Genomic DNA, 140,246 nt, shown 5'->3' on the forward strand with positions numbered 1-140,246 from the left:
CCATAGTGTGTTAGCCTTTAAGGTGCCATTGGAATAGTGAAGTTTCTGGCTCCTTGGAGGCTAAGGATTTATACTCCCCATAGCATAATGCTGCTAAGCAAGGTAGTGTGGTTTTCCTCCCTATGCTTCTTATGACTACACATAGTCACAAGGGGGCATTTTTGGAGTAAAATGTAGTCTTCCCTTTCCTAAGTGTAAGTCAGGCACTACAACTTGTAATATCTGAGGGGCGAGCAGAGGATAAAGGACTCTGCTTTGCTCCATATACCTTGTAGCAGTTTCTGCAGAGGAACAAGTAGCTTTTAGGTACTTTCCAGCAATATTTCCTTTATGGATCTACCTTAGTTCAATACCTGGCAGAACAAGGCCATAATGGATGTATCAGTACAAATCCCAGTTCAGTGACATTTACACAAGTGCAAGAGCTGCCTCATCAGATTTGTTCTTCCAAAAATGGTTGTCCATTTTCACCAACGTTGGCTGAGAAATGTCATTTAAATGCTCAACGTGTCTTAAGTTTTCTTCCCATTTTCCAGAGGCACATTTTCAGATTACATAGTTTTGTGTCCAGCTGCACGCTTAACGAAAGAGAGACGTTGGTAGCATGCTCTTTCGTAGACTTACGCCTGCTTCCTCAGATGCATATGGTGAAGTGGAAAGAAAAATGGACAGCTATCTCAAGAGAAGGATGTTTTATTGAAAGCAACAATGGTGGGTGCACCAGCAACAATAAAAGGGCAAACCTGGGATAGCAAACAAATCTGACACATTTAGGAGCATTTTCTACAATTGATTGGCTAAAGATGCTACATAAACGGTGGATATGTTGGTGAGGCGAATGCATTAATATCCCACTCCCTTGCTTGTGTTTCTCTGATTAATCTCAAGGCACTTGTTCAATGTGTGACTGCTTATCAGTCTTAGCCTTAGTATCTAAGGCACAACAGGCTTCTTATCTCATTTTCCACTGGTAAAGAGCAGCAGTACATACCTTCCAAAATTTAATAGATAAAATCCGAAATATTTGTGGCTAAGCATCAGAGAGTGCTTCATACGTCTTCAGCTTTCATTCATATCTAACCTATTCCCCTCTCTTACTAATCGTCACTTTTTGTTGTTGTGTCCCTTCAAGATGTTTCCGAGTTAAGGTGATCCAAAGACAAGCCTATCATGGGTTTTTCTTGGCAAGATTTCTTCAGAGGTTTGCCACTGCCTTCCTCTGAGGCCGAGAGAGTGTGACTTGCCCTAAGTCACCCAGTGGGTTTCTTGGCTGAGCTGGGAATCGAACACTGATCTCCAGAATTGTCATCCAACACTCACACCCCTACACCACTCTGGCTCTGTACACCACTCCTTAAAATCCTCTTTGCATGGTCAGTTACTGGATTCTTTCAGAATTCCATGCTGTCATCAACTTGGTATACACTTACATATACTATGCATCCTATTAGATGTACTGTGCATCCCATGCATAACCATTTATCTGAATTCCTGCAATACATACAACTTCTTTGTGTGCAAAACTGCAGAACATCACAGCGACCTCCAGCTTGAAAGCCTAATCTAGACCATACTACTGTAGTCTGTGAGCAAGCCTCACAATTTGAAATCCCCACCCTTTCTGCAAACTCCACCTCTGTATTCAGAAGGGAATCTTCACAGTCCCCATGCCCTGATCAGAGACAGGACTAGGAGCACTTTCCTTCCTTGAAGCACTAGTGGGCAATAGTTTCTTGTGGGGTTTTCAGGCTATGTGGCCATGTTCTAGAAGATATTTTCCTGACATTTCACCAGCATCTATGGCTGGCATCTTCAGAGAATGCTGGCAAGGAAGCCACTCACTTCCCTGCCATTATTCTCTGAAGATGCCAGCCATAGATGCTGGCAAAACATCAGGAATAAACTCTTCTAGAACAAGGCCACATAGCCCGAAAAACCCACAAAAAACTATGGCTGGAGGCCGTGAAAGCCTTCAACTTCACACTAGTGGGCAATATTTTGCTCTTCCTCCTCTGATGTGAGAAGCTGGAAAAGTGACTTCAGAGCTACATTTCTCAAACTCCCTCCACCTACTGAACTCTTTCCAGCTCTAGGGGTGAAAAATGAAAAAGAGAAGATGATCTTTGGGATCACTTTCACAAAAGCTAGAACAGCGGTTCCTGAACCTTGGTCCTCCAGATGTTCGGGACTTCAATTCCCAGAAGCCCTGGTAGACATGGTCAACAGTCAGGAATTCTGGAAGCTGAAGTCCAAAACATCTGGGTGACCAGAGTTTGAGAATCGCTGACCTAGAGGATTCCAAATCAGCTAGATTGACAACAAAAGTACTAACTTGACAACATACTGCAACACAAGTACTAACTTGACTAGTCTAGGAAGCTGAAAAATGTAAGCTAGAAACTATGGAGAATTAAAAAAAAAAAAAGATGAGGCAAAGCCAAATGTAAGTAAGTAAGTAAGTAAAATAAGTAAAATTTTATTTGTACTGTATACCGCCTTTCTAAGACCAAGGCGGTTTCCAACATTCCACATAACAACACAACAATATATCAATACAAACACTATAAATCACAAAGACACAGCATCAAAACCTTATACAATAAAAACAATAAAAACCACCACTCATGCCAGCTAACATGCTGACGAAGGGGGCGAGGAGAGAATACTTCAGAGGTCAGAGAGTCAGGGGTAAGCCTGTTCAAATAGGAATGTTTTAAATGTAAATGCAAAAATAATTTTGTTTGCGAGAAAGCAGATGAAGAGAAGGAAATAACAAAGTTAACCAGCATACAAAAACTTGCTAATAAAGATCTATACATTTGTTCTAAATTATCTGGGTAGGTTTAGCCTATCTGAACAGAATTTGAGCCTTCAGATCATTTACATTCTTCCTTGCATCTGAGCATTCCTTAGGGAGCATTAAATTCCTGAAGTTGATAGTTCCAAGGACAGAAAAGAAGTGAGAGGATGCTTCCATAAATATGAGAATACAGTATCAAGCCAGCAACTACTGAGCTCTTAGGAGAGAAATTATTACTACAGGTGATCAGAGAACATTTATTAGTGCTAAAAGTGTTTTAGGTAGTCCATCAGAAGTCAATCTATAGGCTGTTTCTAACCTCTTACTTATTCTGAATCTACATTAAACAGAACCACGCAACTTGGACTAGATGGATTGTTGCAGGAAAGGGGATTAAACTATAAGTGTTGTATTATATGCAAACACCAGCGGATGGCTTCATTAAAAAGGGTGCTGAATTCAAAATGCACCAGATGGCAGTGTTGGTCCAAATCAGAATATAAGAGTTTGTCAAATTGTCACCAATCTCTTTTTCATAATCACTACTTGTCCTCTTTTAGAACGATAGTGATCTTTGTCATGCTAAGAAGCAAGTCTGTGGTCTTTTTCGCACCTTCTTGGAGACACCAGAGTACACGATGGAAAGTACTAGGATTGCTAGGTTTGCAGCAGCAAAGGCAAAATCTACAGATGTAATGTAGATGTACAAATGTATCATCTAGCCCTTGGGCCAAGAACGGGTAGGGAGTACTAGCTAAAGTTATCTACATTATTATTCTGTTTATGCATGAAAGCAGTAAAAAAAAGTCAAAAGCATTTGCGGCTGACTATGGATGGGCCAGACTCATCATATTCTTGCTTGGTGATCCACATGTGCTGGAAGGTGGAGAGAGAAGCCAAGAGGGAACCACCAATCCACACTGAGTCCTTGCGCTCGGGAGGAGCAATGATATTGGTCTTCATTCCCTTTGGAGCCAGGGCTTCCAATTCTGTGTGCATCCTCTCCGCAAGGCCAGGGAACATGGTGGTCCCACCTGCCAGCACCATGTTGGCATACATGTCCTTCCGGAGATCTCTGTCACACTTCATGATGGTATTGAACAGCGTCTCATGGATGCCGCATGACTCGCTCCCCACGAAACCTGGTTGGAAGAGGACCTCAGGGCACCTGAAGCATTCACTGCCAAGTTTAATCACCTTCCCGTCTGGCAGCTCATAGGTCTTCTCCAAGGAAGAGGAGGCAGAGGCAGTAGCGGCCATCTCCTGGTCAAAGTCCAGGACAACGTAGCAAAGCTTCTCCTTAATATCTTTCACGATCTCTCTCTTAGCCATAGTGGTGAAACTGTAGCCCCTCTCGGTCAGCATCTTCAGCAGATAGTTAGTCAGGTCATTCCCACCTGTGCGGAGAACTAGAACAGCATGCAGCAAGGCATGGCCCTCATAGATGGGCACAGTGTCCACGTGACTGCCCCTGGCAAGAGCAACAACCCCAGTGGTTCGAGAAGAGGCATACAGAGACAGCACTGCCTGGATGGCTACATAGAAGGCTGGGACACTGAAGGTCTCAAACATGATCTGTATCATCTTCTCGCGGTTGCTTCGAAAGTTAACTGGACATTCAGTAAGCAAGACTGGATAGTCCTCTGGAGCCACCTGCAACTCTTGGTAGAAGGCATGGTGCCAGATCTTCTCCATGTCATCCCAGTTGGAGATGTATCCATAGTCAATGGGATGTGTCAGGGTCAGGATGTCTCTCTTCCTCTGCGCTTCTTCTCCCACATAGAAGTCCTTCGCTGTCCTACCTCTTCTCCCAACAACAGAGGGGAATACTACACTTGGGGCATCATGTCCTGCAAACCCTGCTTTGCATACTGTAGTGCTGTCAACGATAACCAAGGTAGGAATATTGTTATCCACCATTTTTAAGTCGATCTGTAGGAAAACAAGCAAATTGTTAAAATTGTTTCTGCTCTTACCCAGAGTGAACCAAATGCTTCTCCCAGACTCCATTGTGAAAAGTTGAATATGCAGTTTCTCAGTGGTTAAGACAGCTTACCCTGATAAAATAGAATTATGTACTATATGTAAACCTCTTCTCCCCCCAACAATTAATAGATTGACTATTTTAGCGACCTAGTGCCCACCACTGCCACTCTTACTATAGATGTGCTTTACTTTGAATCCAGTTGTTGTTGTTGTTGTTGTTGTAGTTGTTGTTGTGTGCCTTTAAGCCATTTCCAACTTTTGGTGGGGTTTTCTTGGCAAGATTTCTTCAGAGGAGGTTTGCTATTGCCTTCCCCTGCGGCTGAGAGAATGTGACTTGTCCAAAGTCACCAAGTAGGTTTCATGGCTGAATGGGACTCGAACCCTGGTATCCAGAGTCCAACACACAAGCCACTATGCCACACTGGCTCTGAACCCGTTTGACCCTGGTACATTTGTTAGAGTATCAGATTAGGACCTCAGAGATTCCAAATCCTCCCATGCCTTTTTCTTTTTCTCATGCTCTCTTCTAGTAAGACCTCAGCAAACTACAAATCCAAGGATTCCACAGGGTGGACCCATTTCAATTGAAGTGGTATCAATGCGCTGGAATGGCATAGTGTGGAAACACACTTGGCTAATGAGGAAATGGCTGAACAACACTGCAGTATCTCTGTGGGTAGGGACTAGAAATGTGGCGTGGAGACGGGAGCAATCAGATTGTCTTCCAAGAAGATGGATCACATGTTGGGGGTGTCTCTCCATTCTCATTTGCTAGTATTTCCAGTCCCCAAGCAATTTTATTCAAGCAAATATCCAGAACAATATAGTCAACCCTCTGTATCCATGGATTCTCCATCCATGGATTTAACCAACCAGAGTTTGGAAATATTTATTACTACTGCTACTACTACTAATAATAATAATAATAATAATAACAATAATAATAATAATAATTTCCAATAGGCCTCAATATCCACTGGAGTTTGGTTTTACCATTATATAAAGCACACCATTTTACTATGCCACTGTATATAATGGAACTTGAGCATCCATGTATTTTGGTCACCATGAGGGGGTTCTGGACCAAACTCCAGTGGATATGGAGGGCCCACTATATGTTAATTTTACAGAGAAACAGATGCTAAGTTAAGTCAAAAGTAGACTGGTTCTTCCTTCTTAATTGAATTTTCATCAACCAAAACCACTCAGTTTGGACATGGTGGGTTATTGTAATAAAAGAGATTTAACAGTGAATGTTGTATTAAACACAAATACCAGTTGGTGACTTCATCAGGAAAGGTGCAGGATTCAAGGTACACTAGATGGCAGCGTTAGTCTAAATCAGAATATAGGAAATGTAGGCAGGTGTAGCTGTGTTGGCCATGTAACAAAGCACAAAAACATCCAAAATCCAAGAAACAGTGATACCTTTAATCGAGCAACCAAAATGCACAAAATAAATTATGCAAGCTTTCAAAGCTCCATTGGCTTCTTCATCAGGCAAAAATGTTATGAATCATGCAAAGGGAAAAATGTTAAAATGAGAAAGTTAGTCACAGGCTTGCATTTTCTTAGCTTGCTTTTTGTGTTCATTGGAGGTATATCTATCCAAGCTGGTACCTCCTCCTCTTGGCCATGTGGCATCGGGAACAAAGCCTTCCAAAGTCCATGAGATAAAATTTGAATCCCATTAGCAACACAAAATGATGCTTCTTCTGACATGCCAGATATCTCTACCTTTTGTCACATCCCCTTTTGTTAGGTAGAGAACACTTATTGGAAGCACCATAGTACATGATGGAGGGTACTAAGACTGCTAGATTTGCCGCAGCAGACAAGGCTCAATCTGCAGATGTAACACAGACACATGTATCATCTAGCCCTTTGGTTAAGAACCTCTTGTCACATGAGTAGAAAGCACTAGCCACATCATGATGCTATGTTTGAATACTTGGAAGACCAGTCAGCATATGGTTACACTGGGTACCCACTGCTATTGCCTAAGATTTGAACCATCTTAAAAACAATTGTCTACACTACAATATGGCTTATGCATGAAAGTGGCAAAAAACAACCCCTCAAAAGCATTTGCAGTGGACAATGGATGGGCCAAACTCATTGTATTCTTGCTTGGTGATCCACATGTGCTGGAAGGTGGAGAGAGAAGCCAGGAGGGAACCCCCAATCCACACTGAGTCCTTGCGCTCAGGAGGAGCAATGATATTAATCTTCATTCCTTTTGGAGCCAGGGCTGTAACCTCTGTGTGCATCCGCTCAGCAAGGCCAGGCAACATGGTGGTCCCACCTGCCAGCACTGTGTTGGCATACAGGTCCTTCAGGAGATCCGTGTCACACTTCTTGATGGTATTTAAAAGGACCTCATGGATACCCTCATGGTTTCCCATCAGATCCCTGTTCAGCAACCAGGGTTGGAAAAGGACTTCAGGGGATCTAAAGCGCTCACTACCAATAGTAACCACCTTCCCATCTGGCAGCTCATAGCATTTCTCCAGAGAAGTGGGGGAAGCAGCAGCAGTGATCATCTCCTGCTCATAGTCCAAAGCAACGTAGCAGAACTTCTCCTTAATGTCAGTCATGATCGCTCCGCTAACCATGGAGAAGTAGTTGTAATCTCTGGCGTTCAAGGTTTGCTGAAGATAGTTGGTCAGGTCATTCCCACCCACGCTGAATCTCAAAACAGCATGGAGCAAGGCATGACCTTCATAGATGGGTACAGTGTCCACATGACTACCCCTGACATGAACAACAACTCCAGTGGTTCGACAAGAGGCGTACAGAGACAGCACTGCCTGGATGGCTACATAGAAGGCTGGGACACTGAAGGTCTCAAACATGATCTGCATCATCTTCTCTGGGTAACATTTTCGCCCCATCGAATGTTTCGTAAGCAAGACAGGATAGTCCTCTGGAGCCACCTGCAACTCTTGGTAGAAGGCGTGGTGCCAGATCTTCTCCATGTCATCCCAGTTGGAGATGTAGCCATGCGCAATGGGATGTGTCAGGGTCAGAATGTCTCTCTTTCTCTGTGCTTCTTCTCCCACATAGAAGTCCTTCGCTGTCCTACCTCTTCTCCCAACAACAGAGGGGAATACTACATTTGGGGCATCATGTCCTGCAAACCCTGCTTTGCATACTTTAGTGGAGTTGACGACAACCAAGGTAGGAATATTGTTATCCACCATTTTTTAGTTGATCTGTAGGAAAACCAACAAACAATTATTTTTTCAGCTATCATGCAGAGTAGACCACATGCATGCCCCAAACTCTAAGATGAGAAGTTGCATATGCAGTTTATCAGTGGTTAGGATAGTTTGTCCTGGTTAAAGGCGATCTTTTAACCCCCTTCAAAAAAAGTGGACTAGTTTTCTCAGCAACCTGGTACCACCACTGCCTACCCTACCATAGACGTCTTTCCTTTGGACCCAATTTACTCTGGTACTTTTTTTTGACAGAGCATCAGATTAGGACCACAACTCATATTCCAATCCTTCCAGTGCTTTTTGTTCTCTTCTTCTCATGCTCTCTTGCAGTCGAGAAAACCAAACCAAACTACAAATCCAAGGATACCACGGGTGGATCCAGGGCAGTGAAAGTGGTATCAATGTGCTGTAAGTGCATAGTGTGGAAACACCTCTGGATAGTGAGGAAATGGCTGAACAACACTGCAGGACCTCTGTGGTTGTGGACTAGAATTGTGGAGTGGAAATGGGGCTGAAGAAATTGTCCTCAAAGAAGATGGATGATGCACTGGTTGCTGGCATTCCCTGTTGCCAAGCATATTCATTCAGACAAATCACAGACAAAGAGTTTCCTATTTGATGTTAGACTTCTTTCATAATAATAATAATAATTATTATTATTATTATTTGTTGTTGTTGTTGTTGTCGTCGTCATCCTTGTCCTTCTTTTCTTTCCTCCTCTAATCCGATTTTTAAAGTCTAATTTGTTCCTGGGAGAGTTGCCAGAGTAAAAACTGGAAATGGATCCTATGCCTTTCATGGTTGTGTAGAAGTGGGAGTTAACATATAAATGTAAAATGTGTGCGTGTGTGTGTGTGTGTGTGCGCGCGCGCGTGTGTGTAAAGGTATCTAATGAATACAATAAATCTATAAAATAATAAATTATTCAAATTAAAGCTACAGAATCCAGTCCCTAAATAGCAATATGGGAGAAGGTCCATAAGACATAAATCATTTGTCAAAGGAAAGTCAATGGCTTGAGATCTCATCAGATTCTTCATACAAATGGAAGCCAGATGCACTTTGGTCCTAAGGTTGGACAAATTCAGAAAGTCCATGGACCAGTTATTCACCTCTCAGGACTGTCTTTGGCCAAAGTGCAGAAAAATGAGATTTCAACTAGTTTGGAAGTGGTGTTGAAGTCCATTTCCAGTTTTCCTTTTTAAAATTGCTGAGAGAGTTGCATGGATCATCCATGCAACCTGGTTAAATACAAAACCATTGCCCCTGAAATCTTCCACCAAGTCCCAGCTCCAGCAGAAACTTAAAGTCTTTGCATTTTTTAAAAATTTGATTGATTGATGGATATCGCACCTTATTCCTTAGGCAGGATCCAGGGTAGCCTACAGCATTTAAAAAACAAGGTGCAGTTAAAAGATTATTTATAGAAAAGTTTAAAAATAAGATCAGTTCAATTAAAAGCATAAGATTCCAACAGTATAAAAACACAAGAGAAAAATAAAATAAAAATGTTTAGAAATACAACCCCATCACAAAGCCTTTCTTTTACATAGAGTTTAAACCCAAAGCCTGCCTGAATAAAAAGTTCTTTGACTGCCAGCGAAAGGAAAGGAGAGAGAGGTCATCCACTTTCCTATAGGATGGAATTCCACAATCTGGGATTAGTAACTAAAAAGGTTTTCTCCCAGTTTTACACCAAACACGCCTGTGATAGTAATGGCACCGAGGGTGCACCTGAACTGTGTAACTAAAGCAGTTTGACACCACTTTAACTGCCATGGCTCCGTCCTCCAGAAATCTGGGATTTGTAGTTTGATGAACAGAGAGCCAGCATGGCATAGTGGTTTGAGTGTTGGACTATGTCTCTGGAGACCAGTTCTGTAACAGCAAAAGGAACTATTCTGTCTGCCTAGCCTAGCCGAACACTCACCTTTGGGCGATGCACCTTCCTTTGCAATCAGTCCCATAGAAGTCTCAGCAGTGCAAGCATGAAATCTTTTCTTCTGCACCCAGTTCTTTCCGTGAGGCTGCTTTGCTGAGCGGTTTCCTGCTCAGTTGCCCTTTGCTTTCTTTAAATACCATGTTGAGGCTTATCTCTGAACAGACCTTTTAAAAAAAAAATCCCTTGTGCCATAAATAGACATCGTAGTGGTTTAGTGAGAAGAGGAAACAGGTGGCCTTTTGTAATATGGGTGTGCCACTGGCCCTTCCAAGACTGTCCCCGCAGTTCCTAGCCTTGCATGCCAGTCACTCTCACCTTGTGGTTCCCAAACTTCGGTCCTCCATATGTTTTGGACTTCACCATCCAGAATTCCTGACTGTTGGCCAAGTTGGCTGGGCTTTTGGGAGCAGAAGTCCAAAACACCTGGAGGACCAAAGTTCACTGCAGCTAAAAAGATTATCAGTTTGGGGGAAACTGGAGAAGAAAAAGGCATCCTCCTGGCAAAGTCGTGCGATTGTGCTGAAGGTTTTCAGACAATGTTGTGCTCATCTAGGACTTAACCCGTGAAGATCCAGGAATGCTCCAGCAACAAATCATTCTCGGGACTGGAGCATTCCTGAATATCCATGGGTTAAATCCTGGATAAGTGCAATGTGTCTGAAAATCTTCAGCACAATCACGCAACTTTGCTGGGAGTATGCCTTTTACTCCCAGCCTTTTTCCCCTTGTCTGATAATCTCCAAAGTCAAGAGGGGTGCACTCAGCCCTTTCCTTCACTGCGACAGCACTGGTCTCCTCATGAGGAAACTGGTGCTGCCGCAGTGCAGTCAGGAAGGGCACGCTTGGTCTTCCTTTGATGTGGCATCACCAGTTGAATCATGAGGAGTCTTGTGCTACTGCATCCAGGGCTGTGCTCATCCCTCTCCTTTGCTTGTACCAGTGTGAGTCTCCTCATGAAGAGACCATTGCTATGTTAGTGCAGTCAAGAGGGGCGTGCTTGACTTTTGCTGTGGCAGCCTCCCTAGCAAACTCAAGAAGGGCACACTTGGTCCTCTCTTCACCACACAGTGGGAAAAGGGCCCAACCAGGTGTCACCACTCTTCTAGTGTGTCACCCGATGTGTTTTGCACCTCCCGCACCCTCCAGTGACACCACTTATAACATCCTTATAAAATGTTAAAATATGAATATATATGAATGTTTGAATGAAAATACGCGCACGAAACAATCAAAATATTTTTATCCATACACTACGTCAACGGGAGGGCACAAAGTCCACGTGTGGATGTAAAACCCTGGTGGCGCAGTGGTTAAATGCCTGTACTGCAGCCATTCACTCAATACCACAAGGTTGCGAGTTCAAGACCAGCAAAAGGGCCCAAGCTCGACTCAGGCTTGCATCCTTCCAAGGTCGCTAAAATGAGTACCCAGACTGTTGGGGGCAAATTAGCTTACTTGCTACTTAGCTTACTTGCTGTTCACCGCTATGATCTTTGGAATAGCAGTACAGTATATAAATAAATTAAAAAACAAAAACAAACAAACAAAGGGGGCACACATACACATCTGAATCTTGGGAACAAAAGGTTTTATGACAATAGAAAAATACATGATCTCTAGGTATATTTGGCTAGTCTGGATGAACTCTAAAGTTGCACTCCTCTCTACCCTCTTCCCTGCCAAATGTCATATAGAGGCCAATAAGATTTCTTCTAAGGTTGCACTGCAAGTTTTCTTTAGTCAGGTGGCAAGTTCCTTGTTTTGGAACTTCAGTGGTCAGAAAATTAATTTCAGCTTCTGCTCTGAATTGTTTTTAGAATTCTGTAACCAATATTGCAGAACCAGGCCTTGTAAGAACCAAGGATCAAGGAAGGAACCAAACTAAGCAGTATCATCAACAGACTACACACACATGCTCTTTCTCTCTCTCTCTCTCTCACACACACACAAGTTTTTTCAAGTTTTTTCTTAGCACTTTAGACAGGACAAAAACGAGAAATTACAGCTAAACTTTTGCAAGTTGGGTTTATTGCTGCAGAATAAAATGTATTCAATTAGGGCATGGATGAGCCATTGCTGGGCCTCCAGATGTCCTTGAACTTCATGTGTCTTCATTATTGGCCATACTGGTTATGCGAACTCCAAATTCAGCAATATCTGGAGGACGACAAATTTCCCATTTCTGATTCAGAGGCATGACCCACTATTACTTTCCAAGCAATTGAGGATGAGATGATAATTCAAGGTTGTACAGCTGTCTTATTTTTTTAACCATGGATTAGGACAGCACAGAACATTATGGTGAATACAGTATGGTCCAAATTCATCATACTCTTGCTTAGTGATCCACAATTTCTGAGAGGTGGGGAGAGAAGCCAGGATGGAGCCCCCAATCCACACAGAATACTTGCGCTCTGGTGGCGCAATGATCTTGATCTTCATTGTGTTTGGGGCCAAAGCCATCATCTCCTTCTCCGTCCTCTTTGCAATGTTAGGGAACATGGTATTCCCACCTGACAGCACCATGTTGGCGTACAAATCCTTGCGGATATGTGCATCACATTTCATGATGGCGTTGAAGAAGGTCTCGTGGATGCCGCATGACTCCACGCCCAGAAACAAGGGCTGGAAGATGGCCTCGGGGCACCTGAAACACTCTTTGCCAATGGTGATCACTTGCCCGTCTGGCAGCTCGTAGCTCTTCTCCAAGGAGGAGATGGCAGTGGCCATCTCTTGCTCAAAATCCAGGGCGACATAGCAGAGCTTCTCCTTGATGTCTCTCACAATCTCCCTCTCAGCCATAGTGGTGAAGCTGTAGCCCCTCTCCGTCAGGATCTTCATGAGATAGTCAGTCAGGTCACAGCCAGACAGTTTCAGGCGCAGGGCGGCATGGGGCATGGCATAGCCTTCATAGATGGGCACTGTTTGGGTAACCCCTTCCCCAGAATCCATGACAATCCCAGTGGTGCGGCCAGAGGCATAGAGGGACAGCACTGGCTGGATGGCCACATACATAGCTGGCATGTTGAATGTCTCAAACATGATCTGCGTCATCTTCTCCCGGTTGGCCTTTGGGTTGAGGATTAATTCAGTAAGCAAAACCGGGTGGTCCTCAGGGGCCACTCGTAACTCAGTGTAGAAAGTGTGGTGCCAGATCTTCTCCATGTTGTCCCAGTTGGTGACGATGCCATACTCAATGGGGTACTTCAGGGTCAGGATGCCTCTCTTGCTCTGTGCTTCATCTCCCACGTAGAGGTCTTTCTGTGTCACACCTGCCAAGGTACTCTGACACTTGGGCCTACCCACAACAGAGGGAAATACAACATGTGGAGCATCGTCTCCTGCAAATCCTGCCTTGCACATTCTAGAGCCATTGTCAATCACCAGTGCTGCGGTTTCGTTATCTGCCATTTCTAATTACGCCTGGAGGAACACAAGCAAATAGTTTTATGATTATCATCCAGATTCGATCATATGTATGGAAGCCAACCTGGTGTAGTGGTTTAAGCATTGGACTATGACTCTGGAGACCAGGATTCACATCCCCTCTTGCCCATGGAAACCCACTGCTTGACCTTGGGTAAGTCACACTCTCTCACTCTCAAAGGAAGGCAAAGGCAACCCCCTTCTGAACAAATCTTTCTGAGAAAACCCTGTGAAAGGTTCCCCTTAGGTTCGCCATAAGTCAGAAACAACTAGAAGGCACACAACAACAACAACACCCTCTTTAAAGTTTTCCTAGTCTCCAGATTTTATACAGATGGGTGAGAAAACAAAACTAAAGCTATTGCTGTTTTGCTTTGGTTTCATTTTATTTTTATTAGGACTAGCAACACAACATTCAAAAGGCCAAATTCAGAGTCTGAATAGAGTCTAGATTTTTAAAAAATGCTAAATCCTACTCCCACCTCTGTGCCATTGCCCTAATGATGAATAATAGCAACATGTTACTTTTTCTAAAATAACTTTCAAAGGTCTGAGAGTGGAGCTTCTGAATGCAAAGCCTTTGCTCTGCCATTGAGTTATAGTGCCTACAAGTCCCCATCTGGAGGCTTTGAATATACACTCATCCCTCCATATTTGCGGCTTTGATTATTCACAAATTTGATTAATATGTTCTCTCTAGGAACATCTAGGTCCTCCAGGGCAACTCAGTGGTCAACTTTAACTAAAAGTTGCACTGAAAGACCTAGAGATTCCTAGAGAGAATACTCTGCTAGGCCTTTGTAGCTCCTCCAGCACAACTCTATGGTCAATTTTAACTAAAAGTTGCATTGAAAGACCTGGATTCCTAGAGAGATTACTCTACTAGACAATTGTAGCTCCTCCAGAGCAGTTCTATGGTCAGTGTCTGTTGGACGTTGACCCCAGAGTTTCCCTGGAGGACCTAGAGATTCCTAGAGAGGTGTCCTCTCAGGTAAAAACAAGACATTTTTTGTTATTTGTGGTTTTTCTATATTCATGAGGGTCTTGTGCCCTGAACCCTAGGAAATATGGAGGGACAAGTGTATATTTCTTTCACTTGGTCCCTTACAGCAGCTCACCTGGATGTTTTCTTTCTGCAACAGGCCAGAGATGTCTGTAGGTGGTGATGCTGCCTTTGTGGCAAATCTCACAGTAGTTTCAAAAAGTATGAACTCTTTTCCTTTGTTCTCACTTCTTTTTTCTGATGCTACTTCTGCCATTTCCTGCTTACGTGTCCTTTGCTTTTTCCAAGTCCATTTTTGGACTTTTAAGAGAAGCTTTTTGAAAAACGCCCAGGCAATAAAGAAACATCATAAACTACCTCTTGTAGTGTTTTAGGAAGGAGAGGAAACAGGTAGCGTTGTATTGCATGGCCAAGGATATACCTTTCGCCATATTCCAGCAAGAATGTATGAGATCTCATTGTTAATGCATACTCTCTATCCTTGCTGGAGCATATGAGTTCTTCTCAGAAATACATTTAATGGTGTTATAGGGAGGGACCAGATTCTTCTTTCAGGTTTGATTCTTGATAGAGAATGTTTTAAAGGCTGTGTTATCTGAGTCTTCCATTGGTTGCTTTGCCATTTCATTCAAAGGAAGAAAGCCCTCTATTTGTTCTAAATCAACGGCAAGGAAATACTCAATGAGAAAGGCATTTAGGTTTCCTCTGTGCTTCAGAAATAATGCAGTTTGACACTACTTTAACTGTCAAGGCTCAATGCTATCAAATTCTGGGAGTTGGAGTATTGTGAGGCATTTAGCCTTTAGTCAGAGAGTTCTGGTGCCACAGCAAACTACAACTCCCAGAATTCCATAGCATTGAGCCTTGGCAGTTAAAGCAGTATCAAACTGGATTACTTCAGCAGTGCGGATGCAGACTCAGTGTGAAAGCGTTTTTCCTTTGTGCTCTGGCCTTCCTTATCCTATGTGTCAATTCCCAGCCCTTTTGCCTGCCCTTGATCCCATTTCCGTTTCCCTGTTGACACAAAGTTTTATTAGAAACCTCTTGTGCAATAAAGAAACATCATAAACGAATGTGAGGCAGCCTTTTAGCAATGAATGCAAACTCTATGTTTTGTGATATTGGCAAACTTGGGTCAAAGACATCTCCTTGGCCATATATGGTCAAAATCATGTCTTTGGCTTTATGTTAGCTGTCCTTTATCTCTCTCTTTTTGGTACATCTGGCCATGTTCTTATCTTTATGTGTTTTACATGTCATTGGCCAAATTCACCATCATACAAACCTGCTCTTGTGCCTTTTCATACTACAGAAGTATAGCATTATGATTCTATTTAACAGCTATGGGCTGCAGACCATGGAATCCTGGGATTTGTAGTATGGTGAAGCTTTGGCTGAGAATTCCCCTCCCTAAACTGCAAATCCCAGGATTTCAAAGGATGGAATAATAGTGGAGTGGATTTCTAGAGAGCCAAAGTGGCATAGTAGTTGCTTATTGGACTAGTTTTTTTTTTAGAAACCAGTGTTCAAATCCCCACTCAGCCATGGAAACCCAGTCTGAGACCTTGTGCAAGTTACACACTCTCAGCCTCAGAGGAAGGCAAAGGCAACCCTCCTCAGAACAAATCTTGCCAAGAAAACCCCACAACAAATCTTAGGATTGCTATAAGATGGAAATGATTTGAAGGCATACACCACTAACAATATGACTCTGCAATCGTGTAGTGTGAATGGGACCCTTGGGGGATTTTTATGTCTGCCAGGTCTGGTTAGGTTCTTATGTCAGGAAGCCACTGTGTGACCTTGAGCAAGTCACACTCTCACAGCCTTAGAGGATGGCCATGGCAAACTCCTTTGGAAGAAACATGCCAAGAAAATCCCATGATAGCTTGGTCTTAGGGTCGCCATATGTTGGAAACAACTTGGAGGCACACAACAAGACAAAGTGTGGCCTGAAATTCATACCCATCCCAGGTGTATGAATGCAGAACGGCAACCTAAATCTTGGAAAAGAGTGACATCTACTGCCAGTAATAAGAAGTCAGCTTTAAAGAGAAATTTTCCATTTGCAATGCCTCATATAAAGAGAGCTTCCAGACAGAAACTTAAATCCAGTGGTTAGGTCCCTTTGGATCAAAGGAATTTCCATCAGTATTGGCTTATCAGGTTTTCCATTGATTCAATGGGTGGGACTCATATTAGGATCTAGGTGAGATGAATTCTGATATTGTGCCTGGTTTTGTTGTTGTTATCCACCCTCGAGTCAATCTTGATCCATGGCGACCATGTAGATGAGACATCTCCAAGACTCCCTATGCGCCACTGCTCTGCTCAGGTTCTGCAAATTCATACTCCTGACCTCCTTACTAGAGTCCATCCATCTGGCGTGTGGCCTTCCTCTCTTTTTCCTTCCCTCAACCTTTCCTAGCATTTTTGTTTTTCCAGTGAGTCTTGATATGGCCAAAGTACAACAGCCTCAGTCTAGTCATCTTGGCTTCCAGAGAGACCTCTGGTTTGATCTGTTCTAGGACCCATTTCTTTGACCTCTTGGCTTTCCATGGTAACCTCAGCACTCTTCTCCATCGCCATCTCCAATGAATTCATTCTCTTCCTATCCACTTTAACTGTCCAGCTCTCACATCCATCCATGGCTTGTACGATTCTTTCGTGTTCAGTTGCATGTCTTTGCATTTTAGGATCTTTTCTAGTTCTCTCATAGCTGCCCTCTCCATCCTTAGTCTTCTTATGGTTTCTTGACTACAGTCCCCATTCTGATCAAGATTTGATCCTAGGTATGAAAATTCTTTTACTATTTCTATTTCCACATTGTTCAGGTTGAATCTGTGTAAATTTTCTGTGGTCATTATTTTTGTTTCCTTTATGTTCCACAATAAGTTTGCCCTTGCACTTTCCTCCTTGGCCTGATGGCAAGAGCCATCATAGTCAAGGCTGACTGAATAACAATGGAGATGGAGCACTAGTTTGCCTTCCCCTGACTGTGCCCCTGCTGTAATCTCATCTCAGCAGGAGCCTGTCTGCCCTGCCCTCAGTGGCCCTAGAAAAGATCTATACTCTTATTTAAGAGTGGTTTCACAGAGACCTGACAGTCTGCTTCCTGGAGCCGGGAAAACTCAGAGGACGGTTTGTGCTGGAGCTCCACTGAAGAGCAAAAGTCTGCAAGAAAGTAGAATCAACAAAACATCGGTTTGCAGGAATCATCTCGGGGTAGCCGTGTTGGCCATATAGCATATCCAATCACATCCAAACCATAATACCTTTATTGGGACAACCAAATGTACAATTACATGTTGCAAGCTTTTGAAGTCACACTGGTGTCTCCATCAGGCAAAGAGAAGAAAGAAATTGAAGATGTTAGTCATAGGCCTGCATTTTCTGTTTCTGGTCTTAGGTCAGATGGTATGGAGGGCTATCGGCAGGCTGGAACCTCTCCCTTTTTGGCCTTGCAGTCACAGAGAGATTTTCAAAGTCAAGGAAATTTTAATGTCCATTTGCAATTCAAAGAAGATGTTTCCTTGGAATCCAGCATGTCTCCTTCCTTTGTGAAGCCACAGGCTCCTATGTAGGTAGAGAACACTGCATTTCTCAATAAGTCTTTATGTTTTGCATCAGGAAAACTTCAGGTGGTGTAGAGGTAAAGCATGCCAGCGCAGTCCCAATATTAGGAAAAAAATTGCTTTACCTTTGTTGGAGGCAGAAACCTCAGATAGCAAGGTTCCAGTGCACTGGCTCTTTCCATAGGATTCCCTGCTGTGACGGCTATAATGCGGTATCTTGAAATCCAAAAAAATAGGATTTTTTTCTGAGCCATTGTGGTGCAGTGGTTTGAGCACTGGACTAAACCAGGGATTCCCAAATGTCACTCCTCCAGGTGTTTTAGATTTCAGCTCCCAGGAATCATGGACGTTGGCCATAGCGACTAGGCCTTCTGGGAGTCAAAGTCCAAAATACCTGCAGAACCAAAGTTTGGGAACCTATGGAGATCAGGGTTCATTCCATGCCATGAAAACTCACCAGTTGACTTTGGGAACGTTACATACTCTCAGCCCCCCAAAAACCGCGATAGGGTTGCCCTGTTGTTCTTAGCTGCACTCAAGTCGGCTCTGACTCACGCTGCCACTGCGGATGAGACATCTCCAGGAATCTCTATCCTCCGCTGGCTTGCCCAAATCCTGCAAGCCTTTGCCCATAATCCCCAACTGAGTCTATAGTGTGACTCTTGGTTGAGAGCATGTGATTTATATGTTAATCTCTGTGTTGGTCTGTTGTCTATTTAATTTATGATCCATTGTCTGCTGGGAAATCTCCCTGACCCTGGGTGGTTTTCATTTGCAAAGGCTGGGTATTCTCATCATATTTCTTTTCAGGCTATTCCTGCAGTTTGTAGAGTTTGTTGGGAGTTCTTTGCAATCCATTTTTTATTCTCACCACCCTAAATAATTTAGTGCCACCAGCAAATGTAGCCACCTCACTACTAACCCCTGACACCAAGTTCATCACTAAGACGACAACATCAGGAGATGCTTTACACCTTTGCATTCACTTCCTAAGGGTCTTGTAGGTTTTGTCTCATTGCTTGATATATTAATTTTATACCTGACTCAGTTTTGCAATGTTTAATTTTCACTGCACCACAGCTTTCGCGGTCATCATATTGTTAACTGCTGGAGTAAGAGGATTTTAATACAGTGCATTAAATGTTTTCACTGCTTTGTTCGATGGTTTTCATGGTACAATGGGCAAAACTCCTAAGAACAAACCTGCCAGTCTTGAGCCTCTCTTCCTTAAAAACAGTTCCAGAGCCTTGTCTATTGAGACTGTTGAGTCACAGTCTTATTTACCGAGCTCCATGCTGTGGAATTCTGGGAACTGTAGTTTGTTGTGGCACCAGAGTGGAGCTCTGGTGCCACAACAAACCTGCTAGGGATGCTTCAACTGGACATCCTTTACCGAGCGGTCTAACCGCAGCAACTACAAATCCCATTATTCTGTAGGATGAAGACAAAACAGTTAAAGTGGTATCAAATTGTTTTAAGACAGATATATGCGTCAAGTGACCTGCGTATTTGCTCAGTCGTATATCTCAGCGCTACCTGTACATTCAGAGTTCCACTCTGGTGCCACAACAAACTACAGTTCCCAGAATTCCACAGCATAGAGCCGTGACAATTAAAGTGATGTCAAACTGGATTATTTCTGCAATGCAGATACAGCCTGAGGCTCCATAGCATGGAGCCAAGGCAGTTAATGCTGCATCCGCACTGCCGAAGTAATCAGGTTTGACACCACTTTAATTGCCCTGGCTCATTGCCATGGAATTCTGGGAATTGTAGCTTCTTGTGTCACCAGAGTTCTTTGACAGAGGGCTAAATGTCTCACAAAACTACAAATTCCAGAATCCCAGAGTGTTGAGTCAAGACAGTTGAAGTGGCATCAAACTGGATTATTTGTGCAGTTTGGACGCAGCCTATGGCTCAGTGCCATGGCATCCTGGGAACTGTAGTTTCTCGTGGCACCAGAGCTCTCTGACAGAGTCAGCTAAATGCCTCACAATACTACAAATCCCAGAACGGAGAGCTAAGGCATTTGAAGTGGCAGCAAACTCGATTATCTCTGCGTTGTGGACACAGGGCAGATAAGAGTGGTATGAAACTGGAGTATTGCTGCAGTGTGGACACAGTCCTAGAGTGAAAAGCAGAATTCATTCTCGTGTGTGTGTGTGTGTTTGTATATATACACATACATATACACGCACATATATAATGTCTATACACACACACACATCTATACACACACATATGTAATATGCACACACACATATTTATCTATACACACATATATAATATCTACCTACTGCATACACCCCCTATATACATACACGTACAACCATACATACATATATATGTATGTAAATGTATAAAATCTATACATACACATATCTATCTATACAGAACCCTATATATAATCTACACACACAACGTCCATACACACAGACACATATATCTACACACACACACATCTATTATATATATATACACACACACATATATATAATATGCATACATGCACACATACAGTATGTACACACACACACATATATATCTATTATATCTATACACACATATATACTATGCACACACAGATATATGTGTATATATATATATACACACACACACACAGAGACACAACCGGAAGTGTCCGTCCTGTTTCCCTCTCCCCCTCACCGCCTCCATTGGTGCCCTGACATTTCCCTCCCCTCCTCTCTCCTCCTCCTCCTCCTCCCCGCGGCCTGTCACTCACTCTCCTTGGGCGCCGCCCCTTCCGGCGCGCGGCCAAGTGGGCGTGGCTTTGCCTCCTCCTCTCCAGACCCCGACTTCCGGCGAGGCAGCTGCGGCTCCTCCTCCTCCTTGTGAGACGGAGCTCCGCCGGAGGAGAGGAGGCTGCTGCCGCCGCGGAGGAGGAGGAGGAGGAGGAGGAGGAAGGTGAAGCGGGACCGGACCGGGGCGCTTGGTCGCTCCTCCTCACCGAAGCCCAGAGGGCTCCCTTCTTCCCCGCTTCCTTCCTCAACGACTCCTTTCTCTCCTCCCTTTAAGAACAAGCATTCATTGCATTTCAGGGAGGTGTCTGTTGTTGTTGTTGTTGTTGTTGTTGTCTTAAACCTCCGCCCCGGGATCCTAGGCAGCCCTCCTCTTCCTCCTCCTCCTCCTCCTGGGAAGGAAGGAAGGAAAGCCAGGTAATAATAATAATAATAATAATAATATAAAAGAATTAAGTTTATTCTATTTATACTCCGCCTTTCTCCCAGGATGGGGCCCAAGGCGGACTACAGAGAGGATCACTTAAAGGACCTTTATAATAATGATAATGATGATAGTAATATAATAAAAAAATTAATTTGTTTCATTTATATGCCGCCTTTCTCTCAGGATGGGGCCCAAGGCGGACTACAGAGGGTAAGAATAATAATAACAATAATAATAACAACAAGTTATTATAATAAAATTTAAATTTATTTCATTTATTGACTATTTTAAAATGCTTCTATAATTACAAGTCTATATTGAAATTGAAATTTTTTAATACTTTTATAATTATAACTCTCTAATTATAACATGCTTTTATAATTATAGACTTAGGTCCGAAACACACTGCAGGAATAATCCAGTCTGAGACCGCTTTAACTGCCCTGGCTCAGTCCCAGGGGATTCTGGGAAATGTAGTTTTGTGAGCCATTGAGCCTTCTCTGCCAGAGAGTTCTGGTGCCACAATCAACTACAATTCCCAGAATCCTCTAGCGCTGAGCTGGGGCAGTTAAAGCGGTCTCAAACTGGATTATCTCTGCAGTGTGTTTTGGACATAAGTGTACTAAAATGTTCCTGGGCTGCGGCAGACGGTGCAAATGTACTCAGAAGCCGGTCCCTTGCGCTCTCTCTTTCCAGCACAGTTGCTGTCTCATAGATGTGTGTGGGGTTGTGGTGTGCTTTGGGGAGGTCCGTTATAGGTGTGGTTGATGGGTGTGTGTAGGGATATTTGTGGGTCCAGGCAAAGTCTGGTGGGCGGATGGTGCTAGGGCTCCTTGGTTGCCTGCAGCTCTTGTTGCCAGATAGAGTAAGTTGCAATGTTCAGATAAGAAAGCCCTCTCTGTGTGTGTTTATGTGTATAACAGAGAATAGAGAGACTTCTCCCATGCTATATATATATACCATATCATCCAAAATCAACTAAACAGTATTATCTTTATTGTGCCAACCAAAATGCACATTATACGTCGTGCAAGCTTTTGAAGCTCCACTGGCTTCTTCTTCATCAGGCAAAGGTCAGAAGTCATACAGAGGGAGAGAAAGATTGATTGATTGATTGATTGATTGGTGATATGCACGTTATACATGTTGCAAGCTTTCAAAACTCCACTGGCTTTTTTTTCAGGTAGAGGTGTCCAAAAGAAGAAAAGAAAGAAAGGTTGACAGTGGCCCCATACAGACAGACCAAAATAAAGCGGCTTCGGGTCACTTTGCAGGTATGCTGTTTAAACGCTGCATGCGTCCTAAGAGGCCGGAAGCTGTGCCAAAGCCACAATCCAGTCCTAAGGACTAGAGCACAGCTTTGGCGCAGCTTCTTGACTCTTAGGATGCATGCATCGTTTAAACAGCATACCTCAAAGTGACCCAAAGCAGCTTTATTTTGGCCTGTCTGTATGGAGCCATAGCCCTGCGTTTGGTCAAGACGTTTCGGTTGTAGTCCTCCGTTCAGATGGTATGGATGGCTATTCATGCAGGTGGACCTTCCCTCCTCTTTCGAACCATGAGGGTCCTGGAGATTCATTCCAGGACATAAACTTTAAATGCCATTAACATTATTGTTTCAAACAGCAGAAAAGCAGGCAGAGGCTTTGAAAGGCCATAAACCGTGTGGTAAGGATTTGTCGTCATTTTCAGTGTCCCTTTCTTTAAGCCATCCAACAGGTAGATTTAGGGTTAGTGGTGGGCAATTCCAGAAGTTCATTATATGCGCTCTTCTTGTTTGGGAAGAACAACGTGTTTACAGAAGCCATGGCTCACCTGGCACCATTGGCCACGAAGGAAAACCTATCTGGAAGGCAGAAGATTGGAGAAGGGAGGTCTTTGGTTTATTGTTGAGAGACCCACATCAACTCAAAGAGTCTTAACACTTTGGAAGATAAAGCTGGTGTGTTTTGTTTTTAAAAATCATAGTTAAGAGTAACCACAGCTTATTTATGTTTTTTCAGATGTCAATCCCACTGTATTCAGTGGGGCTTACTCTGTGTGTAGGCTTGAAGTCAGAGACAGGGAGTTTGCTTCATTGAGTTTGGTGAGACTTTGAGCAGACATACAAAATGACTGTTTATTATATATAGAGTCGGCCCTTCTTATACATGGATTTTTTATACATGGATTCAAGCATCCACAGTTTGAAAATGTTCAAAAAAAGTATAGATTTCAAATATCAAACCTTGATTTTCCAGTTTTTTATAAGGGACACCATTTTGCTATGCCATTACATTTAATGGGACTTGAGCATCCGCAGATTTTGTTATCCACGGGGGATCTTGGAACCAAGCCCCAGCGGATAACAAGGGTCCCCTGTACAGTGACAGCGGAGTCCACAGAAGCTTATGCTCGAATTTTCTTTTTCTCAGTCTCAAAGGTGCTCCAGGATTTCCTTAGGTCTTTTTAGGTACGGTAAGATTCGGTTGCGGTTGTTTAGTTTGTATTGTTCGGTGATCCCCCCCCCCCCCCGAAGTGATGCATAGGTATCTGAAAAATGCTGAGTGGCAAGATGTAGGAGGTCTGGGGTAGAGTAGGGACATTTGTGAAGAAGTGAATCTTGGGAGGTCTGTTCAGGCAAAGAGCTTTCTTAGAATGGTTATTGGAAGGACAAAAGAGACAGTGTCTTTTCTTCTGTGACACTTAAAAATCTCACAACAACCTCTTGACTGAGTGTTGTTCACTTTACAGCATACAGAGAGACTCTTAGTTCAACAGTTTTTTAAAGATCTTGCTTCATCTAGGCTGAGGTCATTGGCATTGTTTTGGTTGTTTGCTGTTGCTTTTTGTCTTATTAAAAGAAATGATTCCATATAGTGATATCACTGTATGGTGATATTTTTATCCATTCTTGGTTTTCACCTTGATTATGTGTTAGAGGTGCTGGAAACAAGTCAGTAAACTGGAAACCAGTCAGTGACTCAGTATTATGAAATATTAACTGGAGAGGCAAACTGGGTATCTTTTTATTTTATGGTTGACTTTTTGATCCATAAAGTATCCTGTTTATAGTAGTGTAATCAGAAGAAATAAGGATGTAGCGCTGGCTTTTATGGCTGTAACCTGAGTTCTAATAAATGTAAAAATTCGTAAGATCAGACATAGATGCTCTTCAAAGATTGGAAGTCAGATGCAGCTGGCTGTCTATAAATGGATGGCATTCCAGCACAGTTCGGGATATGAAGTGTTGAACAACAAAAGAATTATAGCAGGCTAATTTGAAATTAAACAGAGATAAAAGTGTCCCACTGAGGATTTGTTACCCAAAAACACCCCAAAGACTGAAATATTAATTGTTTTGACAGGCTTTTTGGTGGTTGTATTAATACTTAAGGTGTGGCAGCCATCCTTGCTCAAGTCCCTTTCTTTAGCGCTGGAGGCTAGTGGGGCTTTGCATTCATGTGTAATTACAACATTCAGCAACAATGCCTCTGTCTTGCTGGAACCTGTCAAGTAGGGTTGTTTCTGACCTGTTTGAGATCTCCGAGGAGCCAGAACAAGAGTTCAGTGGATCTTCCTCCACTTGAGGTGTTTACTTGATACATCAACAAAATACTAAGGTGTGAATTACAGTGTAATACCTGCGGCACATGTTCCATGTTTGCCTTCTGTTGGATCTCTACTTCTCAGGCACAGTAGACAATATACAGTTAAGTATATTAGGAATTGTTCAAGTAGAAATATCTATCTAAAAATGTTTAGATGTGGCAGCTGTTTTGTCCCAAAGCCTTGCTGTGGATAGTAATGGGACTGTAGGGGGTATTAATAGACTTGTGCTCCCAAACATTGCCCTTACAGTTGCAAATCATAAGCAACTAGTAAGTTCAGGCATTTTACAAGAGTCTTTGTCATTTTAGTCTAACCAAAAGCTTCAAGCAAAGTAGTGCTGTGGGGGTTGGCAGTAAGCTTGCCTTGTGATCTTGAATACTTCTTTATGACTTGCAAGTATTATTCAGCCAGTTGCTTAACTGAATATTTGAGGCGGATGCTGGAAATTCTTTGTCTTGTGTTGATCTTTTGGTCTCCTAAAATAGGTGAGGGGTGGTTTTATTTATTGCTTCTCGAGATGGCTTACTTAATTTTAGCAAAATGTCCTCATGCTCTTCCAGAGTGAGATTATTCTGCTAAAATTAAGACAGCAATCTCTAGGGTGGCAATACAAGGAAATGTGTTTTGTTTTCTGCTTTGGTTCAGCAGGAGGGTAGCTGAGGCAAGGGTATTGTTTAGTTCTGAATTCCAATCTGATACTCTGTTTTAATGAATCCTCTCTACATTTTGCTTGTTTAATAAATGGATATGAGATTCATCCCAAGAAAGAGCACTTAGGTAAATTCACAGAACATGAATAACTTGTGTGGAAGTGAACAAAATGCAAGAGATTGGGCTCTTATCCTGGGATGTTCCCAAACTCTCCTACACTTTGAGGAGAGAACAGAAGAAGGGGAAAGTAAGGTAGGGATAAAGAGGGAAAGACTTGTTTCAACTGTGCACAGTTATGGGAGAGAGTGTGGACTTCATGTCTGACTTGTATTTAGCCCTTCAATTTTATTTAAATCTCCCCTCCCCTTTCCACAATATTTCTTTCCTGATTCAGGATCAATAGGTAACTTTCCTTAAAGACGCTTGAGCTCATAATTGCTGGCTGCTTTTTCTTGTTACATCTTGTGAGTCATCTGAACTTCACAGGTTGCTCTTGTGTTGATAGGGCATATCTAAGGGTCTGAAACTGGGAAGTAGGTCTCATTAATAGAGGAGCAGTTGCTATGGGAGAATAGAATACTCCTTCTTGGCACCCTGTTGTTGCTGCCGTGTTGATTGATAGTGCTAGTCCTAGTGTGATTCTTCTCTCACTGCCTTGCTCTCTCTTCCCAAATCCCATTTTTCACAGGCATCTTGCTTCCCAAGTCCTATCAGTAAGGGGCCTGTTGCTGTGGCAGCAAAAAGTGGTGACAGAGGCTTGCCAAAGTGTGTGTGTGTTATATATGTGTGTACATGTGTGTGTGTATGCACGCGTGCACACACACAAACACAGGGTAAATCCCATGTGTTTTGTTGTAAAAATTTCCAGAAATTATAAGCTGACTCCTGGACTTTTCTGCCAGAGCATGCAGATTTGATGTCAATGTATTTGGAGTTGATGATTTCTTGTTGCTGCAGCTGCTGCTTTTGTTTTTAGCTCTTATATATTTAAAACTGACAATGAACTGACCTACTCATTCATTTTTATCCTACTGTTTCTTCTTCGTTCACATTTTTCCTGATGACCTGTGAGGTAGGCAAGCATTGAGCTTCATGACTGAGTAGGGATTGGAATCTGGGTCTTCTCAGCCCCTGCACCACACTGTCTCTGACCAGTGTAGCCTGACCAGGTATTGACAGAACTGAGATAAGAAAGGGAAAACAAACTGTGTCTAAGCACCCCCTATTTGAGTTTTAACTACCAGTGCCTACAAACAAAACTGAGGTTTGCCATGGTCCTTAAATGATCGACTAGATCCGGATGTAGTAGAATAACAGGCAAAACAGAAAGTCTGTCCAGCATGCAAATCAGCTTTGGAATAAAGAATCCTCTGAGTGTATTTGTAAAGAAATCTAGATTTGGCGTGTGAATTTCAGACTTCTGAGGTTTTCCACTCTGGGAGGAGGACATGAGCTTTGCATTCTGCTTCTTGTCCTGCAGGGAGGAAAGCTGAAAGCAATTTATAAAGACCCAATATTTGTGTTTCAGATTCCCTTGCTCTCGGAAGAAGCCTTTGGCTGGCGTCTTGTCCAGCAGAACTCCCCTCTTATCACAGCCATGTTAACAGCAGGATGAAGCTGGAGGCCGTTGTGGAACAGCTGCAGAAGCAGCAGCAGCAGCAGCAGCAAGCCCCTTTGCAGATGGATTCCAGAGAGAGACAGCAGAGGCAGATGAGAGAAACCCAACTGCATTATGCGCAGCAGCTGACGGTTCAACAAGCTGCTCTTTCGGCCACATCTGGCAAAGCCTCAGGTGGCCCAGCTCTTGGCCCTTCAACTCGAGTCCCACCTGTACTTGGGGCTGTCCGAACATTTGATCAGAGCAGTATAAACTCGGAGGAGGATGAGGAAGAAGAGGAAGGAGAAGAGGATTTGGAAGACGGCAATCTTGAGGACGATGCTCCACGAACTGGGAAAGATGCATGTTCCGCTTTGAAGTACTTTCACGCTTCCAAAGTTGTCCCCCACAACCAAAGAGTGGCTTCTTCTTCAAATCCCCTGCCAGTTTTAGGGCTACAGCGGGGACCACAGGGAAAGGATGAGCAGGGTAAAGAGGCTGTGAATACTCCATATTCTGGCTCCTCATCTGGGAGACAGAACTGGAGATTGGATGAGCAACTCAAGCAGGTCAGTGAAGATGATTTTTTTCTCTCTTGAGGTTAGCTGTTAAATGGGAGAATTAGAACTTTTTGATCTTAGAAGTGGCTGGCTCTACTTGGGGGCTTCCTTTTGGGATCAAAGATGGGAATTGTTTGTCCTTGAGGGGTTCTTGAATGACAGCTCCCAGCATTCTTCATCATTGATTATGCTGGCTAGGGTTGATGGGAGTTACAGTCCAGCAACATCTGGAGAGCCACACATTTCCCACCCCATGTTTAGAGCAGGAGTGAATAGCCTCAGACTGTGGAGCCAAATCTGTCCCCCAGGGCTCTTCAGAAGGTGACATTCCCTTCCCTATGACACCATTGTTTGGGGTTTTCCTCAATTTGTATGTCTGTTTTCTCATTCTGAAAGACTGAATTACTTCTGCTATGACTTACTTTGATGTTGTTGTACTTTCAAGTCATTTCTGACTTATGGCGACCCTGAGGCAAACCTATCACAGGGTTTTCTGGGGCTGATATTGTGTATCGCCCAGTGAGTTTTCATGGCCAAGCAGGGAATTGAACCCTGATCTCCAGGGTTATACTGTAGTCCAATGCTCAGACTACTAGTGGTAAGGGTTTAAGGTAAAGCTAAAATGAATCTATACGTTTGTTTGGCTTCATCCTGCACTGGAACGTGCCAGCCTTCCAAGAACTTAACTGAAATGGAATTTGACCTTTAGGCCAAACAAAGTTCTCTGAACTTTTTGGTGCACCAGATATTTGGATTTCATTTCCAATAATCCCTTACCAACAGCTATGTTGGCTGAGTCTTCTGGGAACTGAAATCTAAGGTATTTGAAGGACAAAGGTTCCCCAGCCCTGTATTCAAGGTTGTCAGTGAGAATGAGATGGATTGAGTACTTTTTCCTGTCTGGGAAATTGTAGAACAGACCAGAGCACCATGTTGACTGTGAAGGAAAAATTATGGCAGCCCAATTGAAGTGTTAAAAAACATTGGCTCTGAAGTGGAGGATAGGGAATCAGTCCTAGCCCTAAAACACTTCTTCCTCGGCCTTTGTGAGAGCAGTAGTAGTTACTGCCTTACTGAGTTTGGGAAGAGGAAATGCATGTTGGGAGTATAGTGACTCTTGTATCTATTGGAAGCCAGTGAAGCCTCCTCTGTTCTTCTCACAGGTTCTGCTTGTGCTTCATACTGACATTTTTGATATGGCTGTCTGGAGAACTTGCTTTTTCCCCCTGCTGCTTTCATGTGTAATGCTTCTGTGGTCAAAGAGCTTTCTAAGTGTTGCAATTTGAAAACATGCCGGGTGATGCAACTGGCAGAAGTTCATCCATTCTGCTGAATCAATGGTAAAAGGGCCTCTGGGTGTTGTGTACAGTATTTATGAACTGTCTTGCTTGGGATGGAGGTGGAGTGAGTAGAGCTGGCAAAATTTCAGTTGCATCTCCTGCATGCTTGTTGCTCAAGAGCAAAGGTTTACAACGGCGGTCCTGTGTGTATAGCACTGTGAGCTTTCATGGACATGGCCTATGTCATGTATCTGATGAAATGTTATCAGCTGATATGCGTATGTACATTTCCATATAGAGTGAAAAATGTGCTTTTTTATTCATTAACACTTGCGTTTTTATTTTCCTCCACCGAGTGCAAGGTCTCCTTACATGGCTCTCCTTCCCACTTTATTCTTATTACATCCCTGTGAGGTAGGCTAAATTGAGAGATTTGCTCTAAGTCACCCAGTGAGTTTCATGGCTCTCCTAAATCTTAGTACAAAAGATTTTAATGGGAACATCCTGATTCACAAATGTACGCAGTGGGTCTCCAAAGGTAATGACATGCAAGAGCTCCAGTTGTTTGTGGTGTTTCCAAGGAGAGCTCAAATGAATGCAAATAAGCACAGTCTTGTCATTCATAGCCACAGCTGGTCCTGTTGTGAATACCTTTGCAAACTGAGAAGTGGGTATGTCAGTCAGGAGATTACAGGATTGTTGCAGAGATGAGATTCTGTCCCCCCACCACCACCTTTATTATCATTTGTTTTCTTTCAAGCTCTCTTGTTTGGAATATATAGAATTCTTGGTAGGTCTCATGCATCTGGAATGGCACAATTTAGTGGGTTATACGTCATCCCTAATAAAAGTGGCTTTGTAACCAGAGTAATATGAATCTTGTTATTGACTTTCTATGATGTGGAGGTACTATCCTGGCTCTTTGATATGATCATGCCTTAAATCTTGGGTGGGAATCCTGTGGCCTTTTAGATGTTGTACTGTATATCTCAGCATTCCTCACAATTAGCTCTACTGACTTAGGGCCACTGGGAGTTGCAGTCTAACAACATCTGGAGAAACGCATGAGTCCCATTGTTGCCCCATAATAGTGCCAGAAATTCCTTGCCTGCAGTGTTAGAAAGATCCCAAGAGTTGGAAATGCTGGGTGTCTCCTGCCAAAGCACTGGGATTGTTGTTGGTTTTGTCTTGATTGGTTGTCAGTGAATAACAGCTAGTAACTGAGTCCTGTGTTTAAAGGAAGACAACCTCACAAGATACAGCTCACGAAGTTTAGAGTGTCATGAACAGTGGCTATGGTATTTGAGAACTTTGGTAGCACTAAGACATTAAATTACATTACATGCAATCGGATAAGTAAGTACACCTAATTGAAACTAATTTTTGACAGAGTCTTCTCCAGATGTTAAGATCTTTGCGGAGACCTTTTTGAAACAGCAAGTTTTCTGCAAAGGCCTGCTAGTAGCCACATGTTGTTGTTGTTGTTGTTAAATGACTTCACATTGATTCCTGATGTATGACAACCTGATCTTGAGTTTGTTTGTTGGTTTGTTTGGCAAGATGTCTTCAATGATGGTTTACCATTGCCTTCCTCTAGGAAAGAGTGCCATTTGTCCAAGGTCTCCCAGTGGATTTCCATGGCTGAGCAGGATTTGAACCCTGGTCTTCCTAACGCCTAACACTCAAACCACTATGCCATGGTGGTTTTCTGCGGCCAAATGGGAGAGGATTTTTCTTGGGTTTTCCCCAGAGTTACACTCAGTTTCCACCCACATAGCAAGGGGGTTTATTTCTTTATTTTATATCCAATCTTTCCCGCCAGTTGTGGGTTTTAAATTGGCTTACAGAATTAAAACAGACACAGATAAAAATGCAATATGTATTTAAAATATATTTAATGTTTAAAATATTCAAATATTTTTATTTGAATAAAATAAAAAAGGTCTTCACACTGGTCTTTTAAACTGTTTGGATCTTGATTTATTTATTGTGATGATTTTAATGGCTCTTTTTTTAAACTATTAGTAGTTAGCTGCCTTGCGTGCTATTTTTTCCTCAAAATGGAAGCCAATAAATCAATAAAAAACCAATAAAGAAATAAATCCTTGGGAATAGCCAGATACTGGCATAAATTGTGGTTCTGGCCCCTGCCTTAGATGTTATTAAGAGGACAAATTCAAGGAGAATGGGCTACTCTAGTCATGACAATATTTTGGAATCTCAGTGTTAGAGGAAAATGTCACCAAATACCAGTTGCCTGCTGAGGAAGGCATTGTTTTGTGTTCCCAGAAGCAACTGGTCTGCCGCTTTGAGAAGCAGAATCCTAAACTAGGTGTATCTTTTGCCTGGTCTCACGGGGCTCCTTCTAAGAACATAAATGAGCCTGAATAGGACTATATCTGAATGTTGTTGTTGCTGTATGTCTTCAGATCATTTCTGACTTATGGCGACTCTTAAGGCCAACCTGTCATGGGGTTTTCTTTGCAATATGGTTGGCCCTCCACTGTTGCGGCTTTGAATATTCACTAGGAATCTCTAGGTCCTCCAGTTTTCTCTAGGAATCTTTAGAGAAAACTCTAGTGGTCAGCATCTTCCAACAGTCATGCTGGAGGATCTAAAGATTCCTAGAGAGAACACTTCTCTAGGCATTTTTAGATCCTTCAGTGTAATTCTATGGTCAACTTCCATCAGCTGTTGACCAGAGAATTGCCCTAGAGGACCCAAAGAGTCCTGGAAAGATGATCTCTCCGGTAACAGTGGTTTTGTATATGCGGGTTTTCCACATTCACGCGAGTCCTGTGCCCCTAACGACAGCGAATGTGGAGGGTCCACTGTACTTGTTTAGTGGGGGGGTTTGTCATTTATTGTGAAATTGTATTGGGGGTGAGGATTTGCAGGAAAAGTTAATCTAAGTTTCTTGAAGAAATGTCAACACATTTCAGACATACCTTTATGTTCAAAGGTTCGTTCTCACATCTTTGCTTCAGCTATGAGCAGTGCTGGAATGCACCCAAGAGAGAGATGCCAGTTGAAAGCAAAAAGCTCTTTTACATTAGCGTGCCTGCTGTAAAGAGAACAGAACTCGAGGGCTGTGTCCTTATTTGTGTTACTCTGATTTAAAATCAAACAAGGAAAAAGTGTGGAAGTGCAATCTGGTGGGTTAGCATCAGTCTTTCTCCATTTTACATTAACCATGACAGATACAAATCTATAATAGAAAAAGGGCCACATTGGGAGAAAATAGAGGTAGGAATGACTTTAGAGTGGCTTTCATGGAAAGGCAACACGCAGAGATGGGAAGTGTGTGTGTGTGTGCATTAATGACTAGTAAAATGTTACACAGGGAATGCAAAGATGGCATGAGCTTTTGAGTTTTTCCAGAATGCTTCCTCAGACATGAGGGTACAAAAATTAGGAATTAATCCAAAAATAGTGGCTCAGCCATTGTGTGCCTCTCTGTGAGCATAAGATGGTTACTGCAGGCTCCATAAACAAGAGAGGTGTTAAAGCATCAGCTTTCAGCTTTTTGGGATGGACAATTAATGACTCCCCATCCCCATTGACCAGAAAGATTTAGGCCATTGTCTTTTTTGAGCACAGAGGCCCCTGACTTGGCTTGAATCAGAGGCAGTGAGAGGAAAACAGTCTTTATAAGAGCAGTTAGATTTAGGTAGTTGGCTAGGTTTTTAAGAAAAGTCTGTTGAAACCAGATTTCAAGTGGTGTGGGTTAGTTGAAGGCATTGTTCTGTGCAGCCTAATAGTCTGGCCTGTGTAAGTGAAAATAGTGTTTTATGGCTGGGATCACTGCTAAGAATGGCATGGAGGGCTGGAGGTGGAGAGAAGGAAAGTGTCCAGTTGTGGATGCATGGGAGGAGGCTAGAGAAAAGTGTCTCCTCTGAGACTTCTCAGAGGACTTCTTTCATCAGTACAAGCAGACAACTAGATTTCTGGCCTAGACCTTTTCATCTTCAAATTTTATTACAATGTTTTAAAACACAAATCTGAGATGATGTATAGAAATCAAAAGTGATACAAAACATAATTCAACCAGAAAGGCTACAGCCATTCCTTCCAGATATCCAAAGAATGAAAAAAAATTCTTAATGCTAGTGAGCAAAATGATCTAGTGTATTTGTCAAGTAAAGAGCTTAGAAAAGTTGCCTTTTGGGACATGTTGCCTGGGGGATTCTGGGAGCTGTGTTCTGAAGAGTAAGTGTTTTTACTTTGTTGTTGTTGTTGTTGTTGTTGTGTGCCTTCAAGTCGTTTCCGAGTTACAGCAACCCTAAGGGGCTTTTCTTGGCAAATTTCTTCAGAAGATGTTTACCATCACCATCCTCTGAGACTGAGAGAGTGTGACTTGCCAATGATCACCCAATGGGTTGCCATGGCTAAGCTGGGATTCGAACCCTGATCTTCCAGCATCCTAGCTCAAACAACTATACTGTGCTGGCTCTCATATCAGGGTGCCACCACCAAAGGACCCTACCTCCAGTGTATCTTAACATGGCAGGGGACTTGGAGAAGAGTTGTATTATAGTGCACCCCTTGGAATTTGATCCTATACCATAGTTACTGAATTGAATTATTTGCAGTACAAAAAGCCATTCAATATTGGGACAATCTGCCGAAGCATTTAATGAAGACACCTTTTCCATGCAAGATCGCACCCCTCTGAAGGGAAATCTATGTTGTGCTGCATTGCCAAATTACAAAGCTCTGAAACCAAAGTGATTTTCTTTCAGTTTATACCTCTTGAGGATCTTATTTTAAGATGTCTGTATCTTTTAGGCTTTGCCCAGGTTTTGTCTACTATGGGCTGTAATTTTTGAAAAGTTTTCAAAAATAATTTATTGAACACACTGTGCCTTTAAAGAAAGCAAAACATATGGAAAATAGAACAAAGGTGCAGTAAGTTGTTTTGACTGACCAATCTTAGTCTGTTGAGTATCTGATTATGAACCTTGTTCCATACTGATAACATAGTCAATTTAGTCTTCCAGAAGAGGTGTTTGCTTTATTTACATTATTTGCAACACTGGCGCAATTAGGAGAGCTGAAATGAGTCCGATTAAAGGAGTAGCTAGAAAGAGAAATCTTAAGGTGTTGTAGCAACATAGTAATATTTTAAAGTCCCAAAAGTGCTTGGTGTGGTATTAAGAATTACAAAAATTCTTATTATATAGCTGGATGTTAATCATTTGGGCCTTGATGGTGTCCCAGTATCTTTGAAAAGCTGGGTGAGTCCCAGTTCAAATGGGCCTAATCTACAGATGGGCCCAGCCTACAGATACAGATGTGGCAGAATTCTCTGATAGTAAAAGGAAACGCCTCCATTTGTTACACTCTTGGGTCATCCCTTTTATTAAACAAAAGCACTTGTTTGCAAGCAGGCACTGAAAGAAAAAGTACTTGGTAAACCTTATTAAAAATATTTTCCAGTGTCCCATATCAGGATGTTCTGGAGTGTTAGTTTGAAAAGGTAGCTTTCCTAAGCTTTGGGAGTGGTGGGACTTTCCCCCAGTGTAGGATATTTTTGCATAGAGAAGCATTGAAAATTGGCATTCCCAACCTACAGTTTGAAGTACAGTCAGCCCTCTGTTTTCGCGGGGCGCTCGTTCCGGATCCCCCTTCAAAAACGGAGACTTGCCGATATTCAAGCCCCTATCCAGTCTTAGGTTGGCTTTCCTGCTGACCAGTAGAATGTGTTGTCTGTTTTTTGTTTGTTTGTTGTTGTTGTCTACCTTTGAGTCATTTCTGACATTTGGCGACCCTAAGGCGAATCTATCATAGGGTATTCTTAGCAAGGTTTCTTCAGAGGAGGTTTGCCATTGACTTCCCTTGAGGCTGAGAGCATATGACTTGCTCAAAATCACCCAGTGGGTTTCCTGGCCAAGCTGGGAATCAAACTCTGGTCTCCAGAGTCAGAATCCAACACTCAAACTACTGTGTCACAATGTGGACTGAGCCCCAGTTTATTCACCCACATCCATTTCTCTACTGGATCTGCACAGTGATTCTGGACTTTCACAGCTTTCTCAGCATCACTTGTGAAATAGAGGGAGAGCTGGGTATCACCAGAATAAAATCTGCAATATGAAGAGAAACCATTTTACTCAATTTGCTGGTACTCATCCCCTCCCAAGACTCTTATGGCTACATGGGTGGGACGAATGGATTCTTTTGATCCCTCTTGGTAATGTTCTCCTGTCAAATAATCTGTTTGCAAGTGCTACTTAAATTGACTTTCAGTCAGAACGTATGTTTGATCTAAAAATGTCTCTCTCTTGCTATCTGTCGTGCATTAACAGCATTTGAAATTGATGAGTCCTGGACTAAAAAGGTGTTTCTGGCATCACTTGGCTCTTTTCCTCGTCTTCCTCTCATTTTTAAAAACCTGAGCTCCATTCCGCAGAGAAGTCAACTGGAAGATAACTTGCGCCTTTTCACTTACCGAGTATGCTATCGAAAGGAAGAAGGGTGTTGATGCCTGGCTGCTTTGATTTCCATTCAGCCTCCCACAGCCAAGTAAATAATTGTCGAACACACTTGCAGACAAAAGAGCTGGCTCAGCTTATGACACTGGGGCGGTGAGAATCTTGTCAGCACAAAACGAGGAGGGAGTGTTGGCCGCTTGTCAAGAGGCTGGCAAATCCCCAAAGAAAAGCAGAGGAAGCCAGTTCAGCCTTTTCTCTCTCGTAACACTTCTCAAATCCATCTGGACTTTGTTGTCAAAGAGTTTTAAGAGCTGTAGTAGGGAAGGGCGATTTGGTTAGCTGTCGCTGAATGGAGGAGAAATTAAAACGGACGTGTGAGAGTGTGACATTATTTTAGTAGATGGTAAGTTACAATCCCTACCTAGTTGAAGTGATAGTTAAGTACTGCATATACTTGACTAAAATCAGCCTCAAGTCAAAGGCAGGTTTCAGGGCCAAAATTATGGAATTTGATATGACCCGTGGATAAGTCAAGGGTAAAACTTAGGGGTGTATAACAAAGGATCTAAAGCAGTGATTCCCAAACGTTGGTCCTCCAAATGTTTTGGACTTCTGCTCCCAGAATTCCTGACTGTTGACCAAGCTGTCAGGGCTTCTGGGAGCTGAAGTCCAAAAACCTGGAGGACCAAAGTTTGGGGACCACTGATCTAAAGGATGAAGCAAAGGAAAACAATGCCAAAGAACTTAGAAAATTACAAAATTCTAGCAGGGGTAACTGTTTGTGCTCACTCTAAAGGCTGGATGGATGAGAGAGTATTGGGGCAGAGTGCTTCTTTTAGGTGCTCCCAGGATGGATTACGCTGCCTTTCACCAGGGGATGGGTCCTTTTTTGATAAGAGTTAAAGTACAAGACTTTGAGCCGTGGATAAGTCAACCCAGTGTTTTTTGGGGGGAAGGGGTCATTTTTTTTACTAAAATTTCTAGATTTATACATGAGCATATACATGGTATTTTTTTCTAAGAGCAACACATTTTGAATGTGCATTCTTCCTAAATATGGAGAAGGCACCAGATCCTGTCTGATCTTGGAAACTAAGCAGAGTCAGCCCTGACTAGTACTTGGGTGACAAACCATCAATGAATACTAGGTGCTGTAGGGTATGTTTTAGAGGAGGGAACTGGCAAAACCACCTCTGGGTATTCCTTGCCTAAGAAATCACTGTGAAATAGCTTTTCCATTGTAGGATTGACATACTTGTTTATATTTGTAGGACTTGGCACAGAAACAGTGCCAAGATTTCCAAGCTGATAAGTTACCCAAGGTGTGTTTGTGAGTGCTTGACTATGAGCACTCTGTAGTCAAATGCAAATCAGGCTCTTTAAGTGGGGTCAAAAGTGAAGTCATGCAACTCAAGCTTGCAGTCAGGATGGTTCATGTGGGATGGGATTTTTTTTTTTTTTAAATAAAGCCTTGCACCTGGCAAATTTAGATACTGCTGAGGAATTTGGAATGCAAAACATCTCTGCCTTGAACATAAAATCTCTGAACGGTCACATGCATATGCACAGACGTCACAGTTTTCATAATTGGCAGAGACCGTTCAAAGATGTGCAGGTATTTTCTTGACAAAGCATTCTGTAACATGTATGGAATATTTCCCTTTCCCCCTTTTTAAATACTGAATCAGCAGCATTTAGGGTATAGTTTTTTGTGGGTTTTTCGGGCTATGTGGCCACTGTTCTAGAACATGGCCACATAGCCCGAAAAACCCACAAAAAACTATGGATGCCGGCCATGAAAGCCTTTGACTTCACATTTAGGGCATAGCTTAGCAGAAAGAAGTAAGCTTGATTTTCAGTAATGTTTCTGCTGAGGTGTCCATTTCAATAGTGCTAATCCCACCACTCCTTTTGCTTTCTCCTAAAAAGGTAAATGACTGTCTCACGCTTTCCTGGGAAAAGGAAAGGACTGCACTTGTGGAAACATGTTTACATTGAAGGCCAGACCTAATCTCCATCCCAGGCTTACACTGCATCGTCAATTTCTCCCACATTGCTCCCTGCCCACCCTTAGTCTCATTGCTCTTTATTTATTTATAGCATTTCTGTAGTGTCCCATAACCAGCAGTAGTGGAGCGGTGAAGTTGGTAAGAATTGTATTTCCCTGCCGTTGTTTGGATGTGGGAGGGCTTGAGCAACTGCAAAGCTGACAGAAAGTCATAAAATAAACCTAATGAAAACATACAACTGGTAAGGTACCCATGTGTAATTCAGCCATTTTCCTGTTTCTCACACAAACCCCTGATCAGGTAAATGCTTCTCAAGCATTTAGAAAACTGGAGAAGTCAAACAGAAGCCCTTGTTCAATAAGAAGGGGTGGGGATATTTTCCCCCTTGGTTCTTGCAAAATATAACAGGCAACAGAAGGTTTGTGTGTGTGAGAGAGATAATTATTGCTTTTCTCTTACAGTGCATGAGAGCTTCCAGCACAGGGCAGTAAGCCTGATCTTATCGGAGTTTTGTAGTACAACATTCCCCCCCCCCCCTTTTTAACAGCATCTGGTTCACTTCCGAGCGCTCTTCTCCACCCACAGAAGGAATTTCTGCTGTTTTTCCAATAATCCTTGATTCGTCCCTCCCTCCTCCACCCTTAACTCGGTGTGTGGCAAACGTGTCAGGCTTCAGTCAAAATGGCCCCCTTGGACAGCATGTCCTTGTCTCAGGCTAGGTGTCCATTATTTGCAGGGGCTGCAAATCAAGAAGACGTTTGTGATACTATAGAAAAAATTAGAGGGCCTGCACAGAATTAAAGGTTAAGTTAATGAATCTGGCCAGGTCTGTAGCTGCAGTTGGGGAGCCCCTTAGATCACACAGCTTTAAAACTCTATAAAGTGTTAATGTACTCATGATTGGCCCCAACCCTTTGCATGGTGGCTCAGAACAATTCTCATCTGTTCAACTCCAGGCTCATAAGAAGGGTTTTGGCTTCTCCTCCTCCTCCTCCTCAGATTTATTCTTAGCAATGGTAATTTGTAGTCTATTATTCTTGTGGGTAGCCTACAGTAGCAATGTGTAAGATTTCACTTAGTGACTAGTCAAAAGCTGCTCATGAATACAGTGACCTAATTCTTGATAGCTTGAAACATGTTGCACCATCTCATACCACCACTGTTTTGGCTTTGACAACCTTAAAATAGTTTGAGTACCACAATTTGACATGAACTTTTGACATGATTGTAAAATCCCAATGAACTAATATCTGCAATGACTGTAAACTAATATCTGAAATGGCTTCCCTTCCTCAGACCAAGTACTCTGGATGATCAGATGAATATTCCTGCTTCCCAAAGATACAGTGGTGCCTCGGGTTACGAAATTAATTCGTTCCGCGGCCGCTTTCGTAACCCGAAAAGCCTTCGTAAGCCGAAATGCCATAGGCGCTAATGGGGAAAAAGCCGCGGCTCTGCCGCGGCTCCATTTAAAATAGTGCCGGAGTTTTTTCGTAACCCGAAAAAACTTTCGTAACCCGAAACAATAATTCCCTATGGGATTTTTTCGTATCCCGAAAAATTCGTAACCTGGGTATTTCGTATCCCGAGGTACCACTGTATTCCCTGCCTGGCCCAAAGGGATCCTCCAGTGGGGAAATATTCCCCATTGGAAAGGGTGCAGAAATGGACAGACAGAATATCAAGGTGCTGGAGCAAACAACCTAAGAGGACCAATTCCAACATTTGTGATGTACACTGCAAATAAAATAAAAATAAATGGCAAATAAGGATAGGAAAGCTGATAGTGCTGAACAAAATGGTGGAAGGTGTGGAGAAAGTAGATAGGTAAAAGTTTTCCTTCATCTCTACTAATACTAGAACCTGAGGATGTTCAGTGAAGCTAAATGATGGGAAATTCAGGACAAATCAAAGGGGAGTCCTTCACATAGCACACAGTTTAACTGTAAAATCTGATGGCTACCCACTTGGACAGATTTTAAAGGAGATTAGGCAAATTCATGGCGGATAAAGCTGTGCATTACCAGTAGTCTCAATGGCTACATTGCTTATAATCCCACAGGCAGTATACCTCTGCTTACCAGTTAGTGGGGAAGGTAATCAGGAAGGTGCATTTCTAGTAGATTGATGGGTTTCCTAGTAGAATCTGGTCATTCGCTATAGAAACAGAATGTGGCAGGAGAAAAACCTTTGGTCTCATTCAGCATGACTCTTGTGTCTTTAGGCGTGCAAGCTGGTGAAATAAACCTGTACAACCCTATCCTGAGGAACTAAAATTGTAATGGAAGTAATACATAAATATTCCTGATTCATTTGGCTTTTGAGAGCGCCAGCCAGTCTGGAGGCTGTTGAGTCATACGTAAATTTGGTATCCTGTTATTCAGATGATTTACTCAATTATTTTTATACCTTTGCTTTTCTAATAGCTGTGATTTGCCCCAAGACTTCTGATCTGTTCAGGATAAAAAGGCGGATAGATGAAATTCTCTGTAACTGTAGTGATAGAGACCATGGAGTGGGTTCATGGAAGGGAACAGTACTTGGGAATGCCATCTGAGGGCTGGAGTCTGGGCCAACACCATTTTGAGATCGAATGTAAGAAGTGTACAGTGTCCTCTTTTCATAAAAATTGACCTGGAAGTTGTTGTCTACAAAAGCAGCTTTTACATCCACAGTGAAATGTAGTGGTGCAAATTTAAACTCATGCCACTGGCAATAGTGACTGGTCTCTTCTAGGTTTTATAATCTTTAAAAAGCACAGTACAGCTATTGCAGAGGTGGTGGTGGTAGCTGACACCTTTGGACATTGATTTGTTCCTCCAGAATGAGGGTACCTCAGGATTTTAATTTTAGAGATTGCAAATGCTGCATCATGTCATCTGTCAAAGACAACCTTTTAAAAGATATTGATATGGCTGGGCTGCACGCAGGCAGAGAACTTGTTGCATAAATGCAGGGGACGAATTCTCACTGCAGATGAGATGGTGATGTTTCTTGGTCAGTTCAGAACTTTGCTTAACAAGAAATTGAAACGGGTGGGTGGAGAGGAATAGTTTTATCTCTCAGGAATTCCTGCTTCTGTTCTTGAGGAAAGGGTTAACAGGCTTTTGTAAAGGGGGGTGGTTCTGGTGGGGAAACTGAAATTGTTTTGGACATCTGAATTCCACTCTAATAAGATGTTCCAGGTGGCTGGGGAGTAATCCTAAAATAGCTGGGGCTCTAATTGCTTCTGTAAAGTCAGGCTTGCAATCTCTGGGGAGGAGCTGCTCCCTGGCATGCTTTGATAGCAAACTAACCTTAGAAGGTGTGTTTGTGGGGTGGAGATGAAGGGGGAATGTTGCCAACAGGTTCTTGGGATGCCCCAAGGGCCTAAAACTGCCACCCTTTCTCTCTCTGGAACAAAACATTTCAGAATCTTTTGTCTGTGATATCTGTCTGTTAGAGTTCACAGGTAAATTGCAACACTCTTTAACACTCCTCTCTTTCCTCCTCCAGATTTGGGGTGTGTGTGTGTGTGTGTGTATGGTATAAAGCATACAATACATATAATACTACTTCAACATCTAAATTTACATACATCCCTACCAACAAACAAATCATATAGTCATACCATTTACATATGTATTCACAGGAATTAGACTACTACAATATTTCTCGAGACAAACTAGAGAATAGAAAAGTATGTCGTTCCATTACCTTTCTTTTATCTTACACTCCTACTTACCTATCTTTCTCTAACCCACTCATTTATACTATTTCCTCGCCTATATCCTTCTATATCATCTCTTACTCTATCTTACTCTGTCTTACTCTTACTCTATCTTTCTCTTACATGCCTTTAATCCACCATCTTCCTCTCATCTTCATGCCAGTCTCTCTTCTATTCTTCCCACTTTTCTACATTCTCATACCTTCTACACTTACTTATCCTCCTACAGATTTGTAAAACCATTGCAACCACTTGCTGTTTTTGATCTGAAACACAACTGGAGGTTTTATATTCCATAATCAAGTATTTATTGCGGCAAGAATAGCAGTCTCGAGCAAAGAAAACCTCTCCAGAGACGAGAGAGAACAAAGGCTGAGGTCCAAAACACACTGCAGAAATACTCCAGTTTCAGACTGCTTTAACCACTCTGGCTCAGTGCTAGAGAATTCTAGGAACTAGCTTTGTGAGACATTTAACCTTCTCTGTTAGAGAGTTCAGGTGCCTCAATAAACAACAGTTCCCGGGATTCCCTAGCACTGAATCAGGGCAGGTAAAACAGTCCCAAACTGGATTATTTCTGCAGTGGGTTTTGGACCAAAGCCAAAGGTTCAGATACCTGCTCAGTCTCTTGGAGCAGAGGAAATGGCCACTAGGTTGAATAAAAAGGGATCCAGCTGGTGTCCGTCTATGGAGGATGGTTGAGTGATCTGCTTGACTTGACTAATGCTAAGGCTGGGGTGGTGTTGGTGTTAATATTTATTATGTTGTTGTTTTTATTATTATCATCATATATGATGATAGTGAGGTTGTCATTAATGCTGTGTCAGCTAGCAGCATATTTTGTTGCAAGGAAAAAAACATATCGTGTCGCTTATATGATTGAATTAAATGAAGTAAATTGACCTAACCTTTTTTTGTATAAATCTTCATTTTTTACCTGCTAATTTACACATTTTTAATAATTCTGCCAGTTGTGAGAAAACGCACATGACGCACATCCCTTTTTATTTAAGAAATAAAGTCTATACCTATCTGTCTGATGCAACCATGTTCTAATTGTAAAGAAGGATATTTTTTAAATGAGTAGCCTTTAATGTAACTCAGGCTATCAAATGGAGGAGACCAGAAGCTTTTGTTTTCTAATGCACCAAGGAATGGCACTATATTTGTACCCCTTGGCTATAATTCTTTCTTTTAAATTTGGAAACTCTTCACAGACCATAAGTGGTTGTGTACCAGCACCACTTCATGGACTGCCACTTTGAGTAGCACTCATGTAAATGGCATTGTTTAAAAACAGCACCTTATTAAAAGGTCTTTCTAGTATTTTTCTGCCACTAGAAGGACAGGAAGGAAAGATGCCATACCAGCCTCTCCAGGTGCCTAAAATTTCACCAGGTGTAGCCTACAAGCTTTCAAGCCTTTACCAATCCATATGGATCTTTTAACAGAAGCTCAGGGTAGTAGTTAGTGGGATTCTGCAGCTTTCTTGCATTTCTGCTAAGGTTGCTTTCTTTCAGCAATGTACAGTAAGTACACCGTGCTCTTCACTCCAAAGACTTTTAGAGCAGATTGCAGTTAAAGCTGATGCCATGAGACATATCGAGAGGGAATTCAAGACTCTAGCACCCGGAGGAGAACTGCCAAGCTACAGTTTGCCAGCTTTGAAATCTGATAAGAGATTTATATCTATTCGTCATGATACAAAACTGTCCGTGTGTTTGGCCTCGACATGGATTTGTCATTGTTGACAGTCTCATTAGAAAAAGGAGTGGGCAGAAAGTAGATTGAGATCTACTTGTAGCTCTGGGTGATTTGCTGGAGATAAGCACAGGATTCATCTGGTTTCCATTTGTTTCATAAGGACAAATAAAAGTGTAAGTGTGTATGTGTATCAAATAAAATCATCTCTCCTATGGGAGGTGGTGTACTGAAAGATTGCTTATTTCTCAATCTCATCATTCTGCTTTTATGAAGTATGAGCTTTCATTGGCTGCTTTTGAGCACATCTTTGTGCATTTCTGTTGGCCTGGGAGGCTCACGTTTAGAACTCTTGACCTATATTAATTCAGTTTGCATAAGAAGCAGAGATTATCTTGGTAGTCAAAGCTTCTTGGAAAGGTAATTTTTTGGATAATAACTCTCAGGATCTGGGAGTAACAATCTAAAAAGTAACTTTTCCAGGCTGTGGATACAACCGGTAAGTAGTTGCATTCACGACTGATTATTCTGCATCTGTTCCACCCACTCAACCACTATTTTGTATCTGGTTCTGGTTGGTAGACCTCAAGATTCTAGTAACAAAAAAGTAGATTGTACAAATCTGAAGTATGCTGTAGAAAGCCATGGTAGTGTAAAAACTGAAGACAGGTATGTTTCTTTTATTCTTAATGGGAAAATGTTCTGTTGGCTTAAAGAAAATTATTCCCCATGAGTGGTAAAAGGAAGATCCAGAATGAAAATTTAAAAAGCTAAAAAAAAAAACCCACCCAAAAACATGCTTTGCATTTTTTAATAATCTTTTTGCTTGTACGTAGCATTTCCAAAGGTGTACTTTGTTGAAAGAGAACCATTGTTTTGGATTTGACTCTCGAGCTGCCTCCAGTTCACAGCCGAGAAGCTAAAGTAGAGAAGAGATGTGCGTTGCCATTGCTTATGACTCATTTCTTATGCCCACAAATGGGGCATGGGAATAATTCCTGCTTAGTCTCTAACTCTCCTCCATACCTGGTGACTGATGTTGTTGTTGTGTGGCTTCAGGTTGTTTCAGTCCTAGGTGACCCAATCACAGTTTTGTTTTGTGTTTTTGTTTTGTTTTGTTTTTTGGCAAGATTTGTTCAGGGGAGGCTTCAGTGACTGAGCAGGGATTTGAACCCTGGTCTCCAGAGTCATGGCCTGATACTCATACCAATACACTATGTTGGCTCTCAGTGACTGATGTAGCTTCCTTTATGTCCCCTGATGGCCATTGTTGTCTGACTTGTGTCCATCTGTCTTAACCAAGCGCTGGTAGTTGTGAATGATCTGGCTACTGCTGCATATTTTTAGAATAAGTTGGCTAATATTGTAGTTGAGGCGGTGGGAGAGTGGTGTCTGTGATTTTTTGCATGAGTGACACCTAGATGAGTTCTCCTGCCAGCAAAGCTCATTTTCCAAGCTCTCCCTGAAAAAGGGCTGGGAAAACCGACTGCCTGTAATAAACAGCTGACATAACAGAAGTGGCAATAATCCTCCATTAAATATCTTTCAGCTGATGGGGCTCACTGGGTAATTGACTTTCCAGCAGGAATTACTGGCTCAAACTAAATCAGTCGGCATTAGGGCAGCCTGCTGCCATTTGGAAAGGGGGAGAGTGTAGCTTTGCCTGACTCTGACAGGGGCTATTCATCTTGGTAATTCAGTGTACGTGTCACTACCAGATGACACTAAGACTGTAGACATTAAAGTGGAGTCTAATTAAAAACTGTTTTTGTTTGGAAATCCCTTCATGAATTCAGTGGTTCTTTATCTGATTTTAGATCCTGTGTGCTCACCACCAGATGGTGGACGGGTGATCCGAACCAGCCGGCGATGTTTGACCTCACTCATTTGGCTTTTTCTCCGTTGCCCAGGCTACTTTTACACTCTGGTGTTTGCAGTTCAGATGGCCACAGAATATATCAGTCCGTTCCCACAATCATTAGAAGCAAATGCTACTCTACCACTTTCTCCTGGTTTGGCTGTCCCTTGAGATGATGATGATCATGATTAAATTTTGCATATACTGTAGTTGCTTCTGTCTGTCAAATGAGTTTCACCAAGGTCCAACTTTAAGCTTGGATCCACAGTACTATGAGCAGGAACAGAACACATATTGCTGGAGTTGAGTGAACCCTTGCATTCTCACTAGGGAAAAGATCTCTCAGTGAAGTGTCTTGGGACTGCACTAGAAGTTTGAGAACAAGTGAATAAATAAAATACAGGCTATATATAGAAAGTGCAACTGTTCATAAAAAGGGTTTGAAAAAAGCTTCTGCAAATCTTGCAGAGGAACATTTGAAAATGGAAAAGCTCCTTCAGATCTGCTTAGCATTGCTTTTCTTAGGCAGAACGCTCACAGTAAAACAGGAAAAGTCCATATGTGACCAGAAAGGGTGTTTGGATATAGCTCTTATTTCTAGATGACATTGACTCACAGAATCTGGTTGCAGCAGTTAAGAAGATCTTCTGTTTTTTAACTGAAATGTTTGCTATGTACTGAATGATTCATTTATGTTCTACCTGCTTGCTCCTTTTAATTACCACCTCTTACGGTCTTTTTTTGCTTTCCCCACTTTAGAATGGGAGCTTGAGCTGGAATGAAGATGTTGATGGCAGCAGAGGAAGAGAGGTATCTCGAGACTTTGCCAAGGTTAGTACAATGACTTAGGTTTAATCGTATGTTTGACTCTAGGAGGGAACAATAGCTGAGTTGCTTTCACTGTACAAATGTTGCTATCAAAGACATTAATCTCTGTAATGGTTCTGCAACTTGAAGGGAATTTCAAAAAGTTATCTCTTTAATTCCTGCAAAGTGCCAGGTGAGCCTAGCAAAAATGAAATGGCTAGTTGGTAGAAAAATGTGTGCATTCCTTCCATTCCAGCTTTTACTTATGTCTTGATTAGGCCAGGAGAAAATGGGCTGACCATCCTTTATTGAGTCACTGATTCAGTTGACCATAACTCATTCCAACATAGAAACAACAGGATCATCAACACTCTCTCTTTCCATCTCCTTTATTTAATGCACCTGAATCACCTTGTTGACTTAAGAAGCCTTGCAGCTCTTCTTTCTTTGAACTGTTTTGTTCTGGAACAAGAAGGCTGTGCCAAATGTAAAACGATAGACCCCAGTTTTTACCATGTAGTGTCATCACTGCTTGGTGAGGGAAGCAACAGAATCAGGGAGATGTGGCCATATTTATCTCATTACTCAAATTAGGCTTTGGGTTGATGTTTTCCTTTTGGTGAGCTCATGTTATGTTCCTAATGAAATCACCCCTGCTTGCGGCTGGCGCTCCTCTTTGGCAGCTGAAAGCAATTTAATAACCCTTTACCACCCTTGTATCCACTTAAAAATATTTCTACTGCAACTTTTCTCTTCATGGAGATAAAAAAACAATTTTGTATCTGTCATAATGGCTCAGTGAAGATGGTCTTGATTTTAGGAACTTAACTTTTGCTTTCAATCTTGGGGTGGTGAGGCATGCATGTGTGTGTTTGCATGTTAGTTCAAGGTAACGTTACCCTCCTGCCATTCCATCAGATGACACCTAAATTGCCCTGTGTTGCCTTGTATTTTTTTCACAAACAGTCCAGTGTGAGTTAAATTTTATTTCTTTTATTTCTCCAGTTGTACGAATTGGATAATGACCCTGAACGGAAGAAATTCCTGGACGACCTCTTCATCTTTATGCAGAAGAGAGGTGAGTAGAATCTATATAAAGTTTTATTTAAGTATCCTGCAAAGGAGCAGTGAAGAATAGGCAATAATTTCTTCATAGGGTTCAGCAGTTGTGAGCAGGGAGGAGAGACAATTAGTAATGCCAATTCTAAATAGAGAGATGTAAGTAAGTACTCCATGAAGCAGCCCTTCTGTTGAGTACTACATCACAATGTTTCTGACAGCTCCACCTCTCGCCCTTATTTGGTTCAGAGCCAAGTATGATTAAGTCATCATGTAAGTATGCTGAACAAAAAGTCCATGTTCCAAAGAGTTTAACATTAAAAGTGTGACAAAGGGAAAGAAAAGTGAAGGGTAAGAAAAAGAGCAGCAAGGATAACAAGAGATTAATATTAGCAAATAGACATTGCACAGCCTGTGCTCAACCTATTTTTTTAAAATCCTTTCCAACTCAAGAAGAAGCAGTTGTAAGCAACATATTTTAATTCTCACAGTACAACCAAAGTTGAAGAGTGTCTTAGCAAATTTTTTAGCAGGGTGGACAAACACTGACCCTCTTGATGTTTTTGGACTGCAGCATCCAGCTTTCTTGACTAAATTGGCAATGTTGGCCAGGGCTGATGGGAGGTACTGTTCAACAAAATCCCTGTCTTTGCCCACTCTTGTTACAGCAAATATGAAAGAAGCATTTTCTTTCCTCCACCAGTGTTGACAGCCCAAGCCAACCTATTGAGACTTTATAATAATTGAAACAGGTTTTTCCACATCTTGCGGGCTTCTGCTTCCAAATAAGACACTATAAATAAATACAGCAAATCACCTCTCTGTTTAGTGCTGCTAAATCTAGAAACATAAATATAACCTTGACTGACTATAGTGTGTCATTTGGTGTGCCACAAAATGCAGGGTAGCTATGAAGCCTTTTCACTCCAGATGAATGCCTGAAGCAGCCTTTCATGATGAAGAAGTTGCTTCCATCTTTAGGTAGCATGATCTGATTCGTAACATGATGAGCTAGTCCAAGCCAGTGAGTTAAGGTCTGATCTTGGCGGCTCGATGTGAAAGACAAACAGCAGATTTCACATAAGCTTCTGAAAATGATCGAGGATAAATAGTCCTGGCCCTGAATACTTTTCTCTGGCAGAAAACTGGGGGAGTGGGTGGTGTTGTTGTGTGTGTAGAGAAGTGCCTTGCTATATTAGGCCTGACACAGATTGAATATACAGGCCTTGTCTGAACACAGCAGGTGGCCACAAAGCAATTGCACCTGCAAGTGATAAAATGCCTCTTCAGTGGCAACAGTGATGGGAGAGCAGAATAAAAACCATAGCACATTTGGAGAAGGGAGGGAAGATCAGAAATGTGATCAGAACAAATGGATCAGCTTGGTCAGATTTTTAGCTTGCCCTTCCAATCGGAGGAGTTGATTTCACACCTGAAAATGTCTTCTTCTGTAGTTTTCAAAGAGGTAGCCAATGTTGTTTGGCACCTTTAAAACTAACATCAATATTGGAGTGAAACTAGGCAGAAGTTACACTATTAACACAGGTAATAAAACCATGAATCCTGCAGAAAGAGCCTTGGAGCTGGTTTGGGATGAGCTGAAGAAAAGGGGTGGCTATGGAGATGACAGCCCTGACTACAAACAAGGTTGATGTTGGGATAGAGTGCCTTTTAACCTAATCCTATGACAGATATCAAATCTAGATCCTGAACAATAAAACAGAACTCCGGTCACACTTTCTGAAAAATGCAGTAAGTGGTGATGGTTATGGATTTCTATTCCGTCTAGTGCTCAAGGCAGCTAAAGTAAATACTAAAATGTAACCAAGCAGAGACAAACTAAAAACAATAAAATAAAACATAAGAACCAGCATAAGAAAAAGCCCATGCAACAGAGAGCCAACTTAGATTTCAAAAGGAAACCATTAGCTTACTTTGAAGAGTATGTTTTTCAGTAGATATGACATACTGGGAAGACGGGGCCTGAAGGAATCTCCCAAAACTAAGAATTTATGTGTTTTATAAAACTAGTCTTAGACTGAAGTACTGGCTTTTCCCACCTTCTCAAGTGGGATTATGTCTGACTATTAAGCTGGCTTTTGAGAGACCTTCTTATTGGATGCAGGTTGGTTTCGGTGAAGAAATGATGCCTCAGAAAATGAATTGTTGAAAGCCAGCATGGTATAGTGGCTTGTGTGTTGGACTATAACTCTGGAGACCAGGGTTTGAATCCCTCCTTTGCTATCGAAACCCACCTGCTGACTTTGGGGAAGTCACACTCTCTAAGCCTCAGTGGAAGGCAAGGCAAACCCTCTCTGAGCAAATGGTGCCAAAAAACCTCTCCTAATAGGTTCACCTTAGGGTTACCATAAGTCTGGAAATAAGACTTGAAGGCACACAATAATGAGAGAGATAATGCAGTGGTGCTAAACTGCAAAGAATTCTAGATTTAAAAAATGTTTTATTCCTTTTTGTACCCTCCCTTGTGAAGATCTCATAAAAAGCTTCTAATTGTGCCATTCTTTTACTGCTCAAGGTTTCTGTGTGACCTTAGTTTTCCCAGATGGCTTGTCCATTCTGAGTTTGATGTGTATATACATAGAAGAGGCTTTGTAAGCTCAAGTGAGTGGTTTTAATGTTTTCCTGCTGTTGTATGCCTTATCTGCATGTTTTCAGATGTGAAAAAGCTTGCAGCAAAAAACCTCTGATATTGATGAAAGCATTTGGCAGGGGGTTCTTTTATCTCCAGGCTGCAGTGGTGCTTATCAGGCCTATCTAGGGAATACCCTTAAGATGTGCCTCCTCTTACTTTGCTGCCTGCTTTTTGCTACCTGAAGGATATCCTGGAGTTTGTATATAGGCAAGGACAATATCCTTGTCTTTTCATCTGTTGGCAAAACATGTGTGAACTAAGAGGAGTGTCCCCCGCCCAATTGCACCATGCAGATTTCCCATAATAGTGTTGTGAACCCAGTAAGAGCTTTACCAGATGCTGGTGGGAGAGTCATTTCTGTTGCTGGTCCCAGATGAGATTAATGGTGAGCAAATAATTTAAAAAGTACTTGGTGTCTTGAATTAAGACCAGCCCATTTCTGTGACCATGGAAAAACCGTACCTACAGACTACCAGATAACTGAGAGTTACACATTTGTTTCCTGCTTGAGACCATTGATCCATGCTACGAATGTGGGACGTATGTGTTCCTCTGTTTAAAAGATAGGGAAAGAGTACTGATGAAACACAGGAGGTTTCTTTTCACTCTTTTAGTTCTCAGTATTGATTGCCTTTTCCCTCTCTATACGTGGAGCATGCTATTCTATTATGCTTTCACTTGCAGAACCTTCTGTGACATGGCTATAAGGAATTTGGAGAGGAAGGCATTGACTGCTTCAAAGCACTGGCTGTTTTGTTTAGTGTGTTAATTGCTGAGAGGACTTCAGCTCTCAGATAACTGTAAATTAAGCTGGAAAATCATTTCTTTTGTCTCAGGGAATTCAATTTGGGAAGAATGGAGCAGCATAAACAGTGTAGTGGAATGAAATTGTCTGTGTTCAGTTTCTTACCATACAGAAATGCTGATTTTTTTTCATGTGTGTAAACTACGCTTTTAGGATGGAGTTGTTATGTGGATGGCACTATTCTGTCCATTTTTCACTTGAAGAATCACAGTTTCAGTAGAAATGGTGTTTGGATCTCACATCAGCCAGGGATCCACATAACACTTGTCACAGAGGAGTATAATTTTTGAAATTCTGGTAAGATACCTTACCTTTCTCCCATGTCTGGAGACAGACAGAGAGATCTCCCAATGTTGAGCTGGGGCTCAGATAATATAACTTGTTAGTTGTTGAACCTCTACTATGTTTGGCATTACAAGGAGAAGCCTGTGAAGCTGAGAGGAGTCCATGGCTGATTTTTGGAATGCCTCCACATGCAGTTTGATATCACAGGTGGTAATAATAATAATAATAATAATAATAATAATAATAATAATAATAATAATAATATATTTATATCCCACCCTTCAGCCAAAGCTATCAAGAGCAGCTTACAATTTGTTAATTAGGTAAGACCTTGCCCTCCTCAGAGGAGGTACTGTGTTGATAAATACATCTTCCCTGCCCAGCCTGACTAGCAAAATCAGCCAAATTGGTGATCCCTCACTTATTAGGAAAATCTGCATTTATCTGGGTCCCATGTTTCTCAGGGGGAGGCAATGGCAAAAGTCCTCTGAACAGATCTTGCCAGGAAAACCCCATGATAGGTTTTTCCTTAGGGTCAGCATAAATCAGAATGACTTGAAGGCACACAACACACACATACATGGTTCCCCTTATATGTAGAATACTCTTCTGCCTATGTGAACTTTGAATAATTCAATTTTTTCTTTCCTATAAGAAAAGAGACACCAAAACGCATTTCCTGTTATCTGAGAAGGCCCTGGGCACTTTTCATTTCCATCTTAATGGCAGACATTTTTGCTGCCACAATTCATAGTCATTGTGCTTTATCAACTTTAGCATTAGGCATTTTGATAGTATCATGAGGACGACCCTGAGTGGCAAAGAAAGTAGTCTGTTGGCTTCTATGTGCATCAGAGGTCTTACTTCAAACTTGAAGCAAATAGGCTCAGGCTGGCGATACTAAAGGCTTAAGAACATCAATAGATCTGCTTTAGGTTTTTTCTTCTTATTTTTTTCTTCCTGAAAACTGCATTTCTCCTTCAGATTTCACTGGGGAAAGGGAGTTAGTTCAAGGGTCAGAGGGGTGAGAACCCCACCAGTAGCAGAGCTGTTGAACATCTGGTAAAGATGTTGGGAGTGCAAAGTATATTAAACCCAGCTGTGCCGGTAGCTGTTGAGCGATTGAACACTAGTGAGGCTTAATGTGATAGGGAGCCACCTCCATGAGAAACCTGCCCAGGGATTAATGGGATATGATGGGCTCCATTGAGCTGGAGCTGATATGGAGAAGGGGTTGGATGGCTGCCATTGGGAAAGCAGGAGGCATATACCCAACTGCTGCCTTCAACTTGGCAAATGAGTTTAATAAGCGGATGTGATCTGTCAGTCTTAACCAATGTTCAGTGGTGCAGTGGAGGGAGGGAGGGAGAACAAAACCTGATGGCATTTCCATGGGTACAGATAAGAACAGGGCCTCATGTCAAATAGAACATGATTAATTACTTTCCTCCCCAGCTCCCTGTTTGATAACCATGTGTGATGGTCTGCAGGCCTGGTGATCAGGTAATGGTGGTCACATCAGGAGGTGTGAATACCTGCGGTGGAAATAGACAAGAGGGTGTGGAATGAGATGAATGATGTAGAATATATGGGATGGGGAGGCAGAAAAGGATGCATTCTCTATGGGTTTTCTTTTCATGCTAACTTTAAATCAAGACCTTATAGCAAGCGTGAGGGAAGTACAGCACAGGGCTGCTTGCATGCCCTGTACCATCCTTTTACAGTCCATGAACCCGCCCAGTTCCCACTGAACCTGTCAGTTTAAAAAATGGTGCAATTTTGGGATGACAAGTAGTAGTAGTAGTAATAATAATAATAATAATAATAATAATAGGATTTATTTATATGCCGCCCAGTCACTGGGAATCTGGGCGGCTTACTACAGAGGGGATAATAGACGGATAAAGTACCCCCAAATAGCTCTCAGAGGGCCTCCCCATGCATGACAGCAGGTAAATCCCTTGTTAGAAATCTTCGCCTTGTTCAAATATTCTCCTTTTCCTCCATTTATCTTCAAAATGATGACAGGAAATGATGCATCATCACTTCCACTTACCATCTTTAGGGGCCCCCTTCCAACTGTAAGATTAAAATGCTTCTTAAGCTTAATTCTTCTAAGATTTGCTCAAAAACTTTCAACTATAATATTCTGGTATTGTTTGGCCCCATTCTTTTGCCTTTGGCTTCAGATAGTATTGAAATGCAGCCTCAAGAATTTTTCCAACATATAATTTAGAATTCAATACACTGGGAGCGGTTTTCTATCTCTGATCTAGGGAATATAAAGCTTGCATTATCCACCAGCTTATGCAATTTCTAGTGACTGAGAAGAAGAGACAGCCACTTGGTGATTGGATCAGATTTGAACCTGCATTTTACTGGTCTGAGTTGTAACACTCTTAACCACTAGACCACAGTGGCCCTCAAAGAAGTCTAATCCAATTTTTAAAGTATCTCTTCCATAATTGTCTTAACTAGGTAGGTTCAGAGTTTGGGAAAGTAACTTGTTTGACCTGCAGCTGCCAGAATCCCACAACCAGCATGGGGAGTCATGGTCCAAACGTGCTACTTTTCCAAGCTGCGTCTTAATGGAAAATGAAGGGTAGAATGGGAAAGCATGCTCCATCACCATAGCTGTGTTAGTCTGTTGCAGCAGAGGAAGGAAAAAGGATGGGGGAGAGAAAAGGGGAATCCAACATCACATTGATGAACCAATTGATATTTTAGCATGGACTTTTCTGGACATCAATCCACTTTAATTGCAAGTTGAAAGATATCTATGAAAACTCTTGCTAAAATACAAATCAGTCTCAACTGTACTGCTTGCTAGATTCCTCTTTTCTTCTCCCCTTTTCCTTTCTGTGCTTCTTTTTAGAAGTTTTCCCCCAAATCCCACCATTTTGAGAAGGGGGTCATGAGCTTACACATATTTGTGGCTACCACCCAGGACACAACTTCAAATTGTCAGCATGCAGCAGCCGCAGAAAATAATTCATCACCTTGGTGTACAGGCATCTTGTCATCTCAGCTTCTGGGCTCGAGTTAAAAATGCCCCCTTTTTTAGTCTTCTGTGCCTGAAAGCAGACACCTCGGCTGCTGTTTATTATCTGTGTCCAAGGCCCCGTCTGATTCTGATTACTCTGTATCAGAGGTGAGGTGGCTTGGGATTGTGTGGCTGCAGGGGTGAATAGAGCTGTGAACATTTGCACATATATGTGCATGCCTATGTGCACGGGAATGCTCTACTAGCAAAAAAAAAGTGAATGTATACTGAATCCAGAGGCAGAGGAAATGGCCTCGCCCACCCCTTTGCTGGCATGGGGTTTGGCCCCTCCGTCTGGATAGCTGTGCTCCTGTGCTGGAAGAGTGGGGCTTGCTGGAAAGTACAGTAAAAAACACGTTTGCCATCAAAAGGCAACAAGTCTTATGCCGTGCCCCCGGTCAGTGACCTTTCCCTCTGGAATTCTCCCCTCTGACCCCCAGATCATTAATCCCCACACTGCCAGATGACAGTAATCCATCATGGGCCCTGACAAGCCTTGCAGCCGGCTGTGAAAAGATCTGCTCAGCCTCGGCCTCTCTCTCTGTCCCATGATGCTCGTTTTTCAGCCTTCCTGTTCAGCACTGGGGGCTTCCAATAAAGACTTATCACCTTTCCCTTCCTACCAGAAAGTGGCAATGCGGGGGAGGCAAGGGACCCAACATGGGACCTTTCCACACTTACTGTGTGTATTTATTTCTGTCAGTCTGCACCTGTGGAAGGCTCTTGAATACCTAAAACTCAGCCACTACCTTTTTTGCCCCCGCTATTGAAGCTGTTTCAAAATTACAGCATCTTTAAGGCAGACAGCTTTAATATAATGCACAGTTTGTGGATTACAGTGTGTTGCATTGCAGCAAATACATACCAGTTCTGTCCTGCCGGTTGAACGAAACCTTCAAACTGGCTAGCGCTGTCAGTTTAAAATTAAAGTTTTGGTTTGGTATTAAAACAATAGCATACTTTTAAGATGGCAAATAAACAATATATTTATTTTTTATGGTTTATGGGTGGTTTTTATGGAGCAGGTGGGTTTTAGTTATATTTTAAATTTTTTATAGTTTGATGCAATGTTGTGTTGTTTAGAGATGATTTTGATGGTTTTGAATTTTATTGAAATGTTTAAATATTTTTCCCTCCTGTAGGCAGCCTTGGGTTCCTCTGGGAGAAAGGCAGCATAGCATACAAATGAGATAATGAGATAGATAGATAGATAGATAGATAGATAGATAGATAGATAGATAGACAGACAGACAGACAGACGTAATAGCAGTAATAGAAATAGTAAGAATACAGTCAAGTACCCAATGAAAACTAGGGCAAATGTAACAGTAAGTTTTAACTTTGTATGTTTTTTTAAAAATTCTTTTCATGTAAGTTTTAACTATGTATTTTTCCCTTTTATCTTGTATTCTTTTGAAATGGTCTGGAGACTTACTGAATAAAAATGTATTGTATTATTGATAACAGTAGTAGTTTTCATTGTTATAAATGTACAGTCTGCTGTCCATATTCATCCACTGCTTGAAAATATTTTTTTAAAAAAGCAAACCTTGATTTTGCCATTTTAAAATAAGGGACACCATTTTACCGTGTCATTTTTATTTTATAATGGGACTTGAGCATCCATGGATTTTTGGTACCCACAGGGGATCCTGGAACCAAACCCCAGCAGCTGCCAAGGGCCCACTTTAATAGTTTTTATTGTTGCCAAGAAAGCCAGGGAAGCAAGCCATAATTGAATTTCTCAGGGAAGAGTTTTCCTTACCCAGGGTGCAACCACTAAAAAGGCATTGCCTCTAGGCACTCACTTTTGAAAGCAGAGGAAGCACCAGCTCCTGGAGCAGAGCCTTTGATTCTTTAAAGAAAGTGCAATGTTATGTATGTTTTGTACTTTAATGGTTTTAAAAGATGTTCACCAAGCAATGCTGTGTTTCATATTGGTAAAGCTAACTAATAAAATATGTGTACTAACTTTGCTGGTCATCAAGAGTAGCAGAGCTCAGGGAAAAGCAGTGAATCCCAAACTCATCCTCATCTCTACTTTCCTCAGTTAGACTTTTTATTAAGTGGTTGTTGTTGACTGTGAACAGGTTTTAATGTGATTTTTCTTAAAGCCCAGAGGTATAATCAACATATAAAAGTGAACACAACCAATTACAGTATAAAGAAGTAGGTAAAATCTTCCAGTAATTTTTTTTGGAAAAAAATAGATAAAACAGCATCATGTTTTAAGTCATTAGCCAGCGTGAATGTAGATTGTGTTTGCCTTTAATGCTTTCTTTATTTGAGCATTTATAATCTGTTTTTCAGAGCAGAGAATTGTGTCTTTAAAAAGTATAACCTCCATCCACAGGATAATATAACAATATAAACAATATAATAAATTTAAAAGCCTGCCTGCAATGTCAAATGGTTGCTTTTGTTGTCTTCGTTGTTCAGAATTATTTTCATTGCATCATTCAACCAAAAGAAATGAAGCCCATCTCAGTGAGCCAAATTCATGTAGTGACCTTCTCGAACCATAAACATGAGGCGACATCAAATAATGTTCCCTGAGTGGTCAAAAGATCATCTAACCTATCCAGGAGGCAGCATGCACAGTCCCCAGGTGGCTATGAAACAGATTGGGTAGCCTCCCCCTTAGGGCTGTTGTGAGACAAAGCCATTGCACATACACTTTCATATGAATGTACTGGGACTTTTTCTTAGTGAATGTGCCAAGCCTTGGTGCCATAAAACCAAAGTTGCTTTTGGAAGAAGGGCAGTATTTAGCCACAGCAGATCAATAGGACTCTATTTTATTTTTGAAATGAACCAGATTTGTGATTCTCAGTGTGCTGCTTCCTTTGCTAAGGGCATGCAGAACCCCACAAGATGGAGATCCTGAACATATATGGCCGCCCTCTTGATTGGGTTTTCAGACTTCAAAGGCTCCGACGGGGGTTATTAGGAAACTGGATCCGGCTGTGAAGTTTTGAAAGAATAAACACAGAGCAAGTTAAATACCCCCTTGATTGGACTTACTCCTCATCCTGAAATGCCGCTACTCAAGCTAGAAAACATTGTGGTGGTACTCACTGGGCAGAGGTGTTCAGAGCAAACAAAGAGACGACTGATGTTTGACCTGGTTTAGTCTGTTAATCTTAAGAATAAAGGTGCAGGGAATCAGTGGATTTTCAAGTGATGTTTGGAGAATCTTAGGGCCGTTGGGATAGACTTCTTTTTTGTGCACTGGAGGTTTTGACTTACCACACTTTTTAGCTTTTAGTTCACCACATAATTTTAATTTTTTCTCCTGTTACAGACTGAACATAGAATTACAGTTGTCCTGTGACCATTTTGCTCTTGATTTGACTTTTATCAAGCCTCTGAGAGGGACAGTATCTTAGATTTCTCATATGTGTAATGTGAACTGACTTGTTGCCTCCTCAGAAAGCCTGTGATCTTCTTTATGGTACTTAGCATTTGTATGGAAAATTCAGGGTTCCTTCAATTTTGGACCGACTCTGAAGGGAGATGCTTTCAAAGGCACCCTTCCTTGAATCATTCTGTCTTCTCCTTCTTCCTCTTCGCCAGGAGCAGGAATTGTGCATCAGTCTCAGGTGACATGCCAATGTCTTTGGTGTTACCATCAGGCTCCTGTCCCCATTAGCAAATATTTTTTGCCAAAAAAATTGGAATCATCACTCTGAAAGTAGAAGAGATACTAGTACAGATGGTCTGGATGGTTAGACATTCTCTATGGCACCCTGAATGCAAGGCACACATTCAAATAAATTCACCAGCTCCATGTCAGTAACCATTGCAGCCTTGCAGTGTCCTGGTGTTGCAGTGAGAAGAGGTGAAGCTTTGAAAGTGGCCTCCAAAAAGTTCATGTTCTGCATGAGATTTGAACCAGGACACTTCCTGTATTGCAGATTTAACCACTGTTTGTCCACTGTTAATTTCACAATGTATACCCAACACTCTAGCCGACAATTTGTATTCTCAGGGGAATTTACAAAGGACTCCTTTGTCTCCACACATATACACATACAAACATTACCCCCTTCAATGCAGGAATATATAGCTAAAGCACTCCTTAGAGACAGCCATCCAACTTCTGCTTCCAAAGTAGGAGAGTCAGCCACCCTTCGAAGCAGCCTATCAGTCAGCAGTCAGACAACTCTCACTGTAAGAAGTTATTTCTAGTGTTTAGGTAGAATCTCATTTCTCATAATTTGAATTCATTGGTTCATTTTTTAGTTGCAGAAAGCAAGTGTGTCCCATTTTCTACAAGACATCCCTTCAGATCTTTAAAGATAGCTATCATGTCACCTGTCAGTCTTCTCTTCTCCAAGTTAAACACACCCAGCTCTCTTGGTCACTCCTGATACGATTTTGTTCCTGGTCCTTTGATCATTGTGGTTGCCCTTCTCTGGACACATTCCAGCTTGTTTTTCTTGAATTGTAGTGCCCAGAACTGACACGGGGTTTTAAGTGATGTCTGACCAAATCAGAACAGAGTGGGACTACTACTTCCATAGTGGCTTAAATACCCTAAAGGCACCAGATCATGTCTGATCTTGGAAACCAAGCAGAGTCAGCCCTAGTTACTACTTGGATGGGAGACCGCCAATAAATGACAGGTGCTGTAGGCTGTATCTCAGAGGCAGGAACTTGCAAATCTGCCTCTGAGGATTTCTTACCTAAAAAAACCCCCAGAAATTCCTGAAGTTGCCATACATTGACAGATGACTTGAAGGCTCATACACACACTCCCTGGGCCCTGTTGACTCATGCTTAGCTTGTGGTCTACTAAGACCCCAGCTCCTTTTCACATGCACTGCTTTCAAGCCAGGTGTCACCCACCCTATATTTTTGCCTGTCATTACTCTTGCCTAGATGTAGTACCTTACATGTTGATGTTCATTTTGTTAGTTTTGGCCCAATTCCACAGTATATCAAAATCATTTTGAATTCTCTTTCTGTCCTTGGGAGTATCACCAATCCACCTCCTTTTGTATCATCTGCAAATTTGTCTGTGTTGTTTAAATGGGGCAAATTCTGATTGCATCTGGGTTTTTGTGATTCTGCAGTCAGTTGATAGTGATTGAATGGTAGCTGCTTGAAACCTCTGCAAAAGTTAGTACAGACTAACTCAGGACTTAATTTCTGGCATCCTGATGCAGATACTGCTTTTTCAAGCATTTGTCAGTGTATTCTGCATGTGGCAACAGATGTATATTGCTGACAGGCCATGGTGCTCTCCCTGGCTGGCTTTCTATCCCCTCCCATCTCTCTCTCACACACAAACAACTTCTGAAGCCGTTTTCCTGTAGTTACTTGCTGCTATTCACACAGTATATAAATTGGCCTTCTGTGCAGTCTTCCTTTCTTTCTCTCTTTCTTTTTCTCTCTCACCCCTCCCCTCTTTCTTTCTTTCTCTCTCTCTCCCTTTTTGCCAAGAAACTTTATTAGTTGCCTCCCCTTTCACTCTCTGCCTGCCCCATCTGGTCACTGGATCAAGCTTGCTTAGTAATAAGTTAATACCATTCACTAAATTGGATTGGGGAAGAGTGGGCGGGTAATTAGCCATATAGGCAGCCTCAGAGCGCATAAAAGTGCATTTGCCGGATGCAAAAGCTATAGCATTCTGGGCTTTAATCTTGGTTAATTTTTTTTTCACGCACCCAACACACTCTTGCTTTCTCAGTTCATGGGGAATAATGTTCATCAGGGCTGCAGGAGACTTTCACATATGAACATGCACACAGGTTTGCTTTTGTGAAAGCAACAGTAGGCCAGGGCAGTTATGCTCTTCATCAGCAGATATGGAAAGCTTCCCAAGTGATTTATACAGGATATGGCACTCAGCTGTTGGCTCCACCGTAGTGTTTGAACCATGTTGTGTCCTGCACAGCATCTCTGGAACAGATGTTGTCATAAAACTTGAAACTGGAACAGGTTATAGGATGGGGAGGCAAAGGAGGTGCTTGTAGAACAATTGACTATAGAGCCTATACTCCTCTTTGTTCTCACAGCAGGTTCTCCTGTTGCACTTTGGGACATAGGTCTTCACACACATCTGTTGGAACAAAAAGAACCATTCGCCTGAACAAAAGCCCTGTTTTAACTACTCTCATGTTAGCACACCTCTGTTGTGAATGTGCTTCCTGCAAGTCCCACCCTTTCTGAAGCCACCAACCCTCTCCGGTATTGAAGACTTTACAGGGTTATTGCAAGGATTATGTCAACATAATTCACATGAAACATTACTCAATCGAGTGTTTGACAGCACCAAATTAATGCTAATTCTTAGTTATGCAGAAATGTAATATCAAATGTAGTTAATTCCAAATTAATGCTAATTCCTAGTTATGCAGAAATGTAATAGTAGGAATACTTTTTCTCAAGAGTACAAAGATGCCCATAATCTAAAGTAGAGTGGAGCAGAGTTTGTACTTCATACTGCAGCATCCTGTTGCAGGTCACTTGTGTCATTGTGTACCAAAAGAGTGGGTCATATGTGGTCCCTGAGGCTGTTTTTGTGGCCTTCAAAACTGCCAGGCTCCCTAGATAGACCTTCCTTTTTCTGACAAGGGGGGGGGGGGGGAAAGAATTTTCTCTCCAGGAAGACCCAGAAGTGGCAATTCACCTTTTAAACAAGTTTCAGTGCTCTTGCAGTGTTTATAGAAAATACCAGTTTTTAAAGCCAGAAGTTGACTTGTAGCCACTTCTGATTTTTGGAAGGAGCTCTTTGGGCTGTCTGTACAATTCCTGGAAGGTCTTACAGGCAAATAAATAAATGTCCACCATCTCTGCCACAATTGCCCATGCCTGGTTTACTGATTGCAGCCCTGGCAAAGGCCTGCAGCCCTCCATTCTTCTGGCAAGAATAGAAGCAGAGAGGATCTGGTCTCTGGTAAAGGATGAAACACCAGGTTGGATCAACCATTATTCTGAATGTGTAAGCCTGGCGTACTGCTGCTACAAACTACAAAGCAGTATATTTAAAGCCAATGAAGGGGATATTTCTTTAGCAGAATATCATGTCTGAGAAGTTCCTTGACATTTAATAAGCTAGGAGCAAAAACACAAGAGAATTCCACCTTTGGCGAATGGTAGAAATGGGCAATGAGAAATTTCCTCTGCTGGCATTCCCAGTTCAAAGTATGTCTTGTTTGAGCATTGAAATGAAACCATCCTTTATATTGATGTTTGTTGCTGACATGCTTCTCTCTCTCTCTCTCTCTCTCTCTGTGTGTGTGTGTGTGTGTGTGTGTGTGTGTGTGTGTGTGTGTGGAAGTAAAATCTGATCAATAGGAACTTCTCATATCCTGAGCACAGCAACAAAAGAATGCTATGGTTATGAATGTTTTCTGCTAAGGAGCCTGACAATGATTTACAGGAAATCTTTCCTATGGGCAGCATCAGTCATGTTTGCTTGGGGTTCCCCCCCCCCCCTTTCCTGTCAAAGCCGGCCCCTCATATGAGCTACCCATTGTGGCATTTCCTATTCTGCTCGCATATGTGATTTTAAGGATTTTAGTGGCTAGATATGTGTAAACACAAAATTCTGGAGTAATCACATTGAAGTGATGCCATCTGAAGAGAAGGTTCCCTTGGCCACATATCCCGAAAAACTCACAAAAAACTATGGATGCCGGCCATGAAAGCCTTTGATTTCACACTTGACTCCTGTTTTCACTACCTTATGGACTGTCTATCTATTTAGCTATCTGTCTAGAATTTTTAAAGCTCTGTTTGCTGGAACAGAACAAGGGTTGCTTGATATAATCCATGCGTTGTGAAACTTCAGGCTAGTAAGTAGAGAGATCTTGTAGCACCTTTGAGACTAACTGAAATAAAGATGTTGGCAGCATGAGCTTTTGTAGAGGAAGTAGACTGACGTCTACGAAAGCTCATGCTGCCAACTTCTTTTTTTCAGTTAGCTCAGAGGTGCTACAAGATCTCTCTACATACTGGTTCTACAGACTAACATGGCTGCATCTTTGAATTCTACTACTTTAAGTTAGTTAGTGTGAGACAAATATTGTTCAGCAACGCTTAAGCCAAAGGTGGACAGACATTTTGCCTCTGAGGGCTGCATGTGAAGGTGGGCAATGCATCATGTGCTGCTGTGTGCTGGCATATAGTTTTTCTCTAATTGTTATTTATATGTTATGTGAATTATTTTTATATTACTTGAATTCCTTTCTGTTTTTTAAAAAGCACTAAATTTTCTTTGAATTTAGCCACCTGGTGTGCAGCATATGGACTGAGCTTCCTTCCTTGGCAACTACATTACTCTGCATGCTGTCTTCACTTTTCTAAAGAATACTTGGCTTGGGTTTTCCCCCCTCTTTCACACATTGAGGGATGTAATCAGTCCAGTTTGACAGAAGGAAGTTGCACTTGAACAGAAAGGGAAAACGTAAAGGCACCTGCCAAAAAACTGACTCCAGGACGTCTTGAAAGTGTGTGTTCGCCAGCTGCCTGTCACGAGATAATAAATACATCGTTCTGACTGCCAAAGTTTGAGCAGTGACAGAATGAGCCAAATACAACATCATAACCAAACTTCAAAAGAACTGTTCAGATGGCTTGTGTTGCTAAACTGTAAAACCTCTGGTTTTCCTCATCTTTCAGACACATGTATCACACATCCCTTTTAGTTGTCTTTATTTCTAGAACACAGATGCTGGTGCCAGTTCAAAAAATGGTGCTTCTTGCAAGCACTGAGGCATTATCTGACATTGGTTCACGCATTAGGAGATGGTTAAAAGCACTTTCGCACAGTGCAGAATTAATGTATTTAATTCTCTGATACAAGATAGGGTGATGGCCAGTGGGCTTTTATATTTATTTATATAATATGTTCCGAAGTAGCCCACTAACCAGAGTTCTCTGGGCAATGTGCAGTTGGTTAAAAACGTAAACTATGGTCCAAAACACATTGCAGAAATAATCCAGTTTGAAACCGCTTTAACTGCCCTGGCTCAGTGCTAGGGAATTATGGGAACTGTAGTTTTATGGCACATTGAGCTTTCTTTGTCAGAGAGCTCTTGGATCACAATAAATTACAAACCCCATTATTCCCTAGCACTGAGCCAGGCCAGTTAAAGCAGTCTCAAACTGGATTATTTCTGCAATGTGGCTTTAAAAATAAGGGATGAGGAACCTGTGGCCTTCCAGGTCATGGTGATGATGGCCTTAGCTCAGCTCCCATCATCCACCACTGGTCTTGTAGGCTGGGGCTGATGGGTGTTGGAGTCCAACACCAGCTGGAGAGCTACATGGAGACGCTTCATTTTAAAGGAGATAAGACATGGCTTATATCCATGGTAGCTGAAAGGAGTGTATGTTTTATTGCCTGCTGCCTGTTTGAAGCAGTGGGGAAGGTATTTTGTCTTGAGTTTCTGTTTGTTGGCTTCTGAGAAGCATCATATCAATACAGTGTTGGACAAGATGGCAAATTGGTCTGATCTTTTCTGCTGATGATGAGATCATTCTCTCCCACTGTCCATCTGCTATGCATACTATTAATGGATTAGATTCTTGAAGCTAACCAGGCTTAGCAACTTCCTCCTGATAGTAACAACTAAGCAGTGGATGATAATCTGTACACTATCCCTTAGTAGTAATTTCTGCACAGAAATTGGAACTGATTGATGGTTGCCAGATTTAACATAAGACATTAAAATGCCTCTTTGGAGTGAAGTTGTGAAGGCATTGCTAGAGATTGGTGGAAAGGTGACTTCTGGACTGTAACTCCCATATTCCCCAGCTAGCATGGTCACTGGCTAGAAGAAGTTTTTGGGGGAAAAGCCTAAAATGTTAAAAGGATCTTTTAATAAATAAATAAATCTTGGCATTACAAGGACAAACAGCAGAAGTAACCATCCTAGTATTTCTAAGCAAGAAGGAGCCATTTCTGCCTTTAGCTACAACAGCATTTTACTATTGGATATATCTCCAAAAGAGAAGCCAGGTATATTTATATGAGATCCGAAGTAATAGATTGGAAAAGTATGTGATTTTCTTTGATGACCCCTTTTGATTGGTATATTTCCCTACTGTTTACTGAGCATAGGTCTTTTAATTTGTTGCATCATAAAGTGTGGCACTATAGTTATTTGTCCTACATATGGCAATTTATGAGACTGGCTATAAATATTAAGGACACATGATGGCCTGGAAATATTTTTACTATGGACCAGAGGTGTGTATGCATAGCAAACTGGTATTTCTTTCAGTTATCTGCATTTATGACAATATCTATCACAATGGCCCCATACAGACAGGCCAAAAAAAGCTGCTTCAGGTCACTTTGGAGGTATGTTGTTTAAATTATGCATGCGTCCTAAGAGTCCAGAAGCTGCTCCAAAGCCATGCTCCAGTCCTAAAAACGAGTGTGGCTTTGGTGCAGCTTCCGGACTCTTAGGACACATGCATTATTTAAACAGTATACAGTACTTCCAAAGTGACCCAAAGCAGCTTTATTTTGGCCTGTCTGTATGGGCCCATAGATACCCTGTTAATGCAAACCATTCCTTCAGCTCTTCCTTTGGAGGAAGTTAAGCACACTTGTGACATCAGGGAATGTGTGAACTTGACTGCCTGCTTGGATGAGAGCAATCCCTCGTAGTATTTCTGTTGCCTTTTTAAATTTTATTTCAGCCAGGAACTTTTGTTAGATATCAAATAATTGCAGCTGTCAGACATAAAGTTTCTAGTCCATCTGGTTGCAGAGATAAGGTTTGAAAAATACATTTAAATTGGTAAAAGAAATTGGACAAGAAGCGAGCTAAATGTCTCTCACTCTTGCTTATGGATTCTGTTCTATAACCAAGGTTTTTCTATCTCATTTCTTATTTTTTTTTTATCATAACAGTTTTGGTGTGGGACTTCTGTTGCTGTGATTCACCCAGAGGTTGCTGTTTGGCTTCTGTCATGTCCAGAGTAACATGAAGAACTTGCTATTAAATATACAAACCAAATACAGATTTCAAGCTCATTATATACTTGTGTGGGAAAAGTTGCCCATCTCTGGTATAATGGTATAGAGGAAGTTGCTCTTTCCTTCCTTTGTTGGGCTGTGGTGTTCCTAAAAGAGAGCATTAAATGTTTTTCAGGAATGTATAGAAATCTTATGCAGACCAAATCCACTGTTCCTGCTCCTTGCATCCAATAGTGGAGCTGGGCAATTTGAGACACAGAACTTAATGTCCTTATTGGGACAGGATGGGGGTTAGAAATACGCAGCCGATATTTCCCTTCCACCCCCACCATCATTGTTGTGTGCTTTACCATTGTTTTTACATTCTCTCTATATATGTTAGAGCAAAGTAAAACTACCAATCCTCCTCCCATCAAAAAAACTTTGCAGTCTCGGTTAAAAATACAAATACTCTGAGCATGTGCAATTCTGTATTTTTTAACTATGCAGTGTCACTGCAGGAATAAAACAAGAGTGTGGGAAGTGTCATCATTTGGTTGCTGAAATGGATAATACCTCCGCTGCCATCACCATGTTGTAAAGGGGTTTCAAAAAGAAAAAACGAGAATGTTTTGATGAGCAACATCAACCCCAGGGAACCTTAGTTTGGCCATACTAGCCCCAGTGCTGATGTTGGCCTTATTGGTTGCTGTCTTCTTCCCTGGGTAGTCCCAGGAGGAGAGGAGATCGGGAAGACTTTGGCCCTAAGGTGTAGCTCTATCTGGATCAATCTTCATACCTTAACTTTCTAAACAGTTATAATGTCTGCTGTTCTGCTTTTCCTCCTGCCAGGCCCCTTTCCTCTCCTTGTTGGTGTTCCTAGGTCCAAATTGCCTAGGTAAAAATTTCTTCATTTAACTGGGGGCTGTTGGGGCGTGTTTTGGCTGCCCTAAGGGAAAGTGTGTACCAGGAAGAGAATATTGATGTTTGTCAATCTAAAAGGCCTGAATTGGTTTCTGGAAGAGTTGGAGATCTTTTCTTCCCTTGAGGAAAGGTGCTCATCTGTAAAATGGACCCAAAGGTGGCAGTGTGTACACTTATACATACAGTGCCACCAGCATGCATGGCGTTTTGGAACAGCAACAGAATAAAAGTTGCTACACAGAGGAGTTTATCTAAAATTTGTCATAGAAGAGGAAGCAGGGAGAGGAATGAAAAGGTGAAGTTCAGGGTCATGCAGAGAATACTGCTGCTGTGCAGTAACCATCTAGGGTTAGCTTTAGGAGAGAAGAGGAGTATGAAAGGGTTGAGCTCAAAACTCTATGGAAAATGTGGGTCTTAAAATGTCAGAAGAGAGACATGACATCAGAAAAGTGTTTTAGGAGACAATTCCAGGCTTAAAATCTCATCACATCCTAACTGATTCTTCTTGCTTCTCTTGTCTGTCTGTCTTCCTCTGTCATTCTCTACTATCTTGTATGTGGCTTCAGGAACACCAATCAACCGCATCCCCATCATGGCAAAGCAGATCCTCGACCTCTACATGCTCTACAAGCTGGTGACAGAGAAAGGAGGTCTGGTGGAAATCATCAATAAGAAAATCTGGAGGGAGATCACCAAAGGCCTTAACCTACCCACCTCTATCACCAGTGCTGCATTTACACTTCGCACCCAGTAAGTCCTGAGGTTTTCCACAAGTCAATATAAATTTCTCTGTGCTGCAGAAAAGAATTAGAAGGGTAAGGAATATGCATTGCCAGGGCAGAGGAGAAGCTTTGCCAGATTGTAAAAACTGTTGACAAGGATATCAAATGGTGTTTGAAAAATGGTTTCTATACCACAGTTTATGTAGGCTGGTTTTGTTTCAGTGAGTTTGCCTTTAGTGTCCTTTCTCTGTATTGGGAAACTTATTTCACCATGGAGATTGATAAAACTAAACAAAAATTCATAAAGGAATCTCCAAACCAGTGCTACTCAAACTGGTGGTCCCTGGACCAGTGCTGGTTCCTGAGCCAATGTTTAGTTTTATCAATCTCCATGGTGAAATAAGTTTCCCTGGTGAGTTTTTAGGAAAGAAAGACACGATTGAAGCCAGTCGCCACTAATATAGTGCTGATTCTTGACACATTGGAAAAAATAATTGTTGTCCCTTACATCAGATGTCCTGAGACATGTCCTGCTTTAAGTCATTCTTTGCTTGTTGTATCTGGAAGTTTAGACTTTGGTGGTTATAATTAAGTAAAGTGTTTTGTGTTTTCTAAATTGACCCTATGCCCTGGCCAAGGTTATTGCATAGCTCTTTCAGCATTCCTATAGTCTATACTCAGGTTTCTACTCAAGTAAACATTGCCTGTTTTTTTCTTTGTTTTATTCTGCTTTCTTCTAGGTATATGAAGTACCTCTATGCCTATGAATGTGAGAAGAAGTCCTTAAGTTCTCCCGCCGAGCTGCAGGCCGCCATTGACGGCAACAGGCGGGAGGGCCGACGGCCCAGTTACAGTTCCTCCTTGTTCAGTTATTCTCCTGCTGCCCCAGGGCCTCCTTCGCTCTTATGTCCTCCAAAGATCCGCTTCCCCATTGTTAGCCTTGCTACTGGCAGCGGAACCAGCAACCCTCACTTCTCTTCAGCAGGCGCTCTCAGGAAAGGTCAGCCAGTTCCCAATACTGTATTTGAATTGACAGCTTCTTTTGTTAGAACTGATTTAGAAGCTGCCCTGAATTTGGAACGGGTATGTGTGCATGCACACACTTTAATTGTGCTGTTAATTGTCATCTCTTATTGTGAATATGCGGAGATACATTTGACTGAATCATGGTATGCAAATACAGGACAGGTTAGACAGAAATACACTATAAAATAGGGAGAAAAGAGTTCTTCACACCATGCAGGTGCCATATTTATAGAAATCTATAATATTCCTTGCACCCTTTATGGTTTTTTTTTTTTTTTTTTGTTTGTTTTTTTTTAATTTTTTTTTTCCAAAATAAAACAAAAAAAAGTTTCTTGTCAGTAACTACTGATTGTGATGATGCTGTGTTATTTGAAGTATTCAGTATGCCTCTCAATACCACTTGCACAGGAAGATCCAGCAGGGCTCTTCTTACATTCTTAATCCCTGAGCATTTTGGTTTCTTTCCCTCAAACCTTTTTGTTAGCTAGTCAGTGCTGGTAGGGCTGTCAGCACAAGGTATAAAGAAGTTGCTGTCCCAGAGGGGAAAGTAGTTTTATTGGCTAATTTATTATTAAACAGCAACAACACTTGGCATTGTGCATTCCTTTTAATCTCAGATTGCCTACAGAGTGGCAGCCCCTCTCTATTTCCTTAAGGCAAGCTTCCTGGCTGAGGTCCTGAGCTCCCACTTGCTTTTCTAGGCGATGGCATCCCCCTGACTGTTTCCACGCCAAATCGTATTGCTATGCCTGTGACTTTGGCAAATCAGCAGGCCACAGTAGCCGCTGCAGCAGCAGCAAGAACAGCCACTTTGGAACAGCTGAGGGAGAGGCTGGAGTCGGGAGAACCAGCAGAGAAGATTGCACGGATGACTGAGGAAGAGCAGCGATTTGTCCAGCAGGCATTTCAGCGGAACCTGTTCAGCATGGCACGGCAACTGCCCATGAAGATCAAAATCAATGGCCGAGGTGAGGTGATTTTTGGGTGTCTACAGTCCAGTTATCTTTTTGCTTCCCTTGGTGACTGAAGAGTAGGACAAGTGCCCCCTGGTGCAATACTCACCCTAGCCCTAACCCAACACTGTGATGTTTTGTACTCTTAGATAAAGGAGAGAATCCAGGAAAGTAGATCCTACCTCTTGGTTTAAACCAAAAGTGAGCAAATGTAAGCCCTTGGGCCACATATAACCTGTGAGATCTTTTCATCTGCACCTCAGGTATCATGTGATGATTCCTCTTCCTCCCATCTTGCTCCTGGCATTTCATGAGCAAGGAAGTCATCTCCTTCTTATAAGTCTGGCATACATGTGGAGCAGAGGATCAGAAGTTCTGTTGAAACATTGGGGTCTCACTTTGTAGCTAATTTAATCTCTGCCATCTTGGCAGTGAGGAGTACATTAAGCAGTGTAGAAATTGGCAGGTACCACTGTTGCAGGATAAATCATACCTAGATCATGTAGAGGTTGGTTCTGGGGCACTCTTCTAGTCTGGAAACCAGTTCAGTTGCCTGGCATGTGCCATCTTTTTTGGTGCAAGAGCCAGGTCCACCTGCTGTATAATAATTCAAACCACATTGGCTTTCAGGCCAAAAACATGCATTTGTAACTGATTTTCAATCCATTTTGCATGCCTGTCACAAGATTGGTGGCTTTTATCTTCCTCAGTACTACTACATGGCAGGGGTGGCTGGTAATCTTGTCAATGGTACTGTAAGTCTCCTTTGAGTTTAATCTAAATTTTAAAGGGAGGATCCTAAGTGCTGAACACTGTTCCCTTTGATATATCACTTAAAGTTTGGATTAAAATGCAGAGTGGGTTCACCATTCCAGGGACACGGAAGCCACCAGCTGCCACTTCTATGTGGGCACAATAAGATCTAATAATTCCTTTGATGCTTTTTTTATTGACAAACAAATCTGGAGGACAGAGTAAGACAAAGGTCTTATCAGTAGCAAGCTATAAATAGCAGGACTACAGAAGGGGTAATGGGTTGAACAGCCATTTTCAAGTTGGGAGCATGCATTGGGTAATCCAAAGTAGGAGGAAATGCATAAACCAGCTCACGCTAGTCTTTTTGCCTTTCTCTAGAGGATAAATCAGATTCAGCAGCGACAGCAGCCGCATTAAATTGGACACCATCTGGCTTTGGAAGCATTAATATGTCCGTGGAGATCAATGGGACAATCTATGCTGGTGAGAAGAGTATCTGTTTCTGAAAATCAGGAGGAGGGTTGAGGCTGGTGGAAATCTTTGGAAAAGCCACCCCATTTGCAAAAAAAGTCCCTCATCTGTTTCTTTGGATGTTTGAGTAGTATGGACATTGCCCTGATTTTGGCATCAAGTTGGAACTTAGCTGTTCACTAAACCATTTGGGATTTAAAAAGATCCTGGATTGATTTTTTTTTTATCTGTCAGATTGTGAGTTTTATTCTGTTTGAATTGAAATGCTTCACATTGATTTATGTTATCTTAGAACAGAAGTGACCCAAACTTCACAAGGGACGGGGCCAATTTCCCACCCACCCACCCCGCATCCCTCTTCTCACTGGCTTTACCAACAATTCCATGTAAATAAGGAGTGACTAGAAATGTTTTTGATTTACTTTGTTTTCATCTCATTTTCAGCCCCACCCTTCCCAGTCTGAGTGATATGTAGGTAAAATTAAGCTAGAGTTAATTGGCAGTTTGGGTAATTTTCAGGCAATTTCCCTCCTCCATGCATGACAAAAATATTGGTGGTATGTTGGTTTTAGAGTGTTCTGTGGGGTTTTCAAAACAAACTTTCTCTGTGTCTGTTTTAAAGAGATCTCATGATTGCACCATCACCACTGAGTAATTCCTTGCCTGAGAAAACCCTATGCAATGCATGGGGTCACCATAAATGGACAGGCAACTTGAAAGCACATAAATACACATACAAAAGTACACTGTCCTCTGAGAAGTGGTGATACATAGGACAGGTTAGGATTATTTTTATAAATAACTTGTCTCATTGTTACTCTGAAGAGGCCATTTCGTCAAAACTTCTTCTCTTCGTTTACTAATCCTCTTCCCCTGATCTTGCCCCATAGGAGTCCTGTTTGCTCAGAAGCCCGTTGTCCACCTCATTGCCGGATCAAGCGCACAGAGCACCGGTGGGGGCAGCAGTAGTTCTTCCCATTGCTCCCCCAGCCCCACATCCTCCAGGGGCACACCCAGCGTTGAGCCCTCCACCAGCTGGTCTCTTTGAGTGGGGAGCTGGGAAGAGCAGTCTTGCACTCTCTCTCACTCCTGAAAATGGCTCGTCTCTGCTTGAATGGAATTCTGTCGGTGACCTCGCCTTGAGGAACCCGCTTTGCAACTGGCCTGCTGCAAAGAACCCACAACTCTGTGGCTGACAAGGTTCCCATCAGGATGGGCTTTGCTGCCCATGTAGCCTTTCTTCAGGTCTTGCTGTGTCCCCAGTGGAAAAAAGAAGGGCAGTGGGGTTGGGCGGGGGGATGTTAGGAAAGGGACACAGGGCGTGTTTCAATCAGGGATTCTCTGGACAGGTTGTGCATTTTTGTAGATGACTGAGTATTGCCATGGTTGCAAAACAGCCAAGGCACCAAATCCCCCCCCCCCCCCGATGCTCCAAACATTTCTTTCTTCTAACATGACTGCGGTGTATTGACAATCCTACCCCCAAAGGCAGGGGGGAAATGTAGCTCTTTAGTCTCTCTTAGCCCACCCTTACAATTCCTCTCTGCACTTTGCTCCACACAAGGGGCTGCACACTCCTTTTTGATCCTGGCTATAAAACACATTCCCTTTTTCTATCCCTAGCCCAAATCCAGTTGTTACTCATAACCTAAGTAGATCATTTGAATCAGTAGGATTTACATAAGAGTTAACAAGGGGCTAAATCCAGTTGCTAGTCCCAAATGGAGTAGATCCATTTGAAGCAGTGGGACTTACATAAGTGTTGACTCCAGTGTTTACAGTGATTCAGTGCAGCTACTTTAGTAGGGAGTAACAATTGGATTTAGCACTTGCCATACAGCAAGGGTTCTGTGCTAAATGGCACCAGCAATAGGATGTAGGTTCCTATTTCCTCTTCTTTCCCTTGACTTCAGTCTGCTGCCTTCCTCTGGAGGATGGCCAGAAGTTCCTTTTTAGCGTTGCTTCATTTTAATATATTTGGGAAGCAGAGCAGAGCTTTTATTTCCTTTCCAGACTCTGAATAGAATTGGAATGCTCTGTACTGGCCCCCCCCCCCCCCCCCCAGGCTTAGCTTCGGACAAGGATTTTCTGTCCCAGTACTGTGAGTCTGCTCCATGGCTGACCTCTGTCAGGCCTTTCCCTTAACATATTAAGCTGTGACATTCCTTCACATCATTCTCTCTATTGCAAAGATGAATGGAGACATGGATTTGTGGTAAAAAATATAATTGCTTGTCAAAAAGCTAATGATACAGGTGACTGGAGATTACCCCTGGGAAGCAGTCGTCATGCTTCTTCTATTCCTTCCTGTCTCACAGAAATGTAACAGTAACTTAGATATCTTGACGCTGAAAGTACCAGGTATACCTTTATTACTGCCTGTAATCCATCTCTCACTATAATTTAGAGCCCCACCTTTTTTGCGTAACATGTGAAAAGGGAAGGAAGTGTTGGCTGCTTTCTGAGAACATCCCTAGGTGACTGCATTATAGTCTTGCAACCCAAAGCTTCCACGTTCCTTCCCTATGACTTCCCTTTTAAAATCTAACATGGAAATTGGACATTGTTGGAGCTACTGCTTTCCCCAAACATGAACTTCTCTGCTCTATTTTTCCTGACACTTCCCTTGAGCCCTAGCTTGTTTCTGCTTATTCCTTTTAGGTGACCTTTCCTAGCCATCCATGGGGTTGACAGCCCAACTCCATGCCAACAGGGATCAGACCTCCCTCTCTTAACCCTGGAAAATCTCAGTCATCCTACAGACTTGCATCAGCTTCTCCTGAGCAGATGAAATACCTCAGAAATATGTACTTATTGCTGTGTTGTTGGTTTTTATTTCTCTTCTGGAAGGATTTGCATATGTTAAAGCTTCTTTTTATATGTCTTGTTGACTGCTTTTTATTTTTAATTTTATATATTGTAGCACCAAAGATACACCAAAAATATGAATGAAAGAAAGACAGAAAGGAAAAGAAAGGAACCCTCTGAGTCTGACGGCTCAGAAAGCTTTGATGTCTCCAGTATAGCATGGAAGCACTTGGCACAAGGTGTCTCAGGCATGGGGTAATAAATCGGGGTTGTTGTAGATTAATTGCAGGTTAATTTCTCAGGCTGGCTCGTCTCACACTCGTTTGCATGTCTTTCCTCCTAGACTTGTTTCTGCCTTCAGGATTTGCAAAATAATCCTTGTTTCTTGCATCCTGATCTCAACAGACTTCTGGCTGGCTGTAGAGTTCTTGTATCTTTATTACAACCACAGTAAAGCCTTGACCACACTTTTGATTAATATTCATCCTATAGATAGCACCCTGGTTTGAGAAGGATCCAAGCCTAAGTGGTGCCCAGTAGATTTTAGCACCAGTGGATGTGAGATTTGACATTACACCTGAAAGGCAGTTGGGTTTTTCTCAGCTTCAGGAATTCCCTCTCTTTTCTATAAGTTGCTTTATAAGAACAATGGATTTCAGGGAGAAAGCAGGATATCCAACTTGAAAATCATCTTGGGCATATCTGTAACTGTATCACTGTGGCAATGGTGCTGAATTACTGCTCTCCTCAATATCAGTCTAAAGGAGTAGATTTAGACTCCTGTTTTTCCAGTAGTGGAGAAAGGTGGCCTAGAGTGGTTTGTTCCTCCCCTTCTAAGGGATTTCCGGTGTCAGTCGTTTAAGTACATCTGGTCAAATAGCTACAGAGGGGAAAGAGCGCAGGATGGGGAATGTCCTGGATAAGTTACTTTTGAAGTAGGATACAATGAAAGAAAGAAATCTGGACAGATCTTTGACCCACAGGATACTGATGCTTGCTCATGTTAGTATCTGTCTGAAGATAATTAATTTGTACCAGAATTTGAGGTTGGTGTCACCTAGGCCTATTTCTCTCTTGCAAAGATATTGCAATGGAGGAAGTATTTGAAATGCTTGGTGACATTCACTATCCTCCAGAAGCTTTCTCTGTCTCCTCGGTTCCTGAAAGTGACTTAGTCTGCTAACACCTCTGTTTCCTTCACCCCTATCACGTGAGCAAAGCCACTCAGAGCTCTTCTGTTGTTGCCAAATCAGTTCTAGCAGCATGGGCTTCCTTTAGATCCACTACACAGCTATTGCCACACAACTTTCAGGAACAATTTTTAATAAGGGCCAGAACTTGAAAAGAGTTCCCCTTTTTGGCCTCGCAGCTCTCTGACTGACCATGGCCAAGAGTCTGGGAGTTTTAGTCCAAAAACAACTTTCCCAAAGACAGGTATAGTCAGGTACTTTCAGCAGTAGCACATATTGACATGGGCCAGGTGTACTCTTGATCATAGGTAAATTGTACATATGAGTTTGTGGCTTAAGGCCATAGGAATCCCTGTGCCACCAAATTAAGCACCCACTCTGGTTATTGCTCTCCTGCAGAAGGCATGCCACAGAGCCAGTTCTGTTTGACTGTCATCCATAATTTATCAGAAGGGATGTGTGTAACAAAACATGCAATGCTCATCAAAAGACCTCAGAATTAGTCCTAGGCCAGAGATGGCCAGCTGCTCGCCTTTCTTTACAGCAGTCTTACCTGTTCTCTTGCCAAATTTTAATTAAGTTGTAGGAAAAGATTCACTCATTGTGCATGTGCATGTTTGTGAATGACAGAAACATTTCACACTTTAATGTTAGCTCTCTTCAGAGAACATCTCCTTTGAATAGTAATGTGACACTGGATGTTTCAGGGCAGACTAAAATTATAGGCAGCCAAGTTGGTCCATTTAATTGTTTTATTTTATTTTAAATTGCAGTAACATAATCTTTAGATTAAGACCTGATAAATCAGGGATGGAGATTATTTCTGTTCTTGAAGTTTTGGGCTTCAGGTTTTCAGGGGACCAGACCCGACTGTTGACTCCCATACTCTTCAGTTGTACCTAGTGCTAAAGGAGCTTCTCTTGTTATGGTGTGCATGCATCCAGATGAAGCAAAGTTATCAACCAGAAAAGAAGCAGAATTGTTTTGCAAAATATCTGTTGAAAAGACAAGATTGTACAATATCCTGGTAAGAGAAATAAGTGCAATTCAATGTGTAAGAAATATCCAAAAAATAGCAGTAAGATTGTACCTTTGCTGGGCTATGAAATATCACTAGTATAAACAAACATTGAATGCCACCAGAATTTTTCTTCAGGTTGGATGAAGATTTCAAGTGATAAATCTTGTAGTTTAGGGTGAATTTGTCTGGAGCATCGAAATGCCAAAGGTTCCTTCACTCTAGACAAAATTGTTCTAAACTACAAAAAAGATTTAAGTTTGTAGAAATCTTCACCCAGCCTGAAGAAGAATTCTAGTGAACTCCAGTGCTTGCTTTTACTAGTGATGTGTTTGATAATCTAGTAAAGATATGACCTTGCTGTTATTTTTTGTCTACTTCCTACACATTGAATCGTTCTTCTTTTTCTTACCAGGATATTTTGTAATCTTCAACAGATGGTTTGCAAAACAATTGTGCCTATTTTCTGGTTGATAACTTTGCTTCACCTGGCTGCATGTGCACAACAGGAGAAGTTGCTTTAGCACTGTATATGACTGAACGGTTTAAAAAATTGAAAGTCAGGTCTGGCCCCTGGAGACTACAGAATACATCTTTGTCTTACAGGTTTACCCAGTGGACAGGCGCATAGCCTCTTCTTCCACCACGCTCTTGCCAAATTGTAATTAAACAAGTGGCAAGAATCCAACCTGTGTTTTTACTGATGGAGAATTTTTCCAAAGCTCTGTGGGAGAGATTCCACAAGTTACTGTTACACACTTTGTAGGGGCTTTGTAAATAATGCCTCTGGCATGCCTAAGTGCACACACTCCCGTTTTAGCTCAGTCGCAATGACTCTATTATAGAGCTGACCATGTGTGATGAATCCAGATTATACAAGGAAATACTCTCATGAGAGCCAAGTGGCCATCTTTAGTCCTGCAGGGTGGGATAAACAAGTTTGGATCCCCCGTCCTTCTGATGTTAGTCTGTTCTTTACTCCTGATGCAGGTGGTTGCATCTCCCCTCAAAAGATGGTACAAATAGTAGAGGAGACGAGATCGAGAAAAAACCTGCAAGTTGGGAGCACACAGCACACACTCAGACCTTCAGTTTGCATGTGACGTGTCAGGCACTCCTTCCATTTGGGTGGACCTAGAGTTTGGAATAGTTCCCTTTTTTTGGACTACAACTCTTAGAATTCCCACTGACCATACCAGCTGATAGATTCTGGAAGTTGGAGTCTAGGAAAGTTAACTCTGGATTGAAAACACCTAGCCAAAATATTTTACCTCACTGGACATTTCTTTATGTCAGGAGCCTGGAGCTAAACAATTAATTGGTAATAAAATCCTGTGGGTTTTCTGCTCTCTTCTGACACCAATACAGTTAGTGGATTTTTATTTTAAAGGGGAATGAGATTACAAAAGATATGCCCAACTTTATATCTGACACCACTACCCATTGTTTTTGACCCCCTTGCTTTTAACAGAACACTTACAAGAAAACATTCTTCTGTGAATCTTCAAAGATCAGAGTAGCTAAATATTTCACAGAGTGCATTTTTTCCATACAACTAACATGAACCCAAATGTGGAATTGAGTTCTTAGCAGTTCTTCTGAGTACCCAGATAGCCTTTACTTTATTAAGAGGATGTTTCTACAATTATGAGGCAGGGAGAACCTGAAGATCCACAGTTCAATTCCTGCATTTGAATACCATTCCAAGTCTTCTTACTGATTTTTCATCATGTCATTAAGTCTCAGGTCTCCTCCCCTAGTCTTTACCAAAGCAGAGCACAAAACCCAAAATTCTACTAAGTGTACAAATTGAGTGAATATTATCCAAAGCTGCTTGGTTTACATAATAAGATTGTTTTTTGCAAAATTTAGAATGGAAAGGGTGGAAGCAGTCAGTTGTTTTTCCCAGACATTTTTTAAACAAGCTGTTTGGGGCAACGAATCCTGGAATTTCTTGGTGTGATGCATTTGTTTTTAAAATCTGAGTCTTTTCTAATCATGTACAGAACAGGAGTGGAAAGGCAGAGATCTTAGGCATGTGTGCTTAAGAAGTGCTGAACCTTCTCCGCACACACCACTTGACCTTCTTGTAGCCTTTCTCCTCCAGCACCTTTCTCCCAGCCATCATCCTTGCAGTAGTGGCATTTGACCCATAAGAAACAAGATGGGATGAGTAGACAATGGTGTTACCACCCCTATGCTCAGGTGTATTAGGGTGCTTCTTCCCTTGGGGAGAAAAATCACGCCACTGCTTACTTCATTTGTGATTTCAGGGAGATCTGAGTTAAAAACAAATGGTTCTTTGACCCATCAAAGCCAGTTTGGCCTGGCTGTACTTGGTAATTTCTTGCACAGAAAGCTGGTTGGTTCACTGTGACAGCCTCCCATGTTACAAGAGCATTCAAGCCTGTAAGCTTCTCACACAGCAAAACTGGAACAAAGCAAGGAAGTGAAACATTCGCTTGTATCCAGTTCAGGGAAAAAGGATAGCTTTGGGGAATTGTGACTATATAGATATATAGATATATATAAAGAAATATGTATACCTCGTGAAAATAAGCTGCAGCATCAGACTCGGACTGTTTTTTTGTGTGTTTTCTGGGTCAGCCACTTTAAGACTGTGAACATCTTGTTCCCTCCCCTTTTGTTGATGATGCTGATGGTTTTGGCCAAGTCATGTACCTCTTTCTGCTCTGCTTGTGCGGGTGCTTTTTTTGGGGAGATAGTTCAGGAAACCAGCAGGAAATTGTGAACTTGGTGGGGGTACGTGGGTGGGGGCCTTACCACTCTACCTCTCCCTGACTCGGAATATTAAAAGATTGTATGGCACTCAGGGCTTTTGATATGATGGGAAGGGCTGTTTCACCTGTGGCAGTGGGTTTCATGTTTGCAAATGGTGATTCTCTCCCCAGCCCCCCTACTCTGCTGGACTTGTGAGTAAGGGCCTGCTCATGACATGCAGAAACCAAACTCTGCACTTTTGGTGTACAAAGCATGCGCTCATTGACTTGACTCCAGAGAACATGAAAGGTTACAAGCATGTATGATGCTGCCTTTTACTATGGAGCTTGGAAAAAATAACTTTTTGGGGATGCTGGTTCCCAGAATCCCCAAGTGATGCGAGGAGTCGCTGTCTGATAAAGTGGCTTTTCCAAAATCTACCCTACACTGTAGGTACATTGGGCCCAGAATGAGAGTCAACACTTTTCAGCAGCTGGCAGAATTCTTTCCCCGCATTGTACCTGAGATCCAGCTAGCTGGCAGGTCCAGAGAACAAACCCTGGACCTTCAGCATGGAAAGCAGTGTACTTGTTCACTGAGCTGTGGCCTGCTCTCGAAATATTTTCCTCCTGCTCGTTTTATTTTGTTCTTGGTGATTTGGCAAACCCACTCCAGTGCTTTCTGGTGGCACCAGAAGACATTCAGGACAAGGTCCCTTCAGCCATTTGGGTGGAAGGGAAGGAACTGTCTCCCAGTTTTAGACTCTCAGGGTCCTCCAAGCGAATGGGTTGATGCATTACATCAGTGGTTCCCAAACATTTGGTCCTCCAGATATTTTGGACTTTATCTCCCAAAATTTCTGACTGTTGGCTAAACTGTCTGGGCCTTCTGGGAGTTGAAGTTCAAAACCTTTGGAGGCCCAAAGTTTGGGAATCGCTGCATTAAATGTGCATGCAGCCTTTTCTGACTTATGCCAACCTCTTCTTTCCAGCGAGATACTAAGGAAAGAGGAAGGTGTTGCTCTTAAAAATCATCCCCCTTCCCATCCGGCAGCAGCCTTGCAATTAGTATTTTGTTTCGTTTTTGTTTTCTTAACTATTTAAAGGAAGAACTAAAATGTGATAGCCTAGATGGTGAATAAATACCTCAGACGTCTCCTTCCAGCAAGTGTCTGTATATGTTGTTGGTGGATTTTTTTTTCTATCTTACATGTTACCTGAATGTTTATATTCCAATAAACTTCTACCTCTTCATATGTTGGCTACACCTGTGTTCCTCTTGGCGCCTTTTGTTTAGCTCTGCTGAAGGTGGGATGTTGGCTCCACGTTTCATTTTCTTGGCCTCTAATTTAGTTTCCAAGAAAAGCAAATGGAGCTGGGTTGACCAGAATGGTAGAGCCTTATCAGTTGGAAACCCCACATGCTGCTAGACTACAGCTCCTATCATCCCTCAGTATTGACCGTGACGGAGTTTATTCAGGAACCAGGGATGGGGTGGGATTTGAAAATCCCAATAATAAGTTGCCTTATAACCAGATCAAGCTCCTTGTTCAGTTATCTTTCATATATATAGGGGTAAAGAATTTCAGAGAGAGCCAGCATGGCATAGTGGATTGAGTCTTGGACTATGACTGGAGGCCAAGGTTCAATTCCCACTTGTCCATGAAACCCACTGAGTAACTTTGGGCACGGCACACACTCTCAGCCTCAGGGGACGGCAATGGCTAACCTCTGAACAAATCTGGCCAAGAAAATCCTATGATAGGCCTGCCTTAGGGTCACCATAAGTTGAAAACGACTTGAAAATAGTCACAACACATATACACACACATACAAAAGAATGTCAGGCTCTGGGCCCAAATTTGGCTTTCACGGTCCCTTCTCACAACACTGTCATTGGGTGTTTTCCTGGATTTGTATAGAATTTTCCATCATTCTAAAAGGTTGCTTCACCCCTTTTGCAACTGGCTAAGACCACCACTACAATGTGACCCCTAGGAATTCAAAGATATAGCCGTGATAGTCTGTGGAATCAATATGTAGAGGTCTTGTAACACCTTTGAGACTAACTGAAAGAAAGAAGTTGGCAGCATGAGCTTTTGTAGACTTCAGTCTAGTTCCTCAATGCATCTGAGGAAGTAGACTGAAGTCTACAAAAGCTCATGCTGCCAACTTCTTTCCTTCAGCTAGTCTCAAAGGTGCTGCAAGAACCCCCAGGTTCTCTGAAACTGAATTCATCCCTTGGGCTGAAAGAGGTTTCCATCCTTGGTCTACTCTGGCTGGCAGCAAGGTGGAAAGGAATCTCATCATTTTCCTACCCAAGCCTTTTAGTGGGCAGTAACCACAATTACCTAAATACTCTAAAGGCACCAGAACTTGTCTGATGTTTGGAAACTAAGCAGGTCAGCCCTGGTTAGTATATTCGTTAAATAGGCTATATTTCAGAGGAAGGGACTGGCAGAACTAGTACCTTCCTCTATACAGAACCCCTGTATAGTTCTTAGGCAAGGAATACCTCTTGAGAAAATCCTATGAAATTCATGGGGTTGCCATAAGGCAGTAGGTGACTCGAAGGCACACACACATATATATACAGTATATATGGTACTGATGAGACACATCATGGTGTAGTGGCTTAAGTGTTAGAGTAGTATTCAGAGGGGCCATTCACATACACATGGCACTAGAATTCCACTTTAAATGTTGTAATTACATCCTATGGAATTCTAGGAGTTGTAGTTTAGCAAGGGACATTTAGAATTCAGAGAGCCCTAGTAGCTCACCAAAATAAAGACCCCAGGATTTCACAGAATGGAACCATAGCGGTTAAAATGGAAATATAGCACTCTTAAGTGTGAAAGTGGTGTAGTGGTTTGAGTGATGGACTGCAACTTGAGAAACTAGGTTCAGTTTTCCACTCTGCCATGAAACCCAATGGGTGCCCTTGGGCAAGTCACACTCTCTCAGCCTCAGGGGAAGACAATGGCAAACCACCTCAGAACAAATCTCGCCAAGAAAACCCCATGATATGTTTGCCTTGGGGTCTCCATAAGTTGGAAACTACTTGAAGATACACAACAACTGTGTAGTGTGAATGGGAGCCAGGAGACCAGGGTTCAAATCCCCTTATAGCCCCACTGGGCAGCCTTGGGCAAATCGCGCTTTCTCAACCCAAGAGGAAGACAACAGCAACCCTCTGAATAAATTTTGCTAACAAAACCCGCTTGAGTCCATGAATAAAGACTCCGTGGATACAGAGGGCCGACTGTACATCTCATTTTGGAATCCATTTTCACAAGATCATAAAATGGACCCAGATACTGTGCAATTGGGAAAATTCCTCAAAATGCAAAGCCATTTCATAAGGCTAAAAGAGGTGAAAAACAGCTGGACCCAACTCTGCCTTTCTGCAAAAACCAAGCTCAGGATGGTTGATAAGAATAAGAATGTCTCCTTTCCTCTAGCTCAGCTTTCCCCAACCTGTTGCCCTCCAGATGTTTGGAGTACAGCTCCCATCGTCCCCAGAAAACATGTTGGCCAGCTGAGTTCTTTGATGCCAATGTGGTTCCCAAACCAGGATCCTCCAGATGTTTTAGACTTCAGCTCCCAGAATTCCTGACAATTGGGGTTCTGGGAGTTGAAGTCCAAAACACCTGGAGAAGCAAAGTTTGGGCACCATTGAGCTAGAAGATCCTAACACTTTTTCTGCACCATTGTAGGCATAGTTTAACTGGATCTGGAATTCGAGCATGCAAAAATAACAGGTGATCCAAAACTGTACAGAAGGGCTCACTATTTCGTAAAGATGTTTTCCCCCTTTCCTCCTGTAATGGATTTTGTCTCGGTGGTGAATTATTTATTTGTGTTGCTAAGACTGCAGCTCCCCTCTTAAGCCAAATGCTGGCACAGATCCTGGCTACTGTTGGCTATGAAGGAACCGGTTCCTAAATCCCTTCCTAACAGAAGGACTGGTGCACTGTTTACACGAAAGACCACGAAAAGGAGTGGTTCTTCCGGTTATTAAACCAGTCTGTCAGTTGGATGGGAACTGGATGAAACTTAACATCACAGTTAGGTTTCAAGGGGGACGTATAGAAGGCCCTGATCGACAGCTGTGAGTATTTTTTAATACAATTGATGCAGCAAGAATAATCTCAGTTGGGTTTTTTTCCATTATTAATTTTTATTTTCCATATTCTCGCGCATGTACGCATCTTTCCATGCCTATTTTGTCTTCACATCTTTACAACATAATTCTAGGACAACACTTATCCTTTCAAACCTTAGCTAGTTTTTGATCATTCCATAAAACCCTTTGTATGTTTAGGTAAGGCATGCTTTCGCTCTATTCTTTCCCACTCCTTTCTATCCGCAATATTTCATTGAAGTGTACAACATTTCAGTGTAAAATCCTACCATATAAATAAAATTGTTTTTGCAAGTATTGTTTTGCAAGTTCTATCACTTATTGATGTAATATAGCATAGTATTTTTATTGTTTTTCCTTTGCCTTGTAACCTGCCTTGATTCCCTCAAGGAAAAGGTGGGCTATAAATAAATTTTATTATTATTATTATTATTATTATTATTATTATTATTATTATTATTATTAAATCTATTTCTATATCTTTATAATCTGTTTTGGAGTAGTTTATTTTGGAGACTATGGGCATCAAACTTCAACTATCACACCTCAATTCTCACATTATTCTTCTGTACTGAGAATAATCTCAGTAGATTTTAAACAAAATGGGATAAGGGAAATTTTGGCATTCCTTCTTAGGATTTCATCTTCTGTGGATAACCAAACAAAGCCATAATAGCAAGGCATCCAGAAAGTTAAGTTTCACATATGGCATTGCAGTTGTTACAATACTGTACCACCATCTGAGTTCAAACTGGAATTTGGAAGCATTGTTTTAAAAACTCCAATTCCCCAAATTATCCCAGATAGTATTGCCAGAGGATGGGGATGCCTAGTAGTTGTAATCCAAGAAAGTAACTTTGCCAAGTTCCTGCTCCAGTCCCTGTTTGTCCTTCGAACAAGTCCTATTACTCAGCCTGGCCTCCTTTAAAGGTTAATGGGAAACTAAGGCTGTATCTGCACTGCAGAAATAATCCAGTTTGACACCACTTTGACTGCCATGGCTCAAGGCTACGGAATTCTGGAATCTATAGTTTGCTGTGGCACCAGAGCTCTCAGACTAAATAGCTAACAAAACTATACCTCCCAAATTCCATGTCATTGAGTCATAGTAGTTAAAGTGGTGTCAAGCTGGATTGTTTCTGCAGTGCGGCTGCAGCCTAAACTAGCATGATGTAGTGGTTTGAGTATTGCATATGACTCTAGAGATGAGGGTTCGAATCCTCACTCAGCCACGGAAAGAGACTGAGCGGCCCTGGGCAAGACACACTCTCTCAGCCTCAGAGGTAGGCATGGGCAAAAAAGCCCTCTGCAAAGATCTTGCCAAGAAACGCTGTCAGCCGGAAATGACTTGAAGGAACACAACAAGAAGACTGGTAGCAGAGAAGAGCTGGGTATGCCAGCCTTTCAATTTCCAGGTGTGTTGTACTCAAATCCCACCCAACACAGCCATCTGAGCTGCAGTGGATGGGAGAAATAGTGCAACAGATCTCAAAAGTGTGCATTGGGGGAAGCCTCCTATATGCCATCCTAAGTTCTTTGCAGGAAAAGACCGGATGGATATTATATATAACTTTTGTTTGGGGAAAAAACAAAACTTCCCCCAACTCTTATCTGTTTGAGCTCAAACTCTCTCCAAAAGCAGCTCAGGGTGACAGGCATTCCCCCTTTTATCCTCATAGCAACCCTATGCTCTAGGGTTGCCACAATGAAAACTGGAGAGAGCTCTTGTACATTTCATGGTCCTGCAGAAGAGGGAGATTCAGCAGGTCTTGTTTCTTACCTGGTTGCATGATACCTAACACCAACTTAAATTCCCGCTTTGGAAGGTACAGAAGCCTTTTCTCATTTTCATTCTGGCAACCCTATGGCTGCCTGCTTTTTATTCAGTAAGATAAGCATGTTTTCATGTTGACCCTGCAAACTTTATAACAAATCCGTTGTGATCTAACACTCTCTGAAGACTGTCTTGTTGTTGTTGGGTGCCTTCAAGCCATTTCTGACTTACGGCAATCCTATCATGGGGTTTTCTTAGGAAATTTCTTCAGATGGGGGTTGCCATTGCCATCTTCTGAGGCTGAGAGAGAGTGACTTGCCTAAGGTCACCCAGTGGGTTTCATGGCTGAGCAGGGAATTGAACCCTGATCCCTAGAGTTGCAGTCCAACACTCAAACCACGACGCCACAAGACCCTGTTACCTCTGTTTCCAGAAATGGAGCCACGTAAGTCTCTTGCAACATAAAAAGGACGAAGGGGGCAGAGAAGAAGAAATGTGGCCGCACCTTTATGATTTTTATTTATTTAATATGGCTTTTAATTTTGCATGCGCTTTCACGGATATAAGCATCCACTTCTTTGTATGATGCAATATAGAGTACTGTACGGTACAATACAGTACAGAGTACTGTATCCTGCAAAAATAAAAACCAGTTCATCTTAAAAGATGCTGCCATACTTGTTTCTTTTTTCTTCTCCATCTTCCTTCCTCCTTTTTTGACCCATTTCCAGTTTGTTTGCTTGTGACAATTCACAAACCATAACACAAGATGGCAGCAAAGGTGGGGACCTGAACAACTGAGAACGAGAGATGCAGCTCCATTCCTGGCCTTATTCCTGGATTTCTGTCTAGGAGATATTTAGATGGGTTTTGCTGCGATGGAAGGAGAGGGGACTGTGGATGTGTGTGCCTTCAAGTTGACTTAGGGCAACTCCATTAATTTGATAGGTTTTTCTAAGGCAAGATATACTCAAGAGGTGGTTTTGCCAGTTCCTTTCTTTGAAAGATACATACAGCACCAGACGGTGAAGATGAAATACCATTTGAAGGTATTTCTCAGACCCTAGGTCCCTTGCCACTTCTGCTGAGCTGCATGGGACCCCTTGAGTTGTTCCTGTTATTAACTGCCTTCAAGTCGATCTTGATTCATGGCGACTCTGAGGATGAGACATCTCCAAGACCCCCTATCTTCCATTACTCTTCCCATTTTCTGCAAATTCATGCCTATAGAGTCATCCATCTAACATGTGGCCTTCTTCTCTTCCTAATTCTCTCCATTTTTCCCAACATTATTGTCTTTTCTAAGGAGTCGTGTCTTCTCATGATGTGGTCAAAGTACGAGAGCCTCAGTTTAGTCATTTCAGCTTCCAGGGAAACTTCAGGCTTGATCTGCTCTAGGACACATTTATTTGACTTCTTGGCTGTCCATGGTAAGTAACCTCAGCACTCTTCTCCAGCACCATCTCAAATGGATTGATTTTCTTTTTGTCCATATTCTTCATTCTCCAGCTCTCGCATCCATACATAGTACAATCAGCCCTGCTTGAAAATATTCCAAATACATATATATAAATTCCAAATAGCAAACCTTCATTTTCCATTTTATATAAGGGACACCATTTTGCTATGCCATTATATTTAATGGAACTTGAGCATCCACGGATTTTTGTTATCCATGGGGGATCCTGCAACCAAACCCCAGCGGATAAGAAGGACACATTGTAATGGGGAAAACAATTGCTTGTACGATTCTGACTTTTGTGCTCAGTTCTATATCTTTGCCCTTTAGGACCTTTTCTAGTTCTTTCACAGCTGCCTTCCGCATTCTTAGTCTTCTTCTGATTTCTTGACTGCAGTCCCCATCCTGATCAATATTTGATCCAATGTATAGGAACCCTTAATATTTTTATGTCCTCGTTGTCTAGACTGAACTTGTTAGGATCTTCCATGGTCATTATTTTTGTTTTCTTTATGTTCAACAGTAAGCCTGCCTTTGCACTTTCTTCCTTGACTTTCCTCAGTAGGGACCCCTTGAGACCACATTTTAATCTAAAAACTAACCTCGCTGCCACCTCCCCATAAATAACCTATTACACTTTTGCAATGCATTGGGACATTTCCAAGGATTCCACTGGTATTTGCAACTAGCCAAGCTAAGGCATATGAAGAGGAGTGCAAAGAGGCAGAGTACTTTAAAGAAAAGCTTTATTCTAACTAAAGGGGTTCTAGAACAAAAGGCTATCACTACGTTCATTGGTTGTCTCCCATCCAAGCGCTAACCAAGGCTGACCCTGCTTGATGTCCAAGATCAGACTAGATCAAAACAGGCACAAAAGGAGTGTTTCAAGAGTGGTGAAGGAGTGTCTTGCCATGCCTTTGATTTCAGGAAGAAATTTCACAATTCACCTGATTCCTGCTTTTCCTTTTTACTCAGTGACTTGTGGTAGATCAGCAAGTGCTGTTGATGCCCAGTCATTTAATAACAGTAGGCTGAAAATGATTCCTCTCCCATACACAACTGAAAGGTTGGAGATGTTGGAGGGGGGGATAGAATCATAGAGTTGGAAGAGATCCCAAGGGCTATCCAGTCCAACCCCATTCTGCCATACAGGAACTCACCATCAAAGCACCCCCAAAAGATGACCATCCAGCCTCTGTTTAAAGACCTTCAAGTAGGAGACTCTATCACTCTCTAAGGGAGTGTCTTCCACTGTCCAACAGCTCTTACTATTAGAAAGTTCTTCTTAATGTTGAGGTGGAATCTCTTTTCCTGTAGCTTCCATCCATTGCTCTGGGTCCTATTCTCTGGAGCAGAAGAAAACAAATTTGCTCCATCCTCAATATGACACCCCTTCAAATACTTAAACAGGGCTATCATATCACCTAACTGTATCTTCTACAGACTAAACCAGCTCCCTAATTCTCTCCTCATAAACCATGGTTTCCAGACCCTTCCACCATTTTGGTGACCCTCCTCTGGACACGCTCCAGAGGGTTGGGGTAACTGGGATTTTTTCATGGAAGGTTCTCTTCGTCTCTCGTGCTCCTAAAACAAATCCCAGTGCATTTTGTTGTTGACCGCATCCATCCCTCCTCCTGCCTTTCTCGTGTGGGAACCTGTCCTTTCCTGGGATCAGAGGGGAGTAAACATTGCTGAATATTTTTTCCATCTGTTTGTTCAGCGCTGCGAGCTTGGAGTGCTTTCCTGGCTTGTCTTTATCAATGCCACTCGAGATCATTGCCACAGTCAAACACCTGCTTCTCTGGCTCTCGGTGGTTAGCACGGCTTGGAATTGCATTCCTCTCTCTGGACCCCCTTTCTCCCCTCATATGCCTCTACAGCTACATTTTCAGACACTTCCTTTCTTCCTTCTTAACCAGGACTTCTTCATGCCTGCTGCACTGCCAAGGGCACTTCTGGACTCCTCCGTCGTCTCATCTTACCTTAGGAGCACCTTTGGAGAAGCAGGTAAGTCAGGATGATAAAGTCAGGATGGAGAAATGACCAGGGTTAGGGTTTATTTGGGGGACGGTGGGATGTTATCCAGGGAAGACGGTGAGACTAGTGCCCTTGTTTGAGCCTCAGCTTAAAAGAGAATAAACAAAATATATCATTTCCCTTTCCTTTTTGCAAATCAATAAAGTCCACTGATTGAGTAGCTCTTACTGTTAATAAACAGTGTGGCGTAGCGGTTTAAGTGTTGGACTATGACTCTGGAGACCAAGGTTCGATTCCCTGCTCAGCCATGAAACCCAGTTGGTGACCTTGGGCAAGTCACACTCTCTCAGCCTCAGGGGAAGGCAACGGCAAACCTCCTCTGAACAAATCTTACCAAGAAAGCCCCAGGATAGCACTGCCTTAGGGTCTTGATAAGTCGGAAATGACTTGACGGCACCCAACAACTAACTGTGGTTGGGTCTACCTATAGGGTTTCACTTCTTGCCTATTGCACACACTCCTATTTATGCGTGCGCATGAACAATAAAAGTGTTTTTGACTGGTGTGCCCTCAGCCATTAGTACACCTGCAGCTGCTGATCTGTGTTTTAAACAGTCATAGCACATGATTAGACCATTTTCTTTTCTTTTCTTTTTTCGGTCTAATGTATCATTAACCAAAAGAACAAATGAGTGTCACAGATTCTGGAATCAGTAAAAGACAGGCTAATCCAATTAATAGAGCATGTCCCCAATACAGAAAAGTTTGGGTGCAAACTTGGTTGCAAAGAACTCGTAGGGGTGATACAGGTGTATCCCTGTTTTTATCAGCAAAAGTATACTGATTTTACAGTAGTACATTTAGGAAACTCAACCTGGCATTTGTGGGGCTCCAACTAGACCTCCCATCCAGGTTGGAGGCACAGAATCATTAAATCATTGCTCTGGAAGGGGCCTCAAAGGCTATCCAATCCAACCATCTCCTATGCAGGAACACACTACTAAATCACTCCCAAAAGATGTCCATCCAACCTTTGTGTGAAGATCTCCCATGAAGAAACTATCACACTTGGAGGCACTCTATTCCACTGCTGAACAGTTCCTATGGCAAAGAAGATCTTCCTAGTGTTCAGGTTCCTCATGTTCATCTGGCTAGACAACAGTTCGTGTGAAAGGGATGAATTAGGAGTCTTAGTACACCTCAAGCTGAACATGAGTCAAGAGTGTGATGTGGGTATGTTTCACCTGGAGAAGAGAAGGATGCAAGCTCCAGGAAAAGAGATTCCACCTCAACATTATGAAGAACTCCCTGACAGTAAGAGATGTTTGACAGTGGAAAAGTGGAGAGTGGTGGAGTCTCCTTGTTTGGAGGTTTTTAAACAGAGGCTGGATGGCCATCTGTCAGAGAGGTGCTTTCATTGGGTAAATGTGAGTCAGCTGGGTGAAAACTATTTTTGCACTTTGAACTCTGTTTGCAGCAAGTGAAATAGACTGAGGACAAAGGAGGGAGGAACTGGGACATTTTCAAAGCCACTCAAAAAGTGGGATGGCACAGGATCCATCAGGAAGATCCCTGGTGCTAGAGAGGCATCTTAGGAAATGTGAGTTTTTTATTTAAAAGGTTACTATTGCTGGTTGTTGACAAGGGATTTGAAGGAGCAGCAGGTGGGTCATTCTGCTCTGTGTCTTTTTTGTTTGCCTGCAAAAAGAGGCTCTGTTCCTAAGAGAAGAAGAGGGAGCTTTGTTTGAAAGGAGTGTGGGGAGGGGAAAACTCCAAAAGTGCTGGGTTACCCACAGGAATGCAGCTGGCACAGGTTGGCTGTCCTACATCAGGCGCCTTGGCAAACAGAGGCAAAAGCAAAGGATGAAGGCAGTGGAAGACCCGGGGGGACAGACTTTCTCTAGACAGAGAAAATCTGCCACAGGGAAAGAGAAAAAGAGAACATCCAGGCTTCCTGCTCTGGCGAAGAACTCCAAGGAAAGAGCCTAGTTTTACCTTGAAAAAAGTAAGCAGATAGAAATAGGATCTCTGTGTGATTTGTTGCTGTGAAAGTTTGATCTTTCCTCACTGTTCAAAGATATAGCCTTGTTAGTCTATAGAATCAGTACATAGAGAGATCTTGTAGCACCTTTGAGACTAACTGAAAGAAAGAAGTTGGCAGCATGAGTTTTGCTAGACTTAAGTCTACTTCGCCAGATGCATTACTTCCTCAAATGCATCTGAGGAAGTACACTTAAGTCTATGAAAGCTTAAAGCTTAAGTGTGTGAAAGCTCATGATGCAAGCCTCTCTCTTTCTCTCTCTCTCTCTCTCTCTTTCTTTCTTTCTGTTAGTCTTCTTGCCATGTCATCTTCACAACAACCTTGTGAGGTAGGCTAGGCTGAGAGATGGCAAGCGGCTCAAGATCTGCCCCATGGAATTTGACATGGCTGTGCAGAGATTCGAATCTGGGTCTTCTCTAAGTTCTAGCCCAGGGATTCCCAAACTGGAATGTCTGCACCCCCAAAGGTTGCGAGATGGAATTTCAGAGGGTGCAGCAAACATAGTTGTGTTAACCTGGATTCAGTTTTCGTTTGTCAGTCAAGACAAAGTCTTGGAGTCACCCGAATCCACAGACAGACCTGTGGATCGCAGTCCAGCAAGGAAGTTTCACGTTTTGACAAAATCATGAATGGGAAGCAGGAGCAAAGAGGTCATTGAATTTCATGTTCGCATAAATTGGGGTTAATTTTACTATTTACCTTTTTTTGTGTGTGAATAAATTAGAAACTAGTTGCTCAACTTAGATTTGCATTTTATGCACCGAGTTAAAAGCTTTTTTTAAAGTTCAGTTTGTTCATCCGCATTACTGTATGTAGTTCAACTTGGGATACAAACATTAGAAACTAGACTTCTTCATCTTTAAATGTGATATTGCTTTTGTAGGGGGTGCAAATATTAATCAAACATTTCTCCTTTTGCTTGAAGGAACAAAAATTGTTTAATGGGAATGTAGAATATAAGGCATTCAATGTCATGGTGTAGTGGGTCGAGGGTTGGACTATGACTCTGGAGACCAGGGTTCAATTCCCAGTTCAGCCATGAAACCGACTGGGTGACCTTGGGCAAGTCACATGCTCTCAGCCTCAGAGGAAGGCAATGGCAAACCTCCTCCGAACAAATCTTGCCAAGAAAACCCCAGGATGGTGGCCTTAGGGTCAACATAAATCAGAAACGACTTGAAGGCACACAACACACACACACACACAAAGTTATGGCCCATTGAAATAACTGCTGTATGGCAAGTCAACATATAAGCAAATCCAGTTTATTCAGTGAGTCTAGAATCATGGAATCATAGAGTTAGAAGAGATCCCAACAACCATCCAGCCAATCCCATTCTGCCATGCAGGAACTCACAATCGAAGCACCCTGAACAAATGGTCATCCAGGCTGTGTTTAAGGACCTCCAATGAAGGAGACTCCACTACCCTCCGATGCAGCATATTCCATTGTCAAACAGCTCTTACTGTCAGGAAGTTCTTCCTAATATTGAGATGGAATCTCTTTTTCTGTAGTTTGAATCCATTGCTCCATGTCCTGTTCTCTGGAGCAGCAGAAAACAAGCTTGCTCCATCCTCAACATGACACCCCTTCAGATAGTCTCCTCTAGTTGGAGCTTGCAATAGGATTTTGGCTCATGTGCACCTGTGTGTCACCAGTTTTAACATGGGAAGCCACCAGTCTCTGACGTTCTTGGAACATTTGTTCTCATTGCACCATTGGTAATCCAGCTTTGCCCGTGGGCATTTTGGTAATTCCTTCCTCCTCAAAAGCATAAGGTTATTCCAGGTGAATTCTCCTGATGCCACTGGGACCCAGCCATCGTGACGGCTTTAGAAACCACAAGGGAAAGATCAGATTTGATTTTTAAAAATATCTTCTTTGCCTTTGAGCACATAGGGGACAATTATTAACACCAAGCAATGCTAATCTGCATCCAGCGCATGACTGTGAATTTCCAGGTAGAAGGAAAAAGAGATTATGTCGGCGTCTAGGCCTTGTCAGCTGCTCTCAAAAGACACAGTGCACCTCTGGTATTGCTCCTGCCCTGTCCTTGGCAAGGCCATGTGGGTATTAGCCTGGAAACACAGGTGTCCCTGGCTCATAACAGAGCTGGAAAGTTATTTTTTTAAATACTAATTTGTTTCTGGTACATGTCCTCCAAGATTTCACCAATCAAAACCTGGCCACATGCGGAGAAGCAACATCAGAGTGTGGTCAAGATGGCAAAAGTGAGGAAGAACACACAATCTAGGAGAAGCTGCAGCACTTTGCTTTTGCCTGAGCCCACTGGGAAAGACTGGATTCTGCCACTCCAGTTAATGGAGTACAAATATCTTTTGGACTTTGAAATCTGTTTGCAACAATTGAAGCAAGTTGGGGAGCAAGGGGGAAAGTAAGAGGAGGAGAGAGAAACCAGGACATTTTAAAACCAGCTGAAAAAGTGGGATGAATTGGGTCTCTAGCTGCCAAATCAGGACTGTTGGGGGTATGCTGTTACTCAACTATGTCTGTGAAAATAGATTTGCAGCCGTTATTCATTATAATGGGTTTTGTTTTGCGCATTGCTCATTGCATTTCTGGTTACTTTACTGTCACTTTTCACTACTTAAAAGGCATGCTCCGGTGTAAGGAAAGAATGTCATAAAATGCTGGAAATCACAGTAAAAGTGCCTCTAAAATGGCTTCTGTAAAAGTAACTGGAAAATACACCAATAAAATATTTTAATCTCAATTATTAAGTTACCTCTTAAATAAAAATACAATGATCCTTAGTATCTGCTGGGGTTTGGTTCCAGGACCTCTTGTGGATACCAAAATCTGTGGAGGTTCAAGTCCCATTGAGTACAAAGATGTAGTAAAATGATGTGCCTTATATAAAATGGCAAACTCAAGCTTTCCCTTTTGAAATTTACATATTTTTGGAATATTTTCAAGCCTTGGATAGCTGAATGCATGGATGAAGAATCTGTGGAGATAGAGGGCCATCTGTATTAAGTAGAGAAAGTATTTGATTTGGGGAACAGACATTTTACTGGATAAATCAGGGCTGTATTAAGTGGCATGTCAAACTACAGCCTTGGTTCCATGTCCAGTTGTGACTGCAGGAAAGTGACACCAAAGGATGTAGGTGTGAAAGCCACCCTTTTGCCCACACATACATTCATTTACATCTACCTCCACTTCAGAGATAACGGCAAAAAAGTGGAAGAGCCAGAAGCATGTAAGCCCACTGCTTTCTCATAGTTTCCATCTCCAAAAGGTACCGTTGATCTTCACGGCTGTCTTGTCGCATCCTCTTCTTTCACCGTGTGCAAGCTCTACAAATCAGAGGGCATCTCCTGCTCTGTGTCTCTTTATACGGCATGGGTGGTGCCCATCTTTTGGCGAATGCGGGTCTTCCGATAATAACTCCACACGGCGAGGCAGAGGTGTTTCTGCATGGCCAACCTTGTCACTGCCGATGTGGAATGACAAGGTGGGGTGGAGGCGGGGGAGAGGCAAGTGAAGGGGGTCAGTTTCGGAGAGGTCATGCGGACTAGATGAGAAACTCTGCTGATGTCTTTGGAGCACAACAGATGACCTGCCGCCCTGTCTGAGATCCTGGATTATTTAAAGAGAGCTGTGTTGATCTGCACATTGGTAGGCAGACGCTGAATCCATAGCGGCCTGGGAACTGCGCCTTCCATCTCCCCAGCGATCTTGATGCAAGGGGGTGAATCGAAGGCCAAATCCAGTTGGAAACCTCTGCATCTTATATCTTTAACTCAGTCAAGTGTCTCTGAGTCTGCAAGACCTGAGCAGAGAACAGGGTGACTTGGAGATCTCTCATTCATAGGATCAACAAAAGTCAAAGTCTACTTGATGACAATTGACAAGAAGAACGTTTTCTCCAAGAGATTGATCTCCATCTTTTCTTAACCTCATCCCCAAAGAACCAGTTTTGGGCGAGAAGGACTTTCCTGTCCCAAACATTTCCTGGGATCATCTCTCCAAAGGCAGAAAGAAGCACTGCCACAGTGCAATAGGGGCAGATGGCCTTCTTCAAGGACTATGTTTATCCAGCTCTGACCTTCTGTCAGTCTGTCTGCCTCTTCTTCTTCAAGGGGATGATAGAAGGGCTGATGGTCCTCCTCTTCCTATGGTTACTAGTCCAGGTGTTGCTCAACAAGCATCAGCGAGGTTGGTACCTTTCTCTTCCCTTTGGTCTCATTGCGTGGCATCCATGTTCATGAGGGCTGATGCTGGGACAAGCTCTCTCCCCTTTGCAGTTTTCTTTTTACTTTGGTTTCGTCTTTTTTATTATCAGATTGTTGTTGTTGTTGTACAATGTTGTACATTTCTGACTTATGGTGATGCTATCATAGGGTTTATTCACGGGGGTTTACATTTGCCTTCCTAGACAGCAAGCATAGCATAGTGGTTTGAGTGCTGGACGACAACTTTGGAAACCAAGGTTCAATTCCCTGCTTGGTCTGGTATAGTCCACAAGTGCTATAAATAAAGCTTGTATGGACTTCCCCTGGAAGACTAATGGGGAGTCCTGGACTTCCAAGCAAAGCCCTGTTTGGGATCAACCTGCTTATTGACTTGAGAATCAAAAAAAGATCTTTTCAGAGGGGTGTTTGACTAGGCAGCGGTCCTTTGGTTCCTATGGCCCTGCGTCAGCAAAGCTGTAGCACTGATAAGCCCAGCTTTTTCCGTGGGTGTTATCAGTTTTGAGGTGAGGCTGGGTTTATTTTAGCTCCTGAGCTAACTTGTACTGCTGATGTAATCGTGCCACAACCGCACGGCATCCCTGTTTTTAAAGAATGGAGCACAAGATGGGGGTTAAAAGGTTTCCTTGTCCTATCTCCAATTGGTTGGTTTTTCCTTTGAAAAGGGCGTGTGGCTCCTTTGAGCCTTGGAGGTGGGGAGGTGCTGTACATGGGCATCCTCTGCCTGATGAACAAAAGGAGCATGACTTGTTGTACCAAATCTTATTGGAGCATAGTTTAAATATTCACCAGCAAAATTATGCTACGCAGGTCTGTTGTTGTTGTTGTTGTTGTTGTTGTTGTTGTTGTTGTGTGCTTTGAGTCATTTCCGACTTATGACGAACCTAAGGCCAATATCTTGGGGTTTTTCTGGACAAGAATTCAGAACCCAAAGAAAAGCAAACTCTCATTTCTAGCAAAGCTTGTAAACTTGTCCAACAGTCTTATAAGCCTGTGTTGCAGTTTTAAGATAAGCTCTGGATTTGCTCCAGCTGTTGAGTGGGGCAGGTGAGTGGACAGCCCATGTCAGGTAGTTCCTTAAGACTTGCACAAACACACCTAGCATGGCAATTCCTGACTCACATGCCCCAAATCTGACCAGGCCCTGCATCTTCTCATTGTTCTCTCTCCTCTTTCTTTCCTCTCTCTGCAGTGCATTTGCAGGTATTCCTCGGGGTGGGACTTGCCCTTCTTTGCTTCTGCCTTCTGCTTGGGTGTGCGATATGCTGGCATCAACGCAAGAAGAACCACCTCGAGGAAGGCAAGGCGCAAGCAGAGGATCGGACTCTGGTGGACTTGGGCCTGGTTTTGCCTTCGCAAGCTACAACAGCTGTGGCTATCCAGAAGCAGTACGTAGAAATAGAAGGAGATGTTCTGGGGGTGCCATCTCCCACAGCCAGTGTTCATTCTCTAGGCTCATCTGGCCCCAAGAGTCCACCCCAAAACATTCGTCGTGGCCGGGCTTCCCTCCCCAGCATCCCCATATCTCAGAAGCTGAGCCTGCCAGTCAAGGTGCCACAAGGCCGGAAGCGCCGGTGTACCATCTCTGGAGAGAGCATCTTTGGGGATGAGAGCAGTCTTCTCTCCCGCCCCATCCTGGGTACCAGCATCCCTCAGTCTTACACCATCCCAAGAGGCCTCTCTGGTGCCACTATGAAGCCAAGGCCTCACCTCCACTTCACCCTGTTCTACTCGCAAGCTGAGGCCTTGTTGACCGTGACGGTGATTGGCGTCTCCCACCTGCCCAAGGGTCTCCGGTCTAGTCGGAATTCCTATGTCAAAGTCTACCTCCTTCCAAAGTTTGTTGAGCCTCAACGTACATCCTTGTGCCGGAAAAGCCTGAATCCGGAATTTCATGAGCAGTTCTACTTTGGGCGCTACAGCCTGGAAGAGCTGCAGAGCCTGACTTTGCGTTTTGCTGTGTACGCCAAGGAGTTCCACCACCTCAAAGACTCCTTCCTGGGGGAGGTTATGTTCCCATGCGCCCAAGCCACCTGGACGCCGGGTGTTTCCTTGGCCTACACGCAGGAGCTGTCGACCACCAAAACCAAACTCAAAAAGGTGAGGGTTTGTTGTTGTTTTGCCCCGCAGCAGAAGCTTTTTGTGAACTGATCCTGTCTACACAAAATATGCTAAATCTTTAAGGTGCCACAGGATGCTCGGTCGTTTTTGTAGCTTTGTAACATGCTTCTTTGCTGGCGTCCAGTCCAAAAGTGTAGGATGCTTAAATGTCAGCACTTGATGGGTGATAATCCTTGGAATTGTTATGCAGAGCTTTAGAAACTTAGGGATTTTTAAAAAAAAGTAATTAGTGACAGTTCAAAAGTGCCAAAAGTAGTCAGTAACCATTGTAGTTACAAAGTGATGGTATGAGTTCATGTTTCTCAGAGGTAACCAGGCGCATCCACACTGCACAATTATAGCACTGTTATAGGAATTAGATATCACTTTAATGGTCAAGGCTCCATCCTATGGAGTGTTGGGATTTGAGTCTGGCGAGGGATGGAGAATTTTGTGATATACTCTCTTGAACTATAGCGTTATTGCCCTCTGCATGCGAAATCTTAATATCTCACAAAACTACAAACCCACTGGGTGACCCTGGGCTAGTCATGCTTTCTCAATCTTAGAAGAAAGCAATGGCAAACCCTCTCAACAAATCTTGCCAAGAAACCTCTTTGATAAATTCATCTTGGGGCCACCATGAGTCAGAAATGTCTTGAAGACACACAATAACAACATCCAATAAACGTCCCCTGGAAAGGAACTAGAAGGGGTCAGAAGTCCCTTAGTTTTTAAAAGTGTTTTAAAGCTGTAAAATAGTGCAATGGGTAGATCAACACTCTTGGGTTTTTCCAGGAGTGGCACCCCACAGTTGTTACTAAATGTTCTTGGTAAGGGAGGTCCAGGGGGAATCTTGGGGCATGGAGATCACAAAACTGGCCTCCAAGGGCAACATGTAGTGATCAAACTATAACTTTGCTCATCCTTGCTCTAACAGAGTACAGTATGTGTAAAGACCAATTGATGGGGAACAAGAGGGTCTAGACCACTTGCCTTGCTGTAGACTTCCTAGAAGCATCCAGCTGGCCGTCATGGAAGGTCAGAAGCTGGACTGTTGGTTTCCTCTTTCAGGGGTTTTCTTATGTTATGATGTATACATTAATTTGCAAGGGCTGGTCAACTTGTGGCTCTCCAAATACTCTGGGACTACAGTTCCCATCAGCATGGAAACCAGCATGGTCAATGATGAGGGATGGTGGGGGATGCAGTTCAACAGTATAATCTGGATGGCAATCCAAGTTGTCCATCTTTGATGTAAATGTATCCTTTCCTCTTTATACCTTTGTGTGTCTATCTGTGTATATAGCATGTGTATCAGCAGACCCGTATGTAACTTGTCTCTTCTGCCATTTCAGTGTTTCAGTTCTCAGGACATGCGCTTCTCCCCTTCATTCTCTCAGCCCAAGTCTATGGGGCAGCTCTTCATCCTGCTTCAGTACCAAGCTCTGGCCAACCGTATCAAAGTTCTGATTCGCAAGGCAGAGAATCTGGGACGGCTCACCCGCATCCCTGGCACTCCAGGTACATTTCTGCCAGTCTCAAAACTCCTAGCATTAGTCCACTCAAAACCTGAGATCAACAGCATTTTTTAAAAAAGCACCAGTAGATTCAGGGGCATCACTAGGGATGTGGCAGGGATGTGGATTGCAATGGGTGACACCTTGTTGGCGGTGTCACTTGGTACGCTGGTGGGCTGCCTTTTGGGTATGGCGGCTCTGCCATCTGGCCAGTAAAAAGAGTCACCTCCCTGTATCACCCTTTGCCACCTGGCCAGCAGCTTTGCCAGAAATGCAAAGACTGCTGAAGAGAGGAGCAGGGGTATTACGTAAAAATGATCTACATTGGATGTCAAATATACTAGGCATGCCACTGTTGGATTATTGCTGTTGTTGTGTGCCTTCAGGTCATTTCTATCTTATGGCGACACTAAAGCAAACCCATCATTTTTTTTTCTTGTCAAGGTTTGCCTTTGCCTTTCTCTGAGGTTGAGGAAGTGTTACTTGTTCATAGTTGCCCAGTGGGTTTCCATGGCCAAGTGGGGATTCAAACCCTGTTCTCCGGAGTTGTAGTCCAGCATTCAAATGACTACACCACAGTAGCTCCACTATACCACTACACTGCTAGAGACCAGTGTAAAAATGTAGAGTCCACTGTGGAACCCCAGAAGGCAGGCATTGGGGTGCAGCTAGGACTGCAGTAACATTTAAGCATTTAGAAATACAGTTGAGGCATCCAAATAAAAGGGCCAGGAACAGGTACTGAGGAAATGGGAACACAGCAAATGTAAGAATTCCAGGTGTTTATGATGCTCCGTGTCTCACCCTCCGCAATGGCTTGAACTCACACTTCCCACTTTTTCTAGACCACTACGTTGTGATCCAACTGTATCATGACGGGAAGGTCCTGGATACCAAGGAGACCAAGTCCATAGCGGGATACAATCCGGTGTGGAACACCCCATTCCTTTTCAGTATTCCTGCGGGAGACATCCAGGAACAGCAGCTGGCCTTGGAGTTCACCATCATGCAGGTAAGAGATGGGTCACTCTGCCAGCGTTTGTAGGTTGGAGGTGGAAGCCATGGAGGGTCTGGGGATTGCCTCTACCTCATTTCCACCCCAGGCAGACCCCTCTGGCCACACTTTCCTTTTTGGATGAAATGAAAAGTGAACAGAGAGTGAAGTGTTTCAGGGACTAAAACAAGGCTGGGGGAGAGATGAGACACCCCCCCTGCAAAATAGAGGGTATTTTGGAGAGAATTTCTTCCTCCTCCTTCAGCTCTTTGATGGCAGCAGTAATGTGGCAGATTGTATGGATATATTATGTATGTAGACTACATATATATATATATATATATATATATATTATCTACATAAGGAATATATCCATACAATACATATTCGATCATATATATGTATATATGAAAACACATTGATAGTAGTTATTGCTGATATAACAGCTATAACAGAATAGAATAACAGTTATTCTATTTCTTGTAAACCTTTCTTAAGGAAATATAAAAAGAAAAATTACGATTTACTTTCCCCAATTTTTTTTAACATTTCAGTCTTTCTATGCATTCTTCTAGTACGTATTCTTTCCCCTTCCCCCATGAATAATGTAAACCAACTCTTCATTCAGCAAATCCTGATATCGTCAAGCCATCAAGTCTTTGTTTCAAATAGTCCTGAAATTTATCCCAATCTTTTAACAAATTTACTATTGGCTTTACCTTCAAGTGTGCATGTCAATTTGTCCATCTCAGTAACGTGGCAGTTTGACTTGGGCAGTGTGCATTCAGGGAGGCTGAGAGACTATTTTTATTGCCCTCCTGTCTCCATGCTCAGCCAAGCTGCCACCAAAGACTAGCTTGGCAGCCTCTGCACTGCACACTCAAGCTGCCATGTTGCCACTGCTGCCAAAGAAGTGATGAAGGAGGAGTTGCTGGTGGACAAGAGAGACTCCCTTTTTCACTCCACCAGCAAAGCCACCTGACCCAGAACATTGGCACCCCTTCCCACCGGCACACTGCGCAACCCTCCTTTGAGGTGTCACCCAGTGCAGTCTGAAACCCCTGCACTCCTCCTTAGTGATGCTCCTGTGTGTGGAACTTGACCATAGAATTGCATTGATATAGGGGCATTTGTAAGACCTACAAATGCCTAGAGAATCTCTAGGAATCTCTAGGCCTTCCATTGCAACTCTGTGGTCAACTTCTGGCAGAGGTGCCCTGGAGGACCTATAGAGTTCTAGAGAGAACATATTACTCAAATCCATGACTAAGCAAATCCATGAAAGTCATATGTGGAGGGCTGACTGTAGTTATTATGTTCCTGAGCACAGCAGTTTCAGTACTGGTGCGCATGCGCTCTCACCATCGTCACTAGTGATTGGGAGTTGTCTGGGGTGGGAAAATGGTAGGAGATCCCTTCTCTCCTAAGGGAGGCTATTGGTCTCCAAGGACCTGATACTAGCACGCGCAGTTGATACTGGTATTTCTCATCTCCCTTCCCCCTCTTCTTTTCCCAGGCTCGCCTTTACACCCGCAGTTGTGTTGTGGGTCGGGTGCTGATCGGCCCTCATGCCCCAGAGATGGGGCAAGTCCATTGGAAAGAAATGTGCAGCCGGGGAAATGTGGAATCTGCCCGGTGGCACTCAATCCAACCTCCAGGCTTTCCCCTCTCCCCTTGATGCACAGACCCAAAGTTTCCTGCTGGGGCGATGTTGCCTGTTGTGTTAAATGGTGGCCATAGTGTCATGGCATGGGTGGCTCCTTGTAACATGAGAAACCCTGGAGCCGAAGGACTTTTCCACCACGGGTGGCCCAGGGGATCTTGAGAGAAGGTGGGCATTACCTGTAAGATAAGTGGAGTCCCAATGACAGATTACTTTGAGAATGAACCAGACGAGGGGAATGAGAAATCTAAGCCAGTTCCAAATGCCGTCAAGCCAATTCTGAATGCTTTTGTGTGAGGAAAATATCTGGGTTAAAAGATCAATCTGTAATCTGGAAAACGTGAGCCAAGGAAGCCGGAAAAGAGCAAGCACACCATGATTTGTGCTCCAGCACTGTATTTCTTCCTCTGCAAAGCCGGTTCATTCTCCTCAAATGCACTGACCTCAAATTCAAGATCCACTGCAGCAACTTTTTTGGAGGATTACATCATCAGCCCAACTCTTGGCCGACAGCTATAAATGAACAGAGAACTGCATCAGCAAAACTGAACTTGGACTGCATTTGCAGGCAGGCTCAAGGGACTGAAGCTGCTAGAAGTAGGATGCTGGCTGGACTATTGCTGCTGCAGTATGGATATTTTGTACCACTTGGTTGCTGCAGAACCAACTGTTTTGGAAAGGAGAATAATGAGTGCAAAGGGGGATGTCAGATTGACAATAAAAGGGACCCTGGACTGTGCAAAGTCAGTAGCCTTGTTGAAAGGCTACTTGGGGTGACTGTATCACTGGGAAGTTACCAGTTATTAATAACTAGCTATTTGGAATTGGCTTCCTTTTTCCAACTGAGAAAGGTATAATTATATTACCACTGTAACTTAACAATGATCAACATTATAACTATTTTTATAGTTACAGGATGTGGTCTTACTACACGATGGTTCAAGTGCTGGCTTATATATAACCCTGCCTTTTGCTCATTGTGAGTATTGCAATGACAAAGTCGGTGGCGGTCCTCTTGTAACGCAAGCCAGTCACTTTTAGATTTTTTTTAAAGTAGTGAAAAACCTTAGAGGAACAGCAGTGTTACTTTTTTTTAATGTACTGTAATTGTAATGGTAACTGATGATCTTGTAACCTGGAGCTATAAAAGTAACTTCCCAAACTCTGGTTGTAATGCTGAGGATAGAGGGGCACTAGAAATCCATATAGCTGTGTGTTTGGAAAAACTTTGTTTCTGTAACAGGAACATGTTTTGTATAAGTTATGTGTGTGGCTTTAAATGGGTTTCGTTACACACGTTTTCAGACTGGGTATATTTCATTTTTAAAAACATTCCACCTTCTTTCAAGGGGCTCATATGGGCATATGTCAACTTCGCAATACCCCTGCAAGGTAGGGCTATCTAAAAATTGGTGACACACTAAAATTATCCCAGTGAACTTCATGCCGGGTGAGACCTGAACACAGGTCTCCCCGCTTCTGGTCCTCCCCTCGTTTTGTTATACAAGTGCAACCCTCCAGGTATTTTTGCACTGCAACTCCCAAGATTCCTCACCATTGCTAGCTGGGACTGATGGGAGCTGAAAACCATAGATAACCAGAGAGCTATGCTATTCCTCACCACAGCATTAGACCATCCCAGATCTCAATCTGTTTTGTTACTGAGCTCTCACCTGTTCCCTAACAGGAAGACTGATTTTGGATACCTTGCCGCCAGAAATATTTTCAGACATCCACAATAGACCCTAAACTATCAGCTGTAGTCACCATGCATGCACCCATCATAGTCTCAGCCAGGTAATTTTAGACTCTAAACTTAATTGTAAAATTGGTTTGGAACAGATTTTCCCAACATGGCTCAAGATCCTACACCAAGGAGATATAGAAATGTATCACACGGGACAGAAATGGGATTTAAAAATCCGGGGAAACCTCATAAAAGTGAGTTGATTTTCAGAACGCTGGGTTAGTAAGCAATAATGTGACATTAACCCAAAGGAAAAGTCAGCAAAGCCTGCTCCTTTTTACTTTTGGGATTTTCCAAAAGTAAAAAGGAGCGGGTTTTGTCTACTTTCCATTCAGGTTAATGTTGCATTAATTCTAATTAACCCTTATGTTGTGTGAAAATCTTTTGCGGGTTTTGTCCACTTTCTGTTCAGGTTAAACCCTGACATCGTCTGAAAAATCTACCCGCTTTTGTGGGTTTTTTCCAGTTTAAATTCATTTTCTGCACAGAATCCGTCCTGTGTGATAAACTCCATAGTATAATGTTATGTTGGACCTTTCCCCCTCCTTGTTAGCTGTCAAGCCCCACAAGTGGCATTGCAGCTGCTCCTTACTGATGGTTTGGGAGGGAGGCAATTCATAAGAAAAAGATGCAGCTGGCCCTGGCTCATGGGGAAAAGAAATGACGATGCAGTCTTGATAGAGTGCAGTAGTTTTCTTTCCCCCCAGAGCCAAGACCAGCCATTTATCTTTGCTGTGAGGGGAAGGAAAAGGATAGTGTACTCCATCCAGGAGCCCATGTTCATTCTTCCCCACCACCATCATCAACTTGGATCAACTGCCTCTTCTTCTTCTCAATTGCCTCCCAAATTCATCTCTTTCCCACCAAGAAGGAGATAGCAGCAGCACACTGGTCACTTATGGAGGGAGAGGTGTGGGAAGGGGTACAAAAGGCAATAGAATAGCCTTCTGTGGCCCATCTGAAAAGACATGTGCATCTCTGAGCCACATAAGCCACAAACAAGATTGTAGCCTTTGGATGACTACATGTTCCACATCCCCAGTCATGAGTTGTGCTGGTTGGAATACTGGGAATTGTAGGTTTCAGGTGATAAAAATGATGATGATTGCTGGAGAGTTAGCCTTCCATATACATGGATTCAATGAGCCATGGCTCAAAATACATTCCCTCCAAAATACAAATTGCAATGAGCAAAGCTTGGGTTTGCAATTTTATATACGTAACACCATTTTATTGTGCCATTGTATGTAATGGGATTTGAGCCTCCGTGGATTTTGGTATCCATGGGGATTTGCAGAAACAAACCTTAGGAGGTACCAAAGGCCCACTGTATTAACTTTATTTATACTCTGCATTTTCCCCTACATTGGTACTCAAGGTGGCTTACAAATTAAAATGACTGTAGTATAGTTAGAAATATACAGTAGGCCAACACCAAAACAAAATTTGGGATGGCCTAACAGACCTATTCCACTGAAAGCAGCGGAAATGGAGTTGCTCATACAGCAATGCTGTGCATTCAGATTGTATATTGTGGCTATGTTGCAGGTGTGCATTTTTCATCATGGCATCCAGTCATTGACATGGGTTGTACAATGTTGTGATTTTGCATCATGCTGGCAGAGCATATTTCCACATGTGGTATTTATGCTATGCTGCGGAAATGTTGCCAACTGTTGGCTCCAATGCCAATCTGGCCTTTTGTCTATACTTGAAAGGAGCTATCTAGAGTGCTGAACCTTTCATGGAGGTTGAGATCAGCACCCTATATAGCTCCTTTCAAGTTTGGACTATAACCCAGTGCAGATACACCACCCACTGTAATTGGAGCTACCAATGGCTGTCGTCCCTTGCCTCAGCTATCTGAAGATTCAGGGGTCCCTCTGAATCTAAAGGGAGACCGTGGTCTGGGGAGCCCAAAAGGCCTGGGGGATAAAAGAGCTGGACTCCGGGGACTGAGTAAAGCTCCATCACTCTCTGCAGGGCTCTGGGCATCTTGCAAAGAGGGGATTGCAGCCTCCAAGGAAAGCCTGATGGAAGGCACAGATGCATCAGAGATGTCTGGATGCAACTGAAGAGGAACAGCAGAGATAGGAGAACCATGGCATGCAGAATGCAGTGGAGATGAATGCCCAGCATTGGAGACAACAGGGAGGTGGCTCTGCTCATGTCCAACACTGTCATGAGAAGGTTGCTGTACAACCAGTAGGTTCTCTCGACTGTTTGAGGAGGAGGTAGGCGCATCACTTTGGGGTGAAGTCAAGGAGTTGTCACTCCCCTCTGCACTTTGCAAATCCAGGCGCAGGATCTTCCCAGTCAGTTTAGGAACCAGCAGGTCTATGGTGCTTTTTTCTGGCTGCTGTTTTGAAACATTGCAGATTTCTTCGATCTGCTGCTGGAACCTCAGTTTAGCTGTGGAGGAGAGAGGCAGAAAAACAGTAACAGGGCTGTCACTTTAATGTCTATCCATTTACTAAACTCCTGTCAACAACTTCCTGCCAGCCACTTAATGTATGGAGATTGCTGGCATAAGGTGCCCTGAAAATGCATCACTAATCTTGACTGTAGCCTTGTACTTCCAAATACTGCATTACTAATATGTCATCAGAAGAACTCAGTCCCTTTTAGGAGCACAGTCAGTGGCAGGACCTACTACTATATTAAACAAAAACATCACCTGACGCTCCTGCAATCTTATTTACGTAACTGAATGCAGATACACAGGATGCCATCTGCAGCATGTTCAGGAAACAACCACGGACCTGAACACATTTTCCAGGATCTACAAGGCTGCAATATAAGTCATGCATTTTAACTTGGACTGCCACTGTCTCCCTGATTTGTGTTGTATTTGGAATTGAGGAATCATCACTCTCAAATACTTGAGAAATAAGGGGAAATTTCTGGATCCATATACTTAACACTGCATGGTCTCAGCATAAAAAAAATCATCATTAACACCACCATCCACTTTGGAATAAAGGCTGGGATTCTGTATCAGCTACATTTAACTACCGTAAGTAACTTCTCCTGGCCTGAAACATCATTCGGCTGTGCTTTGATCACTGGCAAAATGGACCTCCTTCTTCCCATGAAGTATTTAGATTGATGGGGAAGTTACGATTTTAGAAATAGTATCATAATGATCATTCAGGCTGCATCCGCACTAGAGAAATAATCTAGTTTGACACCACTTTAATTGCCAAGGCTCAGTGCTATGGAATCCGGGAACTTGTTTTGTGAGGCATTTCACCTTCTCTGCCACAGAGCTCTAGTGCCATAACAAACTACAATTCCCAGAATTCCATACCACTGCACCTAGGCAGATAAAGTGGTATCAAACAGGATTATTTCCACAATGTTGTTGCAGAAGCAGTTGCAAATATGGAACAATTACCTAGAGTTACTCATCCATAACTATTGACCTTAGGCAAGTCACATTCTCTCAGCCTCAGACAGAGGTACTGGCAAAACCTCTTCTGAACAAATCTTGCCAAGAAAACCCTGTAATAGGCTTGCCTTAGAGTTGCCATAAGTATTAGACAATGACTTGAAAGCACACATCAACCACAAATGCTTTCTATTTGTATAAAATAGTTTGACTGTGAAATTGTTTTTCAGCTATTTTTCAACTACGTAACAAGGAAAGGCAAATATTCTTTCCATCCCTAAACTAGCCTCATGATACAATTCTTTGCGAGTTACTTCTTTTTCCTCCTCTTCCTCCAGTGTATCTGGAGATTGCAGAGAAATGTGGAATAAAACTAGTGCTCTTTCAGTGTCTTCCTCGTTCTTACCTTTCATTAAGCTCTCGTTCTTCTGCTTCAAAGCCTGGATTTCAGAAGCCATGGAGGAAATCTGGAATAAAGGAAAGGATGAGCTATAGATGGATACTCAGAAAGTGGACACTGCCACTGGACATATGCAGCAAGTGCCATGCCAATGGGGTTGTGAATTTGTGCTGTCTTTTACTCCAAACTTTAAATGATCTTTGAAGGTGCTGAAGCTTATCTCTCAAACAGGTTCAACATCTTGGATAGCACTATTAGACTTTGAATTAAGAAGCAGAGTGGAAGTAGAAGCTTTACACTCTACTAACTGCATCTACCAGGCACCTTTGTGGAGACCCAAAATGGCCTTTGTTGCTCCCAGTTTGGAAAGGATGAAGGAGGCATAGCTCTTGGATGTCCACGACATGAGTGGGAAATGGGGCAGGTACCCTCCACAATTGTCCATCCCAGTTTGCTTACACTGTTTGGATCTGGATTAATGCAAACCAATGGGACTGCACATAGGCACAACTAACATCCAGCCCTACTGACTTCAGTGAGACTAAAGCTATATCCCATCCACTGCAAATGAACCCCCACACAAAAAAGATGGCACTATGGCAAACTGAAAAATGAACAGTGCAGTAATGTGCTCAGGTAACTGCTTTCCACACTCAGGTTTACTTTGCTACATCTATCTGCCACTATTCCTCCCAGGAGCTCCAGCTGGCATATATGCCCTCTGCCTTCCCCACTTTATCAACCCTATGGATTATGTCAGGCTGAAAGACAATAACTGCATTGCATGGTCACCCATGCTTTACATGCCTCAGTGGGGACTTGGACTTGCACCGTGCAAGTAACAGGCCACTACACACTAGCACAGGGATGCCCCCCACAAAAGGTCAAAACTCTCCCACCCTTAAAAATACCCCCCCCCCCAAATAATCTCTAAGAGGGTACGAAGGGCACTTCCATCATGCTGGAAGGTTCCCTGAGCCTCAAGGATTTTAAAAATGCAAATGATTTCTGAAATAATTAAATAGATTGATGCACCAGAACTGATCGTCTATTTCCTTCCAAGAATCATGTTGTGTAAAGGAGCTTGATGGTATATTTGCAAAGCAGTTGCTCTCTAAATGGAGAGGAACTGTCCTCTGGTAGGTGCCACACCACAATAGATTTCCTTACTATTTCTGCATTTTGTCTCAGCTGCTGCCGCAAGCTCTCCACTTCTCCACCGCTGCAGGATTCAAAAGGTTTGGGTGCACCTCCTTCAGGAAACTGCATGGATTCAGTTATAGTCTGTAGGAATTACAAAGATACTATTATGGAAATTCAGGAAGTTTATTTATCTTAGGGTCACCTTTTCCAATTTGGTGTCCTTCAGATGTTTTCAACTTCAGAGGCCTATCTGGCAGCCCAGCATCCTGCTCAGCTGGTTGACTTATAGAGAAGCCCACAAGATGGACATGAGACCAAAGGTCTTCTCCCACTTGGAAGCAGAGTTTGGAAACATTCCATTTTAGGGGGACTGCAACTACCAGAATCTTCCAGCCGGCATGGCTCAGGGATTCTGGTAGGGATAGTCCCCCAGAAGTAACTTTTCCAGTCTGTGTACTCTGGGAATTGAACTCCATAGCTCTTCATATGCAGGAACAGTGCTAATCCACAGCACTGCTGCAATGGGAATTGACTCAAAAGATTATCATTAAAGGGATGGAGGAAAGACTGAGTGGTTACCAGAGTTCCTTGAGGCTTAGGAGACATGGCAGAACTTTCTTCCTGGAGTCTTACGAGATGTTTCCAGGATCCTTGCTTCTGCTTCTCTCTCTCTCTGAAAATCCCCTTCAACTGTTAGGAGAAGAGAAAAGAGATGTCAAGCTACTTTTGGCAGTTGAAAAGCCTCTGGCCAGCTGCGAAATGTCAAAATGTGTGGTGCATTCTTTTTCCAGTTAATGAACACCAATGATTTATATAACTCTAAAGCAAATAATAAAGACATGGGGATAGTCAAATACTTCCTATACCTTGGCTCCGTCATTAATCAAAATGGAGATGGCAGTCAAAAAATCAGAGGAAAACTAGGACTTGGAAGGACAGCTATGAAAGAACTAGACAAGACCCTGAAGTGTAACGCTATACCATTGAATACTAAAGTTAGAATGCTCCATGCCATTATATGGTTGTGAAAGTGAAGAAGACTGATAGGAAGAGAATCTGTGATCAGTGACTCTCTGATCAGTGAAGAAGACTGATAGAAAGGTGATCAGCTCCTTTGAGATGTGGTGCTGGAGGCGAGTTCTGCAGCTATCATGGACTGTGAAAAGATAAATAAATGGGTCCTAGAACAAATCGGGTCTGGCTCTCCCTGGATGCCAAGATGACTAAACTCAGACTGTCAAATGAGGTCTCTCATTCATAGGATCATCATAAATCAAAGTTGACTTGACTGTAGTTAACAACAACACTAGTTCCAGCTACCCTTTCTGTTTCTGTCCAACAACCAGCCACCATTTTGTGAATACTCCACAGGTTCAGTCTGTACTCAGCTGTTTGGTATCCTCATCCCTTAGCATCCTCCCCTGCTTTGGAAACCCTCCTTGAACCTACATCTTTCTTTCTTTTCTTTGTGCATTGTCCTATTTTTGGCTACACAAGAACTGGAATGTGGAGAGCTTGAATGGCCATTTTTGCAGTGCTCCCACAACTTGGTGTCTTCCATGTTTGTGATTACAAGTTCCATCAACCAGCCCCAGCCAACCTAGTCAATGCTAAGGTGCCATGGGAGTTATAGCCCAAAACATTTGGAGGCCAACAGGTCGTGGAACCCTGCATTAGTGTACATATTTATATCAGTGTGTGTGTGTGTGTGTGGTTGTGGGTGATCTAGGTACAGAAAGTTGTTGTTGTTGTTGTTGTGTGGCTTCAAATCATTTCCAACTTATGGTGATTCTAAGGCAACCCGATCAAAGGGTTTTCTTGGCAAGTTTCTTTAGCGGGTGTTTGCCGTGGCCATCCTCTGACACTGAGACAGTGTGACTTGCCCAAGGTTACCCAGTGGGTTTACATGGCCAAGCTGGGACTTGAACCCTGCTCTCTAGAATCTTGGTCCAGTGCTCAAACCACTACACCACATGGGCTCCTATTCAAAATATTTAATGATAGATAGCAAATAGATTTCCTGAGTATCAGGAAACCCTGAAATAAGGAACATACTGAAGGGACAAGAATCTTTGCAAACTGGGACCTTTTCACCATGAAAAACACACATCAGGTTTTTGTGCATGATTTTCTGCACAGAAAAGGACATTTCACATATTGATGCACATGTATGTCACATTTTACAGGGGGTGTAAGGGGTTATTCTCCTGCCATGCTCTGCATGAAAGTCTCTCCCCACTGGGAGAGCTTCTTACTGGTGAGAAATGGGGTGAGGGACAATTTGGACCATGAAGATTTGGCTGCTCTGGGTTCCTGGGGAAGGGGGTGGGAAGGGCTCATTCCATCAGTGAGAACCCCATCATTTTTTTCCCCATCAAGCTGAGTCCAGCAGCTCCTTTCTGGTCTTAATGGTTTCCTACCATCCAGCTTGGTATAGTGTCTTGAGCATTGGACTATGACTCTGGAGATCAGGGTTCGAATCCAAGTATGGCCATGTAAACTCACTGAGTAACCTTGAGCAAGTCACATTCTCTCCGCCCCAGAGGATGGTATGGCAAACTCCCTCTGAAGAAACTTGCCAAGAAAACACTATGATAGGTTTACCTTAGGGGTGCTGTAAGTCGGAAATGACTTATAGACACACAACGACGACAACAACAACAGTCTTCTCCCCCTCTCTAATGGTAGGCAGCATCAGCACCCTCTCTGGGGCTTGACAGATGTGAGGTTAGGAGGAAGATGAGGAACTGTACAAGCAGAGCTATACTTCAGTGTAAAATCTCAGCCTACGTGTGGCTGTTCTGAAGAGGCTCTACACACATCGGTGCATCCCCACCTTCAGATCATGACACTTCTTTCATGCGCACCAACACGCAGCCCTCTCAACCCAAAGAGGTGTAAAGGAGATGAATCAAGAGGCAGGTGGGTGACATGACACCGCTGCCTCCTCCTTACCTGTTCGGTCACCAGCTGATGCTGCAGCTTCAGGCTCTCCTGATCTTGCTGGGAGCTCCGAATGACTTTTGCATCCAAGCCTTGATGATGATGATGATGACAGCCCTGGGGGAGGAAACACACCAAGGTGGGTGGAGAAGCCAGGTGGGAACAGTCTCTTGTCTGAGTCCCTGTTACTTTCATGGATCCTTGCCTCTGCTAGTAGGAGGTGAACACAAGCCCTGGAGCTTTCTGTGAACTAGCTGTGTACCACGCATTCAAGGCATCGCCCTCGAAAGTACCCCAATGGAAAACTCTGCCTAGTCTTCACCCCCAGATGACTTGTTGCTGACAACAGCCAGGGATCTGTGTAGGTGGTTTAACATAACAGGGAACTACCTTCTGTTAGAGAAGGCAACAGAGTCTGGTAAATGTTCCTTATTTGAACTTTAGCTCAGAGGGGATATTCTGATGGTGTAAATAATCCTGGTAGCATGTGGGTTGGAGCTGTGCTGTTCACGTGAATTTCAAATGCTCCTGAGTAAGTTGTGGGTGACTGCCAAAAACCCCACTACATCCAGGATAACTGATCTCAAGTTTTTTCCAAGTTTTCCTGAAAGAGTCGCATTGTTGGCTGTGTGAACAACCGATGTGGATAGACCCAGGATAAACTGAGATAAAACTCTGTGTGCCTTGAACATGTTTCAAATACACCCGCATCATCGGATCCATCATTATTTGCAGTGTTGACACATGTGGGCAACAGAACTCGCAAAGATGCAATTGTAATAAAAAAAATAGTGCGAATAACAAAACCAGAATGCGTGAGTGAGGTTATTCACATAGTTGCACTAAAAAAAAACCAATGTGTAGATAACCCCCCCAGAGTTGTAAATAGGATCACTATTAGGTTCTGGGATCTGCCTTTTGTAGATGGAATGGCACTACTCTTTATTACATTGAAGACAGACATACCAAATGGAAGCAGAATTATTTTTGCTAAACCTGATAGAAAATGGCTTAGAGAAAAAAATATGGAACAATTATAATGTACATGACAATTGTTGCAAGGATCAGATATAAAGGGAAGTGGAAAGACAACTCAAGTCCAACACAAGAGGAATGGCTGTGCAACTATATTATACAATCTTGCGGAGATGAACAAACTAACTGCAGTGGTTAAAGAAGGAGCAATGGACAATCACAAGAAGAAATAAAACTGTGTAATAGAACACTAGAGAGAGAAATATATCTGTAATAGGTTTTGAAGAATAATATTGTTTAAAGATATTCTGTCTGTCAACATGGAGGCTCCATATATTCAGTCAGGTAAACATATGCCCAGTACCACCATATGAGAAAAAGAGCTGTCTAGTCAAGGATCCAATTTCTCACAATGGACAATTAAGACTTTTTCTTGTTACCTTTGGATCTGATGAAGATCCTTTAAATTCCACCTGAGGTTTGTCCATGTCCTTGGCATCCTTGAGTTCTCTCAAAGCCTGTTCCCTGGAGACACAAAAGTTCTGTTAAAGGAAGGAGGCAGAAGGCTTTTCCAAAGGGACAAAAATGTATAGGTTGGTTTGGTTTGATTTTTTAAAATATCCCATAGAGACTATACATTAGGGATGGATAAGCTTCAAGGCACCATGGTATCTATACAGTCTGATTATAAAGGTCATTCCTGAGTATCAGTTCACTCCATTCATCTGAGAAAGTAGACCAAGGGCCCGAACAGACAGGCCAAAATAAAACTGCTTTGGGTCATTTTGGAGGTATGCTATTTAAATCCTAAGGACTGGAGCGCAACTTTGGCACAGCTTCTGGCCTCTTAAGATGTGTGTGTCATTTAAAGAGCATACCTCCAAAGTGACCTGAAGCAACTTTATTTTGGCCTGTCTGTTGGGGAGATGCTGTCCAAAGCAGCTGGAGAGCAGCAGGCTTGGGAAAGCTGTGTTACTGGGTCTCCCTCCATGCCACCAGTTTACTAACTTTTCAGCCAGTTGCTCTTCCAGAGAAGTGACAAGCCGTTCCAATCTCTGCTTCTCTGAGCTGAAATCTGTACACTGAAATAAAAAAAACAAAGTGCAAATCATGGCAGGAGGAAAGAAGCCACTGCACCAGCAGGGTTGACACTGGTTAGCGTCTGTCTCATTGTTTCTTCCTGTTATTGGGCATTAACCATGCCCACCAAAGAAATATAACCATAGGAAAACTATAGGAAAAGAAACCTAAGCTTCTAACTGGAGTTCTCTCCATCTAATGACATTTCTTTATAAAGTGGAGATAACTGTTTCATGAGCTACTGAATGAGGCAGAGATTTCTCAGTGGTGGCACCCTTCCATTGGAAATCTGGTTGCCCCAGAGCTTCTTTCTTTCATGCATCAGATTTCCTGTCCTTGAATCCGATCTTGGGAGAATGGCACGATATAAACTCAGTCAATCCATCCATCCAGGAGTTGCCAGAGATCAAATCCAAGAGTTCTGGCATGCAGAATCTGTCCCTTGCTAGTGAGTTTTGCTCCCATAATGAAAGCCATAGAGCAATGTCTACTGAACATGGAAACAGACACTAGCCATGCAGGCCCACTCATGTACTCGAAGGGTCTCACAACATCTTATTCCCACTATATCCCAGACCTTATGTGGAGGAACAGCCTGGCTTTGGCTGCCAGACTGCAGTTGCTGGACTTGGTGCTGCAAAGCTTGGCTGCGGTTCCGTTCTAACTCCAGTTCCTGTTTGCAAGCATCCAGCTGGACCTGGAGAAGCATAGGAGATTCTGCCTGCCAGGAAGAAACAAAGATGCAGAGATGAAGATTTCAGAGTCTGCAATGTTATTTTTCCAAAAGCAATTAGAGATGTACATCTTGCTTGGCTTAGTTCCTTTCTTGGCTTTGGGGAGAAATAATAATTTCCTGTCCTTCCTTCCACAAAAGGACAAGATTTGTTGATTTCTTTTTTTTTCTCCCTAGAGAAAACTACCGTATACACTCAGCTATAAGTCGACCTCATGTATAAGTCGAGGGCACGTTTTGGGGCCAAAATTATGGATTTTGATGTGACCCATGGATAAGTCGAGGGCAAAATTTAGGGGCATGTAATAAACATCTAAAGGATAAAGCAAAGTAAAACAATGCTAAAGAACTTACAAAACTGCAGCACATGTAACTGTGGTCACACTAAAGGCTGGATGTATGAATGCATAGAAAGGGGTCAGTGCTTCCAAGACAGATCTTGCCTTTCACCAGGGGATGGTTCCCCCCCCCCCCCCTTTTTATAAGAACAGGATCTACATTGACCCATGGATAAGTCAATCCAGGTTTTTGGAGTCAGTTTTTTGACTAAAATTTCTAGACTTATACATGAGTATATATAGTAGTCCATTTGTTTTGGGATTTTGTGTGTGTGCAAAATTTGGCTTTGGGGCATGCAGGGAACACAATCGCCATTGCATTGTTGGCCACTCAAAGTAGATAGCATTGGAGGTATTTATCCATGGAATGTATACAAGGGCCCTTTCACAGTACACAATTATAGCTGTGATTGCAGTTTAATTGCCATGATTCCATCCTCAGCCAGAAAGTTTCAGTGCCTCCCTAAAGTGCAAATCCCAGAATTCCATAGGACAGATAATGGCTGTTGAAAGTAGAATCACAGCACTATAATTGTGTAATGTCCAAGGACCTTGAGTCGTTGTTGTTGTGTTCCCCAAAGTCATTTCCGATTTATGGCTATCCTATCACAGGGTTTTCTTAGTAAGATTTTTTCCCCCAGAAGGAATTTGCCATTGCCTTCATCCAGTGATTTTTCATGGCCGAGCAGGGATTTGAAAAAGGGTCCTAGTCCAACACTCAAAACACTACACCATACTGGCTCTCACATAATCATGGGGTCCTTATTATTATCATTATTTATTATTATTATTATTATTAATGATCTATGTGCTGGCACAGATATTAAGAACAAAAGAATACTTCTCTTGAACCATCTCAGCATTGCTGACTTCTGAGGGACTGCCTCTACACTGAAGAAATAATGTAGTTTGACACCACTTTAAGTGCTGCAGTTCCATCCTATGGAATCCTAGGATTTGGAGTTTCACAAGGCCTTTAGCCTTCTCTGCCAAAGAGTGCTGGTGCCTCACCAAACTACAAATCCCAGAATTGTGTTGGATGGAGCCATGGCAGTTAAAGTGGCATTAAACTTCACTATTTCTATAGTGCAGATGCACTCAAAGACATCTGTTTCATGAGCTACTGAATGAGGCAGAGGTTTCTCACTGAAGAAGAAGTGGAAGGGAAGAAAACAGAAGAGCAGTTTTGCAGGTAAGGGGACTCTCTGGCTGCCCCATACTTTGGCAGAAAGGCTTTGCATGCATGGGTCCTCCACCTCTTCCTCTTGGGTCTTCAAGGCTACAGCCACTTCTTCCCATCTGTCTTTCCAGTATTGGGAGATTTCTTGCTGTTCCGCCAACTGAATGCTCATCTCCTGCTTTCCATGCAAAGCCGCTTCCAGCTCCAGGCAACGAACCTGAAGGAGGTCTTTCTCCCTTTGCAGCAAGGTCTGAGATTCCCTGTAGGAAGAAGAAGATAGCATCTGACTAACAACACCAATTGCTTTTTTTCTCCTGTTTGAATTGTAACATCTTGCCTAATGAAGAAGCCCATGGAGCTTCAAAAGCTTACAACAAGTACATTGGGCATTTCAGTTGGCCAATAAAGGTATCGCTGATGGATTTAAGGAAGAAGCAGATTATATATAAGTGGAACAGAGCTTGGAAAAATGACTTTTTCTTTTTGGATAACGGCTCTAAGAATCCCATGTACTAGTTTTTTGGCTACTGATGGATTCTGCACATAGTTGTGCCCAAAATAATGTTTAGACTACATCCTCCCCCCCCCCCAGTTCATATTGGCCATTATTCAAGTGGGTCAGTCATGGGAACCCTTACGCTGAGTTCAAATCATCTTAGTTTGGTGCTGTAAACTAAGATGAAAATGAGTTGTTCGTTTTTGGGGGGGGTGTCTATATTGCTCCTTCTTTTGGAGGTCAAAACAATACAGACGGCTGATTGAGACACAGAGCCTACTTTGGAGGCTGTTGCACAGTGGGCCTTTGGTATCAACTGGGATTTGGTTCCAGGTCTCCTGTGGATACCAAAATCTATGGGTACTCAAGTCCATAGATTAAATACAATAGCATAGTAAAATGGTGTCCTTTATAAAAAATGGTAAAATCAAGGTGTGTTTTGGGAATTTATATTTGTTTTTAGTATTTTCAAGCAGTGGATGCTTGACTCCATGGATAAAAAAATCCAAGGACACAGAGGGCCAACTGTATTTCACACTGCAGTTACTGGAGTCTCCACAATTGAACACGCCATATAAAATCACTGGAAAAGGCATCTTTCGGAATTTGCTCTTGACTACCTAAGATTTTCGCAGCTTTCCCGGAGAGCCTTCATATCATCCTCCTGGTTTTTCCATGCATCTGTCCGGTTCTGCAAGGGGATTCCTTCCCTCTCTCCCAGCAGCCAGAAACGTTCATTCTCCAGTGCTTGGATGCGATTGTCGAGGATTTTCTTCTCTGCTTCCAAGTGATGAAGCTTTTCCAAAGAGTCCTCTAGTCTCTGGTGACTCTCAGCCACTTCTGATGACAGCACCTCCTTAGCCTGCAAGGGGAATCGCACAGTTTTTGTTTTGGCCATGGTTTTAAAAATATACATATATTGGAAGTCCCAAGTTTTGTATCTGTGCTTTCTGATGTTATTTTGGAGATCTACATAATGCTTAGAGTATATACATATAAGTCTAGAAACTTAGGTCAAAAAATTGACCTAAAAACCCGACTTGACTTATCCACAGATCAATGTAAGTATTGTATCTTAATTCTTATTTAAAAGAAGGAACCATTTCCTGGTGAAAAGCAAGAGTATAATACGTGAAGCACTGACCCCTCTACTGTCTCATCCACCCAGCCTTAAGAGTAAGCACAAAGAGTTATGTCTGCTGGAATTTTATAACTTCATTGACATTGTTTTGCTTTGCTTCATCCTTTAGATCCTTTGCTATATGCCACTAAATTTTACCATCGACTTATCCACGGGTCATATCAAAATCCATCATTTTGGCCCCAAAACATGCCCTTGACTTATACATGAGGTTAACTTATACTTGAATATATAAGGTACTTCACCTGAAGCATGTCCCAATATATTACCAAGGACCTGCCATTCCCAGTCCCCAGGCCAGTTGAAAACAACCCAGTACTTCCCAAAATGGAATGTATAGGCTACTTGTCTTGTGTGTTTCTACTGTCTTGGGTCTAATCTGCAGATGCCACAGAGAGGAGCAAGAAGGTTTGTTCTCTGCTCTCCCAGATGCCAGGACCATGTCAAATGGCTTTAAGTTACACAAAGTAGATTCTGACTGCACATTAGAAGGATCTTCTTGAGGGTAAGAACAGTTTTGCAATGGAACCAATTGCCTAGAGTGGTGGTGGAGTCTCTTTCTATGGAAATCTTCAATATGAGGTCGGGCAGCTACCTACTGGAAAAAAAATTTGTGGGTTTTTCAGGCTACGTGGCCATATTCTCGAAGAGTTTATTCCTGATGTTTCTCCAACATCTGTGGCTGGCATCTTCCAAGAACACTGGCACGGAAGTGAGTGGTGTGTGTGTGTGTGTGTGTGTGTGTGTGTGTGTGTGTGTACATACATACTGTGTGACCCTGGCTCACTTCCATGCAAGCATTCTCTGAAGATGGCAGCCACAGATGCTGGTGAAACATCAGGAATAAGATCTTCGAGAACATGGCCACATAGCCCAAAAAACCCACAAAAAACTATGGATGCTGGCCATGAAAGCCTTCAACTTCACTACTGGAAATGCTTTAGGTGGCGATTCTGCACTGAGTAGGGAATTAGATTTGATGGCCTATGGACTCCTTCCAATGCTATAGATTCTATGATTCTACCTCCAACTGGAGAAAGAGGCACAAGGACCAGGTTCAGAAGTGCGAATAACCTGTCTGGTGTATTCCAGCTCTTCTTTCATGAGGACTTTCTCTTTGTCTTGGTGGCTGACTTGGCTCTTGGCACTGGCAAGCTCAGAATGGAGGGCCGAGACTTGGGCACTGAATCCTTCTTGCTGCTTCTGAGCACATTCCAGCTCCAGGGTGAGCCGCTGGACTTGCTGATGGAGGGCAACCTTTTCCTGCAATAATCAAAAGCATAATCACCATCACTGTCATTTCCCTTGCATTTATCAAGAGGAGACAAGGTAGTCAGCAGAGCACCAGAAAACCGCTATATGGATTTGTTTTAAATCGTTTTAATTCTGTGGATAATTTAATTGAGTTTTAACAAATTTTTGATGTAGGTGCCCTTATCTAAAGGTTGAGTCTCCCTTATCATGAGTTTTGAAATCCAAATTACACCAAAATCCAAAAAAGAAGAAAGGATCCATCAATCAATCATTTTATTGTGGTCAATGACCATATTAAATGAACATAATCCAAAATTCCTATGAATGCATAAAATACATACATGCTATGGACCTTATCACACTAGAGGAATCCTGCTAAGAAAGGATTTAAAGTAGATTTAAAGTAGAAAAAACATTAGTAAGATACATACACCTATGGACATCAATAAAATATAAATATACATGTAAGCAGAAATCATAGGTTTAAGTGGTCACTGAAGGGTTTGGGGGTTTTTTGGAGTTAAAGGATGAAGAAAGCCATTTATATCAACCTATATCTATATAGGCTGAGTCTCGGTTATCTGAAATTCTGAAATCCGAAATATACCAAAATCCAAAAAAGTAGAAAGGATTAATCCATCAATCATTTTATTGTGGTCAATGACCATGTTAAATATGAATATATAAAATGCATATATACTATGAACATTAGTAAGATACCTATACCTATGGACATCAAGAAAATATGAATACAGTATACGTACATGTATATATGTCATAAGTGGTCACAAAAGATGGCAGGATTTTTTGGAGTGAAAGGATGAAAAAAGCCAGGGATGCTGCCTTGACAGCACTGAGAAAAAGTGGGATATAAATGTAAATAATGTATGTAATAAAACAAACTAACAATGGCGTTGCTCTATCTTTCCTTGAGGTTTAACTCGTCTAGTTTCTAAATTGTACAGCCATTCTGGGGCAAAATCTTCACTATATTTGGCTACATAGTTCTCAAGTGGCAGAACGAGATTAACAGAACTGAATGCTCCTCTACATAAAATAACTTCTTGCATGTAGAAAATCAGCATGTCAGGGAAAGGCTTCTTCCTGGCAATGCTACTTTTCTATATGGAGAGGTTAATGGACTCTGATTCTGAAATGCAAATGCATGTATCTTGTCAAAGAGAAATGCTATCACTGGTCTGCTGAATCTCTCTCTCTCTCCATTACCATTCTCAGAGGTTCATTTCCACTAGCCATGCTGCTCTGGGGATTATGGATGTTGTAGTGCAAAAGTAAATTTCTCCAAGCTTTGGCCTTTCCTTCTTGCTAGTCCCCTCATCCTCTTCTCACCGAAACAACCAAGAACCACAATACCTCAAGAAGTCTTTTCCGATCTGAAAGAGCAGGTTTCAGCTCCAGATTCAGCTCAGTAACTTTCTCCTCCAGTCGGTCTTTCTCCTGTCGAATTTTTGTTAAAAAAAGATTTTTGTTAAAATGTGGCTTAAATACAGTGGGGCCTTGGTATGCATTGGGGTTTTAGTTCAAGGACCCACCATGGATACTAGAATCCATGGATGCTCAAGTCCCATTATATACAATGGCAAAATAAAAAGGTGTCTCTTATATAAAATCGTAAAATCAAGGCTTGCATTTTGGAAAAAATGTTTAAGCTATGAAAGATTGAATCTGTGGATTCAGAATCTGTGCATACAGAGGGCCCAGTGTATGGAGTTTATCACACTGGGGCTGATTTCGATATTAAAGAGAGATTAAAGCGCATTTAAAGCATCCCACAAATGAAGTGAAAATGGTGAGTAATTGCGTGAATGATGATCACACGCAATTGCAGAAATAAAGTGATATTGGAAATGCACTGTCGCTGAAATCCTGAAAGTAAAAAGATGTGCATTAATGCTTCTTTGCGACCACTTTAATGGTGGGTTTTGTGCAACGTCATGTAAAATCATTTCACGTAATTACGTGATTTTTCCAGACTATTCACGGGATAAACTCCCAATCTCCTTTGTGTGTAGGGAGCTTCAAAAGGGTGCAAAATATGTATACTGTTATACTGTATTGTTGCACTACAACTTCCATTCGCTCTAGCCAGCAGAGGCAACAGCGAAGAATAAGGGGAGTTGTAGTCCAAACACAAGCATCATCTCTGGCTTGGACAAGGGTCAGGGAACTTTTGGTCCTCCGGAAATTTTGGACTTTGACTCTCACCAGTCCAGCAACATCTGGAGAGCCTCATGATTCCCATTCTGGTTTATAGGCACAATTCTCTGAACTATGAGTAAAGTCATTTTCTAATAAGAAGGAATTAAACAAGTGGAAGTTTACAGCCCAAGCCAAGAGACTGCCTCTGTAGATACACACCAGACAGACACTGTTATATGCAACTTGGAGCTTGTCTCTTTGTTCCCGTAGGGCTTGACTGGCCTGCAGTGAATCCGTAGCTCTTTGCTCAGCTTCCGAAAGTTGGCTGAACGCCATCTGCTGTCCCTGAAGTGCAAAGGGAACAAGTATATTCCAGATTTTTCTTTTTAAAAAATGTAACTAGATTCATCACATATAATAATGGCCAAGAACCACTGGAGGTGCATAGCATGCACTTCTGCAACTGGGAAAGGGCTTAGCTACAATGGCAAAATAAGGGCCTTGACCTCCAAAATAAGATTTCTGCCCCTCTGTCAATTTTTCCTGCAGTCCCCAAATTTCCAGCCTTACAGAGAGCAGGATACTGAGCATCGGTTGCAATCTTAGGCTGCATCCGCACTGCAAAAATAATCCAGTTTGACACTGCTTTAACTGCCATGGCTCAATGCTATGGAGTTCTGGGAATTATAGTTTTGTGAGACATTTAGCCTTCCCTGTCAGGGAGCACTGGTGCCACAACAAAGTACAGTTCCCAGAATTTGATAGCACTGAGCCGTGGTAGTTAAAGTAGTGTCAAACTGAATTATTTCTGCAGTCCAGATGCAGCCTTACATTTGCCATGTTGGCATACCCTTGGTACCTTTGCCTGCTCCAAGGCCTAACCTAGATTTACCCCTTTAATGCTAGAAATTTGGGAACTGAAGGGAAATCCCATTGGGGAGGCAGAATTCTTATCTTTGGGGCAATGCTCTCTTGCACACACACACACCCCTGGCAACAAGCATGAATTGCTCGCTTTTTTTCCCCACTTACTGTATCTGTTAGTCTTCCAGTGTCTGCAAGCCCCCTTGGTCTACCCAGGAGAAAGCCTGGTACCAGAAATATTGAGTAGTGCCCTTAATAAACCTGCTTAATTTTAATTTCTGACTCCTTGTAAACTCTCAGAACAAACCTCTTTAGCAGATTTCAGCTCCTGCTCCATCTCACTTCCTTTTCTCTCTAAGGTTTTGATGTGCTTCTTGTGAGCAGCCAGGCTTTTGTGAAGAGCAACCAGCTCTTGACTATTATCTCTCTTTTCCTGAAAATCAAGAATATTTGGTTTATTTTTGTTAATGGAAACGTTGGCTTGCTGGTGGAAGGAGAGCGAGGAGGGATCCATCGTAGCCTCCACTGGGGTTCCAGAATCTGGAAGCAGCCACCAAGAAAGGCTCTCCCTTGTTTCAGTCTAACATGCATGCCTGGTATAGTGGAGGAATCGAGAGAAGGACCTCACCTAAAATCATGTATGTTGCATAATTTATTCTGGTTTGCAAGTAGCAAAGCATTGATCCCCAAACAACTTGAAATCTACTACAGCTGCTAAGATTCTCTGGGCCTGGAATAGATTTTAATGAGCATAACATTGTACCTTCCAGTATGTAGAGAGATCTTGTAGCCCCTTTGAGACAAGCTGAAAGAAAGAAGTTGGTAACATGAGCTTTCATAGACTTCAGTCTACTTCCTCAGATTCATTAGTAGAGTGTAAAAACTATACAGATCTGAAGAAGTAGACTGAAGTCTACAAAAGCTCATGTTGCCAACTTCTTTCTTTCAGTTAGTCTCAAAGGTACTGCAAGATCTCTCTACATGCTGATTTTACAGACTAGCAGGGCTATATCTTTGAGTACGTTCCAGATGTTTTTAATTATAACTTCATAAATTCCTGACTGCCAGCTATACTTGCAGCGGCTGATGGCAGGGCCTCCTCTATTGTGGCCCCTAACATATGGAACGATTTCTCTTTTGAGATTAAGTATACAATCAACCCTCTGTATCCACAGATCTTTTTACCCACTGACTCACGCATCTACGGCTTGAAAATATTCAAAACAAAAATATAAATTACGAAAAGTAAAGCTTGATTTTGCCATTTTATACAAGGGACTCCATTTTACTATCCACTGTATTTAATGGGACTTGAGCATCCATGAATTTTGGTAGCCATAGGGGGTCCTGGAGCTAAAACCCCAGTGGATACCAAGGGCCCACTATATTAAAAACTACATTTTAACAAAAACCTGGGCCTCATTCTTTTAAACCTTTTAAACCAGATTGCAATTCGGTATGAACCAGTTCAAACAACTCTGGTTCCTACTTAATCCGAATTGCTGAAGTGATTCCAAGACGAGGGCCATGTTCCAGACCCATTTAACCCACATCTTTTCGATGCTTTTCAGGGACTGCTTTTATTGCAAACTGCTTGGAGATAATTTGCTAAAATGGAAAGTGGCAGGAAAAATGTTTTGAAATACACAGTGTTGCAGTCCAAAATCTCTGGGAGGGCATCAAGTTGGAGAAAACAGCTCCACAAACTTGCCTAAATATAATCTTTGTAGTTATGCGGAATAGCAAGGTGAGGTTATGCACTCATGCATCCTACGCTTTTTTCTACATTGCTACATAATTGCAATATAAATATAGGCTGCATCTATAGATGCTATTCTAGCACCAAATACCTCCCACTGATAGAATTGTTCCAAAGATCTCTCTTACCGCAGCTCCATTTTGGTCAGCATCCAGGGCTACTGGTTGTGATGATTTGTGGTTCCTTCTGCCTATATAAGATTTGACCTTTGCCAACTCCATCTCCACACTGAAGATCCTAAAAAGGCAGACACATCCAGATATGAGACCTTTCCTTCCTTTTCTTCTCGCACGTCTTCTATCCAAAGAGCAAATAACTCATAAAGTCATACTTTCATACTCTCCATCTATCATAGGAGTTTATCACTCAGGGAAATCTCATGTCATAAACGGAGGTTTAAACTAGAAAAAAATGCAAAAGCGGGTTGATTTTCACACAACATCAGCGTTAAACTTGTGTTAACCCAAACGGAAAGTGGACAGAAAGTAGACAAAAGCCACTCCTTTTTACTTTCCGTTCAGGTTAACACAAGTTTAACAACATCAGAGTTTATCAAATGGGAGGAATTTCTCTTAAATTCGAATGAAAAGAAAGTGGGGCCAGAACGCATTCACTTAAAGTCACTAGTTTCGTGCAATCATGTGAATACGCATTGTGTCTGAACTGGCTTCCCATTGCCTGAAAATAGCATGCCAAATTTGCTTGTGGCAGTCTATCACGCAATAATGTGAAACCCCATGATTGTGTTCGGACTGACTTCCCATTGCCTGAATTTGTGTGTAGTGGGTTATCACACAATAACATGAAACCCCATGATTGCGTTCAGATTGCCATCGGATTATACTTCCAATTCCTCTTGTCTGATAAACTCCAATGTGTGTGCAAATCTAGCTTTTAAATCCTGTTTCTACATGGGATTTCCCCCATGTGATAAACTCCATAGTTTGTCAGGGATTTTCCTAGCTAATCCTCTGTCATCCCACTTTCTCAGCTGCTTCTAAAATGTCTCCTCCTCCTACTTTCCCACTTAGCTCTCAGCTTACTTCAGTTGCTGCAACTTGAGTCCAAAATTGAATCCAAAATGTATTAAAATGCAAAAGTAAGAGCCTGTACAGACAGGTCAAAATAAAGCTGCTTCAGGTCACTTTGGAGGTATGCTGTTTAAATGAGACATGCATCCTAAGAGGCCAGAGGCTGCACCAAAGCTGTGCTCCAGTCCTTAGGAGTGAAGCGTAGCTTTGGTGTGGCTTCCGGCCTTTTAGAACACATGCATCATTTAAACAGCATACCTCCAAAGTGACCCAAAGCAGCTTTATTTTGACCTGTCTTTTTGGGCCCTAACTCTGCAGAGAGGAGAGAGGAAAAGAGGGGATGGAATCTTGCCCTTCCTTGTAGATTCAGGCAAAAACAAACTGCTGCAACTTTTCTTAGCTTGTGTGTGCTTCCTCTTTCATAACTTTTGCCATCTTGACCATACTCTGATGTTGCTTGGTCACACATTTCCCGGTTTCAGTTTCTGAAATGTTGGAGGGTATGCGCACGCACTGCAATGTTGGGTTGCAGCTCTCACTAGTTGGCTTTATGTAAAGATACAGAAAGAGTACATAAATGCAGGGAAATGGTGTGTACACTCCTATCAGGTGGTGGGTCCATTACCTCACAACACTTCTCCAGAAAAAAGAACTCAGTAACCCCCCAAAGGGTCCCAAACTTCATCTGTTCCCTCTCTTGATTCAGAATTAAAGGTATGGCATACCAACTCCGCCATCCTGTGTGCCCAACTCCTCCACTCAAATACAAAAGCCTTACTCACTTATCATCCAAGTCTCCTTCTTGCTTTCTGTTTTCCAAGAAATTCGTCTCAAGCCATTTCTTTTCCTTTTCCAGGTGAGCAAAGGAGTTCTCCATCTGCTGTGGGAAAGACAAGGGGTCAGAAGATATTTCAGGGGCAAAATGTAAAATTTGCCCTTTGGAAGGAAGTCTACGAAAGCTCCTGCTGCCAACTTCTTTCTTTCAATTAGTCTCAAAGGTGCTACAAGATCTCTCTACATACAGGTTTTAGAGAGATTCTACATTACCTTCTGCTTAAGGGAGAACAGCTCAAACTGCATCATATTGAGTTCCCCCACCAGGTTCCTCTCTCTGAGAAGCTGAGATTGTCTTCCAGGCTCCAGGGCCATTCCTTCTACTTCAGATCCCCTTTGGCTCTCTTCATGTAAGGATGCTTTCAGGTCTGGCTCTGGGCCACTCCATGTCCTTCTAGCCAGTGTCTGCATGGGGCTATATTCTCTTTTATTGCAGTTTGGGAGGTGAGATAAAGAATGACTCCTTCTGACATCTGAGCTGGGATGCTGCTCAGTGTCTGCTGTACCATCTCTGGTAAAAACAAACATATATAAATGCACAGGGCAGAGAACACTGGCATTTACTCACTCTGTAATATCTACCTGTCTAGCTATAAGAATCAATGAAATAGCATGAGCTTTTGTAGACTTTAGCCTACTTCCTCACGTGCATCTGAGGAAGTAGACTCAAGTCTATGAAAGTTCATGCTACCAACTTCTTTCTTTCACTCAGTCAGTCTCATAGGTGCTACATGATCCCTTTGCATACCAATTTTCCAAACTAACACAGCTATGGAGTTTATAACACGGGAGGAATTTCTCTTAATTTCGAATGAAAAGAAAGTGGGGCCAGAACGCATTGACGTGAATTCGCTAATTCAGCAAATTTATGTGAATTCAAATTGCGTTCGAACTGACTTCCCATTGCCCCAAAATAGCTTGCCATTGCCCACAATTGTGTGTGATGACAGTTAAAATAATTACATTAATAGCATTAATGCCTGACGTCATGTGAAAACAATTCCACTTTTGCAGGATTTTCCCGTTTTAAATCCTGTTTCTGCACAGGATAAACCCCGTGTGATAAACCTTCCCGGTATTGCTTCTCCTCCTTCCTCCCATCCAGCTGGTGCCTGCAGAACAGGGCTTGGGATCTGCCCATTCCTCTGCCAGAGTCTTCTTCCTATTCATCCATTTGGATTTTTCTATCTGGCAGCAAGAGTATATGCACCTATTGGAAACACATCCCACTGAATTTAGCAGGGACTGCTTCTGAGAAGATGTGGATAGGATTCAGTGATCAGCCTTTCCCATTGCATTGACAGTTACGGCCAAACTTACTCGCCATCGTCTTTGGAGCAAATGTCAAACTGCATACTCATGGAGTTGGCTGTTTGAGGATGTCTGGAGTGAAGGAACGTCCTACTGGATCCTCTCATTGGGGTTCTTGAGCTGTTCAGCTCCGGGGAACCTGATGTTCCATTGACAACTAGCTGAGATAGAAAGGAAAGAAAGAGATGAGTACTAGATTTTGCATGGAAGGATGTCAAGTGAAAATGTCAGAAATGGGGTTGTCTACTGAATGTATGGAACCAGCATGGTGTACTGGTGTAATGGTTTGAGCATTAGACTACAGCTATGGAGACTAGGGTTTGAATCCCAGCTCAGCCATGGTTTTGGGCAGACACATACTCTCAGCCTCAGAGGAAGGCAAAGGCACACCTCCTATGAACAACTCTTGCCAAGAAAAACCCATGATAGGATTGCCGTAAGTCGGAAATGACTTGAAGGTACACAGCCAAAACAATAGAATGTATAAAAAGGTGTGTAGGTAATTGTCTTAAAACGTGTCTGTCATTTCTGTGTTTTTACAAAAATGCACACAATACCTTACATACAATTCAAAGATATAGCCATGTTTGTCTGTAGAATCAGAACGTAGAGCACCTTTGAGACTAAGTGAAAGAAAAAAGTTGGCAACAAGATGTCCTGCTTCCTGTCTCTAATTATTTTATTGATTTTAATTGTATATTATTAATTATTATTATGTTGTAATTATTACATTGATTTGTTGATTAGTTATAAGGAGGAAAGGCATAGTGGGATTTATTTTACTGTACTGTATGGATTTTACTGTTGTAAACCACCCCAATCTTATTGGAGAGGTGAGGTAGAAATAAATATTATTATTATTATTATTATTATTATTATTATTATGAGCTTACCATCTGAGGAAGTAGAGTGAAGTCTATGAAAGCTCATGCTGCCAACTTCTTTAATTCAGTTAGTCTCAAAGGTGCTCCAAGATCTCTCTAAATACTTTGCATAGTTTGTTTCTTGAATTTGCTCATATAATCATTCCCAAACTGGGTGGCATCCAAAGAAAGTAATTTTGGTAGGTGAACTGTTTGTATATCTACCACCATAGATACTATTATAGCAATGAAGAAGGGTCTTGGCAGGGCAAGTGGTAAATAGTTTTGCATATCAAAGGTGCCACTTCTGTCCCTGGCATCTCCAAATAAAGACACAAAGATCCCAGTCTGAAACCACAGAAAGCCACTTTGTATGTGGCAGATAGCCATGTGCCTATTATTTTACATTTCTGGAAGAACATCATATAAAGCAGTATATGAAACTAAAAGCATCATATGATATACATCAGTGCAATTTTAAGAAAATATACCTGAAATCTGTTTGTTTTTCTCTTCCATTCTCATCCCTGTTTCCTTTTAGCTAAGTCTATAAGCAGATGCATTTGCAACTGAACTCATACAAAGCATTCTGGGGACATTTTTGTCTTAACCGTTTTAAATTAAAATTAATTTTTAAAATTAAAATTTAATTGTTACATTTAAAAATTAATAAATATAATATTAAAAAATTAAAGACTTCTATACACAATCAAAGGGACAACCTGCGGAATAATGTTGTTCTGTTACCTTTGATGGAAAGGAAACTTTTGGAGAAAGGACCCTGTTCTTGTCACTTCCCTGCGATTCTGCAGCAGATAAGGACTGAGAAAAATGACAGCTTCTTCTAGAACTTCCTTCATCTTTTCTGGGCAGATCTGAAGCCTCCTTTTCAAAAGTCCCATGTTGGAAATACCTGTTGCCAGCTCTGTACCGGGAAGGCAGTCCCATAAATCCACCGCCCTTCTGGAGCAACATTTAGGAATCCGATGTGTCCGAATCAATATGGAACTAGAGGTATCAGTGGTGAATAAAGTCCCTTACTCTTAGGTCCCCATAGTTACTCTGAGTATAGAGAGAAGAAAAGAGCAATTGTTTTTGCAAACTGAGGACAAGTGATGCAACTAACAGCTGCTCATGTGTTGCATTACAATTCAGGGCATGAATCAGATTACTGTATATACTCATGTATAAGTCTAGAAATTTAGGTCAAAAATTGACCCAAAAAAACCTGAGTTGACTTATTGGTCAATGTAAGACTGTATCTTTACTCTTATTTAAAAGAAGAAACCATCCCCTGGTGAAAAGCAAGAGTATAAACCAGTGATGGCGAACCTATGGCACACGTGCCAGAGGTGGCACTCAGAGCCCTCTCTGTGGGCACATGTGCCATCGCCCCAGCACAGAGTTTGCCAGAGTTTGTTTCTAGAAAGCCAGAGGGACATGGCACTTTGCAATAAATAAGTGGGTTTTGGGTTGCAGTTTGGGCACTCGGCCTCGAAAAGGTTCACCATCACTGGTATAAACTATCCTGGAAGCACTGACCCACTCTGCTCTCTCATTCATCCAACCTTAAGAGTAACACAAAGAGTTATGTCTGCTGGAATTCTGTAAGTTCTTTGGCATTGTTTTCCCTTGCTTCGTCTTTTACATCCTTAGCTATATGCCCCTATGTTTTACCCTCGACTTATCCACGGGTCATAGCAAAATCCGTAATTTTGGCCCCAAAACTTGCCCTCGACTTATACATGAGGTTGACTTATAGTCGATATATATTGTAATACAAGAGTCAGTCACTTTGGGAGCAATCCCTCCATTGCCAGCATCTACTAGTCACCGCAGAACCTGGATATCTTTAGTACTGTTTTCTCCATATTAGCTGCCTCTTATTGGGAAATTGTTTGTGTGTTGCTAACTACCTTTGAGTTGACCCTGGATCCTAGTGACCCTGTGTATGAGACATCTTCATGATTCCCTGTCCTTCATTGCTCTGCTAAGGTCCTGTAAATTCATCTTGTGAGACCCCATAGAGTCTATCCATATGATCTGTGGTCTTCCTCTCTTTCTGCTTCCCTTCACCTTTCCTAGCACTATTGTCTTTCCATAAGTCGTGTGTTCTCATGATGTGTCCAAAGTACAACAGCTTCAATTATGATCATCTTGGCTTCCAGGGAGTGTTCAGCCTTGATCTGTTCAAAGATCCATTTGTTTGTCTTTTTGGCTGTCCATGGGATCCTCAGCACTTTCCTCCAGCACCGCATCTCAAATGAATCAATTCTCTTCCTATCTGCTTTCTTAACTGCCCAGCCCTCGCATCCATACATAGCTTGCATGATTGTAACTTTAGTGCTCAGTTGTATATCTTCACTCTTTAGGATTTTTTCCTAGGGAGTAGCAGAGTTGAAATGACAAAGTATTTTTATGCTTTTAAAATTACGACTAGGAGTGTGTGTGTGTATAATTTCCTACTGTCATTCCCAAATCTGCCATTTCTTTTTTGGAATTCAATCAGAACTGAACCCAAAGGAATGTTGGTGGTGCAGTGGATCAATTCCTTGTACTGCAGCCACAGACTCAAAAACCATAAGGTTGTGAGTTCAATTCTAGCAAAGGGGCTGAAGCTCGACTCAGGCTTGCATCCTTCTGAGGTTGCTAAAATGAGTACCCAAATTTTGGGGGGCAGTTAGCTTACACTTTGTAAACCTCTTAGGGAGTGCTTAAGTGCACTGATAAGTGGTATAGAAATGTATTTGCTATTGTTGCTAAAATAGTCTCTGTAGTAGGCTTGCCATATCCTGGTTTCTGGAGGGACATTCATGGTTTTTAAACCGATTTGAATGTCACATCCCGGGTTGGAGCCAGTCCCGGCTCCTGGCTCCCTCTTCCTCCTTCTCCTCTGCCTCCTCCATTGCTTTTAGTGTGGCAGTGGCGGCATGAAGCAAGGCCTAGCTGTCTTGCTAGGCCTTGCTGGGCCCAAGGAGGGGCTAGGGGCAGGGCCTCCAATGCTGGCAGCAAGGCAGGGCTTAGCTGGGCTCTCTGGAAGGAGGCTGCCATGGAGGTGTCCTCCAGCAGTGGCAGAGCTGCATGGGGCCTAGCTGGACAGCTAGGCCCCAGACAAGGAGGCCTTGCCGCGGCGGGAAGAGCCACGTGGGGCCTGGCTGGCTGGCTGGCTGGCTGGCTGGGCCCCAAAGAAGGAGACCGCCGCTGGGCCCCAACTGGCTGGGCCCCAAGGAAATGGAGGGAGGCTGCCGCAACTTACTTTCACAGGTAAGATCTCTCTATCTTTATTATACTTCCTGAGATGTATTTTATTATGTTTGTTGTTATCATGTGCCTTCTGTCTAGGAAGAATGTTTTCTGTAAATAAGGATTTATATTAATTAAAAAAAATTATTAATGTTTTTTGCTTTTAGCTGGTTATGTCCTCCTTTTTTCTTGAATGTCCTACATTTAATGTCCTACATTTGTCCTACTTCTTTTACATTTCATCCCAGTTTCGTGGTAGCAGATGATGGCAACCCTACTCTGTAGGTCCCTAACGTACTACAGATTCAGTCTCTGGAATTCCAAAATCTGAAACATGGGTGGCTGAGATAGTGACATCTTTGCTTTCTGATGGTTCAGGGTATGCAAATTTTATTTCATGCACAAAACTACTTAAACCATTGTGTAAATTACCTTCAGGCTTTGTGTATAAGGTGCATATGAAACATACCTGTGAATGAATTTTGCATTTAGACCAGGGTCCTATCTCCAAGATATCTATCTCATGAACGTATATGCAAATACAGGTATCCCAAAATACAAAACACCTCTGTTCCCAAGCATTTCGAATAAGGGAGAGTCAACCAGTATAGTCTTGGTCCTTGCACTTAGAGATATCTGTTTAGAGGTTTCCATAGGATCCCACGATCAGAGAGCAACTGTGCAACAGAGTAAACCGCCCCAGATCTCAGGCTCTTTGAGGAAGCTGAACCGAATTCCACACTAAAGAAATGGAGGCCACTTGGTACAGCCCAGACTTACCTGCTGAGAAACGTCTGCTGTACCTTTGAGTCCCAAATGCTGTGGGAAAGACTTTAAAATAGATCCTGCTCGCTTCTGCTAGGCCAAGAAACACAGGCCAGCTGCTATGGAAACTCTGGCAGCAACATGCCTCTCTCTTAGCATTTGCTTCCGTCTCTTAGTAAATTGCCTATTGTGAAACAAGGTCACTGGTCAAATAGGGAAATGACACCTAGGATGGTGCAGCAATTTGAGGGTTGGATTATGACTCTGGAGACCAGGGTTCGAGTCCCAGCTTGCCCATCAAAATCCACTGGGTGGTTTTGGGCAAGTCACTCTCTCATAGCTTCAGAGGATGGCAATGGCAAACCCCCTCTGAAGAACCTTGCCAACAAAACCCTGTGATAGGTTTGGCTTAGGGTCGGCCATAAGTCGGAAGCGACTTGAATGTACACAACAACAACAACAGAAGAAAGAATTTCAGCCAAGTGTTTCTTGTTACTGATTCTTGCTTCTTACACCACAATGGCTCTCTTACTGTACTGCGTGCCCTCTTGTTGTATTGTATTTCTTATGCTGATTTATTAGATTTTAGTACTTATTTATAGCAGGGTAGGAGAATGCAGTTAAGAAATAAAGAGACTAGGAATGGGAAGGGCATATGACTTGCCCAAGATCATCCAGCGGGTTTCATGGCTGAGCTGGGAATTGAACCTTGGTCTCCACAGTCGTAGTCCATAACTGAAATCACTGTACCAACAAGAGGGTCCCAAGTGTTTTGATACCACTTTTAATTTCCATGGCTCAATGCTATAGAATTCTGGGATTTGTAGTTTGGTGGAGCACCAGAGCTCTCTGAAAAGGAAAGTTAAATATTTCACAAAACTACCAATCCAGAATCCCTGAATGCTTGTATTGCACCCGTTCATTCACAATACCAGCCAGGGGCTCAGAGTTGACTCAACCTGGCATCCTTCCATAGATCACTAAAATGAATACCCAGCTTGTTGGCGGCTATTAGCTTACCCTTTGTGAACCTCTCAAGGAGTGCTAAAGCGCCCTGAGAAGCGATATGGAAATATACTTGCTATTGCTGTTGTGGCATGGCTGTTAAAGTGGTGTCAAACTGCTTCAATTTTGCAGTGTGGATAAACCTTTGACTGTCATTACTAGAAAGAAATAAGAGAGTTTGTGTTTAGTCACCCACTGATGCATAATTTTATAAATGATGCTTCATAAGATTTTTAAAACCTCAGCGCAATTGCCTGTTTGATGCATCACGCAAGCAACCCATAAAATAGCATAGCAACTGCATGTTACCTAAGCATCCTTATAGGAGATTACCCTTACTGATGTACTCTGGCAGAAATTCCCTTTGCAGCTCAGGCAGAACCCCAAAGGTTGTATGCAATCCTATTTAGGAACCCCCCCCCCCGGAAATACTCAACTCTGGGTGTCTTGCAGAAGAGACTGAGCCCTTTCCCTATCCCTTCCTTTATTTGCAGAGCGAGGCAGGTGGCAATGGGACCGCAAGTTCAACTATGGCAGTAACACCAACCAAGTCTGAGTTGCATAACAGCACCCTCAATATGAACAACCCTGGTGTAAGAAGCATCACTATGAAGACTGCTGGCCACACGGGGAGCCTCACTTCAGTTTCAGCAACTACCAGCCAGACAACCCATCCCACAATAGGCCACATGAGCATTATAACATTGGCCGAGATATCCGGAGCCACAGGGATGACCACGAGGGAAGGAGGGACAACTGCTAAGGACTTGGATCCAAACAGAGATGGATTTGCCTGTTGTTGAAAAGCACTTCTCCAAGGTATGATGTGATAAAATTCCAAAGGGGTTGCAGGTTTCCCCATAATGTGGAATAGATTCACTGCTCCACTAACACAGAAATCACCAACATCCATTAGGCTGCACTCCCAAGTAAACGTTTTTCCTCTCTCTGTCTCTCACCTCTCTCTCTCTTCTGTGTATTAACTGAACTCTGGATCTGTTTATTATTTACAGTTTGACCTCAGTATCTGCTGAGGTTTGGTTTCAGAACCTCACGTAGTAACCAAAATCCATGGATGCTCAAATCCCATTAATATGGTGTCCCTTCCATAAGATGGCAAAATCAAGGTTGGCTTTTTTGGGATTTATTGAAAGAAGGAGAGAGAAGGAGGGAGAGGGAGAGAGATAGAGCGTGTGCTATGGATGGCAAAATCCCTGAATGCAGAATCTGTGGATATTGAGGGCTGACTGTATTACATTGACTAGATAAGATTCTTACACATGTTTCTTCCCAAGAGGTCAAGGTGGTATGCATTGAGTTTGGTTTCCTCATCTTCCTTATCCAAAAGAGAGTGACTGGTCAAAGGTCAACTAGATAGGTCTGATGGCTCAATAGAGATGGTGTTTCAGGATGGTGAGCATGTGCATCTCATTTATTTCAATGAGCATACCATGAATGGTTTAAATTCAGCATCCATCTGAACTAATGTAGGCCAAATAGTTAATTGATTTCTATGATGGTTGGGATTTAAGGTGGCTCACCAAATGTGTCAGGTAAAACCAGTGAAATTTTTAACAGGAGTTGAAATCCTCCTATTTAGAGAATTGTAACCCAGTCAGTGGACCTCTTGGAGAAGTGATTAGAATGGAACAAGTAGAATGGTGAGCATTTGTTTGTTTGATTTCCATGGAAACAACTGAGAATCTTGGTTGAGGTGTCGGTTGTGGATGAGAGGTGGAGGGAGTGTTGGGTTGTAGTTGAGAGGTGGTGGAACGTGGTGGGATCGTGTCGTTTGTGGTTTAGAGGTGGTGGAACGTGGTGGGATCGTGTCGGTTGTGGTTGAGAAGTGGTGGAACGTGGACTGATTTCAACGCAAGAGGTATTTCGACTGGTTATTTTACTTATTTCCTGTTTGATATTAGTTTTGAGTCCTGTCTTTATTTCAATGGAATGTACCACTGCTTTGTGTGAAGGCATCACAAGTTGGACTGGTTGATCTCAACTGCAAGCATCCTTCTTATCCAAGCCTTCATTTCTTATATTCGTTGAACAACAGTGGACTCTTGTTATCCGCTGGGGTTTGGTTCCAAGATCCCCCGTGGATAACAAAATCCATGGATGCTCAAGTCCTATTAAATATAATTTTTTTTTCTTTATAATCATTATTAAAGTTTTGCCATACATATACAGTGGAACCTTATTATACGCGGGGGATCCGTTCCAGATCCTCCCCGCACTTTACTATGATTCTTTTAACGGCCTATATAACACATTAACAATTACCCAATAAAGTTGCAGTTCATATTTTCAGAATTTATAAACATAATCAAAGGTTGCCAAATTAATTTCTTCTTGTTCCAGTTCAAGTTCATAACATAACATGTACTTTTGTCCAATTCCATAAAATCTATGAGTTTCAAGATCCATTCATTCCATGTAGGTTCTGCATCTCCCTTCCAATGAGATGCAAGTATCATCCTAGCCGCTGAGATCATGTAAAATAATAATTTCCTGTGTTTGTCTTCCAATTTATCATCTGAAATCATATTTAACAGAAAAAGTTTGGCTTCGAATTTAAAGTTCACTTTTACAATTTGTTGCATTTTATTATATATTTGTATCCAATATCTTTTAACTTGTTTGCAATTCCACCACAAATGCATAAAGGAACCTGGCTCTTTACCATATTTCCAACAATAGGACTCTGATTTCTATAAATCTTTGAGAGTTTCAGAGGGGTAAGATGACACCCGTTCTGCATCTTGTAATAATTTTCCTTTAACGCTATACATGCGGTATATTTGATTCTAACAACCCACGTTTTCTCCCATTGGGCTAACGGTAAGGATTCACCCAAATCTTGAGCCCATCTAATCATAGATGGCTTCGTGCATGTCTATCTTTAACAGAAAACTATAAAGTTTAGAGATCTTACTCACATTTTTACCAAAAATGATTTTATCAAAAGTTGAGGGTGATGTATCAATACCATAAGTTTTAACATCTAACACAAACCTTTCTTTAATTTGGCGATATAGAAACCAATTTAAACATAAACCCTCCTTTTCTAACATGTCCTGTGTTTTCATTGTCACTGTGTTAGTTCTTCCATCTATTAATAATAATAATAATAATAATAATAATAATAATAATAATAATAATAATTTATTTATAGCCCGCCCAATCACAAGGAATCCAGGCGGGTTACAACAGTAAAAATAAAGATAATAAAATACAATACAATAAATAAATAAAATACAATAAAATTAAAGAGAGCGAAGTGAGAACATTCACAGTTAGGCCTGATGGAAGTTGGGCCTCTCTTTTTCATTCCCTCCCAGGTCTGATGATGATGTCATGGAGGGAGGGCTCTTCTTCTTGAGGCAAGGATTTTATTTTAATTAATTTTAATTTAATTCTTCTCATTAAATTTAAGAGAAGAATTGGTGGACAGAGTGACATAAGTCACAGTAAATGGGGAGTAGAACTAGGTAGGGAAGGCCTGCCGGAAGAGATCCGTCTTAAGAGCCTTCTTAAAGGCTGTAAGAGTAGAAATGTCACGGATCTCCTTTGGCAGGTCATTCCATAGCTTCGGAGCTGCGATGGAAAAGGCCCTCTGGGTGACTGAAGTTAGCCTAGATTTTATTGGCTGAAGTAGATTCTTCCCCGAGGACCTTAGAGTGCGGGACGGACAGTATGGAAGTAGGCGATCTCTTAAGTATTCTGGACCCAAGCCATGTAGAGCTTTGAAGGTAATCACCAACACCTTGTACCTTGCCCGGAAACTAATTGGCAGCCAGTGAAGGGATTTCAAAACCGGTGTTATGTGATCGGTACGATGAGTACCTGTAATTAACCTGGCTGTCATATTTTGTACAAGTTGAAGTTTCTGAACTTGGCACAAGGGTAGCCCCATGTATAGCGCATTACAGAAGTCCAATTGAGAGGTGACCAGCGCATGTACAACTGTTTCAAGGTCTCCCTGCTCCAGGAAGGGGCGCAGCTGGCGTATCAGCCGAAGCTGATAACAAGTGCTCCTGACTGTCGCATCTACCTGAGCTGTCAGGTGAAGCGACGAGTCAAGGAGCACCCCTAAGCTGCGGACAGAGTCTTTCAGGGGAAGTGTGACCCCATCCAGAACTGGCTGACATAATTCCATACCTGGGCTTGGGTTTCCTATAACAAGTACCTCCGTCTTACCTGGATTCAGCTTGAGTTGGTTTTCCCTCATCCAGTTCATTACCGCCCCAAGACAAGCATTCAGAGCAGAGATGCCATCCATAGACACTGCATCAGTTTGAGACATAGAGAAATATATTTGGGTGTCATCAGCGTACTAATATCATCCTGCCCCATGTCTCCGGATGATTTTTCCCAGCGGCTTCATGTAAATGTTAAACAGCATAGGAGACAATATTGCGCCCTGGGGTACAACAAATTTTATCTCTCTTTTAGAAGAGCAACTGTCTCCTAGCGTCACCATCTGGAATCTGCCTGAGAGGTAGGACCGGAACCACTGTAGAACAGTGCCTCCGATACCTAACTCTCTCAGGCGTTCCAGAAGGATACCATGATCGATGGTATCGAAGGCCGCTGAGAGGTCTAAGAGCACCAGCAGGGTCACACTTCCCCTGTCGATGCCTAGACGGAGATCATCAACTAAGGTGACCAAGGCCGTCTCAACTCCGTATCCTGCCCTGAATCCGGTTTGAAATGGGTCCAGATAATCAGCTTCATCCAAGACTGCCTGTAGTTGATTGGCGACCACCCTCTCGATCACCTTGCTCAAGAATGGCAACAACGAGACTGGCCTATAGTTATTTCTATGCAGAGGGTCCAGGGAGGGCTTTTTTAAGAGTGGTCTGACCACTGCCTCCTTAAGACAAGAAGGCAGGGTACCCTCCCTGAAGGATGCATTGATTATATTTTTCAGCATCAGCCAGCCAGGATGGGCAAGGGTCAAGAGGGCAATTCGTTTTTTTCAGACTACTAAGGAGCTTGTCCACGTCCTCAATACTTACCGACTCAAATTGATCCAGTCTAACAGTAATGGCAGAGGCGTTGGATGCCTCTCTCATTGCTTCTGACTTAAAGTTGGCATCCAAATCAGCTCTTATCCGAGAGATTTTATCTGTGAAATAATCATTAAAAGCATTACAGTAAGCTATGGTTGACTCTAATAGAGGGTTCTGGGTGGGAGGCAGTTGTGTTAAACTCCTTACCACCCTGAGCAGCTCAGCTGGATGAGATTTCACAGACGCGATAGATGCAGAGTAGAAAGATTTTTTGGCTGCATCTAAGAAAAGTCCTATGAAGTATCTTATCAGATATGAGTTGAGATTTCAGCCACCGCTTCTCTAGTCGTTGTCCAGCCCGCTTCATTTGTTTAAGCTCTTCAGTGTACCAAGGGTTACGGTTTTTAGTGGGTTGGAAAGGACGCTTGGGAGCGATCATGTCTATAGCTCTGGTGATGTTGTTATTCCATAAATTAACCAGAACTTCAACAGAGTCACTGGCACTGCCAACCATAGAACCCCCTAGGGCTTCTTGGAACCTAATGGGTTCTATCAGCCTTCGAGGGCGGACCATTCTAATTCGTCCTCCACCCCTAGAGGGAGGAACAGTAGTCTCCAGACCAACCTTAACCAGGAAATGATCTGTCCATGATAATGCGGAGATACTAGTTATTTCTGCCCATGGATATGCCTGTTCGGTACAGAAGACCACATCAAGAGTATGCCCTGCAGAATGCGTGGGCTCAGAGACTATCTGGGAGAGGCCCATGTTTGTCATGAAACCCATGAATTCCCGAGCCGCACCAGTAAGATTAGTCAAATCACCCTTGAGAGGGATGTTGAGGTCACCCAGGACTAACAGTCTAGGCGATTCCAACATCAGCTCTGAGACTAGTTGTGTCAGCTCAGCTAGGGAGTCTGTTACGTTACGGGGTGGGCGATAGACCAACAGAATCCCCAAACTCTCCCTGGTCTTCAAGCGAAGGTAAATGCATTCAATGTGGTTTAATGCACGGATAGGTATCCTGGTTAAAGTGAGATTGTTTTTATGGATTATGGCTACGCCTCCCCCCTGCCCACTTCCCCTTATCTGCTCATTGACAGAGTACCCGGCCGGAAGGGCCTGAGCCCAGGTTACAGAGCTATCTGCTCCTAGCCAGGTCTCTGTGATACATGCCAGGTCAGCATTGTGATCTATCAGTAAGTCATAGACGATACGGGACTTATTCTTCACTGACCTGGCATTACATAAGAGCAGGGAAAGGTTTGGCGAATGGTTAGGCATGCTCTCCAGATCTTTCGGGGTAGCAGGGCGAATGGAAGGTGGAACAGATATCAGACATCTATCACGTCTTCTTCTGTAATGAACTTTTGCCCTGCTAATGCCATATCTTCCATTGCCCTGCACAACTTGAATTGCTGCTCCGTAGAAGACATCTAATCCCTCCCCTGAAACATACATTGATGGATATATATCTTGGTTGACCTCAAGACCCTCCATCTAACCAGTGTCTTATTACCACTAAGTCCTTATATGTCACCCAACGATTACTACATATCTCATCATTTCTGTGGAAAGCCTCGTTTACCGAAATCCACAAAGGGAGTTTAGGGTATATAATCAATTTAAGTTTGAGCCATACCTGTATAAGAGCCTTCCTAATAAAATGATTTGAGAACTCACTATTGGCTTTCAGTTTATCATAAAACATAAAAGCATGTACAGTATACCAAATACAGTCCCCGCCATTTCTAAATTCAAAACCTGTCTTTCCTCCAATTTGCACCACTCCACTATCCATTCAAAACAACTTGCATAGAAATAAATCTTCAAATTTGGAAGCCCCATTCCTCCCCGTTTTACATCATCATACATATTTTTATAACGAACCCTTGGCTTTTTCCCACTCCAAATAAATTTCCCAATATCCTTGTTCCACTCTTGAAAGGGTCGCTCATTTAATAAAATCGGTATAGTTTGAAAAAGGAACATTATTTTAGGGAGCACAGACATCTTAGCAGTAGATATTCTTCCCATCCATGATAATCCCAGTTTGTCCCAGCGATCTAGATCTTTCTTAATACTTTGCCACATCTTCACATAATTATTTTTAAACAATTCCGAGTTTTTATTTGTTAGCCAAATCCCCAAATATTTGACTTTATCCACTACTTTGCAACCCACACGGTCACCCAGATCCTTTCTCTCTTCGTTGTTTAAATTCATTGTTAACATGGCAGTTTTTTCTTTGTTAACCACCAAACCTGACACATTGTCAAATTGTTTTAAGATCTTATTAATTTTTTCTATATCTTCCAGTGGTCTGGATAAGGATAAGACAACATCGTCTGCATAAGCCTTCAGTTTCATCTCAATTCCTTTGATCTTAATACCTCTTATTTCATCATCATTACGAATCTCATCGTTCAAAATTTCCAAAATTAAAATAAACAGCAAAAGCGACAAAGGACAACCCTGCCTTGTTCCCTTATTAATCTGCATCACCTTTGTCTTTTCTCCATTCAAAATCAAACTGGCTGATTGTTTTTGATAAATTTTAGCCATCCAAAGTCCAAAATTATCCCCTAACCCAGTGCTATCGCAAGCCTCTTTTAAAAGCCGCCAGTTAACCCTATCGAAGGCTTTCTCATAATCAACAAAAATTAAAGCCAATGATCTATCACAACTTATAGCAAAATGGTGTCCCTTATAAATATTGGAAAATCAAGGTTTGATGTTTGAAATGTATACTTTTTGGAACATTTTCAAACTGTGGATGCTCATCTGTCGGGGGATGCTTTGATTTGGATGTCCTGCATGGCAGGGGGTTGGACTGGATGGCCCTTGTGGTCTCTTCCAACTCATGTTTAGACTTGAGCCCCAATTCCAAGATATCTTGGTTTGTAAACCCTTTGGACGTTGTGTTTTTTTCACCAGTTTCCCTATTCTGTCTGAGACTGCTTTGATGTATGGTAAAAAAAATACCTTCCCTTTGGTTGCTGCTTGTCTTCACTCCTCTGGGTTTTTCTTGGTCAGACATTCTGTTGAAGCTATACACACACACACACACACACACACACACACACACACACACAGACACACACACACTGGGTGACCCTGGGTCTGGAGAAATTCCATGTTAATCTGTGTATTGTTCTGTTATTGATGGCAGGGCCTCAGGATGGGAGGATATGCAAAGAGGATTAGTGTTTGTTTAACTGGTGATCATTATCTGCTGGGAAGACCCCTGATCCTGAGTGGCTTTCCATTTGCATTTGCTGAGTCCTCATTTTGCTATTCTTCAGGGCTGGTAGCCAAACTTTGTTTACTTTAAGGGTTTCTTCTTTCTGGTTGAAATTATCCAAATGTTTATGGATTTCAATGACCTCCTTGTGCCTTCTGACCTGATAGCTGTTGGCATGGTCCAGAATTTCAGTGTTATCAAACAGTGTTTTATGCCCAGGATGGTTTATAACATGTTCTGCCACTGCTGATTTTTTCCGGCTGACTCAGTTTGCAGTGTCTCTCATGCTCCTTGATTTGTCTTTGGACACTGCGTTTGGTGGTCCCTATGTAGACTTACCCACAGCTGTTGCGGGCCCTGATTCGGGTCTCTGGCAACTTGTAAGGAAAGATAACTATACCACTCTTTGGTCCAAAAGTATCCAGGAGAAATTGCTGAGATTGGGCTTCTCAAACAACTTCTTAATGTCACAAGATCTATCGAGAGCCCAGCAGATTATGATACGCCGCATAAAAGATATTGATATCCAACATTCTTTATCCTCTGCCCATATCTCCTGTTCTCCCATCAGCCTAGGGCTTCAGTTCAATTCAGAGAGGGAGGCATTTTATTTGCAAAATTTGACAATCCCAAAGTACTGCGCTGTGTTCTCTAAAGCCAGATTTAATGTAATTCCTTCAGCGCTCCTAGAGGGTCGGTTCAGGGGAACCCCCTACCATGAACGGGTTTGTCTCTGTGGTGATGGATCTGTTGAGTCTTTAGAACACGTTTTACTCTTTTGCACTTTTTATAAAGATGAGAGGTCAAGATTAATTTTTTCCCCTCTTGTTCAAGTTTCCGGGTAGACTAAACAGTTGGTATATGAGATACCTGTTGAACTATGCTAAGAAAAGCAAAACAGAAACAGTAGCTGAGTTTCTTTTTTCTGCTGTTAAAACACGTAAGTTTGTGAGTAAAACTAATTGATCAGCTTGGTCCCTTGTGCTTGCATTTGGTATATCCAAATAAATACCCACCTCGGTCTTGTGTTCAAGGTTCCATATTATTCAATATATCCGAGAGGTTTCTGTACAATTATAAACGTTTATCCCATGAGCATGCTATGAATATCCATTTTATGGCTTTATTTTAACAAGTTTATGCATTTTAACGATTTAAATGTTTTAATATTCTATACGTTTTATATGTTTTATATACATTTTGTTGTTAATGGCCTGTTGGCTGAAATAAAGTTAATGAATGAATGAATGATGGACCCACAGCTGCATGGTATATGGTAAACTCCTGCGGCTGTGAGAGGGTCTCTCTGGTCCTTGGCTGAGCGAAGCATTTGCTGGATTTTCTTGGTTGGTTTGTAAACCATTTGAATAAACCAGTTTCCCTATTCTGTCTGAGACCCCCACACACACACACACACACACTGTGTGACCTTGGGTCTGGAGAAAATTCCATGTTAATTTGTGTATTGTTCTGGTGTGGACGGCAGGGCCTCAGGGTGGGAGGATTTTGCAAAGAGGATTAGGGCCTGCTAGTTGGTGATCTTTATCTGTTTGACTTCAGCATCTGCTGACATTTGGTTTTAGGACCCCACATAGTAACCAAAATCCATGGATGCTCATTTTCCATTACAAACAATGGGGTTGTAATATGGTAATCTTTATCTAAAATGGCAACATCAAGGTTGGCTTTTTGGGGATATATATATATATATATATATTATTTACAAAGCATTTTTAAAAAAGTAAACTGGATGGCTCTGTTCTTTCGGTTGGAAGTTAGTTCTCAAAGATCTGCAAAGGATAATTTGCAAATTTTAAAGATGAAATTGGAGGACAATGCCTTGCAGATTAATCACATAAACTGTAGTAGTCCATGATTTCCATGTTGGTGGATTGGTGCACCCGCTCTGTCTTTTAGTCTGAACTCTGTGGTGCTGACTCTGTCTTGGGCTCCAGCGCCATGGGCGAAAACCTGGAAGAAATTCAATGCCCCAATAATATGGAAGTCCCAGTCTGTCACAGTGTACATGAAGTGTGTGAAATGTGGCTTTGCTTTTGTTTGTGAAGAATTTCCCAGCTCCACTAAATGACCCCAAGAACAAGCACCCCATGGCCATGCTTATTCACATTTTTAGCCTTTAAAAGGCCCAATGGCTGTAATCTTTCACAGATATAGGCTGTTGGGTCTTTTCAGCCACAGTTATAGGGTGCAAGTGGCCTACCCCATCCTTTGGGGGTTGGTTTTTGGCATTTTCCAGGGCCAGAATCCAATTTCCATCAAGCCTGCAGCCGGCCTCTTTTCAGAATTTAAAGGGGGCATTGCAGGAATAGAGACCCAATGTGGAATAGTGGTTTGAATAGAGGACTGGCTTGCTGAGGGACTCGGATTCAAATCTTCACTTAGCCATGGAAACATTTTGGGTAACCTTGCACAAATCCACGCTCTCTCAGCCTCAGAGGAAGGCAATGACAAACTTCCTCTGAACAAAGCTTGCCAAGAAATCCCTAGGATAAGTGTGCCTTTGGGCCACCATGAATAGGAAAAGACTTGAAGGCACACCCCAACAACGTTGTAAGAATATCACAATCCCATGAGCGCAGGTATTTCTGTTCTGCCAGGGAGTAAAGAATAGAATAGCACCTCCTTGGAGACATTTTGCTGAACCTTCTTTGCTTCTGTAGGCTCAGTGTTTTCTGGCGAAATGAAGGCCAGACGCAGGGAGCCACGAAGGCGGAAAGGGCCCC

At 42.4% G+C, this 140,246-nt stretch overlaps 6 protein-coding genes across 7 annotated transcripts; 2 read left to right on the forward strand and 4 right to left on the reverse strand.

Annotated features, from left to right (window-relative positions):
* Positions 1-3,514: 3,514 nt before the first annotated feature.
* LOC121934890 (actin, clone 302-like) lies at positions 3,515-4,738 on the reverse strand. Its single transcript, XM_042475806.1, has one exon. The coding sequence runs from the start codon at positions 4,718-4,720 to the stop codon at positions 3,608-3,610; it is 1,113 nt and encodes a 370-aa protein (XP_042331740.1). The 5' UTR covers positions 4,721-4,738; the 3' UTR covers positions 3,515-3,607.
* A 1,496-nt stretch (positions 4,739-6,234) lies between these two features.
* Positions 6,235-10,095, reverse strand: LOC121935652 (actin, clone 302-like). Its single transcript, XM_042477415.1, has 2 exons — positions 9,938-10,095; positions 6,235-8,001 (listed from the first exon to the last, which is right to left on the reverse strand). Exon 2 carries the CDS (start codon positions 7,987-7,989, stop codon positions 6,865-6,867), a length of 1,125 nt encoding a protein of 374 aa, XP_042333349.1. The 5' UTR covers positions 7,990-8,001; positions 9,938-10,095; the 3' UTR covers positions 6,235-6,864.
* A 1,918-nt stretch (positions 10,096-12,013) lies between these two features.
* Positions 12,014-20,842, reverse strand: LOC121935651 (actin, cytoplasmic type 5-like). Of its 2 annotated transcripts, none has more exons than XM_042477413.1 (2): positions 20,697-20,842; positions 12,014-13,372 (listed from the first exon to the last, which is right to left on the reverse strand). In XM_042477413.1, the coding sequence occupies exon 2, from the start codon at positions 13,358-13,360 to the stop codon at positions 12,209-12,211; it is 1,152 nt and encodes a 383-aa protein (XP_042333347.1). In that variant the 5' UTR covers positions 13,361-13,372; positions 20,697-20,842; the 3' UTR covers positions 12,014-12,208. The 2 variants fall into 2 exon arrangements, with proteins under 2 accessions (XP_042333347.1, XP_042333348.1); XM_042477414.1 differs by lacking the exon at positions 20,697-20,842 and adding an exon at positions 14,494-14,556.
* On the forward strand, positions 20,793-71,934 carry ARID3B (AT-rich interaction domain 3B). The gene is made up of 9 exons (XM_042477412.1): positions 20,793-21,129; positions 26,910-27,547; positions 45,289-45,360; positions 46,342-46,414; positions 65,593-65,776; positions 66,489-66,748; positions 67,476-67,742; positions 68,862-68,966; positions 69,845-71,934. Exons 2-9 carry the CDS (start codon positions 26,993-26,995, stop codon positions 70,000-70,002), a joined length of 1,674 nt encoding a protein of 557 aa, XP_042333346.1. The 5' UTR covers positions 20,793-21,129; positions 26,910-26,992; the 3' UTR covers positions 70,003-71,934.
* Positions 71,935-85,941: 14,007 nt separating this feature from the next.
* LOC121934838 (synaptotagmin-11-like) lies at positions 85,942-99,798 on the forward strand. Its single transcript, XM_042475724.1, has 5 exons — positions 85,942-86,080; positions 93,502-94,409; positions 95,768-95,933; positions 96,775-96,941; positions 98,440-99,798. Exons 1-5 carry the CDS (start codon positions 85,942-85,944, stop codon positions 98,599-98,601), a joined length of 1,542 nt encoding a protein of 513 aa, XP_042331658.1. The 3' UTR covers positions 98,602-99,798.
* A 1,762-nt stretch (positions 99,799-101,560) lies between these two features.
* LOC121934026 (centromere-associated protein E-like) lies at positions 101,561-128,325 on the reverse strand. The gene is made up of 20 exons (XM_042474002.1): positions 128,253-128,325; positions 124,977-125,291; positions 123,376-123,527; positions 122,269-122,566; positions 122,004-122,101; positions 120,319-120,427; positions 118,739-118,864; positions 117,787-117,912; positions 116,782-116,865; positions 115,228-115,416; positions 113,633-113,874; positions 112,557-112,776; positions 110,843-110,986; positions 110,194-110,267; positions 109,626-109,710; positions 108,223-108,327; positions 105,847-105,957; positions 105,295-105,408; positions 104,131-104,191; positions 101,561-102,745 (listed from the first exon to the last, which is right to left on the reverse strand). The coding sequence occupies exons 2-20, from the start codon at positions 125,202-125,204 to the stop codon at positions 102,189-102,191; spliced, it is 3,123 nt and encodes a 1,040-aa protein (XP_042329936.1). The 5' UTR covers positions 125,205-125,291; positions 128,253-128,325; the 3' UTR covers positions 101,561-102,188.
* Between the last annotated feature and the right edge of the window lie 11,921 nt (positions 128,326-140,246).

This window comes from Sceloporus undulatus, chromosome 6 (genome assembly GCF_019175285.1).
Source record: "Sceloporus undulatus isolate JIND9_A2432 ecotype Alabama chromosome 6, SceUnd_v1.1, whole genome shotgun sequence".
NCBI lineage: Eukaryota > Metazoa > Chordata > Lepidosauria > Squamata > Phrynosomatidae > Sceloporus > Sceloporus undulatus.

Excerpts from the sequence above, each read along its gene's own strand:
- LOC121934890 (XM_042475806.1), bottom strand. The coding sequence starts at position 4,720 with ATGGTGGATAACAATATTCCTACCTTGGTTATCGTTGACAGCACTACA.
- LOC121935652 (XM_042477415.1), bottom strand. The coding sequence starts at position 7,989 with ATGGTGGATAACAATATTCCTACCTTGGTTGTCGTCAACTCCACTAAA.
- LOC121935651 (XM_042477413.1), bottom strand. The coding sequence starts at position 13,360 with ATGGCAGATAACGAAACCGCAGCACTGGTGATTGACAATGGCTCTAGA.
- ARID3B (XM_042477412.1), top strand. The coding sequence starts at position 26,993 with ATGAAGCTGGAGGCCGTTGTGGAACAGCTGCAGAAGCAGCAGCAGCAG. Across the intron at positions 45,361-46,341 it reads TATCTCGAGACTTTGCCAAG|TTGTACGAATTGGATAATGA; the intron begins GTTAGTACAATG and ends TTATTTCTCCAG. Across the intron at positions 46,415-65,592 it reads CATCTTTATGCAGAAGAGAG|GAACACCAATCAACCGCATC; the intron begins GTGAGTAGAATC and ends ATGTGGCTTCAG.
- LOC121934838 (XM_042475724.1), top strand. The coding sequence starts at position 85,942 with ATGCCTCTACAGCTACATTTTCAGACACTTCCTTTCTTCCTTCTTAAC. Across the intron at positions 86,081-93,501 it reads GAGCACCTTTGGAGAAGCAG|TGCATTTGCAGGTATTCCTC; the intron begins GTAAGTCAGGAT and ends CTCTCTCTGCAG. Across the intron at positions 94,410-95,767 it reads CCAAAACCAAACTCAAAAAG|TGTTTCAGTTCTCAGGACAT; the intron begins GTGAGGGTTTGT and ends CTGCCATTTCAG.
- LOC121934026 (XM_042474002.1), bottom strand. The coding sequence starts at position 125,204 with ATGTTGCTCCAGAAGGGCGGTGGATTTATGGGACTGCCTTCCCGGTAC. Across the intron at positions 117,913-118,738 it reads AGCTGAAATCTGCTAAAGAG|GGACAGCAGATGGCGTTCAG; the intron begins GTTTGTTCTGAG and ends TTTGCACTTCAG. Across the intron at positions 110,987-112,556 it reads TGCAAAGCCTTTCTGCCAAA|GCAGAATCTCCTATGCTTCT; the intron begins GTATGGGGCAGC and ends TCTTCCTGGCAG.